The sequence below is a fragment of the Pristis pectinata genome, chromosome 11 (genome assembly GCF_009764475.1).
Source record: "Pristis pectinata isolate sPriPec2 chromosome 11, sPriPec2.1.pri, whole genome shotgun sequence".
NCBI lineage: Eukaryota > Metazoa > Chordata > Chondrichthyes > Rhinopristiformes > Pristidae > Pristis > Pristis pectinata.
The window spans coordinates 39,143,712-39,287,890 of NC_067415.1; the positions used below are offsets into that span (position 1 = coordinate 39,143,712).

At 39.9% G+C, this 144,179-nt stretch overlaps 4 protein-coding genes and 1 long non-coding RNA gene across 7 annotated transcripts in view; 3 read left to right on the forward strand and 2 right to left on the reverse strand.

Moving 5' to 3' along the window:
• The first annotated feature begins 5,447 nt into the window (after positions 1–5,447).
• Positions 5,448–34,340, forward strand: creg2 (cellular repressor of E1A-stimulated genes 2). Its single transcript, XM_052026005.1, has 4 exons — positions 5,448–5,970; positions 21,285–21,454; positions 26,397–26,510; positions 33,148–34,340. The coding sequence occupies exons 1-4, from the start codon at positions 5,500–5,502 to the stop codon at positions 33,296–33,298; spliced, it is 906 nt and encodes a 301-aa protein (XP_051881965.1). The 5' UTR covers positions 5,448–5,499; the 3' UTR covers positions 33,299–34,340.
• A 2,258-nt stretch (positions 34,341–36,598) lies between these two features.
• LOC127575839 (uncharacterized) lies at positions 36,599–41,919 on the reverse strand. The gene is made up of 3 exons (XR_007957133.1): positions 41,849–41,919; positions 41,045–41,354; positions 36,599–38,325 (listed from the first exon to the last, which is right to left on the reverse strand). It is a non-coding gene; the product is annotated as an uncharacterized LOC127575839 (long non-coding RNA).
• On the forward strand, positions 41,256–81,881 carry LOC127575837 (E3 ubiquitin-protein ligase RNF149-like). Its single transcript, XM_052026004.1, has 8 exons — positions 41,256–41,898; positions 42,951–43,207; positions 61,948–62,198; positions 64,490–64,573; positions 72,352–72,434; positions 73,712–73,808; positions 74,316–74,505; positions 79,975–81,881. The coding sequence occupies exons 1-8, from the start codon at positions 41,741–41,743 to the stop codon at positions 80,043–80,045; spliced, it is 1,191 nt and encodes a 396-aa protein (XP_051881964.1). The 5' UTR covers positions 41,256–41,740; the 3' UTR covers positions 80,046–81,881.
• Positions 81,882–84,479: 2,598 nt separating this feature from the next.
• Positions 84,480–101,350, reverse strand: cnot11 (CCR4-NOT transcription complex, subunit 11). The gene is made up of 7 exons (XM_052026168.1): positions 100,612–101,350; positions 96,003–96,167; positions 95,041–95,193; positions 93,919–94,121; positions 88,088–88,290; positions 87,486–87,582; positions 84,480–86,709 (listed from the first exon to the last, which is right to left on the reverse strand). Exons 1-7 carry the CDS (start codon positions 100,928–100,930, stop codon positions 86,512–86,514), a joined length of 1,338 nt encoding a protein of 445 aa, XP_051882128.1. The 5' UTR covers positions 100,931–101,350; the 3' UTR covers positions 84,480–86,511.
• Positions 101,351–123,808: 22,458 nt separating this feature from the next.
• The window catches only part of LOC127576185 (TBC1 domain family member 8), a 78,133-nt gene continuing 57,762 nt past the window's right edge, over positions 123,809–144,179 (forward strand). For 2 of the 3 annotated variants that reach the window (XM_052026587.1, XM_052026588.1), the window contains exon 1: positions 123,809–124,113. In XM_052026587.1, coding sequence (XP_051882547.1) covers positions 123,987–124,113 — 127 coding nt within the window. In that variant the 5' untranslated portion in view covers positions 123,809–123,986. The other variant, XM_052026589.1, reaches the window with a different exon arrangement.

Sequence of the window (144,179 nt, forward strand, 5' to 3'; positions counted from 1 at the left end):
GGAATGGAATCACCTTCAAAAGTTTTAAATTCTAAACCTGATGTCAACAAAGCTGTATGTAGTAAAAGCCTCAAGCATTTTAATGTTTTGTGTGATGCAGCTTCATGGATTGGATACCAACCACGGGTGTCTGCAATGTCAAGGCTATGACCTTTTTGATCAATGCTTTCAAAAATTCTACATTTCCCTTCCTTCCAGCATTTGTCCTTACATGAATTTTTATATTTCAAGTTATTGTCATTCAAACAACATGATTTGCTCTATAATGCACGTATCATGAACTATTCAGATTGAGGAATTGTAGATGAGTGCAGATAAGGACAAATGAACAGATATTCCAGTTTGTTCATCACATACAGCAGAATTTGACCAGTAATTTATTTGCTGTCCTTAACTTTATGTCACCAAATCAATTCGTGCTGTTATTGTTTGCTCTATCAGATTTTATCACAAACTCAGTGTTATTATATAGAAGGTTATGAGTTTTGAATATAATCCAAAATTAGTACTAACTTAATTGTTTTAATTTAAGCATTTTGAAAACACCATATTATAATGTGGAAATAAATTTTAACCCCTTTGGATTGATTCAGACTTGTATTTTGATTCATATTTCACCATTTCCACTGATGCATTCCTTAACCCAATACACACACACACACACACACACACACACACACACAAATATTTTGCAATGTCAGCAAGTTCAGTCAATTATTTTTATCTTTATGTGAAAAGTAATAACCATAACCTAAAACTATGCTTGTGAGCTCTTCCAGTGGATTTATTTATCATTGTTTTCTCTTTTTATTGGCCTTTGGCATGTCCATTCACATAAACAAGACTTTTTCTATCCCCAGCTTTGTAGAGGATAACCCTATCAACATTCTAGCTTTGATTGGAACCTGGCTCACAGTTAATGGCACAGCTGTATAGTTGCCCTCAGTGAAGTCTCTCAGCATGTCTAGAATCATTAACTACCTGCCCTACAAACACTGTTGCAGTCCTTTTTTCTGCTGCTTCTCCTTCTTCAAACAGTTCTCCTGTTCCATTCTTCTTGCTTCTTTTCTTGAAACAATAATGTTCAATTTCCCCTTCCCCAGCCCAAGTTTTCCCTGAGATATCCACTCTTCTTTCTTCCCGCCAAACTGGTCATTCCATTCCTGGCCTCTATGATGCTATTGTAAATAGCCCTTTCTTCAACCTCCCTTCCCCTCTCTTTCACACCCTCATCATGTTGTTCCAAATACCAAAACAACCTGAATCAAAGTCACAGGTAACATTCTTTGTGTCTATGATCAAGGTGTATGATGTCCCCTCCTTTACATATCTTGAGCCTTTGACACAGTCAACAAAATCATTCTCCTTCACTATCTTTTTTCTGCTGTCCTGCTTAGCAGCCTTCACCTCCTTTCTATCTGGCACTGACAGAGCAACGACAACTTCTACATATCCATCCTTCATCCCTTCCTTATGTACAGTATATACTGCTTTCTGAGATCATCCACTTTGGTTGATGGGGGAGGCTGGTGGTGATCAGCTTCTCCAATTCTCCTAAAGTCATTGGTCTTTACCTCGCCATCATTTCCAATCTTCCCACTGTCTGCATACTGTAAGCCTGCAGGTTTGAATAGATAACAGTGGATAAACTAGCTTCCTCCAGCCAAACACTGGGAACACTGTATCCATTGTGTAGTTCCTACCACAAAACTTCACACACATCCCTGACTATCACTACAGGTTGAAGGTTCACAAACTCTGCATTTTTTTTATCTCAGGCTGAGTCTCCTGACTCATCCCTCAATCACATTAGGATGCCTTCTTCCACATCTGCAACATAGCCTGCCTCAGGTTTAACCTCTGAAGCATTCACCAATGGCTTTGAGACCTCCAGATACAACTATTCCAAAGCTTTCCAGGCCATTATCCCTTCTTCACAACTGTAAATTTCAACTCATTTAAAAACCTGCAGTTCAACTCCTATCCCATACCAAGTTCCACTCACTCATCATTCCTTTGCTGGCTCACCCGCAGTGCATCTTGGTTCCCTATATTCCAAATTTAAAATTCTCACACTTGTGTTTAAAGCTGTCCATCTCCTTAACTCTTCCTTTCAACGCAGACTCCTCCAGTTCTGAAACATTTCCTTGTGTCGGCTCCCAAAATCTCCATTCCTCTGATTCAAGCCTCTGATGCACCTCTCACCCTTTACCTTATCCTTGGCAGTTTTACTATCTGTTGCTAAGGCACCACATTCTGAATTTCCTACCTAAATCCCTCAATTTCTCCATCGTTCTTAACAATCCAACTTTTTAAAGTAGACTTCAGCCATCCCTCCTAATATTTCTTGCTTTGGCTCAGCAGCATATCTTTTCCCAATACTTTCTTGAAGTGCTTTGGGGCATTTGCTTGCAGGTCCTACTCAATGGCAAATTTCATAAAATATGATGATTCTGTGCACCAGTGACTCAACACATAAATATGGGATTGAAAATGAGGGCAAAAGGTAAATGGATTATGGACAGAAAAGTATAATTCATTCTCTTGTCATTGTTAATAATTATCTGTAGAATGCTTAAAAAGCTACGATGCTTTAAACCTTGTGATTATTTCTTACAGTTCATTCAAGTTTTGGTTGAAGATGAGCCAAGTAAAAGTACCCTTAAGCTTAATCTGTCATTGGGGAAGAAAGCGGTTATCTCTTTAAAGAATGGTCAGACATTTGAAATCCACACTTCCAGGATGCAGCAAAAGGTTGCTCATAACATGCAAATGTAAATTACTAGTTCATATTACATACAAAGAAGATTTTCAAAGAACCAAAATAGCATTACTGTAGGATGTTTTGCTCATGGATACAGTGATTCAGTTATAACTTTATAACTTACACTAATGTTTGAGTGTGACCATCTCTGGAGATTTAACTTTAAAAAAAATATACCATTGTTGACTTTATGTAATATAATTTACAAATGTTTGCTTGTTTGATCAGAAATAGAGCTTAGGTATGGAGAATCAGGGTGGGGAGGAGGAGACATTGCAATGTAATTCAGTACATCAGCTTTCTATGATGCAGAATGAAAAGTCAATTATTCAGGCATGATGCAGCAATTGATCCATTTATCACAGCTCTGCCCATAAATATAATTTTAAAATAGGAGTTTTTTTCTAACTTAAAAGCTGAGTGTAAACAAAATGATTTTGTATAGCATGTTAATTGAAGAAAACAATAAATAATTTATTACATAAACTCTTCTTATTTTTAATTATTTTAATAATGACTGATTGCTAACAGTATGAATTAGAACCTGTTTGGTAAATGGCACTGCCTGGTGAATTACTGGTGCAAAATAGACCAGAAGGCCAGGATGAAATTCCTAGTTTGTGCTGAACTAGGTGGTTCAAGCCATGGGAGAAAAATCAACCATAATTTCTGTGTGTTTCGATGTACATGTGGCAAATAAGGATATCTTAATCTTAATTTATTTTGACATCCTTCAAAACTTTTTCCAATGCTCATTCACTATGAATGAAGAATGAATGTCTGTCATGCAATTATGGGATTACCTGGCCACAGGAACATCAATCCAAGTTATTAACTCTGTTTCTCTCTCACCTGATCTGTTACTTGATCTGGTGAATTTTCCCAGGATCAGCAGTATTTTGCTTTGGGAATAAAGACATACTATTCAGGTCATAGAGCATCTTCTACCATTTAATATCATGCTGACCTGTAATTTATTCCTTCCTTCTCTCCATATCCCTTAATAGCTTTGATAACAACAATATGTCAACTTCAGATTTAAAATTAATGATTCGACTAGTATTGATTAATATTTGTGAAAAGGAGTTCTAATCCTACCATACTTTCCATGGAGAAGTGTTTCCTTGCTTTGCTCCTATAAGACCTGGCTCTGATTTTTGGGCTCTGTCACCTAGTCTCAAATTCTCCAAAATGGGGAAATGGTTTATCTCTTTCAGTTCCTCTTAAGACCTTGAAAACTTCAATCAAAACGCCTCTTAATTTTCTAACTTCCAGAGACTATAACTGTAGCCTGTGTAATTCCTTCTCACAACTTAGCCATTGAATTCCAAGTATCAATCAGGTAAAACTATGCTGTATACCCAGAACTTAAACACAGCAGGGTAGGTGTGGTCTAACCAGGATCTTAAGTAGCTAGAGCATAACTTCAAGCTCTTAGTATTTTAGTCTTCGAGAGAGAAAGGCCAGTATTTCATTAGACTTTCTGATATTTTGATCTATGATATTTTAATCATCTATGTGCATTGATATCTCCTTGAGAACCACCACTGTTTCTAATTTTATATCAGTTAGAAAGTACTCTGATCTCTCCTCTCTAATATCAAAATGGATGCCCTCACAATTATTGGAATCTAAATCCATTAACCCATAATATCCCATTCATATTTTCTACTAATAGCCGTGTATTTTTATGCTTCCACCTGCACAGTTTACAATGTCAGCTGTCTTTGTATCATCAACAAATTTGGATAAGTAGCTCTCTATCCCATTGTTTATGTTATTAGTGAATATACTGAATAGTTGAGGTACCAACACAGATCCATCCTGGACACTGTTAAATCCATCAAAGCTACCTGCCAATTTTTTCTGCATCTTTCTTGTAATTCATCCAAATTCCTAACCCCTTTAAATAACCAGCCCTCAATTTCACGTCCTTTGAGTTTATCTAACATCGCCAGTAATGGGCCTCATTGAATACCTGCTGGAGGTCCAACTAAGATCCATAGACATTCCCATATCCACTACTTTAGTCACTCTTCAAAAATCTACGCTGAAACTCCATAATGAGCTGGAATTAGTCGATATCCCTATTTTTAATTATAGACCAGCTGATAGGAGGTCAATCTTCGCTGCTGAAAGGAGGTCAATCTTCGCTGGATGTACTAATTTAAAGGCTGGTGATGCCACATTTGAACCACTAAACGACCATGGGCATAAAAAGTGATGATAGACTTTCAGTTAACGTTTCCAAACTATGTGTGACACGACCCTAAACTCACAACCTTCCCTCCAGCTACATCAAGAATTAACCTAAATCCTATCTGTTTTTGCACTTTAAAAAATCTTACCTAACCTGGAAAGGATAACCACATTACACTGAAACTATTCCTATGCACTTAACATTCCCGTTCACTATCCTTTTGATAGAGGAAATTTGTCTCATTCGTTGATTTCTTTGCAGGTTGATATCAGATAGAATGTTTGCCAATGGATGGCAACAAAAAAGGAAAAGTTGGCGTGTACATTTTGATCACAAAAATTCTCTAATTATAATTCTTTCCTGTTTTGAGTAAGAGACGCTGCCAATGAAAGACTCCAGGCTGGAAGAAGCGAGAGTGCGCCTTGCATTCGCCACCAGATGGTGGTGCTTTGAAGTAGAACGGTGCTGGGAGAGGGGGAGGAAGCGGTATTTTTTTGGTGTTTATTGAGAAGCTGTTTACCAGCGGGCAGGAGCCATGACCGCATTGTCTCTGTTTACAGTGGTCTTGCTGGCTTGGATGGTGCGCCGCAGCCGCAGCTATGTGATCGTCAACTCCGTGTCCTGGGCAGTCACTAACCAGGAGGAGACGGTGTCCACCGAAATCGACGAGGAGGACGGCGAAGTACTGCCCAACCGGCTCTTCCAGAGCAGCAGCAGCGGCGGCAGCATCTGGAAAGCCTCCTACCCCGCCGCCGTCTACCAGCAGCAGCAGCAACCGCAGCAGGACGGCATCGGAGAGTCCAGGGCCGTTGCCAGGCTGCAGAGTCACAAAGAGGCGCTCGGCTTCCCCTCCAGGATGTTCTCCTACCGCAGAGATGGGTTGAGTGTGAAGGGGGTCGGACAGCCACCCCCCGAGCCGCCTCAGCGGGGGAGAGCACGGATCGCCCGCCACCTGCTCCACTCCAGTAACTGGGGCTTCCTGGCCACTTTCTCCACCCTGGACAAGGTAGAGGCAACACCCCACCCCTCTTGCACCCTTTCATGCTGAGCAGATGTAGGGCTGCATTGCACTGGGTTTCAAAGTGAAATAGACCATGCTGATAGACACTGCCGTGACCACGCTGCGGCAAAGTTCGATAACTTTGAAAGATTGTTTCCTCTCCTTGAATAATGCTGAGTGAACTGAGCAACACTGTTTGGTTGAGTATTGTTACCCAGCTTGCAAGCAAAAAAAGCTACAGGTTCCTAACATTGTGCGGTTCGCAGGAGAATTATGCATGGTTAAAAAGATTGTTTTAACAGATTGTTAAGTATGGAAGGCTGAATCACAACAATCAAAAGCAGATACAGAGGTCAATAATCTTAAGTACAACTATATTATGTTGGGGGAAAAGTTGGATGTACTCCTCACTGGGGAGAGAGGGATTTCAGTGTTTTATACCAGGGAAAAGCATTATCACTTGGAGATAGTTTGGTGTATATGAAAGACTTTTCTTGGCCATCTCATTCGTTTAACATGTGGAGTAATGGTTTTCATAAACAGCGTGAGACAAGTGCGACCTGCTAGCATGTATAAAATTGAAGGTGGCTTTTAAACATTAATTTCTGGCTGAAGATTAATGAGACCACTATGGAGTTGAAGCTGGTAAATAAAGAAATGTTTGGACTATTTATTGGACCATTAGCTACCTTGACTGCATAACAAAGGATCTGTTAGCAGGGAGGATCAAACAAAGGACCTGGGTATGTCATACCTGAGAACTCACCTTGCTGACTCAAAATCTAAGGCTGCGTGCTCCAGCTATAGAGAGAGAATCTCCCATTTATGTAAGAATGAAGCATAAGTAGGCCATTTGGCTCCTTGATGGCTGATACTTTATCAATGTCCACTTTCTCGGTGATCTCCAACTGTCTAAAAATCTATCAATATCAGCCAGATTAATATCTACAGATCTATCAAAGGAATGGAGGGATAGTGCGGGAAGGTGACCCTGATGTAAAAGAACAGCTGTGATCTTATTGAATGGTGGAGCAGGCGCGAAGGGTCAAATGACTCACTCCTGCTTTTGTTTCTTAAGTGGTTTTGAAAATTCTCAACATTCCCAATTTACAGGTACTGAATTCTAAAGATTTACAGCCCTCTGAGTAACGAATTTTCTTTCTCCAAACTCCTATCTTGAGTTGCAACCTGAGCAAACAGTCTGTCATCATTTACCCTGTCAGTCTCTCATAGAATCTAATTTTGTTTCAGTAAGATTACCTCTGGCAAGGATAAATTGCAATGAGTCTTGGTCCAATCCTACTAATTTTAACCTCTTGGTTCCAAGAACATCTCTGTCCTCAACAATGGTGGGGTCCAGCATGTGTGTGCTGAAGACCAGGCTGAAACATTTACAACCATGTTCAACCAGAAGTGACCCATCTCAGCTTCTTTTTGAGATCCCCATCATCACAAGTTGATCTCAGCCAATTTCAGTTCATTTCACACCATTTCCAAGAAAGCAGTCCTGACACCACAGTATGCATCAAAGTCCATGGGACCAGACAACATCCTGGCTGTCATACTGAAAACCTGCAGCCAAGAACTAGTTTTGCTCTGGACAAGCTGTTCCAGTACCATCACAACACTGGCTTCTCCCTGACAATGTGGAAAATTGCCCAGGAATGACCTGTTCACAAAAAGCAGGACAATTCCAATCTAGCTAATTATCACCCAATCAGTCTACTCTCAAACATTAACAAAGTTATGCTATCAAGCAGCACTCACACACCAAATAACTACTCAATGATGCCCTTTCTGGGTTTTGCCAGGGTCACTCGGCTCCAGACCTCATCACAGCCTTGATCTACACATAAGCCAATGAGCTGAATTCCAGAGGTGAGGTGAGGTGAGAGTGACTAACCTTGACATCCAGGCAACATTTGACTGAGTGTGGTATCAAGAACCCCTGGTAAAACCCAAGTCAAAGGCATCAGAAGGAAAATAGTACCATAGTCGGAGTCATACCTCGCAGAAAGGAAGATGATTGTGGTTGTTAGAGGTCACAACTTGTTCACTGCAAGAACTCCTCAGGACAACGTCCTAGACCCAACCATCTTCAGCTGCTTCCTCAGTAATCTTCCTTCTATAATATGGTCAGAAGTGCAGATGTTTGATGATAATTGCAAAATGTTTAATTCCATTTGCAACAACTCAACAAATGAATCAGTCCCTGCCTGCATGCATCAAGACTGAGACAATATTCATGCATGCTCTGATAAGTCCACAAAATGCTATCTACAACAAAAGAGAGTCTTAATTGCTTATTCATGACATTTAATGGCATTACCATTGCTGAGTCATTTATCATAAACATCCTGAGGGTTACCATTGACCAGAAACTCAAATTAGGCCAGCCAAAATTTGAGCAGGCAGAAGCTTGGCATCCTGTAATGAGGGTCTCACCTCCTGTTAACCCATAGTCTTCCACCATCTGCATGTCATGAATCAGAAGCTTGATGGAATCCTCTCCACTTGCCTTGGTGAGTGCACTTGCAACAATGTACAAAACTCAACACCATTCTTTGACAAAAGAGCCTGCCTGATTAGCACCCCATCCGTCACCAGAAGCATTCATTCCCTCCTCCACTATTGCATGGTAGCTGCAACTTGTGTCAATGAAAAACTCTGACAGCACCTCTCAAATCTATCACCATGAAGGATGGCAGGACCATTGATACATCACCACCTGCAGATTCCCCTCTAAATCACACCATCCTGCCTTGGAAATATGTGGCCAAGCCTTCATTGATGCTGGGCCTAAATTCTGGAACTCTACCTAACAGCAATGTAGAATTACCTTCATTAGAGGGACTTCAGAAGTTCAAGAAGCTCATACCACCTTCTCAAGGGCAATTTGAAATGGGCATTAATTGCTGGCCTTGCTGATGTCCACCATTTGACAAATGATTAGTTAAAAAAAATCTCTGCTCGTAAGATAACATCCCCATCCCAAGAATTAACCAAATGAATCTATGCTGCGCCAATTTCAAGGCCAGTTCTCTATATTCTTTCTTAGCTAGAGACTGAAATTGAACACAGTATTCCAAGTGCAATTTTACTAAAGCCTTGTACAATTACACCAAGGTGTTTTATTCTCCATCTTCCTTGAAGAAGGGTTTACATACCATTATCTTCCTAAGTGTTTTATGAACCACTGCACCAACATTTAACAGTTGTTATTTGAGAAATATCTCATTTTCCTCTTCATCCGACTAAAGCGAGTAACCTTGTATTTTCTCACATTTTATTCCATCTGCCTCTTGCAAACTCGTTTAACCTGCCATACTCATTTGTGAACCCTTCACGTCACAATTTCTACCTAGTTTTGTATCACCAGCAAACTTAGGATATATTACCATCTGCCTTTCATTTAGGTCTGTGATTGTAAGTAGCTGAGGATTGTTCTCTGTGCCACTCTAGTAACAACTTGCCTACCTAATAAAAGACAAGTTATTCCTACTCTTTATTTGTCAAATGACCATTTTTCTATCCATGCTGATGTATTATCCATAACTTTATGAATCCTTATTTTAATGTATCAAACTTTCATGTGGTTCTTGATCAAATACTTTTTGACAAGCTATGTCCACCATCTCCCTACTAATTATCATAGATATTAGAATTGCAATACATGATTTTCCTTTCATAAAGCTACTTTAACTCTGCACAATAGTAGTGTGGTTTTTAAAGTGCCCTGTAGAAAGGTTCTTAAAAATGGATTCTGACGTTTGTCTGAAAACTTACAACAAGGTAATTGGCCTGTAATTCTATTTCTCTCCCTCCATTCATGAGTAGTGGTAGTGCATTTGCTACCTTCCAATCTGCTGGGATGATTCTAGAAACTGGAAAACTTTGGTGCATTGTTACTAACGCATCCACTTTCTCAACAGGCACCTTCTTTGGAACATTTGGTCAGGTCTAGGGATTTGTTGACTTTTAGTCCCTTTAATTTCTTCAGGACTTTTTCTTTAATAATTTTAATTACTTCAAGTTCTTCACTATCATTATACTCTTGGTCAAAGTCAAAATCAAAGTCAAGTTTATTGTCATATGCACAAGTACATATTGAAAGGTGCAATGAAAAACTTACTTGCAGCAGCATCACAGGCACATAGCATCACATAGCAACATTCACAGGAAAAACATAAATTATACACAATTTTTTCAAGAAAAACACAATTAGAATGAAACAAAACAAAGTCCATTTTAGTGCAAAGTGACCAGAGTGACCATAGTGTTGCTAAACTGTGGTGGTGAATAGGGTTTTGCCAGTTGGTTCAAGAACTGAATGGTTGAAGAGAAGTAGCTGTTCTTGAACCTGGTGGTGTGCGACTTCAGCCTTCTGTACCTCCTGTCTGATGGTGGCTGCAAAAAGATGGCATGGACTGTGGGGATCTTTGATGTTGCCTTCTTGAGGCAGTGCCTCCTGTAGATACTACTGATGGTGGGGATGGATGTGCCCGTGATGCATTGGGCAGAGTCCACTACTCTCTGCAGCTTCTTATGTTCCTGCATGTTCGAATTGCCTTTCCATACCATGATGCAAGCAGTCAGGATACTTTCAACAGTATATCTGTAGAAGTTTGAGTGTTCAGTGACAAGCCGAACCTCCTTAACCTCCTAAGAAAGTAAAGGTGCTGGTGTGCTTTCCTTATGGTTGCATCTATGTGCTGGGCCCAGGACAGGTCATCCAATATGTTAACACCAAGGAATTTAAAGCTGCTGACTCTCTCCGCCGCTGATCCCCAATGTAGATTGGCACATATTTGTCCTCCTTTCCCTTCCTGAAGTCAACAATCAGCTTTTTAGTTTTGCTGACATTGAGTGAGAGGCACCACTCAACCATGTGTCCAATTTCACTCCAGTAAACCGACTCATCGCCACCTGTGATTCGTCTAACAGTAGTGCCGTCGGTGAATTTGAAGATAGCATCGGAGCTGTGCTTAGCCGCACAATCGTGGTATAGAGAGTTAGAGCAGGTGACTAAGCACGCAGCCTTGAGGTGTACCTGTGTTGATTATCAGCGAGGAAGAGATGTTGTTACCAATCCTCACTGACTGAGGTCTGCCGATGAGGAAGTCAAGGATCCAGTTGCTGAAGGAGGTACAGAGGCCCAGGTCTTGAAGCTTGATGATGAGTTTGGATGGGATGATTGTGTTGAACATCCAGCTGTAGTTCCTGTTGTCCAGATGGTCCAGAGCAAAGCGAAGAGCCAGAGAAATCACATCTGCTGTTTACCTGTTGTGGCAGTAGGCAAATCGGAGAAGATCTAGGTCATCTCTGAGGCAGGAGTTGATTTGCGCCATAACCAACCTCTCAAAGCACTTCATTACGGCGGATGTAAGCGCTACTGGACGGCAGGTCACCACACTCTTCTTGGTTCTCCACCACTTCAGTTTTTTTTGTGCATTTTGCATTATATTGTGCATGCCAACTATTTGTTCCGTGCTTTAAGTGGTTTCTTTCGTTCCCACTACAAATTTTATTACCTTTACCTCTATGCACTTTTAATCTTTATTCTCTTTCCTGATATTCTATCATTTCTCTCATTTTTGATCGTCCATGGCTTGTTCTAAAATGCTCCTGTCAAATGTACTACATTTCTTGGCAACGTTTCAGTCCCTTCCCTTAATGTTCTAACATTAACTAAAGATCAATCACTTTTCCTCTCACCTTATTTTTCAATTGAATGTACTTTAATTGATAATTGTAAAATATTTCTTTAAATGTTTGCCATTACTTGTTTATTCTGTTAGTGATGCCTTCTGTCAGAATAGAGAGATAGAGTAACACACAAAATGCTGGAGCAACTGAGCAGGTCAGGCAGCATCTGTGGAGGGAAATGGACAGTTGACATTTCAGGTGAAGACCCATCATCTGGACTGAAAGATAGAGGGGGGAAATAGCCAGTATATAAAGAGTTAGGGTGGTCAGTGGTGGGATCAGATTTATCCTGCAGGTCATTTGTCAATGGAAAGAACAAAGTAAGGTTTTGGATACACCCTTTATTAGAACTTTTATTGTGTTTTATTATCCTGGTTCAAAGCATTATAAAAAGATTATATTTTTCAAAATAAATTATGACAGATGGATATTGTTTTTAAATTCATTTTTAAATTTATTATACTTTTCTGTGCTTTGAGTCTCTCCATAGTGAATGTCAGTCCAGACTTTATGACCCGTGGCAAAGCAATGGAAGTTGGTACATGCCATGAAGAAAGCAGTTCCCAAAGGTCTGGTGATCTCTATGCACTGCTACTTTTCCAACACCCACTGCTACCATGCTTTAGTTCATAAGGACCCCTAGTGTTGTGCTGAACAGGCAATCACATAAAAAAATTATCACACAGCAAAGTAGGAGAGAAAAGGATAATTTTTAACAAATGTTTTAATCATTTAAAAGGCCACTAAATAATAATTAGAATATAAATATATGATTTAGGTAGATGCTGAGATATAAATTAATGAATGAAACTGAAGCTTCAAAATGTATTAATTTTATGTAGGTGGATTATAAGAACTGTTTTTGGTTTGCTCAGTAGTAATTATGGCTAATTTTCCATTGAATGCTCACTTAGATCACATGCATCCAATCACGGTAGTGTAGCGATTAGTGTAACGCTATTACAGTGTCAGTGATCCAGGTTCAATTCCTGCTGCTTTCTGTAAGGAGTTTGCACATTCTCCCCGTGTCTGCATGGGTTTCCTCCCACATTCCAAAGACGTATGGGTTAGGAAGTTGTGGGCATGCTACGTTGGCACCGGGAGAGTGGCGCTTACTTGCGGGCTGCCCCCAGCACATTCTCAGTAACGCAAAAAGATGCATTTCACTGTGTTTTGATGTACGTGTGACTAATAAGTAAATATCTATCGATATCTTATAAGAGTTTCATGATATTTCATAGTGAAACAAATTCTTAAATAGCTTAAGTTCACATCAATTTAAGTGCTTTCTCTTGATTCTGTTGGAGAAGATTGCAAGCAGCCCATCTATGCAGGAGGACTGAATCACTGACAGTGATTTCTGCATTGAACTATGCTTTTTGATAAATACAGAACTTATTGTCAGTTTAGTGATGTAATAAGGGCATATGCAAATAGTTTTTGCCATCATTACAATGGCAAATTCTGGCCCATTATGTAGCCAAACATGTGGTTTCAAATCCCAAGACAGAAACTTGGCTACACAAGTCTAGGTTGAAGGTCCGGTGTAATACAGTGGAAGGCAAAATGACACAATCAAGAGCGCTGCTGCCTCACAGCTCCAGCGATCTGGGTTCAATCCTGACCTCCTCTGTGTGGAGTTTGCATATTGTCCCTGCAAGCAGATGGGGTTCCCCTGGGTGCTACCACATCCCCAGGATATGTGGGTTCGTATTTAACCAGTAAATTGCCTCTAGTGAGTAGGTTAGTGCTCGAATTTGGGGGCAGCTGATGGGAACGTGTGGAGAACAGGCTAAGAAAAAATTAGTAGGGGAATTGGATTGCTTTGTAAACTGGCATAGACTTGATGTGCTGAAATGCCCTCTCTCTGTTGTAAGGAAATATGGAGATATCAGTGGAGGTGCCAACTTTCAGGTGAGACGTTAAACTGAGGCTTCACCTGCTCTCTTAGGTGCACATAAAAGATCCCATGTTGATACTTCAAATCATGGGACTTATCCCTAGTATGCTTGTGAATGCATCTCTCAAGATGACTGTTCATCATCCCTTTGCTGTTTGTGGAAGCTTGCTGTGTGTGACTTGGCTGCTGTGTTTTCTATCTCTCAACAGTAACTACATCCTAAAAATACCTTAGAATGTCAAGTTGTGAAAGGAGTAGTAAAGGACAAGTCATTACTGAATAAAATAAACTGCTCACTGTCCATTTATTCCATATAAGGCCACATGGAGGTACACAAGAGCAATCAAGGATGATTAGACCTTCATTCTGTTCATGGGGACAGTGAACAGAATGCTTGAAGCTTCGAACTCATAACATGGAGTACCATAGCCACAAACATATGTTCCATCCCTTTATGTTGAATCACCATGATACTGTATAATGGATAAATAATATAAATGGGGGCAATCAGATCTAATATATACAGATTTCCAGGTTCATGCAGGTATTAATCCCTAATTGTGCAGTGAGAAATATACATACAGCATTAAATATAGACAAACATCAAAATTGTAAAAATATATTTAACAAAAAAATTCCTTATGTTTTACAGTGAAATTTGATATTGTACTTTCTCCACATGACATTTGAATTGATTGTTGCAGCACTGATTTCCACAGGCATTTTTTTGTGAGCATTGTTTATGTTTCAAGTTAAATATTACACAAGAATAGAGCATTGGTATGCTCAGTTATATCTGAATTCATGGTTAGGTGTTTGTTCAACCCTGGTTGCTATTTATTTTATCGTGACCTTGAGCAACTTATTAGTGTAGAATATGATTAGGCTAACAGTGGGATGCATTGTTTAGACATCTCCTTACAGACAACAATTAGGGGTCCATGCAGATTGCAACATCCTTTTGTGAAATTTTTGATTTTAAGTACTCCTTTGTGAAATATTGTAATTAGTTCATTAGATTATTACCTTTCATTCCCAATGTCACATACACTGGCTAACATCCATTTGAAAACTAGATACTATAAATAGTTTGTCAACAGTGTGCCATTGTTTTCAATGATTTATGGCAGGTTAGCTGAATAGTTGAAAAAAACTTGACAACTTGTACTATACAATTGATTGATGTCCTTAAACATAATGCATTAACAGTTCTATCTTATTTGCTTACATTTTATTTTATTATGTGATGGAGGTATTAAAATACTTGACAGTACCAAGAGCAGTCTAAGTCTGAACATTTGTCAAAGCCTTGATATGATAAACAGGTCCACATGTAGGACAGAACACTACCGTTAACTACGCTTGCAGAAAATAGCAGCATTCTGTTAAACACAAAATTATACCCTATGGCACAAAATAGTAATGCACAACTCACTGGCTCAATAATGTAAAACTAATGCTTTAGGAGGTCACATTAAGAAGAGCTGTCTGATGACTAACTCTGAGTTGTTAAATTTTACCTACATGAGATTCAATCTCTGAGAAAATAGGATTGATCCCCTAGGAATACAAATAAGGAAATTATTTCTGATACAACATTTTTGGTCTGTTTTCAGAGTCAGAATGTATTCCAACTCTTTCCTGATTACCACGTTATCTTGTAAGCTGTGTGGTCCATTGCTCTATTCTTTGCTCTTGAGTATGTAAATTGCAGGTCCATTCCTCATTTTCCTATTATCCCAGTTTCATTGGGCCTGACCGATTTCTTTATAAATTGTTTTGCTAGTGTTTCTACAGATCTATGTCCTTGGTTTATTTCAAGGAAATGGTTCCTGGCAAGTGATAGGGAAAGGTTCCGGGTGAATCCTGGAGAGGAAAGGAAGCCAGATCAGGAAAGGCTCAGTTACTCCTGCTTCTCCATGCGTACAAGGATAACTTTAAATAAAATGAATTGTCTTAGCTGGTCTTTGTTCCAGTCCACCACAGTTGACTTGGTTGTGGTTAGGTGACACCATTGAGCACCAACTTTGCAAATACATAGGAGACACAAGAGATTGCAGATGCTGGAATCTGGAGCAAAAAAACAAACTGCTGGTGGAACTCTGTGGGCCAAGTAGTATCTGTGGAGGTAAAGAGATAGTGAATGTTTTAGGTCGATCCTGATACAGGGTCACAACCCGAAACGTTGACTATCCATTTGCCTCCACAGATGCTGCTTGACCCACTGAGTTCCTCCAGCCATTTGTTTTTCTCAAATATATATGAAGCTCTCACTTGCATATGATGAGGACTTAACATGCCTCCTGAAACCTGAAAACAAAAGTGGGAATTGCCGACACGTGGAATTAAAATCTGGCCTCCTTTTTATTAATTTTAGCAGAAGCTATGTAACCTCACCCTCACTTTAAAAGCTTTAGACAGAGTGTCCAATTGGAGTCATGCAGGTTTTTTTAAATTATTTGTTTGCAGTGTGCTGTCCTGAGTATGAACGTATTTAGAGCAATTGCTTGTAATCTTTTGAAAGTGCTATTGCGCCCTCTTGAATGATCACAGTCCTTGTGATGATGGTGTTAGCAAGGAATTCCAGTGTAGTGACCCAGCATGAAGATCAGTAATAACTGGCTAATTCAGTTTGACCTGTCCAAGAGGGGCACTTGCAAGTGATGGCGTTCCCATGGCATTGTACTCTTATGCTTCTTGGTAGATATTGTAGGAGGGGAAGGTGTTATGAAAGTAACTTTGGTGAATTGCAACCTGTAGATTATAAATGCTGCATTGATGGTGTGGACAGTGAGTATTGAGTCTTGTGGCAGAGAAAAGCTCTGGATGATGTTGAGCTTCTAGGCTACTATTACAGCTGTACCATTCCAGAAAAGTAGGCTGTTTTCCACAGTTCTTGAGTCACTGGAGATGCTTTGATGGGTCAGTAGGTGGGCCACTCATTGCTTGTTACGCGGTTTGTTTTGCTCTTGTCGTCATGGTTTTGATAGGTCCAATCTGGACAAAGGAACCTGCACTCCCAGAACTTGCCATGATGGTGCTATTGAATCTGACCTTTCATTTGGTCAGATTCAACAAATATTCTTCTGAGGCTGTCTTAATATCAGAGACATTTGCAGAGCATGGTGAAGAGAATAGCTAGTTCTGGTGCCAGGTGCACCACATTCTCTGTTTCTAAATATTACAGCCCTGAAATGGCTGGACTCTGGTATCTATAATGCTAAAGATCACAGAAAAGGACTGATTGTGATCATCCCTTTGATACGTCTCAATAGATAGCACAAGCAAAGACCTGAGCTGTCCTTTGCACTCACTTTTGCCCACATCATTCATGATTGGAATGATATTGCTACGGATCATCACTGTGACATTTGGTTGTTAGATTGTTTATTTTTGCTCTGGGCCCCTGGCTCACATGAATGACCAGTGAATGAGCTGGTTGCTGGACCATCAGGATTTCTGAACAATCGGATGCTGGGTTATCAGAACTTTACTGTACAGCATGCCAAGCTGTACAATGCCCTGCTGTACAATTCCACAAAATTATAGAGCCCAAAAAAAAGCTACTAATTGGTCTCCTATTGCCACTCAGACCAAGTTATGAGTGGAGCTGAATTTTAATTGAGAAACAACCAAATAAGTCAAAACCATTGCTAAGCCTTCAATCTTAAATGCCTCATGTTTGCCATGATTAACTGCTAAAAATTTTAATCCTTTCTGCAGCACTTGCATTTGTCGATATACGAACTGATTCATGTTCGTGATTAGCTAATTTATTCAACACTGCTTTCTGCAGCTTGAATCTGGACAGAGCCATATGTTGTGTCCAGCTGTCCAACCCACTGACCACCTAAAGCTCTTGTTATGGGCACAGGAAAGGAAATGTTCACTCCTGTCCTCTTGCAATCTGTTCATAGCTGAAATTTGGAGTCAGTTTTAAAACCTTGATTATGGCCTATGTATTCTGCAAAACTTGATTAATTAGGCTCAGCCTAGCCAATAATACAAAATACAACAGCAACACATTGAGGTATGGTATTACTATAGCAGAACTGCGTAACATCAAAATGCCCAGGTATAATATTTTAATCCTAGTTTTCATCCCTGCTGCTGTCTTGATGTGATGAATTGTGGTTTGACTTGTGTGAGGGCAGGATACCAAAAGCAGGATTTTTCTTTTTGGGAACATTACACCTGAGTCTGATTTTGTTTTCAAACTACATTACTCAGATGCATTTTCCAATTCAAATTCAATCAAGTTGCTTTTTTAATGCTCTGTAGTCCTCCCACTCAATTTTTCTCTATTCCCATGCCACACAGGAGGGAAATGCACAGGGGGTTGGGAGAGGGTTGGGTGGAAGTTGCAGGAGGCACGAACTATGTCACACAATTAACAGATGGAGCCTCTGTTTCCTTGAATTTTCAGAAGATCAGTCCTTCTGCAGACTGAGAAATTCACATCAGATGGTGTGTGGTGGAAGCTAAATGGTGCTGGCTGCAGAGTTCTGTACCTTTGACAGCATTGTCTAGTCTGGCTGGTTTTCAGGTCACATTATAGTTATTGGTGGTGAGTGAATGAGTTTTGGCAATATCAACCACATCCTCTGTGCCACATTTTCCTGCTCTGGAACTCACCATATTCAATAATCCAGGAAAAGAGATTGGGGTGCAGAATCTGCATGGCAGCCACGTAAACTTCCACCAGAGCTAGAGCACAGACATGAACGGCTGTTGTGAGAGTTTGGCCAACATGTTCCTGGAAGTGACTGACTCTCTGTGTTACATTGCAGAATAGTGTTGCCATGTGAAATGACACAATACAAGCTGCTACCTGTGATATTATGTATTATTATGTAGTTATAATAAAGAACTACAGTTCCCAGTAGATAATGCAAGGGGTCACACGGGGAACAGGAAGTGGCTGTAAAAAGAGAGGGAAATCAAGCCACTCTGGTGTTGGTTAATAAAAATATTCAGGTGTTAAACCCACGCGAAGTTTGTCTCTTGATGAAGAACAAACATAACACTACCTGATGCCTCTATACTTCTGGTTAAGTTTGTAGAACTTAAAAGTCTTCCAGTAGCTTGTGCACCACCAGCAAACCAAAAAACTTCACTTCCTAATCCAGATTTGATGTGAATTTCTGTTTTACTGTTTGGTACGAATGGAGCACATAATTGTGCTTTCTCCGAGGGGCTGTCCTGCTCGGTCTCCGTAATTCTGTTTTACTTTCTACTGATGCTGCCTGATCCACTGAGTGTTTCTGCCTCCCTCCCAGTTGTCTTCTTTAGGACTTGTCAACTGTATTAGAGCCCTGAAGAGAAGAAAAATTTCTTTGGATGGCATTAGGAGGCAGACATATTTCACAATCTAACTTCAAGTAGTAAAGTTAGCTGAATTTGTCCTTCTGATTAATGTAGGTTATACATAATTGTCAGAAATTCTGTTCAGTACTACTCTTAGCTGCAAATGGGCTATTCCTTTCAATTCATGTAGGTCTATTTGTTTCTACTGCTTGCTGGATTTAAATGGTTTCCCACTTGCTCCTCCTTTCGCCTTGGTCTTACCCTGCTTATTATTTTGTTTGCTATTTTGACCTGTAAATGGCAGTAAATGAAAGGAAAATATAGAGCGCATAAGGAAGACATCTAGTGTATGTGTGTGGTAAGAACAACAATTGGTGTAATTGCTGTCTGGTGTGATGAAGAACGTGTTGGAGAAAGGGGAGTTGTGAGAGTGCCTGGGGTCTGGTGAAAAGCTCTTCTTTAGCACCAACATTGCAAGTTGTACCATCAACAACTTATAGCTCCTGTTCGGGAATTTATTTTGTACAGCACCCTTTCAAATCTGTTCTAAAAGCACGATGTTTTGAACAGCATACAGTGGCATGCAAAAGTTTGGGCACCCCTGGTCAAAATTTCTGTTACTGTGAATAGTTAAGTGAGTAGAAGATGAACTGATCTCTAGAAGTCATAAAGTTAAAGATGAAACATTCTTTTCAACATTTTAAGCAAGATTAGTGTATTATTTTTGTTTTGTACAATTTTAGAGTGAAAAAAAGGAGCACCATGCAAAAGTTTGGGCACCCCAAGAGATTTGAGCTCTCAGATAACTTTTACCAAGGTCTCAGACCTTTATTAGCTTGTTAGGGCTATGGCTTGTTCACAGTCATCGTTAGGAAAGGCCAGGTGATGCTAATTTCAAAGCTTTATAAATACCCTGACTCCTCAAACCTTGTCCCAACAATCAGCAGCCATGGGCTCCCCTAAGCAGCTGCCAAGCACTCTGAAAATTAAAATAAATGATGCCCACAAAGCAGGAGAAGGTTCCAAGAAGATAGCAAAGCGTTTTCAGGTAGCCGTTTCCTCAGTTCGTAATGTAATTAAGAAATGGCAGTTAACAGGAACGGTGGAGGTCAAGTTGAGGTCTGGAAGACCAAGAAAACTCTCCAAGAGAACTGCTCGTAGAATTGCTAGAAAGGTAAATCAAAACCCCCGTTTGACTGCAAAAGACCTTCAGGAAGATTTAGCAGACTCTGGAGTGGTGGTGCACTGTTCTACTGTGCAGCGACACCTGCACAAATATGACCTTCATGGAAGAATCATCAGAAGAAAACCTTTCCTGCGTCCACACCACAAAATTCAGCGTCAGAAGTTTGCAAAGGAACACCTAAACAAGCCTGATGCATTTTGGAAACAAGTCCTGTGGACTGATGAAGTTAAAATAGAACTTTTTGGCAGCAATGAGCAAAGGTATGTTTGGAGAAAAAAGGGTGCAGAATTTCATGAAAAGAACACTTCTCCAACTGTTAAGCCCGGGGGTGGATCGATCATGCTTTGGGCTTATATTGCAGCCAGTGGCATGGGGAAGAATGAATTCAATTAAATACCAGCAAATTCTGGAAGCAAACATCACACCGTCTGTAAAAAAGCTGAAGATGAAAAGAGGATGGCTTCTACAACAGGATAACGATCCTAAACACACCTTAAAATCCACAATGGACTACCTCAAGAGGCACAAGCTGAAGGTTTTGCCGTGGCCTTCACAGTCCCCTGACCTAAACATCATCGAAAATCTGTGGATAGACCTCAAAAGAGCAGTGCATGCAAGACGGCCCAAGAATCTCACAGAACTAGAAGCCTTTTGCAAGGAAGAATGGGCGAAAATCCCCCAAACAAGAATTGAAAGACTCTTAGCTGGCTACAGAAAGCATTTACAAGCTGTGATACTTGCCAAAGGGGTGTTACTAAGTACTGACCATGCAGGGTGCCCAAATTTTTGCTTCGGGCCCTTCTCCTTTTTTGTTATTTTGAAACTGTAAAAGATGGAAATAAAAAAGTAATCTTGCTTAAAATATTAAATAAATGTGTCATCTGTAACTTTATGCCTTTTGGAAATCAGGTCACCTTTTACTTGCTTAGCTATTCACAGTAACTAAAATTTTGACCATGGGTGCCCAAACTTTTGCATGCCCTGTATTCTCAACAGCTTCCATTGGTTTTCCCTAAATCTCCATGAAGTGCTTTGGAAATCTTTTTTCTGTTAATGACATAAAAGCAAGCTGCTATTGGTAATTTCTACTGGTGATGTAGAACAGTGATGAGATAACTGCTGCATCAGACACCAGGCAACCAAACCAGAATGGTTACTGCAGTGTTGACTTAAGAATGAATCTTTTCTCGGAACATAACACAGATGAAAACTTGTTTCTAGATAAAAGGACTGCCATTCGGAAACATTTTATCGATCAGCGATGGCTCCCCAGACAACAGTACTGGTGTTCCATTCTTCTGTGTCAGTCGAGCAGACAGAACAGCTACAGATCTGATGAACAATCCCAGTGCTTCTTTAACATTGTCAGAAACTGAGCCAAATTACTGCAGGTAGGTCCAACTCTTTCCCTGTTAAACAGATTAATTTATATCTTAAACTAATGGGATAGACTTCCGTTTCTCTTCATAAATTCCAATAAAGACATTTCTATTTGGGAAAGAGAGTCAACTAACTTCCTGGAACTTTTTGAGGGTTATCACCAGGGCAAACATGGAATGGCATTGAATGTAACACTATTACATTTTCAAAAGGCTTCAGAGAAAAGAGAACCTTAAGATGAACCAATTTAATCTCTAAGTAATTCCAGTCCAGAAACTGTTCTGGTTGACTCTTAACTGCTTTCAGTTTTATTTAATGAAACAGAGCTGGGAAATAAGTTACAGCATTCTCACAGCCTAAGAGTGAGTTTAAGAAGTAAAATGTTGTTGTTGTTACAGTTCAACTGTTTCCAATATCTCTTTAACCAGTATCAAGGAGGTTGCGTTAACTTGTCAGAGGAAAACTGCAGTTAAACCAACGAGCTCTGGGGAGATTACAATGACCAAATATGTAAGAATTTTCAGTCCTGTTCTAGGTAATATTCAGATGCTGGCTGATATATGAGAGGGTGGGGCTGGGTGGGAGGGATGAAACTTCCCCAGCCTCACTAACACCCAGGATCATGCAGGCCTGTAGCGTTATTCTGAGGTTTCTCAAAAAAGGTAGTCAAGTTCCTCTAAAATTGTAATTTTCTGGTAAAATTGCGCAAAATGTTTGTCGCTCTCATAGTACCAGGCAGTTTGGAAGCCTAATTAGTGGTCTTTAAAAACTCAGAAATCTCTAAGGGAGATTTTTATGTAACTCAGGATCCCACAAGATTCCTCACCAACCACCAGCCCACGCTTCCTCTCCCAGCCCAACCTACTGGTCAGCTCAGCACGAGGACTTCTTAGCTATATTTAAACACATCCTGGACATAAAATGGTCTGGTTCTCTTCATGACGAAAAACAAAACTGTCTACTACACACCCTGTCCACCGTTGGCTTTCAATGCAACTCGGAGCTGGAACTAATTATTGAAAACAGGACTAAACAAAATCCATCTGCCTCTAAATTTTAAAAAGCATGTTTTGAAGTCTTTGCATTCATTCCCTATTTCCTATTGAGAAATTAATCAAGGACTTTGTTTCATAATTCACCCTAACGCTGTTGTCATTTCCCCATTGTTCATCATCAGACTGCTTGGGCCTGTGAATTACTTAAGGAGAGAAATTGAATCAACAGGTCATGACTGACACCCTTAGCAAATAGCATACTGTGTGAATTAAAAAGACATGGTTGGGACATCATCATTCTATTATGAATTGCCTACTGATTCTACTGTAAATTTTATTACATGAAAAATGTCTGCCATTGCAGCAGGAGGTATGATTGTGGGCCTTGCCCCATTTGCAGCTCCTGGCTCATCCCCAACCTGATCACAACCCTCAGCTTGATTGTGGCTGATTGTTGGCTCCAGCCCCTCCTGTGGCTAATTGTGGTCCTTGGCTGATCCTGATACTCTCAGCTCTGGTCCAGTGTGGTGGCTCCATGGCTCAGGCATCATTTAAACCTCTCTCTCCCCCAACACCCAGTGATGTATCTGTCCCTTCATTTCCCTGCCTCGTTTCATTTCCACACACCCACCCCCAACAACCCCATTCCCTTAATTTCCATTGGAAGCCTGCGGCCTTTAACAGTGCTCACCCAAGGGAAAAGGCAAATGCTTTCTAGTAAGTGGCAGTGAATATCAATGTATCCTAAAGGATGGTGACTTATTAAACAAGGATGTACCAATTTTATGACTTTGATATTTTTGTTAACATTTAATCTGCCTTTAAGGGAAAACTTAGCATCCATTCAGCAACCTAGTAATACTGTACATTATCTGTGATTGCTACTCCCATACTTCAAATAGCAGAATCTATAATAAGTTCAGAAAGATGTGATTATTTTTTGTTTCATTTAACAGGAATTTGGTGAGAGAATAGAATCATAATTTGTAAAAAAAAAACTTGTATATTACATTTAAAGAATACATCAGAACCAATACCTTCCCCTTTATGGTACCTTTAACATGTAAATATGTATCCATGTTACTTCATAGATCAATTAGATAGGGTGACAAGGTTGGCCAGGAAGAGGAGCAGGTGGGGAGGAGAGCAGATCCCAGGGAATTGAACTTTGTTAAATGAAAACACAGCAAACAAAGCCAGTCAGTGCAGTGTCCAGAGATGGAGAGCTGATGACATTGAAGTATTTAAACACAATGGATACACTTAAGATATTGTACTGTGAGCTAAGGTAGATCCGTGGTACAGAGCTGTTGGTGGTGTGAGTTGTGAGGAGGGTGAAGAGAAACTTCAAGAGGATATTGATTGGCTAAGCGAATGGGTGAAGACACGGCACATGGAATATTACGAAGACAAATGTGAGGTCATCCACTTCAGTATAAAGAAATTGAAACCTGGAATAATTTTTAAAATGGCCAGAGACTGAACATGGTTGGTGATCAGAGGGACATGGATGTCCTTGTACACAGCTTTGAATGTGTAGGTACAGCAAGCAGTTAGGAAGGAAAATGGCACAATGGCCATTTATTGCAAGAGGATTTGAATACAGGAGTGAAGCTATCTTCTTGAAATTATGTATGTGCTTAGTGAGATCACTTTAGGAATATTGTGTATAAAATTGACTTCACTGCCTAAAGATAGATTTCTGATAGATGGAATGCAGCAAAGGTATACTGGATTGATTCCTGTGAAGGAGGAATTGCCTTACGAGGAGAAATTAAAAAGATTGGTTCTATGTCCTCTTGAGTTTAGATGAATGAAAGGTAATTGCACTGAACCATACAACATTTTTTACATGGCCTGACAGAGTAAGTCAGGTACAGTGTTTCCCTGGCTAAAGACAAACTGCTGGAGGAACTCAGTGGGTCATGCATCTTCTGTGGAGGCAAATGGATAGATGATGTTTCATGTTGAGACCCTGTGTCAGAAAATGTTATCTATCCCTTTGCCTCCACAGATGCTGCTCGACCCGCTGAGTCCCTCCAGCAATTTATTTTTGCTCCAGATTACAGCATCTGTGCAGTCTCTTATGTCTGTACAATGTTTCCCCTGGCCAGGGTGGTTAGAGCAAAGGGTCATAGTCACAAAATATGGTGGAAGCCATACAGAAATGAGACGAGAAGAATTTTTTTGCATACAGGGGGGACTGAATCTATAAAATTCTCCACCTAAAAGGGCTGTGGAGGCTCAGTCATTGAGTCGGACTTGGTTGTTAAGGAAATCAAGGAATATGGGGTTCATGCAGGAAAAGTGCATTGAGCTGAAAGATCATCCATGATCTCAATGAATGGCTGAGCAGGTGCGAGGAGCCAATTGGCCTACTCCTGTTTCTATTTCTTATGTTCTTATTATGGGTGTGACAAACATGTGGTATTGGTGCCATAAAAAATAGTAGAGTCTTTTAGTGTATGGTAGTCCTTCAAGAAGAGGTTTAGAATCAAATCTATACGAGTTAAAGGGATGTCTGAAGGGTTCAGCATGAGATTGGCTGAGGAAAGGGTAGAGACAGATGATGCTTTGCACTTTGAAACATGATTCTTTGTGTGGAAACCTAGTCTTGACTAGAACAGCAAAGTCATTGGGAGGAATTTGGAGTCATTGGGAGGGAGATTGGTATTTGGGGCTGAAGATGATGACTCTGATGTTTAACTGAAGAAGACTCATCAAAGAGATTATGTTGGATAAACAGTTTCACAGGGCAGAGAGGTGATCCAGAGGTTGAGTGGAATGACATTCATCTATAGGTGGAAGTGAACTGTACAACTACAAATTATATTGTCAAAGGGAAGTCCTTAGGTGAGGAAGATGAGAGGGGCCATGAATGAATTTTTGGTTGACGTTGGAGGTGATGTGGAGAATGGAAAGAGTTTCCATTGCTCATACCATTCCATTTCCATGGCTGTAACTGCTAAACACTTGATAAAGGAATCATTTGAAAAGAATGGAGGCAAGACTCTAGGGGAGATGGTAGGGTCGGCCAGGTCAAAAGCTACAAATGGATTGAGGATCATGATCTCTAGAGACAATTTTATCTGTGCCCTTGGTTAGCGTCTTGGAAATTAGCTTGGAAGGACTGAAACAGAGTTTCAGGAGAGACAAGTGGGAGTACTGGAACTGAATGTGGGTTTTACAGGAAGAGACAACAGTACCTGAGTGGGAGCCATTGGCAATGCCAGTAAACAGGGGCTAAGTGAATTTAGCTGGGCAATTGACCTCAGAAAGTCATGAAGGATATTGGTACCAGAGAGAGGGAGGCTGGGGTCTCAATGCTTGGGAATGGGGAGGCTGGAGAGAAGTTTGACAATGAGCTAAGGAGCAGCTGTAATGAACATAAAAGATTTGGAGCTGCAAACCTTTTGCAGTCTAAGTTTTCTGAGGTTTCTCACCAAACCATTCCATTGCAAGGTGGCAGAGGTATTCTGGAGGACGAATGGCAATGGTAGGTGCAGGAAACAAGAAGAAACCAACAAATTAGAGACACTGAGCTAGAAGGGAATCAGTAGAACAGATCAAAACCAATCCTAAGCTATGAAAAAAAATCCAAGTTTGTTGTATTGTATATGAAATAATTGGATATTTTTAAAGCAAAACATGCCTGGATTAACTGGAATTGACTGGATGTAGTTTGTGAATTGTCTGAAACTGCTGAAGCAAAAAAGGCTGGAATTTCAACTACTGTCAGACTGGATTTCCCATCAAGAACAGTAGAATTTGGACCATATATGAATTGGCATTTCTTTTAAAGACAATCAAAAGTCCAATGTTTATTGGTCTATAATGCACTCTGAATGATAATCTCATGAAGCAAGATGAGTTAGTCCCATTGCAAATGTGTTATCTTGGTTAATCTGCTAGTTATTTTTTGTTGTATATTCACTTGCTATATCTTATCTGTGCACAGGCAAAATCTCATTAACCCTGAGGATCCGAGATGTAGCAGGCTGACTCTTACAGGTCAAATGGTGACTGTGTCCTCTGACGAAATTGAATTTGCAAAGCAAGCCCTGTTTTCAAGGTTTGTCATTTAGTCATACTGACCACTATACCTCATCTGTAAAATAGTGTCTCTCATATGCACTTTATGCAAGTAGGAAATCAAAGTGATACGAACTGCCTGTATTAAAGTCAGAGTGTTTATGTACAACCAGGAATAATGCAAAACTGATTGTGATGTGTTTGCTATGAAAGATCTGTTCTGATGCATTTACACTTCATGCCAATTGAGTTAATTTTTTGTTCATTTAGAAATAAATAAATGGCCTGACTTGGTTTCATTAGACAGAAAATACATCAATCTTGATGCTTGAGCAAGACTTTGTTGAGTCTTAACACCTGACCTGGTTCACAGTTCCACTAGTCTCATCCTTCAATTGGGAGAGATTTAAAAATTTAGTTTTCCTAGAAGGACTTCCATGATGGAAATGTGTGTTACATCAGCCTCTTAGTAGTGCAGAATCTTCTTCGGGAATAGCAAGTGATCCGTAATGGTGTAGGTAGCTAAAGGGAATTAGACCATAATACATAGGAGCAGAATTAGGCCATTTGGCCCAATGAGTCTGCTCTGCCATTCAATCATGGCTGTTTTGTTTTAACCCCATTAGAACATAGAACAGTACAGCACAATACAGGCCCTTCAGCCCACAATGTTGTGCTGACCTTTAAACCTCACCTAAGACTATCTAACCCCTTCCTCCCACATATCCCCCTATTTTAAATTCCTCCATATGCTTATCTAACAATCTCTTGAATTTGACCAATGTACCTGCCTCCACCACTACCCCAGGCAGCACATTCCATGCCCTAACCAGTCTCTGGGTAAAAAACCTCCCTCTGATATCTCCCTTGAACTTCCCACCCATTACTTTAAAGCCATGCCCTCTTATATTGAGCATTGGTGCCCTGGGAAAGAGGTCCTGGCTGTCCACTCTATCTATTCCTCTTAATATTTTGTACACCTCTATCATGTCTCCTCTCATCCTCCTCTCCAAAGAGTAAAGCCCTAGCTCCCTTAGTCTCTCCTCATAATGCATACTCTCTAAACCAGGCAGCATCCTGGTAAATCTCCCCTGCACCTTTTCAATGCTTCCACATACTTCCTATAATGAGGCAACCAGAACTGGACACAGTACTCTAAGTGTAGTCTAACCAGAGTTTTATAGAGCTGCATCATTACCTCGCAGCTCTTAAACTCGATCCCATGACTTATGAAAGCTAACACCCCATAAGCTTTCTTAACTACCCTATCCACCTGTGAGGCAACTTTCAGGGATCTGTGGATATGGACCCCCAGATCCCTCTGCTCCTCCACATTACCAAGAATCCTGCCATTAACTTTGTACTCTGCCATGGAGTTTGTCCTTCCACAGTGTACCACCTCACACTTCTCCAGATTTAACTCCATCTGCCACTTCTCAGCCCAGCTCTGCATCCTATCAATGTCCCTCTGCAATCTTCAACAATCCTCCACTCTATCCACAACACCACCAACCTTTCTGTCATCTGCAAACTTACCAACCCATCCTTCTACCCCTCATCCAAGTCATTAATAAAAATCACGAAAAGCAGAGGTCCCAGAACCGATCCTTGTGGGACACCGCTAGTCACAGCCCTCCAATCTGAATGCATTCCCTCCACCACAACCTTCTGCTTTCTACAGGCAAGCCAATTCTGAATCCACATGGCCAAGCTTCCCTGGATCCCAAGCCCTCTGACCTTCTGAAGAAGCCTACCATGTGGAACCTTGTTAAATGCCTTACTAAAGTCCACGTAGACCACATCTACTGCACTACCCTCATCAATCTGTCTGGTCACCTCCTCAAAGAACACTATCAGGCTTGTGAGATGTGATCTGCCCTTCACAAAGCCATGCTGGCTGTACCTGATCAGACCATGATTCTCTAAATGCCCATAGATCCTATCTCTAAGAATCCTTCCCAAGAGCTTGCCCACCACAGACATAAGGCTCACTGGTCTATCATTCCCTGGACTATCCCTACTACCTTTTTTGAGTAAGGGGACAACATTTGCCACCCTCCAATCCTCCGGTACCATTCCCATGGACAACAAGGACTCAAAGATCCTAGCCAAAGGCTCAGCGATCTCCTCCCTCGCCTCACGGAGCAGCCTGGGGAATATTCAGTCAGGCCCCAGGAACTTATCTGTCCTAATATTTTCCAACAGCTCCAACACATCCTCTCTCTTGATATTAACATGCGCTAGAACATTACCCTTACCAACACTGTCCTCAGCATCATCAAGGCCCCTCTCCTTGGTGAATACTGAAGAGAAGTATTTATTGAGGACCTCACCCACTTCCACAGCTTCCAGGCACATCTTCCCACCTTTATCCCTAATCGGTCCTACCTTTACTCCCACCATCCTTCTGCTCTTAATAAGTGAAAAATGCCTTGGGGTTTTCCTTAACCCTACTCGCCAAGGCCTTTTTATGTCCCCTTCTTGCTCTCCTCAGCCCCTTCTTAAGCTCCTTCCTTGCTACCCTCTATTCCTCAAGAGACCTATCTGATCCTTGCTGCCTAAACTTTATGTATGCTGCCTTCTTCCTGCTAACTAGATGTTCCACCTCTTTTGTCAACCATGGTTCCATCACCCTGCCATTCTTTCTCTGCCTCACTGTGAAAAATTTATCCCTAACATCCTGCAAGAGATCCCTGAAGAATGACCACATCTCCATAGTACATTTCCCTTCAAAAATGTCATCCCAATTCACACTCGCAAGTTCTAGCCTTATAGCCTCATAATTTGCCCTTCCCCAATTAAATATTTTCCTGTCCTCTTTTCTCCTATCCTTGTCCATGACAATGCTAAATGTTAGGGAGAGGTGGTCACTGTCTCCCAAATGCTCACCCACTGAGAGACCTGTCACCTGACCCAGTTCATTACCTAATACTAGATCTAATATGGCATTCCATCTAGTCGGCCTGTCAACGCACTGTGGCAGTAATCCGTCCTGGACACACTTTACAAACTCTGCCCCATCTAAACCTTTGGTACTAAGCAGGTGCCACTCGATATTTGGAAAGTTGAAGTCTCCCATGATAACAACCCTGTTATTTTTGCACCTTTCCAAAATCTGCCTCCCGATCTGCTCGTCAGTATCCTTGCTGCTACCGGGGGGCCTATAGAATACTCCCAGTAGAGTAACTGCTCCTTTCTTGTTCCTAACTTCCACCCATACTGACTCTAGCGAGGATCCTGCTACATTATCCACCCTTTCTGCAGCTGTAATAGTACCCCTGACCAGTAACGCCACCCCTCCTCCTCTTCTTCCCCCCCACCCCCTATCCCTTTTAAAACACTGAAATCCTGGAATATTCAGTATCCATTCCTGCCCTGGTGACAGCCAAGTCTCTGCAAGAGCCACAATATCATAGTTCCATGTACTTATCCAAGCTCTCAGTTCATCACGCTTATTCCTGATGCTTCTTGCATTTAAGTAAATGCACTTTAGCCCGTCCACCTTACTACTTTTATACTCTGCTTCTCCTTCCTCAAAGCCTCTCAATATGTAAGATTTGGCTTTACTCCATGCACTTCTTCCACTGACCTATCCCTCCGGTTCTCATCCGCCTTGCAAACTAGTTTAAACCTTCCCGAACCACACTAGCAAACCTGCCTGCAAGGATATTGGTCCTCCTCGAGTTCAGGTGTAACCCATCCAATCTGTACAGGTCCCACCTTCCCCGGAAGAGATCTTAATGATCCAAAAATTTAAAACCTTGCCCCCTGCACCAACTCCTCAGCCACTCATTCATCTGCCATTTTCTCCTACTCCTACCTTCACTATCACGTGGCTATCATCCTGAGATTGTTACCCTTGAGGTCCTGTTCTTCAGCCTTCTGCTTAGCTCCCTAAACTCACTTTTCAGGACTTCATCCCTCTTTCTACCTATGTCGTTGGTACCAACATGTAACACGACTCCTGGCTGCTTTCCCTCCTGCACAAGAATGCTGTGGACCCGATCAGAGACATCCTGGACCCTGGCACCTGGGAGACAACATACCATCCAGGATTCTCGCTCATGTCCACAGAACCTCCTGTCTGTTCCCCTGACTATCGAGTCCCCTATCACTATTGCCTTCCTCTTCTCCTCCCCTTCTGAACAGCAAGACCAGTCCCAGTGCCAGAGACATGGCTACTGCCGTTTGATCCCCCTCAACAGCATCCAAAGTGGAATACCCGTCTTTGAGGGGAACAGCCTCCGGGGTCCTCTGCACTGTCTGCCTGTTCCCTTTCTCTTTCTCTCCCCTGACAGTCACCCATCTATCTGCCTCCTGGGCTCTAGAAGTACCTGCTCTAAGTGAGGGTGACTGCCTCCCGATGCACAGCACCTACATAACTCCCTCCCTGATGCTTCGCAGTGTTTGAAGCTGCGACTCCAGCTCATCATTTCTGAGCCGAAGTTCCTCCAGCCTCAAGCACTTACTGCAGATGTGGTCACTGTGCACCACAGCAGGGTCCACTAGCTCCCACATCATGCAGCTGCAGCACATCGCCTTGCCCTCCATCTGAACTACTTTTTTTCCTTGCCTAGCTGTAGTCTACTTAAAAGTTATAACATAACATTAAACCTTACCTTTACTTACCAGCTACTCACCAGTGTTGTTGCTGCAGATGGCCTCCGCCTCTTGATGCCGAAGCTGTTGTGCCAAAGCCATACACTCTGACTCTGTCCACTCCGACAATGGGCGCTCCAAAATGGCCGCCCTGCTTGACATGACCTTTTTATTGGCCCTTCTTAATTCTGTCAGAACAAAAAAGCCCTCAAAAACACACGAAACACACTAGCTTTTTAAATAGTTTGCCCGTACCTGTGAGGGATCTGCTGCTCCAACACCTCTCTAGGCCAATTCTTTAAGAGAAAGCCTGCGAAAACACACAAGCCTTTTAAATAGTTTGCCCATACCTGTGAGGGACCCGCTGCTCCAAAGTCTCTCCGGGCCATTCTCCCTGTAACTCGTAACCCCTTTACCAATAAAGAACCTACCAATTTCTGCCTTAAATACATCCAATGACTTGGCCTTCACCGCCCTCTGTGGCAACGAATTCCACAGATTCACCACACACTGGTTGAAGAAATTCCTCTTCATCTCAGTTTTAAAGGGACATCCCTTTATTCTGAGGCTGTGCTCTTGGATCCTAGACGCTCCCACTATTGGAAAAATCCTCTCCGCGTCCACTCTATCAAGGCCTTTCAGTATTCGGTAGGTTTCAATGAGATGGACAATGGACAAAAATAATTAAGGGGCACATGCTAAGGAGATTCATAAAGGCAGGGATTGAAATGATAAGGAGGAAATGATGATGGAAGGAAACTCCAGTGAGGACTGCAAAAGTAAGTGAAGGAGTGCAGTGAAAAACAAGAAGTAGAGCAAAATTTTCTGAAGGTGCCTACTCCTTTATTGAGTCTATAACCCTAGTTATAAACTTAATAGCCAAGGGAAATATCCTCCCTGTATCTCCCCTTCAAAGCTTTCTAACAATTTGTAAGTTTCAGTGAGGTCACCCCTTTTTCTCCTAAACACTGGATAATTCAGCCTATTCAATCGCTTCTCATTTGGCTGACCTGCCATCCCAGGAACCAGTCTGGTGAATTTTTATTGCATTCCCTTTATAGCAAGTATGTCCTTTTTTAGGCAAGGAGACCAAAACTGTAATAGGAATTCCAGGTGTGGTCTCACCAAGGCTCTTTACTATCGTAGAAGATGATTTATTTCTATAGGGCACAGAGTTTGTCCAGGTCATTCCCGGGTAATGAGCAGGTTCTGTTTTTACAGATGTCCATAAGTCAATTTTGTCAATAAATCAAAAAAAATCACAAAAAATGCTTGATATAGTAACCATACCTCCACGGTATTTGTAATGAATGGCATCAAAAGCACATAAAACTTATAAGAAAGAACAATTACTGAAGGTGGAGAGGGAGAGGAAACTAGTTCTGCCATTCATAGGAATGAACATATGTACATACAGTACATCAGACTTTTGAATTTAATAATATTATGGGAGCTCATTCATATGTAGGAGTGTCCATAAGTCAGGCCTTCTTTTCCCAGGGATAGCTTGTATGTGAAAACCCTTTTAATGGTCTAGTCCTATGTTTTGGTCTAGTTTTCAATACTGACTTTCTACAACTGATATTGACAACCTCTTAATAAGTTTTACTTCTTTCTAAAACCTCAAGCCTCCTCTTTCTCTGTGTTTTGTCCTTTTCTGACATAGCTTCCTCAACCTAACAGTTCCTTCCAATCATAAATCTGAGATGTCACTTTGTATGTAATGAGCACTATAGAAATATACCATACAGAAATAACAAAAATAAATGCATGTATTTTCATTGTTAGTTTATTCTCTATTTTGTTTATTCTTAAAGGCCATGGGGAGTTGTGCTGCCAGATTAGGAGCATAACTGTAATTTATAACATGCACTTAATGGTAAGATGGTAAACTAAATTAACAAAGGCATCCTTTGAGGAAGCTTTGCTTGGCAGAACTGCCAAGACAAATATAAAATGTTTTAAACACAAGTGAAACTATGCATAAAAGCATAATTGTTGCAGAACAGGTACAGATGAGAGAATGTTCTGTAATGAACTTGGTATTTGTTGAAACATTTAACTGTTTGTGCCTGCAGACATCCAGTGATGAAGAAGTGGCCTCCAGAACATAATTGGTTCTTTATGAAAATGAATATTCGACAAGTATGGCTCCAGAACTGGTTTGGAGGGGTTGCCAAAATCCCAGTAGAAGATTATTTCAAAGCCAACCCAATGAGTATTGAATAGGTTCTAAAAGAGCACACCCAAGAGAATAAAACATTGTTTACAGTTTTTTGCAGGTGCCCATTTTGTATCTTTAGGCTGGAAAAGCTTTTTTCCGTTTTGGGCATACCAGTTGGGTATAGAAGGAACATTTTATTAAAAGAAGATATTTATTGCTATCAAGGCCAACACTGATTGTCCATCCCTAATTGCCCTTGTGAAGGTGGTGATGAACATTTTTAAACCCCTGTGTAATTCAGGTGGTGAGGGTACTACCGTGGTCTTGTCTGTTAAGGAATTGTGGGAATTGGAAGGACATATGGCATGGTGTAATATGGCAACTTTGCCTCTTCTCCTTGCCAATATTTCTTGCTTATGCTATTACTAATCGCATTGATGTGCTAGCCTGTGCTGCAAGGAATGTGTTACTATACCTCAACTCTGTATTGTGTTAAAATGCTAAAAAAGATTGTGCTTTGGAACTGCTGATTATTTTAATAAAATCCTGCAAACGTTCTGCAGGATTTCAAGTTTGCTTTTCTGCCTTGAGATTAACCCATGACAGCATGCAGCTTTCAGAATTTGATTACAGAATGTTGTGGCTTGAGTTATTCTGCATTAGTATATATTGACAGTACTGCTTGCTGCAAATATTTAAAATTTCAGGGCAATACATTAGTTTGTTGCAGCAATTTATGATTGTTATCAAATGTAATCTTGAATTTCGATATAATTAATAAAATGGGCCATGTGATCCCAGCAATTTACTTGCCTGTCTCATATACAAAAACTATGCTGTGCAGAACAGGTACAAACAAGAGAATGTTCTGTAAAGCACTTGGTATTTGTTGAAACATTTAAATGTTTGTGCCAGCAGACATCCAATGATAAAGGAGTGGCCTCCAGTGGTTTCTGTCTACTGTGAGGCCATGGCATAAAGCCCTCATCTAAAATCTTTTTAAATGTGCAGAGTGCTTTTGACTCAACTGCTCTTTCAGGTGCAGTTGCTATGTTGAATAATCTGTGATGATTCATCGTAATTTGTAATAAAACAGCATGTTTCACATTTGGCAGTCTTATATAATTGTATTATTTAACTTATCCAAAAAGTTTTAAAAGGAAAATTTGCACAATTTGATTTCTTAGGGTACATGAAAGATACGTGAAAAGTTCTCTGAACCTAAATAATGGTTAAAGTGTTATTGGAAGGAGTTAATTTCCTTTCCCTACATTCTTCAATAGTTAACTAAGCCATGCAAGTTAATTATTAATTATTAATATTGACATTTTCAAGTTACAACAGTGGAATTTTGTGAGAATGTTACAAAGTTTCTTTGAATCCACAACTCTTTTTTTTTCTCTGCTATGACTCTGTCTCTCTTCCTAGAAGATTCTTTTTCAAAACCTAGCCCTTTGACCAAGCCATCTCTATTCTTGGCTTCCAATTCCTTCATGTCTCTGTGTAACACCTTAAAAGCTTTTATTTGATTTAAAGGCACTATAAAAAGACAGATTGTTGTGATAATCTTGTATAGCTTCTGCTGATACAGTTAATATTGAAAAACTGTAGTACACTACTTTAAAGCACTTTCGTTAGAGATACAACTTGAAGTGTTCAGAGAGATCCAAACAATACATGCTGAGGTGAATCTCAGTGAGAAGCGAATGTTTTGTACACATGAAATGTGCTAGTGAGATGTTGCTGGTTGTTTATAAAACCAAATGGTATACGGGCTATTTTACATTAACACATCTGAATCATTAAAAAGAGAGGTTAATACCTTGTTACCAATTAGTCAATGTAGAAAGTAATTGATCTACTAATAAACTTAGTGGCAAAAATCTCAAGATATTTTTCATTTTATGGCTAAGAAAAAACTGATTTTTTTAACATGTACTTAATGTACACTCCTCTAGCCCAGAACATGGGAAAACAATATTTCTATCATGATTCTTCATGTGTATATTTCTCAAACCAGCTTCCCTATACAGAATAGGATGATGTAACTGCTTCCACTGTCTGGATAGGGAAATTAGTTTGATTGATGTAAGTGCAAGGAACCAACGTACAACTACCTGTTTTTTTTCCATGGTCTCTCAAATTTTCAATGCACACTCCCAAATTTCTACTTCTGTCACTTAACACTGCCAATAGTGTCCAATGCTTTCTTGTATTAACACATTTCCTTTGAGTGGCAATGCTGGAGATCCAATTACAAGCACAGGCAAAGAAAAGTTTCGTGATGGAACCAACCAGCCAAAGGCCTCAGATGAAACAAATGCTTCAGTGTAAAAATGTTATCTGTAAATTCATGGTGCTTCAAGAACACTGCATCTCTGATACTGGGCGTTCAGCTGAATTGCACTTCTGTACCACTGTGAAACAAGAACAAACTACTTCAAGAGGATGCCATGTAACTACTGGTTCTTAAACCATGTATATAACAAAAAGAGAGATTATTCTTATCAGTTATGAATTCATGGTTGAGTAAAAGTTAATGTTCTTCTTGCCCAACAGTCATTCCTTCCTCGTGCAGAGACTTGGGTGGAAGAACAAATTCTAAATTATTAGTCCACATGTAAAGTAGAATAAAAATGCAACTTAAGAAATGTTAGTCTCAAATAAATAAGAAATAGACACTACTAGCAAATTCTTCATTGAAATAGAAGACAAAGAATTAAAGGAATATCTTTTCACTTATTGGCTGAGTGCTAATTAATATACAGTTGTAACTTAGGAAGTAAGGAGCTAGTTATCAAAGTTGCTCCATCAGTTGAATATCCTGAGAGGTAAAAGATACTACATAAATGCAGTTTTGTTTTTCAAAATTCTTTGTCTTTATAAAAACACTGAAAAACTATTTTGAAAGCATTGATAAACTGATTCTTCCTTTTCTGCATTCACTGGGAAACAAAGACCTTGAAACTTTGCAGAATATCACAGAAATCTGAAAAAAGTATGAATTAGGCAAGTCTTCAGACAAAGAGATTGAGTGAATTTGCAAATAGTTAACTGTGTGATTTCATAATTTCTCTCAGAGATGGGAGGATTTAAAATAGGAAATAAAGAAATATCAGGGGAATTAAACAAATAGTAGTTTGTCTTTATGGAAGATTCATATAAAATGTCCAAGAAGTACTGGAGAAACAAGAGTCCAATAAAAATTACAAAATAAAAGAAATGACAGTAGAATTAGTTAAAAAATATTTTTAGAGAACTTAATGAGCCTGAAAACTTTAAAATCTCAAAGACCTGATGATTTACATCCCAGGGCTCTTAAAGAGGTGACGACGGAGTTAATGGATACAATGGTTATCGTCTTCCAAAACTCTATTGATTCTGGAATAGTTCCTGCAAATTGAAGAGTAACATGTGTGACCTCACTATTTAAAAAAGGTAGGAGAGGGAAAACTGAGAAGTTTTCAGAAGTAGGAAAGTGGGAATAGAGGGAAAAGAATACCTCCTTTCTATGATTTCTCTAGAGCCAAATTGGCTCTCATAATTGGAGCAAAAATTGCAGATGTTGCAAATCTGAAAAAAATAGAAAATGTTGGGAGCATTCAGCAGGTCAGGCAGCATCTGTGGGGAGAGAAATAGAGTTGACATTTCAGATTAACAACCCTTCATCAGAATTGAAAAAGTTGAGAAAACAAACATGTTTTAATTTTCAAAGGCAGGGAGGGCTGGAGAGCGAATGTCAACCAAAGTTGTCAAAATAATAATAAAACCAGCAGTTAGAGACATAAAAGAAAAAAAAGGAACAACTTTAAACAGAAAGATACAACCAATCTATGGAGACGAAGAAAGAGGGCTGTTACCTTAAAATTTTAAATTAAAATGTCCCAAGGGATGCAAAGTGCCCAGATAGAGGGTGAGGTTTTGTTCCTCGATCTGACACTGGACATTTTTGGAGTTATGTGGGAGGTTGAGGACAGAGAAGTCAGAGTGAAAGTGGAACAGAGAATTAATATGACAGGTGACTGGAAGCTCAGGGTAACCCTTGTAGTCCTTCCTAGCATGTGTATTCATCCAGGTGAGATATATCATTAGCCCTACTAACATTTGAGAAACTAAATTGTAAATTAACATTTTGGAAAGGGATCTTTTGTGGGTAGTTTAAAAGAAGTCAGGCCCTTTAAAAGATGCAATCAGAGCAACATTTGAAGGTAGGCTATTTGGTTCAATTGGTTTGAATATCTGTGAATAAGTTTTGTTTTAAATGGGGCACTCAAGATTCACATGCAAAGTGTATCGAGAGCAGTTTTCCTTAGCACTGAGCACCATCATGTCCAGCCTTTTGGTCACATGGAAAGAGTGTGGTCCAAAATAATGATAAAAGAAGAAGCAACAGAGTAATTTAATCTAGTACGACACTCCAAAGTGGAATGTTGGGGAGAGGAGGTAATAAAAGAATGAACAAGACTGTTAAAGAGTGAATAGTCCCTTCCAAATTCCTGGCAGAGATGGCAGAAGCTGCTTGACAGAGGGCTTTTGTAGATCATGGGAGATTATTTAGTGAATTGTGAATGGAAGGAATATGAGAAATTCCTCCTCGCCACTCATTTCCCTTCTCTCCACCCTGAGCTGCCATTCAGTCTGGAGAATATTAATCCCATAATGCACACAATTAATTGAGTATGAATGTAAACCTCAATATTGATCTACTTTAATCTTCTGAATTTTAATAGCTATTTTTCACCCCAGCAACTGTAAAGATATTCTATTCATGTTTTTATTTATCACATGCACATTCTGGGTATGGTTGGCATGGCCAATGTTTAGTTCCCATCGTAACTGGTCTTGAGAAATGATGCTGCCTTCTCAGTCTGCTGTAGCTCTTCTGGTGAAGGAAATCCCACCACGTTGAGGGATCACTTAACAATTAATGCAAACTTCTTTTATTAATGTCCATTCGGTGCCCAGTTTATTCCTTGTAAGTTCATGCATGGCCTAATTCAATTTTAATTAGTCCTTTGGTAGAAGCATGTTTTGACAGGGAAGAGCTCTGGGTTCATGAATTTTTCCTCTATGAAAACTTCGCAGTCAGACTCTGTGGAAAAGAGGCAGATAATATAAATTCTGTCCTTAAGTCAATCTTGTTTGTGAAAAATCTAACTTAATTGCAGTTTCTTGGCTCAGTGCCTGTTCTTTTAAAGTAAGGAAAAGGGTCTTGTGATCTCTGATAACATGCTGGATAGAATTTTGGTCGATTTTGAGTCATTGTTAGTCTATCAGGAGTTAAATACATTTCTTCCAGTGTACAGTTTACATACTTTTCTCATCTGCCTGCCATTTTTGTCAGTTGTGTCTGCAAGTATGTGAAGTGCTGTTACAAACTGCTGCAGTGCACCTCAGAGATGGTACACACAGCAGCCATGGTGTGATGGAGAGAATCAATGTTTAGGGTAATAGCTGCAGTTCTGCAGAAATTTTAAATACCTTCCCTCTACAGATACTGCCTGACCTGCTGAGTATCTTTAGCATTTTCAGTTTTATTTCAGATTTCCAGCATTAGCAATTTGTTTTAAAAATCTGCCTTCCTTACCCAACATGGCCTACATGTGATGAATGGTCACAGACCCAAAATGTTGACTGTTTCTCTTTCCACAGATCTGCCTGACCTGCTAAGCTTTTCCAGCATTTTCTGTTTTTATTATGGTCTATATGGCTCTTCACTGGAACAAAAAATAAACTGCTAGAGGAACTCGGCAGGTCAGGCAGCATCTGTGGAGACAAAAGGATGGTTGACACTTCGGTGGAGACCCTACATCAGGATTGAAAGTGTAGAGGGTAAATAGCCAGTATAGAGAAGTGAGAGAGAGGGGTGAGACAGAGTCTGGTAGGTGACAGGTGGGAGTAGATAAGGGAGGGATGAAGGGCAGGTGGAATCAGGTAGGGGAGGGAGAGTGGATAGAAATGGTGAATCAAGGGAGAAGAAGCCCAGGTGGATAGGTCTATGAGTGATGCAAAGATGGAACCAGGTGGGGGAGGGACGGAAAAGGTGAACAACTGGAGAAAGAATTTGGGTGGACTGTTGGGAGTGGGAAAGGAAGACAGAGGGTGTGGGTTACATGAAATTTGTAGTTTTAAGGTTCATGCCATTGGGTTGTAGGCTACCAAAGCAAAATATGAGTTATTGTTCTTCTAGTTTGTGTTTGCCCTCACCATGACAGTAGGGAAGGCCAAGGACAGACAGGTTGAGGGGTGGGTGGGAAGGGATAAGTGGACCACAGAGTCACAGAGAGTAGTCCCTACGGAAAGCAGAAGGTGGGTGGGTGGAAGAGGGGAAGGTGTGATTGACAGTGGATCCCTTTGCCTCCACAGGTGCTGCTTGATCTGTTGAAATCTTCCAGCCGTTCAGTTTCGCTCCTGATTCTTATATCTGCAGTCTCTTGTGTTTCTTGATTCCTCACTGCCTTGTGAATACAGAAGCAATTGTGGATCGACAATAAATGCTGGCATTGCCGGTGACATCCACATCCAAAGAATGAATACATTTTAAAAAGTGAGTCATTGTACCCAATGCCATAAAATGGAATGACTCAGCCTTTCTGAGTCAGTGTGTATTGATTAAAATACTTCATTAATTTCTGTCCAAGTACGTTAGAAAGATTTCACAATTTGTATTGATATGTTATGACAAGACATACAAAATATATTGAAAACTGAAGTAAAGAAAGTGTGACCACAAGAAGAGAACATTTGATTTGGGGAAAATCAAACCATGGCTATTTTCTAGAAATGGCTAAATTTAAAGTCTTTGAGGAAAAAGATCAATCAAAGAGCAGTATTAAAGAAAATCTTACCTAATGGCAAATAGGATTACTTTAATATTGAGCACAGTATTGAGAATGGGACATAAATTCTGACTTAATGTGAATGATTCCCCCATGATCCCTTCTTCTTCAACCCCCTCCCCCCCCCACCCCACCCCACCCCCACCCCCTGCAGTCATTTTGGGCACTCGCTGCAAGGCACTTTGTCATAGTTAATGGAAAAGCATAAAAGCAAGGAATGTTCTTGTTTGAACCACAAGTGCTAATCAGAGAAAATGGCTAGATCGGATTCCTGGGCTCAACAATACTGAAATGTTTTATTTTGTGGGTTATTTGTTAATTTCTTGCCTTTCTGCCCCATTGAGAACTAAGTTCTCTTAAGCTACCACACATATTTCATATAAAGTCATCACTGATGTCAAGTATTCTTGATATGAAGTGTTAAATAACAATTTTAGATACAAATGAATACATTTTTTTGTTCAGAAGGGACGCTAATAAAAAAACAGGCTCACAATTCCTCTGCCATGCAATCAACTTGGCATCAATTGTATTCCCTAACCTCAGAACAGAACATTTTGCAAACTTCATGATCAGTGCTCTGTATCATATTGCTGTGAATTGGAGTAAATTTCACCTCACTGCATCATATTTAGTGATGGGCTTTTCACTATGTAGGAATGATTCAAGTCGAGCCATCATGCTTTCATGCAGTGTGTCCCAGATCTCAGGCTGATTGATATCAAACCTGGCAAGTGGAGCTCTGCCAGTTTTCCCAAAAGAAAACGCTAAATTATCTGCCATCAGCCTTGTACGTCCCATCAGTTAATTTACACATAACCATTCCCAATCCGGACTGTACCATCTTAAGGGACTGTGAAAGTGCACTTCGCTGTTTGCAGAACTGGCCTCAGACGTGGCGTACGGTAAAATGAGCTCCACCAAACACTCTGTGATCTAATTTGTCTGTGACCTGATTGTGACAGAACTTACGTACAGTTCTGGCTGTTCTTCTCCCTCGTTGTGAAAGATTGGCCGCACTATTTTTTGATCATGACGGCATTCTTTTGATAATAAAAGAAACATAATTCTGAACATTTCTTCCTCAAATCATTTCGAAGACCACGGTGGAAGAAGCAATGCAGCAGGCACGTGTTTCCTTGCCAGGCTGGGAGCACTGGTTGGGGTTAAATTGCAGCGGCGTGCAGTAGTTTGTTGCTGCGCCTCCCATCGAGTGTCACTCCCGATCTGTTACTGACGTCAGGTCAGCGAGTGTCAACATCAACAGGCGGACGAACTGCAACTGAAAGAGTCGGAAGGAAGGAATGCAGACCCGAGCCGGAGCGGAACAAAGTCAGCAGTGAGGAGAGGGGGGGTTACGGCGTGCCGGCAAAAAGCGGTGCATGCAGAGCGGGGAGGCAGTGAGATAGCACGGGAGGGACCCGCGAACGGCCGGGGGGAGAGAGAGAGAGAGAGACTGGGGATATATCGGGCCCCACAAATCGGGACGTGGAGCAGTCGGACTGGTGTGTAAGCTGAAGGACGAGTGTGCACACACACACACACACACCCAGGACCTGCGCTCACACCCGTCGGACGGTCGTGCGGAGACGGTCAAGCCCGGCCGGCGCTCTCCTGGGGGCTCCATTTGCTTCCACTGCCGCGGCGGCGGCAAGAAGGGAAGCGACGATGCGACGGCGGGCGGCCGGCCTGTCTCCCTGGCTGATGCTGCTGCTCCTGAGGCCCGCGTTGGGCGCCAAAGTCGAGTGGTTCACGGCCTTCGTCAGCACGGCTTACCTGGACCCCGACACCAACGTGACCGTATCGGTCAGCAGCGAGAGCGGCAGGTAGGGGCTGGAGGGTTGGGGTGCTGGAGAAGGGGAGGAGAGTGACTCCGGGGGGTGGGGTCTGGAATAGGGGCGGGGGAGTGATACCTGGCGGCTGGAGGGAGGGGAAGGACACTAGGGTTGGTGGGGGGGGGGGGGGGGTTGGATAGTGATACCTGGGGGCTGGAGGGAGGGGAAGGACACTGGGGTTGGTGGGGGGTGGTGGAAATAGTGATACCTGGGGGCTGGAGGGAGGGGAAGGACACTGGGGTTGGCAGAGGGGGGTGGATAGTGATATCTGGAAGCTGGAGGGAGGGGAAGGACACTGGGGTTGGTGGGGGGGGGTGGAAATAGTGATACCTGGGGGCTGGAGGGAGGGGAAGGACACTGGGGTTGGTGGGGGGTGGTGGAAATAGTGATACCTGGAGGGAGGGGAAGGACACTGGGGTTGGCAGAGGGGGGTGGATAGTGATACCTGGGGGCTGGAGGGAGGGGAAGGACACTGAGGTTGGTGGGGGGGGGGTGGGGATAGTGATACCTGGGGGCTGGAGGGAGGGGAAGGACACTGGGGTTGGGAGGAGGTGTGGGGGAAGAGGAAAGTGATATCTGGGGGCTGGAGGCAGTGGTTCATTTTGGGGGAGGTGAGGATACTTAGAGTGGCGATTAGGTGGGGAGGGAGGGAACCTGGCATTGATAGTTGAGGGGAAGATCAGTATGTTATGGGGAGGTTTGGGGGAAAGTCGTGGGGGCATTTAGGGCTGATTATACTGGGAATTGGGTTCTTAAGTGCCAATGAGATGGAGGGGGCTTGTGAAGGAGATAGTTGTTTGAGGATTAGGAAGAAGGCATAAGAGAGGAAAGAGGAAGTAATTGGTAGGGTTTAGCAGGATTGAGATGGTGGGAGAAAGTGATGGAAGGATATGAGAATAATGTGGATTGATTGATGGAAGAAAGAGAAAGTGGGAGATAGGTTTTAAGAGGGAATAGATTAATGTTCAATAAAGAAAAAAAATGACATTATATTAATCCAGATTTGAGAGGTAATTAAGGTCTGTTGATTTTTGTTCTTCTAGGTATGGTGACAGTTCTCCCAAGGATAGTGTTCAAGGAGTGATTGGGATCCCCAGAAACAATAGGGACCAACTGGGATGTGACACCAACACAGAATATTTTATCTCAAGAACAGGGGAACCATGGATAGCTCTGGTAGCCAGAGGGAATTGTACTTTCAAGGAAAAGATTTTAAATGCTGCAAAAAAAATGGCATCTGCTGTTGTGATTTATAATTTTCTTGGGACTGGGAATACAACAGTCACCATGAATCATATTGGTAAGTTCTGGAGTACATAGTCATTTGTGGAAATGGTAAGGTATAAATGACTAATTTTTTAAAATTACAAGTTAGTTATTTTATAAATCAAACAATCATGTTGTTACTGGTAATGCAATGCTGCAGATTTGTTACCAAAGTAATTTAGATAATTGAACATCATGTTGCCACTGGAAATGATTTGCTTTTGTTGGTAGCATGAGTAATTATATGTCAGCTACTGGAACTGTTAAAGCCTAACAATTAGGCTGTTGAAAATTGCTAGAATTTTCATCACTGATGTTGAAAAGGTTTAAATTGTTTGCTCAATTTGCAGATCTATTGTTCTATTTAAAGATCAGATGCTTTCTAACAAAAAAAACTTCTGGATGAACCTCCCTCATGGAAGGCTCATCCAGAAGATTAAGATGCATGGGATTTGTGGTGAATTGGCCATTTGGATTCAGAATTTGCTTACCCATAGAAGACAGAAGGTAGTGGTCCATGGGACTTATTCTGGCTGGAGGTCCATGACTAGTGGTGTTCCACAGGGACCTGTACTAGGATCTCTGCTGTTTGTGATGTATATAAACAACCTGGATGGAAATGTTGATGGGTGGGTTAGTAAGTTTGCAGGCGATACGAAGATTGGTAGTATTGTGGATAGTACAGAAGCTTGCCAAAGGATACAGTGGGATATAGATCAGTTGCAGATATGGGCAAAAAATGGCAGATAGAATTTAATCTGGCCAAATGTGAGGTGTTGCACTTTGGGAGATCAAATATAAAATAACAGTACACTGTTAATGGCAAAACCCTTAAGTGTTGATGTACAGAGGGATCTTGGGATCCAAGTCCATAGGTCCCTGACAATTTCTGCACAGGTTGATAGAGTGGTAAAGAAGGCATACGACATGCTTGCCTTTATTAGTCAAGGTATTGAGTTCAAGAGTCAGGAAGTTGTGTTGCTGCTTTATAAAACTCTGGTTAGGCCACATCTGGAGTATTGCATTCAATTCTGGTCATGCCATTATAGAAAGGATGTGGCATCTTTGGAAATGGTGCAGAAGAGGTTCACCAGGATGCTGCCTGGATCAGAGGGCATGTGCTACAAGGAGAGGTTGGACAAACTTGGGTTGTTTTCTCTGGAGTGGCGGAGGATGAGGGGAGACCTGATAGAGGTTTATAAGACTATGAGAGGCATAGACACAGTACCTCTCTTTCCCAGGGTCAAAATGTCTAATATTACAGGGCATGCATTTAAGGTGAGTGGGGGTAAGTTCAAAGGAGATGTGTGAGGCAAGTTATTTTTACACAGTGGTGCCTGGAATGTGCTGCCAGGGGTGGTGGTGGAGGCAAATACGATAGAGGCATTCAAGAGGCTCTTAGATAGGCACATGAATGTGCAGACAATGGAGTGATATGAACATTGTGTAGGCAGAAGGGGTAAGTTTAGTTAGGTATTTAAATACCAGTTTAATTAGTTTGACACAACATTGTGGGCTGAAGGGCCTATTCCTGTGCTGTACTGTTCTATGATATATTCCTTAAATTAAAAGAGAAACATTTTACTTTGGAACAAAATAAGTGGTTCATGGTACTTTGTGGCTTGTGAAGTATACATAAAATACTTTTACCTTTTTTTGACATTATGTATTCAACGGGTGGCCAAGTGGAACAACAATTGATGCTGCTTCTTCACAGCTTCAGCACCCTGGGTTTAATCCCACACTGGGGTACCAGCTGTGTGGATTTTGCACACTCTCCCTGTGACCACATGGGTTTCCCCTGGGTTTTCCAGTTCTTCCCTCATCCCAAAAACATGCTGGTAATTGGGTAATTTGCAGTAGCCAATTAATGTGAGGCAAGAGAATTTGGTGGAGGGGCAGGTGGTGGGGGAGTTGATGGGCATGTGGCAGAGAATACTGTATGTTACAAGGAAATAAGTGGGGAGATTGGGACTGATGGAAATGCTCTGAGAGCTGGCATAGACTCGATGGGACGAATGGTGTCCTATGTTGTAAGAAAATATGAGGACCAGTTTGATTTTAAGAGTAAGTCATGTCCAAATAATCACCAAGTGCTTTTGAGGACATCTCTAATAAAGTAGGGAAGGAGCAAATATGATTTGAATATATAGAATTGCAAAGAATCTTTTGACTTGAGTTGAAAATTGCATGGAAGCTGGGAAACAAAATGGGAACAATGGGTAGGAGTTCTGGTGCAATATGACCTTTGGTATATCCTATGAATTAGTTCCAAGTCTTAATTTCTGAATAGGTGCAGTGCAATTTTTTGACCAAATACTTTGGTACCATTCAGTAATTTGTATGATTTGTACTTGGTACCATTCAGTAATTTTCTTTAAGTAGTTCAGTTTCTAATAATTTCCTTTCAGTAGTTTTATTTACCAGAATGATTTGAATAACATCTCAGAAAAATTGCAAAAGCTTTATTCAGGTAAAGTTTCTATTGTGTGTAAAAACAGATGGGATGTGTGATGTAGTCTTATTAAGTTGGGGGGGGGGGCGGGGGGGAGATAATTTATGATGTACCAGCTGAAGGTTTTGACTTGGGTTCCAATAATAACTCAAGTATATTATACTTGGAGAAACAAGAAGTAATGTTCCATGTGTGAAATTCAATTCACAGAAGACCAACTTTTGAAGATAACCAATTAACTTGTTGCTGATTTAATCTGACGGATACTTAGGAGAAGTTGTTATTGCTTGCACCTATGATGCAAAGAGTGAGACATAGAGGCAGTCTCTTTTGTCATTTTTACTAAGTAAATGTAACTTTCAAAGCCAGCAATGCTATTGTGAGGATGCTACTATTGAGAAAATATGGGGAGAGTGAATACAAGGCACAGTAGGGTAAAGTAAATGAGAGTGCAGCATTTGCAGCTGGGGAATGTGGGGAATACAAAGATTAATTACTGTATGAGATCAAAATATAGGGGCACTGATGTAAAGGGATAGAGATAAGCTCCAAGAAGGTGAAGATATAGGGAGGGTGTGGGTTGGCATAAGTGATTATAATTAAATGGCTATCATCCAAAATTCTGCTGTTTGTGGTCTCTTTCCCCTATCCTGCCATACTTTATCATGCATCACTTTTCACCAGAAAAGGAAGGAAAAATAACACAAAAACATTATAGAAAAGAATAATACTGAGAGCATTGATCAAAGACAGGAGAAAACATTAAGACAGCAGGAAGAAAATTACATTCGTATCAAACATTAATGTGGTAAAACATGAGGTGTTTCACAAAACCTGATTCTGAGCCCCTAAGGAGATATAAGATCAGATAACCAAAAGCTTGGCCAAAGAGTTTGGTTTGAAGAAGTATGTTTAGGGAGGCAAGTGAGGTAGCAAATTCAAGAGGCTAAGGAGGGAATTTCAGTTCTTTAAGTGGCAAAATGATTAAAATTTAAGGAGTCCACTAAAACAGTTGATTTTGTTATAGATTTGAGGTTTTTCAAACCATTCTGCATCAATTTATGTCCTTAGATGAACAGGGCAGCAATTTTTACTAGCAGCTTCTAACTGGAAACAAGGATGTGAATTGCTTCTAATTATTTTTTTTTGGTGGTCATTGTTTGAGTGTGAATTTTTGGTCCAGATACTAGGAAAATGCTCTCCTTTCTTAAATTTGTGCAATTAGATCTTTAATATATTCCTGGACTTAATATAGAACACTACAGCACAGTACAGGCCTTTCGGCCCACAACGTTGTGCTGATGTTTTATCCTGCTCTAATATCTATCTAACCCTTCCCTCCCACATAGTCCTCCATTTCTCTATCATTCATGTGGCTATCTAAGAGAAGGTTTAATTTACCAATTTTTGCTACAATGCTGTGAACTAATTGGAGTACTTGTCTTTGATTTAGTAACCTATTTTTCACTATAACAAGTGGTGCACTGCTCTCTGCCCATAGAAATGCCCTGTACCAAAATGCATTTTGTCTGGCCTTTTGGATCTGCAAGAATTTCACTTAATGAAACATCTTCCAGGAATACAACTGTTTTGTAAATCAAACACTTGAAAAGGTAGATGAGAGCATGTTTGGCATCTTAACTGAAGGAAGGCATCTCTTGCAATGCCACTGTATCTGGAACAATATTGGCCCATTGCCATAATTTAAACACTCAGAGTATCAGAATTGATCTTAAACCTTTGGGGTGTAGCAGGCATGGGGAGGGGTGCTACTAACTGGATATATCATAGCATTTGCTAAAGCAAACAGTGGGTCATTTTAACTCTGGACAGGATATCTATGTTGTCGGTCAGGAAAATGGAATGTTGGAATTCAGAGCAAAGTAACAGAAATTAATATATAAAACTAAGAGTAGTTTTCATGCATCTGAAGTGTTTCAGAGCTAATGAAGAACCTTTTCAAATGCAAACACTGATGTAAGGAATGCACCAGCCAATTTGTGCACAGCAAATTTGCACAAACAGCAATGTGATAACCAGATAAATTTGTTTTTTTTTGGTAGTGCTTGTTGCGACATAAATGCTGACGCGGATACAAAGATATTCCCTCCCTCCCACACCACTCTCACACGCACACACCTCCTTGTGCAAAATAGTACCATTGGTACATTTTACCATTACATGAGAGGGCAGAAGGTACCTCATTTTAATTTATCAAATTAAACTATCTTTTGACTGCAACACCTTAAGTACTTCATTGGGATGTTAACTTGGATTATGCATTTAAGAGCACGTTTGTTGATAAGAAAATCAGAATCAGATTTATTATCACTGACATATGTCGTGAAATTTGTTGTTTTGCGGCAGCAGTACAGTGCAAGACGTAAAAGAAAGTGCAAAAGAGGAATAATGAGGTAGTGGTTTCATGGACCATTCAGAAATCTGATAGCGGAGGGGAAGAAGCTGTTCCTGAAATACTGAGTGTGGGTCTTCGGGCTCCTGTACCTCCTCCCCGATGGTAGTAACGTGAAGAGGGCATGTCCTGGGTGGTGAGGGTCCTTAATGATGGATGCTGCTTTCTTGAGGCACTGCCTCTTGAAGATGCCCTCGATGGCGGGGAGAGTTGTGCCCGTGATGGAGCTGGCTGAGTCTACAACCCTGTGCGGCCTTTTTTGATCCTGCACCTTGGAGCCTCCATTCCAGGTGGTTATGCAACCAGTTAGAATGCTCTCTGCTGTACAAAAGGCAGTCAGTCTATTTATTCTGCTTGGTGGTCTTGTATAACTTGGAATATAACGGATTTTATAAGAACATTTGGTATTGTGGATTCACTAGAAATTTTTTAAGGTTATTTTTCCCCATTTGGGAAATCAACAAGTAAGTCACACACACTAACTTCATACAGACACATTCCACAATTACACACTTATCTGGTAGCATTTGATCTTCACTGCTTATTCCTCTGTCATTTTATAACTTTAAACTTCAGTTTCCACGAAGTTGTTTATCTCTTTCAATAACAAATGACTTTATATGCTTTGTATTAAATACTTTGAAAGCTAGTTTTTGCTCAATGCTTGTTAATATTGTGTTTAAATCTTCTAGTTCTGTAATGATTAATGTAAAATGTAAATCTACATTTTACAGCAAGTTTCTGCCAGGCAATCTTTCAGTTTTTCTTTTTAATTCAAATGCCAAAATCTTGTTGCTTTTGTTTGTTGGCTGGCATTTTGATGTCCTTCAAAGGAGAAGTCATAAAAGATTTTGAAAAATGCAAGAAAGAAATTTTAAAACAAGGGTGAATTTAAAAAATATCTAAATTCTTACTATGGTGGATGAAAGACGAGCAGAGATACTCAATAATTTTCAGTTTTCACTGGAGCAGTGGCCCAGCTAATAGAACCACACCCTCGCAGCAGTTGAGACTTGGGTTCAATCCTGACTGCAGGTTTTGTCCACTTGGAGTTTGCACATTTTCTATGTGACTGTGTGGCTTTCCTCCAGGTGCTCCAGTTTCTTCCCACATCCCAAAGGTGTGTGGGTTGCTAGGCTAATTGGCCACTATAAATTGTCCCTAGTATGTAGGTGAGTGGTAGAATCGGGGTTAGTAGATAAGAATGTGGGGAGAATTTTTTAAAAAAAAGTAGAATTAGAGATTTTCTCCAATCTCAAGTACATACTTTCCCTATAAGTCCTGATAAGAACTTACTAGATGTAATTCTTAATTTGAAGCCTTTTTATGATAGGTTATCAGGAATGAATAAGGTTCCTTTAGACAAAATTTAAAAATGCTTGGGAACATGATCTGCATATTTCAATTTCTGAGGAAACTTGGAATCAAATTTTTAAACTGGTTAATACTTCATCATTATGTGCGTGTCACTCCCTCCTTCAATTTAAAGTGGTCCATGGAGCTCACCTGTCCAAAGTCAAATTATTGCGTTTCTATTCTGATACATCTCCTTATTGTGACAAATGCAATAATGGAGAGGCTTCTTGAATTCATATGTTTTGGTCATGTCTGAGTCTGGAAAAATACTGGATAGAGGTATTTCAAACCTTTTCTGTGCTTTTTAAAATAAATTTTAAGCCAAATCCTTTAACTGCATTATTTGGGATTGGAGAGAAAGATATAATTCTGGAGACTTCCAACTTACTGGCCTTTAATTCTCTTATAGCCAGGAAGGCTGTATTGCTTAAATGGAAGGAAACTACTCCTCCCATTCATGTTCTATGGTTACGGGATGTTATGCGATATCTAAATTTAGAGAAGATCCATTGCTCTATTTCTGGATCTACTCTGAACTTTCAAATATTATGGGGACCTCTTTTGAACTACTTTCAAAACCACTGATTTGGTGCTTTAAGTACCGATATTGGCCAATATTATTATGACTTTAGGGTGTTTTTTTTGTCTTTTTACCAAACAGCTTCTGTTTTGGTAGTGGGGTTAGATTTTTTTGTTATAATAAAATTATTCCAATTTATTAATGTTATCATTTTTGTTTATTAATGGAATATTGTGATTTCAAGTGTGATTAAATACAATCTATTATGTAACATTTTGTTTTTTCCTTTGTTTCATGAACTTTGTATTTTTTATTTGGAATTAATAAAAATATTGAAAAAGAGGAAAAAAAAGTAGAATTAATGTAGAATTAGTGTAAGTAGGTGGTTGAAGGTTAGTGTGGACTTGGTGGGCTGAAGGACCTTTTTCCATGCTATATGTCTCTCTGAACCAATGACTCTTTGAGAATTCAGCACCAAGGATAAAATAAAAGAGCATGAGATTCAGCAAGAACTAGCCTTGGTGAAATCTAACCATATAATTTTTGTAACTACAGTGACCTTTATTCTGCACCCTCCATAAAAGTCGGTTAATCCAAAGCTTTGTTGTTCATCTTCTAATCTATACATTGACCGGAATCTATGCTTTCCTCCATTGACATCCATTTCCCCAAGCATCGGGTTTAATACTTTAATCCTTCTGTTTGGATCCCTTCGTGGTATTTTCCTTTTGCACTGAATCCTTCAGTGGCCTTGAAACCTTCCCAGTTCCCCTGACTAAAACCTCTTGTGCATCATTCCTTTTGACATTTGACAGCTACCTAATCCTATGCTCTGGAATTTGTTTTTTTTTCTTTAAGACTCTACCAAAAACTTTTGACTAACCACTTGATCTCTTTTTCTAATATCCATGTGGTTTAGATTATGTTCTTTGTGGTTGTGTCTCTAAACTTGATAAAAGCTATTATTTTACATTAACACCATTAATACAAAATTTGGTCATCTTCCAGTGCCTTGAGGTGCTTGTAGTAGGCAGACCAGGTCTTAGAAATATATAGGAAGGCAGGGCTCACTGGTGCCTGGTAGACCATGAGTCTTATGCCAGATCTTGATCTTCAAATATCCTTTCACTTAGTTTACCAAAGGCTGGAAAAAATATCAGGATTGCTGTCTGGGGGTCCTCTCCCAAGGTAAGCTTCCCATCACTGAAGCCCTAATTACTCTCTGCTATGTTCAGCTGGCCATATAATTCAAGTTCCTAAACCCAGATTTCTGAGATTACCAGATGGATAGAAAAAGAAAACTCAAGGATGTGCTCAAGACTTCCTTGAAGTGCAATATCCCCATACCAACTACAGGGAACTTCTTGCCCATGATCACTTTGAGGGTCCATTGACAACCATGAGATCAGGCATCAGGAGCACACAGAAGCCCTGCATAAGCAGTGGAAGGAGTGTGCCATCTCACGAACTGCCCACCCACTTGCCCCATCTGTGGAAACATCTGCAGTTCCTGCATTAGCCTCATTAGCCATCTCTGAACCCATAGAATTGGAGTAGAAACAAGTTATCAGGGGACTGCCTAACAAGAAAAGATTATATATAGGTTTTCAAAAGGCAATTAATAATGGTGCTTGTGGATTATGAAAGCAAATGAGATCAAGGAGTGTGTGGCTCAAGCAGAATTAAAAATAATGGTTCCTGTTGGTAGAATGTTATATTAATTTCCAGGAGTCAGTGATGTTTGCATTTTTCTTTTTAACAAAGTTTTGTGGTATAAGACAAACCACAAATTAAATTTATAAATTATATACTTGGAGACACGAGGCTACAAATGCTGAAACCTGGAACAAAAAAATGAGCTGCTGGAGGAACTCAGTGGCTCAGGGAGCATCTGTGGAGGAAAATGAACAGTCGAGATTTTGGGTTGAGACCCTCCACCCCCACTGAAAGGGTAGAGTGGAGATAGCCAGTATAAAGAGGTGAGGGGGAGGGATGAGGCAAGTGCTGGCAAGCGATAGTTGGATCCAGGTGAGGAGGGGAGGATTGGCAGATGGAGTCAGGAAGGGTGGTTATAGTGACAGAGGTTGGGAGATGATGTAGAAATGACAAAGGGCTGCAGATTATAAAAATAATGGAAGGTGGAGTGGAATAAAATAGGGGAGAGATGGGAACCTTGAGGAGGAGGGGTGAGGGGACTGAGTGGGAGGAATGTGTAGGTGAAGGGCAGATGGAGTAGGTGGGAGAAGGGGGAAGAAACTGGGTGATAGAGGGCCGAGGGTGGGGTTATTGGGGGGGGGGGGGAGTGTGTTTGAGGACTTGAGTAGATCAGAAAGAGACGGGGGAGTGTGTTACTTGAAATTGGAGAATTCAATGTTCATGCCATCAGGTTGTAGACTACCCTAGTGGAATATGAGATGCTTTTCTTCTAGTTTGCGTTTGACCTCACCCTGGAAGTGGAGGAGGCCAAGGACAGACGGGTTGATGTGGGAATAGGAAGAGGAATTAAAATGGCTTGCAACCAGGAGCTCCAGATGGCCATTGTGGACAGAGCGCAGATGCTCAGCAAAGCAGTCACATAATCTGCACTTGGTATGAAACTTGGAATGTGGTTAACTGTAAAAAGAAGCACAAGGAACTTAAATATGGCAAAAACAGATTAATGTGTTAGGCAGCTTGATGCCTGAAAAGTGATCTTTAAGAATAAGGTTAATAGGGGGACATATGGACCTTTTTGATCAAATAGGATAGATTACATTCACCACATGACCCACTTGCTCGATTGACAGCATAAGCTTAAAGGACCCTTGCCAGACGGTCTTATCCTTTGTAGTGACATGAAGCTGATCTAATTCTCTGACCATCTGTCAGTGTGAACAAAAGCTGATGTAGGGCATGCTAACAACTATGGGTGAAAGTATGGGTAGGAGTTTGGTCCTCCTGCTCAGGCAGATATGCCTTCAATCCATTATACTTCCAAGGTGCAATGTCCCCATCAGAAGATAAGGCCCAGTGTTTCTACACTATCAGCAGGTTTTTAAAAGAAGAATGCCAAGAATAATATGGAATATGCCGTATGTGGTTTTATCAGTAAGTTTTTTGCACCATTTTTTTTTTTTGCAGTTAAATGCCTTTTATGAAGCCTCTGATTGCTCAATGGGCTTTGTTGTTAGTTTCTGCTTACCAGTTATATTTGGTGAATAGTTTGTAATCCCTATCTCTCTGCAATTCCTGTGAATGGACATTATGCATTGTGTATGTGTGTCCTAGTTCACGTTGAATGTAACCTCTCTTTGTGTATTTAAAACCTGTTTGTCATTTTGTTGCCAATTACTAATCCAAATCACTGCTTTAAGTCTACTCAGCATCAATGTTTGTAAAATCTCTTTTGGTAAAATAACCAATGTATTTCTCACACAATAACTGATAGTAGAAGGATTAGGGGGAACTCACTGCAATAAGTAAGGACTTTGAGGTGGCTTTGAAAGACTGATGAAGTTTCATGAAGATTTGATCCAGATGGTTTGAAGCTCTATCAGAGTATGAATGAATGGGAAGCTAGGCTTGGAGACCATATAGAGGGGGAGGTAGAAAATTAGGTACCAAACTATTTTTTTGAAGTTTTGTAGAGAGCTTAATATAAAGCTTCTTTTCCTGAAGTTTGCTCAGAACTTTGCTGATTAGTATAAATTTTGGAGAATTCCCAGAAATACCACTGAAGTCATTGACCTGAAATATTAAATCTCTTCAGGGATGCTGCCTGACCTGCTGAGTATTTCCAGCCTTTTGCTTTTTCCCAGAAATAGGAATAACAGGAAAACAAAACTCTTCCGAACCAGAACCATTTCTATTTATCACTATTTGCTTCTTATTATCAAGACAACATTTTAACCTATATCATTAAAGTTCTAGAAAATATTGAGTTAAAGAATTTATTTCATTTACTTAATTATTAGCTTGAATATTCATTGTTGAAGCTTTACTTGTTTCTAAACCATTGTTACTGATCTTTGATTTATTCATTTTTCTTAGAAACTGGGTGTTACTGGCAAGGCCATCCATTTATTGCCCATCTCTAATTACCCTTAAACTGAGTGGATTGCTAGGCCATTTCAGAAACCATTCAAAAATCATCTACATTATGGGTCTGGAATCGCACATCAGCCAGATTGGGCAAAGGTGGTAAATTTCCCCCATGGGGGACATTATTGAACCAGAACATCTTTACAACAATCCAGTGGGTTTTTTAAATTGAATTCAAATTTCACGGCTATAGGATAAGCTCTGACTTCTTATTTCAAACTCTAGATTACCAGTGCAATATTTTAACAACTGCCCCTTATCCAAAGTGTCTACGATTGAGTAACGTATGTGAATATTAATGTTGAAACAGAAATGGATCATATGGTTTCTGGATGTCATTAAATTAACATTTTCATGATAAGTTATTAGGTAGCCATCAAAACACTAAATCTTTTATAGAGTGTGGCAATATTTTGAATATGGTTTTCATCAGATTTAGAGTGAAATTTTTGATCAACTTGAGGTGTGGGCCCAATAAATACAAGCAGAACAAAAATATTTTTATGTTGTGATGGAAGGAAATGCACATATGCACCAGAGCCTTTTATAACTTTGTAATTTTTTTAATATAGTGGGTATCTATTGACTCCATTGTTCCATGCACTAAATTGGGTACCAGTCAGGATTTACAGCCAAGCAGTTTATTTTACAGCAACTAGTTTATGTAGTCAGCAAAAAGCAAATCGGATAATATCCATTTACCTGGTTTCATTTTATTTTTTAAAAAAAGCTGCTGCAAACTAGAGCAAATAGAACTCGTGCCAAAACATCCAGTAAAATCTCTCAATAAAAGGACTTTTTTTTTCTCAGTAATGTGCAGTGAGTGGAGGTTAATTACATAATACAAATTATATGGGTAAAATTAACTCATCATTTCCACTTGAAATGTATTTAATATGGGATTTATCTAATCATTTCTATTCCTGCTGGGAATAATTATGTCACTATGAGCAAGCTTATTTTTTTTGTGCTGCCTACCCTTAGTCTTTCTCCAACCTGTTTTTGCTTTTATGATTTAAAAGGTTCTAGAAATGGCAGCCCCGTTTGAAAGGGAACCAGCAAATCAGTTCTGATTTTTGTCAGAAATAGCAAAGGTGTCAGAAGTGACAGATTTTTGGACAGAGGAAGTGGGGGTGGTATGAAGGGAGGAAAGAACAAAACAGCAGTTCTGTTTAAGTTGGGAACAGGTGGGATGGAATCTGGGGGGGGGGGGGGGAAAAGCTTCTCTCCTGCTCAATTATACAGTCAAAATGAGCCCAGGAGACAACCTTAATCAACAATGGAATCATCTGATTTCTTTTTTTGGTCTAGCTTTCGCTTGAAGGAATTAATTGTTCATCCAAGCTGAAAACCTGTTTTGCAGGTTCTCTAGTCCCTGTGAAAGAATACCCTGCTATCACCTAGTCTGATTCTGCCATTTAATAGGTGTTAAAATGACTGCTGATCCTTTCCCAACCATGTCAATTAAAAGTTGATTTAAAAAAACAAAATCTTGCCCCCATCATGACTTACTAACCCTGATCAGATCATTCCTAAAGCTGTTCTTCTCTTAAACCTGTATGTGTAACCAAAATAGTTTAAACTAGGAAATAATCTCTCAGCAGCAAACAATCTGCTGGAAGAACTCAGCGGCTCGAGCAGCATCTGTGGTAGGAAAGGAATTGTCACATCAGAAATAATCTCTTCCTTGCATCCTGAACACATTCTGAGGCCTGACTTAAATTCTTGTACCTGTCCAAAATTGATGCAATTTATTATAATGAATTATTCTACAAATACATTATAGAGCCCCACATGCTGTAGTTAAGGCACTGTCATGACATCATGTAATTAAATGCTCATCCCACCTATAAATATATTGCTCTCATGATATAAAGCCCTTATTTTAAGAGTTGTTTCTTCCACCTGTCATAGTTGTAAGCCAGTCTGGAAAACAAATTTACATGTTGGGTTTTGGGCGTGGTTCTCCAAACTGCTGCATTTCCAATCAAATACAGAGAGGAAAAACTCCAGACAGCTATAATTATTTTAGCAGAACAAAAACAATGTCATGGATACTGGAAATCTGAAATAAACAAACATAAAATTGGTGGAATATCTGAAAGATGTGAATGGACTATTTTGCTTTCATTTATAATTACTTCCAGTTTTGTATGCCTAACGAGCTTCTGAAATTGCTGAATAAAATTATCTGGATGATTTCTCTTGGCTTCTGTGTGAGGCATTGTCTTAAGAGTTCAGAGTTCCTGGATCTGAGAAAACAGGAAAATAGTAGAGAGCAGGGGAAATGGAAAAAGTTTCAACAACAAATAAAAAGCAAGAAAAATCTAAAAGAATCAATGTAGGAGGAGATAATAAAAATATTGCACTGAAGTGTGGATAAATGGTGTCTATTTTAATACAGTTTGTGTTTATAGTGAATATTAAAAATATAGAACACATTGGATACTGGTTAGTCACTAGCCATTGAATGGAAGTAAGATTTTCAGCTGGGATATGTGACAAGGGATGCTAAAGCATTGTATAAATATTCTCTTATTTAACATATGCTGTACCTTGCAAGTCGTTTGGTTCATGGAGACGCCAACTTGATTTGATAAAGCATCTTTAATGTAGAAAGCGGCACTAGGTGTTTCACAAGTGATACAAATTGAAGTTTTTTTTATATATGCTGAGCCACAGAATGAGGTAATAGGACAATGTCGATTGGTGAGGGGGGGCATGGGGGAGGATGGGGTCAAAGAAATATCCTGAAGGAGAAGAGGTGGTAGAGAGGAAGCTGAACAATTGGCTGTGGTTGGAAGTCATGAAAATGCAAGTGGGTAGAATTGGAGGAACACAGATCTTAAAGGTTTGTAGGATATTACAGAGATGGAAAAGGGATGAGGCAGAGGAAGGACTTGAAAATAAAGATGAGAATTTTGAAATTGAGGTGTTACCAAGCATGAAGGTTCAAAACTGAACACTACTTCAATATTTGTGGTGGTTAATGAGAAGAGAGGAAAAACTGGAGACAGTGGAAGAGTTGATGGTGAGATTGAACTGAATGGCGTTAGTGAACATGTAGAGCCTGATATGATTTAGATGTTGTCAAGGGGTAGTCTGTAAAAGGGAAAGAGAAGAGGATGAACTTCTTGGGGTTTCTCAAGGTAGCAGTGTGAGGGTCAGAAGAAAACCCAATGCACACATTTGGTAGCTGTGTGAGGGCACTTTCACCCAGCTGAATAACATGGAAGGTTTGGAGGAGGATGGTGCACTCAACCTTGTGGCTAAGGTCAAGAAGAATGAAAATGGGTAGTTTTCACTTAAAATATTGAAAATAGTGTCATCCTACTTTGATAATGACTGTTTCAAAGTTCTGATGGGGCCATTCAGCTTATTATAGGGATTCAAGGTGCAATCAGGGGATAGGTAGGTATGTTCACAGACTTTGGAGAAGAGAGTGAAGATGGATATTGGGCAGCAGTTTGCATGATCTGGGATTTTTAAGAGGGTAATAATGGCAGAATTGAAAGTGGGGCAAGATGATGTAATAGTTCCCAAGGAGTGGATACCATTTAACAATATCAACTAAAACAGACTAGGAAGGAAAGTTGTATGACTAAAAGTTTGGTTGGAATAGAATTGTTGAATAGGGTGTGTTCTTGTGGTGAGAACTGGAGATGAGATGGAGTTCAGATATATTTGTTTGAATTTGTAGTCTTGGAGAAATTGTGGAATGGCTTTGCTTACTAGAAAGAAGGCAAAATAGGTAAGTATACATTTCTGAAATGTAAATGACGACAGTTCAGATCAATGCCTTTTTCCTTTTAATTTTGAACACTGGCTCTTTACAATTGTGCACAAATAGGAATTCCAAAAATATTTTGCAAAGAAACCAAGTATTTTGGGCAAATGAATTTTCCTGAGCTGTACTTGTATTATGAATGTAAATCCTTATTATGCTACATTGTTATATTGAACAATGGTTATTGCCTTGCTTTTGGTTTGACAAATCTGCTGTGTTGCAGTTTGTTTTATTGTTAACCTTGGAATGTACTTTAGGCCATCCTGATGATAGATGGAGTGATGTATGAGTATGTTAATCCATTCCTGAACATTTGCAGTATTGTTAACCCATTTAATTCCATCTGAATGTTGCCTAAGTTGAAGTTGGGAGGATAGTGGCAAGAGTAGGAATCAGGATATTTCCAGAGTGCACCTTGTATTTGCCCAATGGTAGTATGGAGCACAGTGTTTGCAATTGAGAGCATTATTGCTGATTAAGGGAGTTGATGTTGGTTCAGTGCAAGCTTATTAAAATTATGATGGGTGAGGCATACCCAAGCTCTTTGTTTGCTGCAAGAAAGCAATGCCATTGCTGTAGGCAAGTAAATAAAATCTGGCGTGTTTGAAACTGATATCCTGGGCTTTGAGAGAAAGTTGATATGTTTTGGAACATTGAGATTGGGTTTACTTATCATTTTTTTGTGTTTCACTTTGTTTTTCTCATTATTGTGGGAAGTTCAAATTCATATTTAAGCATCCTGATCTAGTAGGAACAATAACAAAAATGGCCATTCATATACTCCTTTTTAATGTAACAGAACATTAGGATTGATGACCAAAAAGATAGAGCAGAGGGTGGTGTTTGAGACGTGGAAAGAGGAAAAGAGAAAAGTGGGTTTGTGTAGGGTGAGAATTTCAGAACTCCTTTCTTTGTCAGTTGAAAGGACATGTGGATTTTCTTGCCCATGGGAGGACTAAGCTGGAGAAGTTCCTCAGGGAAGTGCCGGGACTAGTTCAACTATAACTGCAACAAGCTGCCTCTCCTAATTCCTTTTGCCTTTATCCAAGAATGAAAATAATCAGATTCTACTGGTTACTTGAAATGACTAAAAAATCTGGTTCTACTTACATTTTACCAGAGGAAATGGCCCAAAAAGGACCATCTTCCTATAATTTTCTTGCAGACTTTATCTTGGACAAGGAAAACTTCTCTTCCTGCGGGTACAGAGGTCATTGTTGCCTTGAACCTCTTAGCAAATGGCCTCCTTTCAAGCTTCCTTGGGTGATATCTGTTGGATCAATCAGTTACTGATGCTTTGGTTGAGAAGGAAAATAAATATCTTAGAGAGGGTGCAACTTTGGCTTACTAGATTGGACAGTGCACTCATCTGAGTTGATCATTGAGGAGATAATAGGTAGAATGAACTTATATTCTTGAGTTTGGAGGAATAGGAGGTGATATTGAAGCACATAATTCTTAAAAGGCTTGATGGATGGAAGGGCTATGTGTTGGGATAAGAAACTACCAATTTCCTCATCAGACTGAGGGAAATGGAGATAGGATGGACATGTGGAGTTGAGATAGAAGGTCATCCATGATTTCAGGAATGGCCGAATAAACTTTTGGAACTAAATGGCCCCACTTTCAGCTCATTTTTATGATCCAACAGGAAATGAGCTTCAGTATTTGAAAATCAAAAAAAAAATCAAGTGCTGGAAATCTAAAATAAAAGTAGAACATGCTAGAAATACTTAGCAGGACAGGCTGCATCTGTGGAAAGAGAAACAGAGTTAACGTTTCAGATCAAAAACTCTTTGTTGGAAATGAGACAAGAAGCTTGTAAAGCTGCAGGGATAGTAGGGGAGGGGAATGTCTCTGATAGGGTAAAACTGGGGTGACCATGTAAACAAAGTTGTCTGGTTAATGAGTGAATGAAAGCAGTTAGAGAGTAGAACATAGGCAAAAGAATGTGGGAGTTGCAAAATGCAGAGCAGGAGGATGTGCCTGGCAGGTTAGGCTAGGCATGTCACCCACTCTTAGAGGGGGAGAAAAGCAAGCTGAGCTAATATCACTGATGGATGACTGACGTAGAGAAATCAAGTTACCTGAAAGCAGCAGCAAACTGTGGCTCTTCACTTTTTCAGTGTGAAACCCTTGCACTAGAGGCAACCCATAAAGTTGCTTGCAATAATGCATTTATCATGAATGGGAAGATTCTATTCAGTAGGGGTCTAGATTGTATGTGACTATAAGGAACATATTATTCAGATATCTGGAAGCTACTACAAGACGGTTGTATGTGCTACCATTATTTAATTGACTATCCAGACACTTGGATGAATTCTGGAGAACCTGAGATACCCTTTGAACTATGAACTATGACTAGTTACCAACCTGAAGCCCGTAAATTGTAATTGAAATAAAAATAATAATGCAGTTTGCGTAATTTAAAAGTGAATAGAATCCAGGGCCATCCCCTTGAAATAAGCTGCTCTTTTTTGCATCCATGTCCAGTCCACCAAAAGGTGGACTAATATGGAGAATGGATAACTAATTCTTTCATCCACAAAGACTCATGGTCACTGGACCAGCTCAGTCCCATATCTAGAGGTTTTGTTGGAACAGCCTTTCTAACCGTGTATATAAGGATTATAGACTTCCAAGTTGGAGAGATCTGTTCCTTGACATCCTTGGAAACTGAGTCCAGGGTATCATTGCAGGTTTGATGCTTGAATCCCTCAGTTCTGCAGCTAAGATTACTCTTCTGCTGGCAAGCTACCATTATTCTAGCCCACCCCCTGCTCTACCATTTCTCTTCCCCTGCAGTGAATCGTGCCATGCCACATACATTTCTTTAACACTAAAATTCAGACAGGAAAAAAGATAATGCAGTGTTAGTAGTAAGAAAAATAACATGATTTAAGAAAGTTGAGATGCAAGAAAGCTAAGCGGGATCAGGCTTCAGTGACTGCTGTGCTTTTGTGCTCTACTACTTCTAATCTTAATTATCATAGTTCACCAGAGATTCTTTTTATATTCCTTCTGTGTTTCAACTCCTCCATCGTCACCTTTGTTAATGTTCAGCTGCTCTGTTATTGTGGTGGATTAGCTGAAAATAAGGCAAAGTGCTGCTGCTTCAGAGGAATGCCATGACAACTGTATAGGTATGCACCCAGTAAGCTGCCAACTATTCAATCTTGTCATCTCCCATCAGCCCTCTGATGTTGGCAACTTTGGAGAGCTGATTTAATTTGCTCTTCAGCCTAGTCAACTGAGTAGGAAGGGGTTTTAAAGTTCTGCAGGCTAGTTATTGCACAGAAAAACTGGGCATGATAAATTATGATGTGCCAAGATAATGACCCACTTATCTAGAGTGTATTTCAAAGGATGACTTGTGAAGCTATAGTTTTAAAAGGTGAGGTATAATAGTCCCCAAGGAACGACGTGGACCATTACATTGTTTTATCATGGTACCTCTGGTATGTTTTGAATTTATTGCAGCACAGTTGTGTAATCTTAGAGTCAAAGATGACACTTGGTTGTCTCTCCACATTGCAGCTCTCTCCCATCGGTGCTCATAGTCGCTCCTTTTGGGCAATTTGTTCCAGAGTGCTATAGGTTGACTTATTAAAACCTAGTGTTTTTGGCTTTGTTGCGAAGTCGTACTTCCCTCTTTGGGTGCATGTGCCAGATCTTCCTCCCTTTTAGGTATGCTTTAAGACTGTGTTATTAAAAGGTGATAATTATCCTTCTATGACTGTTCTTTCAGTTTTAAAAACATTGGTGCATTTCTGCTACATCCCCAGCAACTTTCATCCATTCTAGGTGTTTTAAAACTTTCTATTACTTTCAGTTCCTGCAATGCAGTTCTCCAATGCTACATGCTGGTTGTACACAGCCAGAGCTGGTGGGGTATGCAAGTGATTAGTTCCTGTTTATGATGGTAAGAATCTTAAGCTAGAGTCTCACTTCCAAGCCATAACTTTTTTTGCTGTGTTATTCATAACAGAAGTTTGTCATGTTAGCAAATGCATCAGCTTTGACGGAAACCATGTTTAATGTTGTTAATGTGTTTTCTCTGTTCTCATCTAGGTTTCTTTGAGTTGAGTCACTTTCTTTTATCCTGGTCTTGTATTTCGATAGTATCTGTCATCAATATTTATTCTGTTCTTTATTTTCAGGAACTAGAAATATTGTTGCTATCATGATCGGCAATTCAAAGGGTTTGGAAATACTGGAATTAGTCCGTCGGGGTATCCCAGTGATAATGTCCATAACTGTTGGTTCCCGCCATGTAGAGGAGTGGATGAGTTCTCAGTCAGTTGTGTTCGTTATTATTGCTTTCATAACGATGATGATCATCTCCTTGGCTTGGCTCATCTTCTACTACATTCAGAGATTTCTGTATGCAGGATCACCCTTTTCAAGCCAGGTAAATTTTCATGTATTATAACTGAAAGTATTTTAAAAATCCATTTTAATTCACTAAAATATTTAGCTTTTGGTTTCATATGTGTTTAAGTAAAAAATCACTCTGGTTAGTGATACTCCTGATGGTTACTGTTCTCAGATTTTTATTTTAATGTTGAAGCTTGGTGAGTTACTGCACTGCTTTTTGTAGCTAGTACATATTGCATTGGTGATTGAGGGGATGAATGTTCAGGCTGAGGATTAGGTGCCAATCAACTAAATGTTTACACTGTTGCTTGTTCATTTTCTGAGAATTGGAGCTGAACTCGTCCACATACACGTAGAATGTTCTGACATATCTTTAAAGAAAAGCTTTTGTAACTCAGAAGGTGAGAAACTTGGATACAGAGCTACAGGCATGCTTCTGTAGCCACAGCATTTACGTAACTGGTCAACTTAAGTTTCTGGTCAATGGTGCCCCCTTGGTATTTAAAGGTGGGGATTTGATGATAAAACTATTGAATGTTGAGGGGAGGTAGTTAGACGTTTTTTACTAGAAATGCTCATTGTGTTAAAAGAATACAATTTAACTCTTAACAACCCAGACCTGAATGTTGTCTAGGTCTTGTTCTATGTGGGCCTGGCTTACTGTATTATCAAAGAAATGTGAATGGAATTGCACATTTTGTGTTTATCATGATATTGAGCCATTTGCTGATGATTCTAAATTAAATTTTGAAATTTCCTTCCTCCTTTCTCTTGTAAAGCACAGAGGGTGAATAAACTGCATTTGAGTTTCAGTGCTATGATGCACCTGCCAAATGCTGTGCAAATATGGTCTTTGACAGCTTCTAATTTTTGATTTATTTTTAGCTTTAGCGTGGCTTTCTTTACAGCAATTTAAAAATTTAATTTACTTTTTCTTAGGGGGAGAGTCTGTTCACTAATTGTTTTTGGTATTTTGGAGCTTTATTATGTATTAATATCACTGTAAAATGTTGAATGCCTTGAAATTTCATCCAAACTGCAGTGATTCAGAAAGAACTTGAAACTGAGGTTTGTTTAATTATGTTACAGTTTCCCACAACTTCAAATCTTCTGATTTTGAAGCAAGTGAACGATATTCAAGCAGGGGTTAATTCCAGATTCCCCAAGTTTATTTAACAGAAAAATTCGCAAAAATTATTAAATGGCCAAACAACACTGTAGTCATTTGAATGAGACAACTGGTATCTGCAAAACTAATCCAGAAGCAAAGTACTGCAGATACTGGAAATCTAAAATAAAAATAGAAAATAATGTGGATACTCAGCAGATCAGCAGCATCTCTGGAGTTTTAAAAGTTGTGTTATTTCTAACATTATAAAATTGTTCTGAAAAATGATGGACTGGAAACGTTAACCCCGTATCTCTCCACGGATGTCACCTGACCTGTTGACCGGTGCTATGTTATTTCTGCAGAAGTGTACTACAGCATGGAGGTGAGCTTTGAGAGAGAACTAGGGATGAGAGAAAAGCCTAAGCTTTTAAAGCTTAGGCGCCACTTCCCATTCAACCAGAGGAGATTTAACTGACTTTCCCTTTCATGCAAATAGCAAGGCATTGGGAAGAAGTGCGGTGCAATTGGATAGTACCATCCTCCTGGCAGCAACTGGAAACAGTAAATTATTGTATTGTGTCCCTGGGCTCCATTTAAATGAAACCATATAAACTTGACGACAGACACTTGCTGACAAAGCACATTTAAACGTCTGGATGGTAATCCTTGGGTACCTCCTCCAAATGTGTTTTTACTGTCATCTTCTCTAGCCCCACTGCTAAGCCCAGTTGTGGACTTGGTTATCTGAGTGCCAGATGCATTCAGGCCAGCTTATTTTTGTGAAGTGGTCCTGTTTAAAAAAAAATGTTAGGTGTGCTCCCTCAAGCCTAGCGTCCATTTCAGTTGTTGGCCCAGGCCACTGATATGAAGGGTGGCACATTTCTGATGCAGTTTTGTTTGTGTAATTGCATCTTGTTTTAAATGATTCATGAAACAGACATAGCAATTTATAAACAAAGATGTACAAAGCTTGCACAATTAACATAGTTGGGCTCTGGCACATAGTTCAAAATTATATTTGTCTTAATACCTCCTATTTTCTTAGCTGTCATTAAAGCTAATAAGGGCATTACCCAGAGAATGCTGAGAAATGTAAATGCGCCAGTCTGGTACCAATATGTGGATTATTTGTGTACAGCCTGATTAATGTGCTTATGTATTCAGGAAACTTGAAGATAACAGTTTTAAATATCAATTTTATTCATCTGTTTCAGAACAAAAAAAACAAGAATAACAGGAAAGAAGCCAAGAAGGCTATCAATAAACTTCAGCTTCATACTGTCAGACATGGAGATAGGGTAAGCTATTTTGGGGAGTTTGAGTTTAACTTAGGCCCTGCTGTGGTGTAGTGTTCCATGTTTTAAAAAAAAGTTGTCCTTATTCATCTTGGTATCTTAATCTGATTATGTTGAAACATTGAGATGCTCAATTTTTAAACATTCTGTTTCCTATGCTTTATTTTAATGCTACATATCTTGCACAGATTGTGGATATGGAGGTTATCTCTTAATGATATAGTCTAACACCTTATTGAGAAGTGTGTCTTATTGCAATGCATTGTCTTGAACCCAGAACATTTATTCATTATAACATTTCTGCAGTTTCCGATTACCTAAATCCCAACTACTGATGTCCTTCTTCTCTGTAAAAACTGTTATTTTCTCCTACCTAGTAACTTCTCATGTACACGTCTTACCTTCAGTTATTTCAAGATTATCTAGGAAAACAAAGATGCCTTTTCTTCATAATGTACCATATTAAGCCACCCTCCAACAATTGGTGCCAGGAACTTTTTCTTATTAGTTCACAAAAACCAAAACTACCCATTCGGCTATACCTACCATTTCCACTCCCTTTTCTTTAATACTGAGCCAAATATTTCCAAACATTCCTTGTTACCTTAATTCATATTCAACCCTATTTCTTGCTCTCTAATTCATCTCATTCATAACATCCACCACCTGTTTACTTGAATATATTCTAAACAGTTTGTTAACACACAACTTTCCTTTTAGTCTAATGTACCGTAGGTTGGTATTTTAAATGGTAATATTCTTCCCATTCTGATCCTTTCAGATGTGGTGTTGCCATCCCTTTTATCAATGAAACAAAACAACACCCTTTAAACTAGTGATTGTTGCTCTTTCTCTGTGCTCTTTCTCCCCCTGAACATGTTGATGCCTCCCAAAATGTGTCTTTTCCTCAAACTTGTTTAAATCCCTCTAATCTAGTTTCCACCCAGATGTCCCTTTTCAAAAAGATCACAAATTACATTCTTTGAAACTGGCTGTGATAAACTATCCCACAATACTACTTGACCTACCTGCATCTTTCACTACAGTTGATGAGTCAATTGTCCCTGAAGGCTCCTCTGTTGTCCAGATGTGCTTTTACTTGACTCTATTCACATTTACTGAATTTTAGCCAGAGAATAGCTTACAATAGTGTCTCTTAGAATTTTGCCATTGCCATTAGAGACCCTGAAGAATCTTTTTTTTTGCCCTTTTTTCTCAAATCACATGCTACTCAGTAGTTATCCTTCAAAGACCCAGGATCGGGTTCCACATAGACACTCAAAGCACTCAGCTCTATTTTCACAACCACTTTCTTGGACAACTCCACTACTCCACAGATCAACTGGAAACATTGGCTGTTTTTCTTTTGCACAAATGTGGGCCTGACCTCCTGAGTAATTCCATGATTTTCTGTTTTTTAGATTTCTAGCATCTGCAGTTATTTTGATTTTCATCAACTCCATTATTAATTGAAAAGAAATTGCTTGCAACTAAGTTCTAGGATTTTGGAAGCCATTATCTCTGTTCTTGGATCTCCAGTGACCATTCCATCCCGTTTAATTGTCTGAACTGAATTGCATTTGAATTTCTTTCTTTCTTTCTTCAATCTTTTATTGAATTTCAAATTAATATACATAACATTAGTGATTATACATATGGTGCGAAGAGATCAGTGTAACAATAATAACAGTTAATATATACACTCACAGGGAGTAAAATATATAATCCGGACCTCCCAATCTCTTACTAAGTGAGCATGTTACAAAAAAAATTTGAAAAGAAATTTAATTATATAAAAAGAGAACCCCCAAATCAAAAAAAATAAAAGTTCTCTTTCCCATTCATTCTTAATGTTATCAAGTGTCTCAAGATGTATTTTCATAATCAGATCATAAATTATTGCTATTAAGCCCTTCTGATAAGGATTAAAACCTAAAATTTTTTCCATAATTTCAATTTTATATGGTATCGGAAAAGTAGGTAAAACAACTTTAAAAAAATTTCTAATCTGTAAATATCGGGGGGGGGGGGGGGGTAAGTGATCTAGGCAGATTGTATTTATTAGACAGCTGTTCAAAAGACAAAACAGTTGTCAATGAATAAATCACGAAAGCATGTTATTCCCTTCATTTTCCATAAAGAAAAAGCTAAATCAATTCTGGATGGTTGAAAGAAAAAATTAGATTGGATAGGACTTGATAAAATGAATTTATTCAATCCAAAAAATTTACGTAATTGAAATGATATTCGTATTGTATGTTTAACTATTGGGTTAATCATTTGTTTACTCAATTTAGTAAGTGCAAAAGGGAGTGGGGCTCCTAAAATAGAAGCTAATGACAATCCTTGCACTGACTCATGCTCAAAATACACCCATCGAGGACATTGAATTACATCTAAATCTTGTGCCCAGAAAATTAAATATCTAATATTAATTGCCCAATAGTAAAATCTAAAGTTAGGCAAAGCCGTACTGCCATCCTTTTTAAATTTTTGTAAATATTCCTTACTTAACCTTGGGTTTTTATTCTGCCATATATATGAAAGAATTTTAGAATCAATAGTATCAAAAAAGGATTATGAGATGAAAATTGGAACTGCCTGGAATAAATACAAAAATTTTGGCAAAATATTCATCTTAACCGCATTAATTTGGCCAATCAATGATAGACAATGGGGATCATTTAGTAAACAATTGTTTAACATGATCAATTAAGGGTAAGAAGTTAACTTTGAATAAGTCCTTGTTCTTCTTGGTAATCTTAACACCCAGATACGTAAAATAATCTGATTTAATCTATAACCAGAGAAAACAATAAACTGAGCAAGCACTGATAATGCTGCAGGGTTAGATTTCTCCGGGTTAGAGATATAGAGTAACAGGTCATCTGCATATGGTGATATCTTATGGGTCCCCTTTCCGCAAGTGATACCATAGAACCATACAGCACAAAACAGGCCCTTTGGCCCACCATGTTGTGCCGTCCATCAGACCACCCTCACACTACCTAACCCCTTCCTCCCGCATATCCCTCTATCTCACATTCCTCCGTATGCCTATCCAACAAGTTCTTGAACCTGTTCAATGTATCTGCCTCCACCACCACCCCAGGCAGTGCATTCCATGCACCAACCACTCTCGGGGTGAAAAACCTCCCTTTGACATCTCCCCTGAACCTCCCACCCATAACCTTAAAGCCATGACCTCTCGTCTTGAGCATTGGTGCCCTGGGAAGGAGGCGCTGACTGTCTATCTATTCCTCTCAATATTTTATATACCTCTATCATTTTATATACCTCTACCAATACGTTAAAAGAGTCCCGAAAGGCAGTTGCCTAGGGTTCCAAGGCAATATCAAATAATAAAGGACTTAAAGGGCAGCCCTGTCTAGTGCCTCGAAAAAGCCTTAAAAAGGGGGATCTCTGATTATTAGTAAATATTGAAGCCATAGGTATATGGTATTATCAGTTTAATAGTAGATATAAAATTTGGGCTAAAATTAAATTTCTCAAGCGTGTTGAATAAATTTTCCCATTCGACTCTATCAAACACCTTCTCAGTATCAAGCGAGATAACACATTCTGGAATTGTAGATGAAGGGGTATATACAATATTCATTAACCTCGTAATATTAAAATGCAAATAACTATTTTTAATAAATCCTGTCTGGTCATCAGAAATAATTTGTGGAAGTAGTCTAGAAGCCAATATTTTGGAAAAAATTTTGGAATCCACATTCAATAAAGAAATAAGTCTGTAAGATGCACATTCAGTGGGATCTTTATCCTTTTTAAGAATTAAAGAGATAGTTGCCTCATAAAAGGATTGTGGTAATTTACCTACTGAGGGCATCTTTATAAAATTTTACCTAACCAGGGGGACAGAAGATCAGAAAAGGATTTTAAAACATTAAACTGTATACCCATCAGGAGCAGGTGTTTTACCCAAATTCATTGAAGAATTTCTTTCTTTATTTCTTCCTCTGAAATGGGTGCATCTAATATTAAACGTTCATTAAGTGATAATTTCGGAATCTTCAAATTCCTTAATTCACACATTGATGTAGAATCCTCAGGAAATTCTGATTGATATAAAGAAGTATAAAGTTCTTGAAAAGATTTATTAATTTGATCGTGGTCTACCATGTAATTACCATCTTGTTTATGGACTTTAATAACCTGACGTTTAGTTGAAGCAGCTTTCAGTTAGTTGGCCAACAATTTACCAGATTTATCACCATGTATATAAAACTGACTCCTAGTTTTGAGTAATTGATTTTCAATTGGAAATGTTAATAATAAATTGTGTTGTAATTGAAGTTCAGTTCTCTTTTTATAGAGCTCCAAATTAGGAGCATCAGAGTATTTTTTTATCGATTTCTTTAATCTTATCAGCCAATATACATAATTCATTATTAGTTTGTTTTTTCAATCCAGTAGAATATGAAAAAAGTTTTAACCACGGATATAAGCTTTAAAGGTATCCCATAATATCCCACTGGAAATTTCTTTTGTAAAATTAGTTAAGAAGAAAAAGGAAATCTGTTCTTTAATAAAACGAACAAAGTCTAAATCCTGCAGTAAAGAAGGATTGAATCGTCATTGTCTGGCACCAGAGGGTACGTCCACTAATTTAATTGATAGTTTCAATGGCACATGATCAGAAATGGCAATTGCTTCATACTTAGTCAATAACAAATGGAGCTAATCAAGAGTCAATTTTTTAAAAAAGTAATCAATCCTAGAGTAGTTGTGATAGACATGAGAAAAGAATGAAAACTCTTTATCATATGGGTGTAGAAATCTCCAAGCTTCTAAAATTCCGGAATCAACTAAGAAGGAATTAATAAAGACAGCGGATTTGTTTGGAAGTATGTGATATGACACAGATCAAAGGGTTTAAACAACAATTGAAACCTCCAACCATAATCAAAGTATATTCGTTTAAATTAGGAAAAGATGCAAATAAATGTTTAAAGAACTCGGGATGATCAACATTAGGTGCATAAACATTAACCATAACAACTTTTTTGTTATGAAGTAAGCCAGTAATGAATAAAAAATCTACCATTCTGGTCTGAAATTGTTTCATGATGAACAAATGAAATCGGAGTCTATAAAAATAGAGACTCCTTTTGCCTTTGCTTGTGAATTAAAATGAAACTGTTGACCCCTCCAAAATCTAAAAAAGCACTGATTATCCTCTCCTAATGAGTCTCCTGTGCAAAAATAATCTGAGCGTTCAGTCTATGAAAAACTTTAAAGATCTTCTTCCACTTAATTGGATTATTTAAACTGTTCGTATTCCATGAAACAAAATTAATCATCCATTTTAATAGACTAAAAACATATGGTATGTAAAGGGTTAACTTTACTGCACAGGAGACTCATTAACAGGAAGAGGAAAGAGTTCAAAGAGGAGCTGGATATGATAACAATTCAGGCATGTTTGTAGTTTGTCAGTCCAGAAGAAGAAAACTAATCTAAAAGCAGCCCCACCCCCTGCCCACAAAAGCCCGAAAACTGGCCAATAGACAGCCAGAATACTACCCACTAAATTCCTTAACCCCACCTCTTTTGGTGGCAAATCTCCAAGTTAAAAGGAATGTAAGACACCACTGATAGTCAAAACATGAAAGTATAAGTACCCAAAACAGAATTTTGAAATATAAACATGCTTACTGAAAAGGTTCTACACAGTCAAAAATACTGACAGTCGACATTTTAAAAAAAATACAATCTTACTATTATTTCAAAAGAAAAAAAAGCGATCACTGTCAGATTCTTAATTATTATCAAAACAAACCATTAAAAATATTAAAGTAAAATAATAAAAGGGGAAAAAAATTGTTAAATAGAAATATGATAAGTTTCCATGTTCCAGAACTGAGCACGAAAGTGTTAACAAAGGGCAGAAAAAATGTCTCTGGACTTAATTAACTTACATATTTGAACATTTTTTTATTACCTAGTAGACCAAATAGGTATAAAAATCAAAGACTAGCACGTTTCTTAACCATCTGAAGTCAAAAGTTAATCTTTGAGAAATTCTTTGGCTTCCTTCACGGAATTAAACCATTTGCGTGATTTGTCAGGGAGTACAATCCTCAGATGAGCTGGGAACAATAATGCAGGTTGATAGTTCCCTTGATAAAGTAGCGATGTAATCGGTTTATAACGCAGTCTCTCTTTCATAACTTCTGGGCTGTAATCTTCAACCAGACAAAACTTCCAATCTTTATATTGGATCATTCCTTGACGATGAGCGATTTGAATCAAATGCTCTTTAGTACTCACATAATGAAATCTCAATATTACTGGCCATGGTTTTTGCTCTGCCGGGGGTTTTGGTCTTAACACTCGATGAGCACGATCAAGTATGGGACGTACAGGGAAAACTTCAGAGCCAAACGCGTCCATCAGAAGTTTAGAAAAGAATTCAATAGGATTACCAGTTTCAGCGTCTTCAGGAAAGCCAATAATCCTCAAATTGTTTCTCCAACTGCAGCTTTCTAAATCAATGATCTTCTGTCTTTGCTGTTCCAGTCTTAGGGTGGTCGCAGTTAAATCTTTTTCCAGTAAGCCCAGTCTACGATCTCTTTGCCAGCTTCATCCAGTTCAGCAATTAATTGCTGTTGTTTAACATTTTCCTGTGCTAGTGTTGTTTGTCTGTCTTCAATCTCCTTTAACAGCGTTTCCAAAGTGGAAAATCTCTGATCAAGTTTTTTTTTATCCAGTTTAGAAATAGCTTCCAAAGTAAGTTGTGGGTCTCCATTACCCTTGCTATCAGCTGCAGCTTTAGCTTTGGTGTTCATTTCTGGGAATTAAAGATCAAAATCAATCTTATGAAAGTATTATAAAAGTCTTATTAAGGGGTGGCATACAAGAGATTAAAAGGTGAGTGGAGCAGTGCCAAGATGCGACCTACTCCATCTAGCGCCACCAAGAGAGTCCATGAATTTCATTCATTGTTTGCATTGTTCATAGCATTGCCTCCCCCTGCTCCTGTTTCAGGTCACCTGCTCCTGAAAACTTCTTCCATACTTTCACTACTCCTAGAATTGACTGTTCCATTGTTCTATTGACCCTCTTTCTTTTATCCTATGTAAATATACCCTTCCAAAATCGTAGCCCTTTTGGCTTGTTCCAAGTCTTAATTGCCCCTCACACTTGTGTACTTTGACCTACAGTTGTTCTTACTCCAGCAATGGCCTTGGTTTTAAAATCTTTATTCTTCTTTCCCACTAACATTTTGATCTGCACCTCCAAGATTACTTGCATGTTTTACATCTCTGCACTCCTTCATTTCTGATCTCTTGCATATGACAAATTTTAATCACTCTGCCATTAGGAGCTTTGCTTTAAGCTGCCTTTCCCCTAAAAATCTCAAACTCTCAATCTTGATTTTTAAAAGTGCTCCTTAATACCTTCCTCTTTATTCAAGCCTTTGATCATTTGATCTGATATCTTCTGTTGTGACTAAAAGTTGGATCTTTATTTGACATTACTCCTCTTGGGTGCCTTTTGGATGTTTCATTACATTGGAGGTACCATGTTCTGTTGAATCACAATCTAGTGCAAGCACTCAGCCAAATCTGATATAAAACTGAATAATCATTGTCCACAAAAGTGTACCAGTACATCATACTTGTAGTGTTTTGAGTTCATAATTTATAAACTATCATTTTTTTGTCTTTATCAAAGCTTTCTTTAATATTAAATTGGTAATCGTGGTTCATCTCCATGTCAAAATTACTACTTTATACTTTAACTCTTGTTAGGAAATCGATTTGGGTATTGAAGGCTGTGCTGTGTGCATTGAGATGTACAGGTCCCGAGATATTGTACGAATTCTCCCATGCAAGTATGAACCTTTTATGTTATGCTATACACTGTAAATAATTTAACCTGAAAGGACACGCGAAGGAATATAATTTTCATTAATAAAGATAACATTTATTTAAGCACTTTAAAGAAAGATACAAGAATTTTGGAATATTTTCTTGGCTGTCTTTAAATTTGCTACAAAATAAATATGCTTTTGAAGTGAGGAAATGGACTATTGTTGAACTGTCCTGATCACCTTGATATTACAATGATACATCGTTATTGTGACAATTAGAAGATAAGCATGCCTCCACACCAAGGATTGGAAATCTGTGCATTAGTCACACAAGCCATTTTCTACTGGCAGTTATGGAATAGATTAGGCTTTAGAACTTGTTTCATAGTTGAGCTAAGCCTTGTTTTCCATCAAAAAGGCACAAGTGATGGCATACTCTTAATTTGCTTGGACGAGTGCACCTCAAATAACATTCAAAAAGCTTGAAACCATACAGGATGAAGCAGCCTGCTCGACTGGGACTTCATCCACTACCCTAAAGGTTTACTTCTTCCAACATTGGTACATCGTGGCCATAGTGTGTACCATCTGCGAAGTGCATCATAGTTACTTCGTCAGCACCATCCACAATTGTGACTTGTACCACTAAGGTTGAGGTCAGCAGGTGCACGGGAACACTGCCGCCTTCTAATTTTCCTCCATTTTGCATGCCATTCTGACTTGAAAATAATGGAACACAGTGATAAACTGTTGTCATTTAGTGTTTTGGAGGAAGTCTGACCATTCTGCAGATTGTGGTTACAAGGTTTATAATGCTATAATTATCAATGATAAGTTTGTGAGAAGCCATCTATAAAGTTTTTGTGCTTTTTGTAACAACTTGCAGAGGGGGTAAGGAATGAAAAAGATCAGCAAGATTAATGCTCTACCCGGGAAAAGGAATTGCAGTGTTGCTTATTTCTCTTGCCTATTGCTTAAAAATATTATGTGAATCCTGATTTGGTAAATCAAATTACACAAGGAAATTTGCAAGCCATATTTAATGTCAAAATTGTAACTATTCTAATATTCCACATCAATCTGTAGGAGCATTGTTAGAATGGAAGTTGTTAAAAAAAAAATTGTTTGATGATTAGATTTTTATTATCTTTGTTTATGAATGAACACAACAGGATTTGACTACACACAATCATAAACCAGTCCCAAAGAGAACTTGACAAGAAAACTGGCAAGCTGGGTTTTGTGATCAGTTTTAGCACGTACTACAATCGGTTCATGATTTTGTACCTATTCTTTAGGCATGTATTCCATAGAATGTGCATCGATCCGTGGCTTCTTGAGCATCGTACCTGTCCAATGTGTAAACTCGATGTCATTAAAGCACTTGGCTTTATGGTAAGTGTTGGAAAAGTAATTGGATAGAGTAATTAGCTATTCATTTGGTGCAAAATTAAGAGAATATGAGTAACTAAACAAAATAAATATGTCATATTAAGTATCAACTTTAGGGTCCTATCTCTGGGTCAGAAAGCACAGATTTAAACCTCGCTGCAGAAGTTGAGTGCATAAATCTCGGCTGACATTTAAGCACTCCACTAAGGAGGTGCTGCACTGCAAAACAAAAAGCTTCCTCTCTTAAAAGAGCAAGTAAATATGGTACCAGGTCAACACCTCAAGTAGCTGAAAAAGATTCCTTAGCACAGAGCTGGGTGCTGCAATCTTGACTTGATCTGAATTTTCTTTTTAATGCCTCTGCCTCTTCATATTTCTCTATTTGATCTTCATTTAAAACCCATCTCTTAGATCAACATTTTGATCATCTCTTTTATTCAGAGATGTGATTAGAAGAAACATTTATTTTTAATCTTTTGTTGCTGACTAAATTGTTTACATCTGTGCTAGATGGATGCATGTGAAAATGTTGAAGTAGTTATACCAGAGTCAGAACCTGACAGCATCCCAGTTGGCAATCCAAGTGTTCCCTTACAAGAAGCAGGAGCTGAAACAAGCATGTTCCCCGGCTCTCCAACCTTTGAATCTTTACAGCATGATGATAGACTAATGGAAGAGGATGAAGCTGTAGCCTTAATTGGTATGTACATTTGTTCAAAAGTTTGAGTATAATAAAATTATTCCTCAGGCAGACTATCACAGATTACATAAAACTAAAAGCAAATGGAGCTGCAGAGGAAGTAGAGTTGGACCTGGATGATGGGCTTGATTGTTGCTTGGTGGTAACTAAGGCTTGCAACAAACGTAGTAGCATTATGGCACTGCTGAGAGCCACTTGAGAATCAGTGTCGTTTTCCTCTTGCTCATCTTCTGCATTCATTTGCAGTGTGATGAAAATGGACATTAGGAACTTGTCTGCAATGCATGGACATATCATGCAATCTAGATAACCATCTTAATACATGTTTCACAGATCCGCTTGAAAAACTTGGCAGCATGGACTATGAAATACTTTGAGTGTCATTCATCCTTGTCCCACGTATCATTTAGGTGTTAGAGTTGGCGCTAGCAGTAATTTTCTGGTTGTTTAAACTTGTAAAGTAGCTGGTGACTTTTTACAGTGTAAAATTGTCACTACAAGGAAATGGGAAAATTTATGGCGAGGGGAAGAATATGTCAATTGGCTAATATTGTATTCAAACGCACAAGATAAGATGGGTAATTTCAAAAACTGTGCCTCTTGATGAACAATTTTTAATGAAGTTCTTTCAGCTACTTGATTAAATATGGTGTGAAAGCCCATAGAATGTGGAAGCATAGATGGAATTAGGTTTAAAGATAGAAAACTGGGCAGAGCTTATATTTTGGATGCATTTCAGTCTGCAGGAAGGTAATAGTAATGTCAGGTACATCTTTGACCCCTATTGTGCCCTACAAACTACCCACCATGCATGCATAAATACCATAGGACCATACAGCACAAAACAGGCCCTTCGGCCCACCATGTTGTGCCGTCCATCAAACCACCCTCACACTATCTAACCCTTTGCTCCCGCATATCCCTCTATCTCACATTCCTCCATGTGCCTATCCAACAAACTCTTGAACCTGTCCAATGTATCTGCCTCCACCACCACCCCAGGCAGTGCATTCCATGCACCAACCACTCCCTGGGTGAAAAACGTCCCCCTGACATCTCCCCTGAACCTCCCACCCATAACCTTAAAGCCATGCCCCCTCGTCTTGAACATTGGTGCCCTGGGAAGGAGGTGCTGGCTGTCTACTCTATCTATTCCTCTCAATATTTTATATACCTCTATCATGTCTCCTCTCATCCTTCTCCTTTCCAGTGAATAAAGCCTTAGCACCTTAAGCCTCTCCTCATATTCCATATGCTCTAATCCAGGCAGCATCCTGGTAAATCTCCTCTGCACCCTCTCCAACGCCTCCACATCCTTCCTATAATGCAGCGACCAAAACTGAACACATTACTCTAAGTGTGGTCTAACTAGAGTTTTGTAAAGCTGCATCATCACTTCACGGCTCTTAAACTCAATCCCCCGACTTATGAAAGCTAACATCCCATAGGCCGCCTTAACTGCTCTATCCACCTGTGAGGCAACTTTCAGTGAACTGTGAATATGAACCCCCAGATCCCTCTGCTCCTCTACATTGCCAAGTACCTTGCCATTTACCTTGTACTCTGCTCTGGAGTTTGTCCTTCCAAAGTGTACCACCTCACACTTCTCCGGATTGAACTCCATCTACCACTTGTCAGCCCAGCTCTGCATCCTATCAATATCCCTCTGTAAGTTCCGACAGCCCTCCACACTATCCACAACACCGCCAATCTTAGTGTCATCCGCAAACATACTAACCCAGCCTTCCACCCCCTCATCTAAGTCATCTATAAATATTACAAAAAATAGAGGTCCCAGGACCAATCCCTGCGGGACACCACTAGTCACTGCCCTCCAATTCGAGGGCACTCCTTCCAACACAACCCTCTGCTTTCTACAGGCAAACTAATTCCTAATCCACACAGCCAAGCTTCCCTGGATCCCTTGGCCTCTGACCTTCTGAAGAAGCCTACCTTATCAAACGCCTTACTAAAATCCATATAGACCACATCCACCGCACTACCCTCATCAATCTTCCTCGTCACCTCCTCAAAACTCTATCAGGCTTGAGGCAAGATCTTCCCTTCACAAAGCCATGTTGGCTGTCCCTAATCAGTCCATGATTCTCCAGGTGTTCATAGATCCTATCCCTTAGAATCCTTTCTAACAGCTTACCCACCACAGACGTAAGGCTCACCGGTCTGTAATTCCCTGGACTATCCCTACTACCTTTTTTGAACAAGGGGACAACATTCGCCACCCTCCAATCCTCCGGCACCATCCCCATGGACAACAAGGACTCAAAGATCCTTACCAGCGGTTCAACAATCTCCTCCTCCCTCGCCTCTCGAAGCAGCCTGGGGAAAATCCCGTCAGGCCCTGGAGATTTATCTGCTTTGATATTATTTAACAACTTCAACACATCCTCTCTTTATATCTACAACCTCGAGAACATTACCCTTACCAGCACTCCCTTCCGCGTCATCAAGACCCCTCTCCTTGGTGAATACCGAAGAGAAGTATTCATTGAGAACTTCTCCCATTTCCGCTGCCTCCAGGCACATTTTCTCACCTTTGTCTTTAATTGGACCTACCTTTACCCTAGCCATCCTCCTACTCTTCACGTACGTGAAAAAGGTCTTGGGATTTTCCTTAACCCTACTGGCCAACGCCTTTTCATGTCCCCTTCTAGCTCTCCTCAGCCCTTTCTTAAGTTCCTTCCTCGCTACTCTATATTCCTCACGGGCCCTGTCTGAACCTTGCTGCTTATACCTTATGTGTGCTACCTTCTTCTCCCTAACTAGTCGTTCCACCTCTCTCGTCACCCACGATTCCTTCTCTGCCACACCGGGACATATTTATCTCTAACATCCTGCATAAGATCCCTGAACATCGACCACATCTCCATGGTACATTTCCCTTCAAAAAGGACATCCCAATTTACACTCCCAAGTTCTCTCCTTGTAGCCTCATAGTTTGCCCTTCCTCAATTAAATATCTTCTTGTCCTCTGCACCTGTCCCTGTCCATGACAATTTTAAAGGTTATGGAGCAATGGTCACTGTCCCCCAAATGCTCTCCCACCAATAGATCCTTCACCTGTCTCAGTTCATTTCCTAAAACTAGATCTAGCATGGCATTCCCTCTAGTCGGCCTGTCGACATACTGCGTCAGGAATCCCTCCTGGACACATTTAACAAATTCCGTCCCATCTAAACCTTTGGCACTAAGCAGGTTCCAGTCTATATTTGGGAAGTTGAAGTCTCCCATTATAACAACCCTGTTATTTTTGCTTCTCTCCAAACACTGCCTGCCAATCTGCTCCTCTATATCTCTACTGCTACCAGGGGGCCTATAGAATACTCCTAGTAGAGTAGCTGCTCCTTTGTTCCTTACTTCCACCCATACGGACTCTAGAGAGGATCCTTCTACAACATCCATCCTTTCCACAGCCGTAACAGTCCCTGACCAGTATCGCCACGCCTCCTCCTCTTCTCCCCTCTTCCCTATCCCTCTTAAAACACCGAAAACCAGGAATATTCAATATCCACTCCTGCCCTGACGTCAGCCATGTCTCAGTAATAGCCACAATATCATAGTCCCCCATACTTATCCAAGCCCTCAGTTCATCTCCCTTATTCCTGATGCTTCTTACATTTAAGTAAACGCACTTCAGTCCATCTACCTTACTACTTTTATAGCCTGTATTCTGCTTCTCCTTCCCCAAAGCCTCTCTACCTGTTTGATCTAACTTTTCCCCATCTCCTTCTTCCTCTGACCTACTCCTCCAGATCCCTTCCCCCTCACAAACTAGTTTAAACCCTCCCAAACCACCCTAGCAAACCTAGCTGCAAGGATATTGGCCCCCTTCTGGTTCGGGTGTAACCCGTCCTCTCTGTACAGGTCCCACCTTCCCGAGAAGAGATCCCAATGATCCAGAAATCTAAAACCCTCCCTCCTGCACCAACTTCTCAGCCACGCATTTATCTGCCACCACCTCCTGTTCCTGCCATCACTATCACGTGGCACCAGCAGCAATCCTAAGAGTCATTTACTAAAGTTGATTTTTTTTTAAACTTTAAGAGGGTGTAGATTAAGGAGATGAATATCTGTTCGAATATAATGTGGAAAAATGGAAGCATTGTTCAAAATTATTAGTAATTTTGATTAGGTCAATTCCCAGTTGGTACTTCTACAGGTTGAAGTGATACAAATGGAAGGAGTACTTGAAAATAAACATTTGAAGGTTGTAGGGAAACCTACAAGTGGCACTTTCCAAAAGCTAAAATAGATTTGCTTCTATTACTCTTTCCAGTAAAATTGCCTAACTACCTTTTTTTTTTAAAGAAACACTTTTTTGGGGATGATCTTCCATTTGTGTCCTCTAGAAACTGACACTTCAACGTGTAGAAGTACCTATTTGGAATTGGATAGTTTTAGAACCTGATACAATGAGCAAGACAAAATCCAACCAGCCAAGAATTCTCCCAATTTACCTGGATGAGTGTAAATCCAACCACATTCAAGAAGCTTTGCACCATCCTGGACAAAGCAGCCTGCTTGACTGTTACCCAATCCACTGCCCCAAACCTTAATCCCCTCCACCAAAGTGCACTTGGCTGCAGTATGTACCATCTGCAAAATGCACTGTAGTTAATTGCCAAGTTACTTTGATAGCACTTCCTAAACCCCTGACCTCTGTCATCAAGAAAGACTAAGGCAGTCAGCACTTGGGAATATGACCGCGTGCAGGCTCCACACAATTTGCTTACCATCCTGGCCTGGGAACATGTCACCATTTCTTTATCAATGGGTGGCCTGGTGGCTCAGCAGTTAGTGTTGCAAGAAAAAAAATCTGTACATTCAATGTCTGACTAATGCAGGAACACAAGTGCCACTTCAAATATTGTGGTTGCTTGGTAGTAAAATGATATTCACTTTTGAATAATGTGTAAACAGCAAAATCATAGAAACTAAATGTAAGTATAAAACATGCTAAATTATTTAATGTTCTGTACGGAGAAAGATTAAGCCTCGCAACTCTCACTCCAGCTTCCTATTTTCCATTCTAGCTGCCATTGAAAGTCTGTTATTTAGCCACAGCAAAGGGACAATTTCATGTGATGCTTGGAATATAAAATTGTAGAGGTTCAATGCCTCATACATGAAGCTTCCCCCACAGTTTTTCTAGCAGTTCCATTGGGGGGGTGGGGGTAATTTTAGTGCAAGATACTGTAAAATGGGTGATTGTGAATTGGCAGCATGAGAGGCCATTGTGGGTTCTTGCTGCAGCAAAATCAGGTATATACAGTATTTACTGGTACATATAATATGCACAGAAAATATCTTTATATCCCCTCCACCCCGCCAATGTTGTTTCAAAGCCATAATAGATATGCTTGCTGAATATGTGGATTCTAATATGGTAATCTTTTTTTTTAAATAAAATTTTGCTTAAAACTTTCACTTTTTTTCCCACTCTGTTTCTAGAAGCAAATTTAGAAAATCAAATAAATAGTGATAATTCACCTTGTCCTATTGGATGTCCAGATTCCAGATGAATATTTCTGAAGAAAATTGGAAAATGGTGTTGACTTGAAGCATGAAAGGCCATCGTGGGTTCTTGGAAGAGAAATAAAAATATTGTATACAGTTTGGTGTGTGCAACAAAATATTAGGTCATATATTTTAATTCATCGCTTTGCAGTTCTAACTGGTTAAAATAACCTTAGCTGTATAAAGAAACAATGGATAATTCTTATTAGAGGTGGTGAAATATGTTGATTTGGTAACATATGGGATACAGCAAAATTCCTGTTCTTCCACAATTTAGCAGAGAAGGCACTTAACTAAGTGCCTTTGGCAATTTCATTGTTTGTGATGCTGGAATTTAGAATTTAAAATCACTGGTTATACATGTGTCCATTTTGTCTTCATTTTCTCTATTCAAGTTGGAAAAAGTATATTTGTAAATATGCTTATTTGATTAGCACATTTTCAATGGATTTATATTGCCAATTTGTCAGGTATGGACATCTGGAGAGTTATTTGTAGGCGTTCTCAGATTGTGATAATGTCAATGATCTTAACTGGACTAGTAATATATACATATTTCAGGGCATTAATGTACTCATTTGTCCCACTACCTTTTCATAGTATTTGATAGATTTCTTTAAGTGGCCATTCCATTTGAAGGATATTGTGTGCTAATTTAATTGCGACTGTACCTACGAGTTCTCTATTAAAGTGCACTAAAAATGTTAACTAATTAAACAACTATTTGTTTAAACATTTAATTATCACAACCATCATAAAAGACCTCAAATGTAATTGGATTAAAATGTTTTGGAGATGCCCTACTTTGTGTTGAATTACCTGTTTTTCAGAACTTCTACAAATTTACTGGTAAAGCTTTCCATAAAATAATTCTAATATACTAATTAACCTCTTGTTATTAAGCTGTGATGCAGCTGTGATTTTGGCAATATTTTATAATTTGCCAAACAGTCAGATCTTCTACTTCTATTTTGTTTTAATGTAACAGAGCAATAAAACCATGTGCCTTATGCCAATAGATAACCACAATCTGCAAAATATTATCATTCTTAAATTCTCCTTGCATAATGGTTTTGCTTAGTAATTTGCAAAACTGCATTAATATTTTGGGCAAAAAGAATCATAATTTCAAAACAATTCTAACAAAATTTGCTCCCTGTTGCATTTGCAATATTAACAGCATATAATGATATAAAAGTTTCAAAAGCATAAGCATACATTAAAATTTCAACCTGTTCAGTGCAGTTCACTGTTTGCCAGCATTTTATTTTTAAATTGAGGCCCAGATGAAAGCAGCAAACTATCAAAAATCTTGATGTGCAATATTTTCTTTTATAGTAAATTAAATGCCAGCATTGCTTTCTAACAAGATGCAATTTGTTGTGAGACGCATAGCATGAGGCTCCATGCCTGCAACTCCTTTTGTGGAATTTGCTTCAGTGAAAATGCTTTCTGCCATTTCATTCGTGTTGCCTGGCTGGCTGCAGTTTAAAATGTTTCTTGTAAAGGTTCAAAGGTCAACTTGTGATTTAAGAAAAATAACTGGAAATAACCATAAGAGTTTTCAAGGTTTTGCAGACCAGGCCCTTAGTGAAATTGTATGCATGCAATAAACACATTTTGAACACTTTTTTTATTATTGTGCTTTTGAATTAGTGTTTTTTTTTCAGATGTACAAATTTCAAGTCATAAATTCCTGCATAACTTTTCATTTCTTCAATTGCCTTTCTAATTTTCATATTTTACTCTTCCTTGAGTACAGAAGCATTTCAGATCATGAGCTCAACCATTCTTGGTGTTATACTGTGTGCATTTGGAAAAGTAATAAGAAACGGGCAGAGTCGAACAAGTAAATACACAAATATAAAATTGTTACAAAATAAACTTAGATGAATCTTGGATATTTTTCTCTTTTTGAGGGAGTGCTGCATTCCACATGGTGCCTGAGGATAGTATTTAAACAAACTTTGACTTTGGTTCAACTGGACATTAAGGCTGAAAATTTCTCCTGCTGTATACAACAGGCTACTATTTTCAGTCCACTAATTAAGGATCACAAATTTAACAAGCATCAAAGTAGAAAACATTGGTTTTACATTCTGTGTGACTACTTGAACAGGGTATATACATGATTTTTTTTTTGCTGTTGCTCCTTAATTAACACTACTGAAAGAAAGACTGTACAATTCATTCTTGTTTGTAGGATCTTGCTGTTTATAGAATGCAGTGTTCAGTTTGGCGATGAACTACAAATTTGGGAACAGCTTATCACTTGAAGCTGTATTAGGTAAATTTTCTTGCAAAGAAAGGTGGGAATTCAAAATAATCAGATCTGGATTTTGACTTTCCACTGCTTGAACATCTTTTTATTTGTTATAGCTAAAATTCAAATGTGTGAAGTCTGCATCAGACAAAAACTTGACCTTCTGCACAATTATAATGTACTATTCTGACAGTTTGATTGAAAAATTGTTACTCCAACATATTAGTTTTATATAAAGAATAGACTCAACTGTTACAACATGACAGATAAATATATATTTCTGCTAAATGTTTATTGACCAACAGTCATACATTTCTCACTTGTAGTTGCATCAATAGCAACTTGTGCACTGGGGCAGACAGTGGGTGTGTATAAGTGATTGTCAGCTATGTACTCTGAGAAAGATTAGAAAGTATAGACTTTGACACATTTTCCCATTGTTTGACTTTTCTTGCTACAGTAGTCCTGAGTTTCTATTGATAGAAAAGGTGGCCAGATCCTCTTTTGATAAGAATCTAATCTGGTTTAGGGTTGCCCATGAATTGCATAGAATGTTTAATCTGGTTACTAGTTCTGTAGGATCGGTGGAGAGGTCTTTTTGTTTAGGATGTAGTTGGTCCATTGAGACTGCCACTGCTCATCACTATTGAGCAAGAGCAATTAGTTTCCCTCTTCACATCTTCATCCATAACTATCTGCTGACAAGCAGTTTCTTGAGGTTCATCAGAGGGAAAATGCAGATAGTTCATACTCTTTCCTTTCCCCTGCCTGCCCCTGAAGAAAAATTAGTTCCAATTACCACTCAATATATTTACAATTTATTAAAATTGTTTGCAGCAGCTGCATTTAAATCCTTCAAACTACTGTTTAAAAAATATTTAACCTCTCCATTGTTCTTAATTATTTTAACATTTCAGCAATTATTTTTAAGCTTAGCATTTGCTTCTCAGTAAATGTACCAAACATACAGGAGCAGCCTTTGTAATTGACCCAGGCTTTGGTGTCAATCAAATGGGTTGTAACTGATCTGGTAAATTACTAACATTCCTGTGACATAGAGCAGTGCATTTGTGGGTTGTAACATTGTCATTGTCTGTCTTGGCTGTCTCCTTCCACTGGATATTACGTGGCAGACTTCAATGCTGGCTGTCAAACAAGGCTTCTGTGCTGCTTGGGCCAGTACCATTTTTACTGTTTGCTTCTGCAAATGTGTATTGAAGCAGACTTCTCATGTCCCATAAAGAATTATCCTAGTTTGGAGGAAGACTGACTTAATAGTATCACTTTAAAAAGAAATTGCTACAATAGCATATTGCTTCTAGCCTCAAATCATCAAACTTAATGGGCATCAATACCTCTAACTGTTCAAACATCATCACTCAACCAAAGAGTATTTTTGCAAGGTTTTTAGATAGTGTCTCAAGATTGCTCAGTTGTGGTTTTGATGAGGCTTATCAACCATTTTCTCTAACAGCCTAGCTTAGAGATGAAAAGATGGACATGTTGTCTCAGTACACCACCACATCCAATAACAGGTAATAGACGATAGTGATCATTTCTAATTTTCTTTGCATTTCAGCAGCACTGAGCTTGGAACCTGAATGTTACTAATCCAAGCTCCATTACCTCAGAAATTTCCCATAATCAAGAAAATGTCATTTTGTGTGGCCCACAATTTCTAAGATCTCAAGGACCAGAGTGTAGAACAAACATTGGAAAGGAGGTAAGAGGCTGTGTTCCTACTTCCTCCTCCCTCAGTTTTTATACTCCATGTGGATGACACTGATGAGGCCAACTTTGCTTATCGTGACTTGCCCTCGAGCCACAATCAAATCACTGTACTCGAAGTAGTAATGATGCAAGGTTGTTTCTCATAGTAATGTTAGGTAGAACACGCTAGGCCTTTAATCCAAAAATGCTGAAGCAATGGCAATATATTTCCACAGCAGCATAGGATGAGATTTGGAGGGTAGCTTGAACATGCTGCTCACCTTTCGTTTATAATTGCTAAAGGTGCTGTTAAAGCAAATTGCTATGGTAGAGCTTGTAAGTAGTATGCAGTACAGTCATGGTGCATTAGCGATGGAAACTATGCTGCAAAAAAGTGTTTCCTTGTGCTTGGAGCTACAACCACAAGGTAAAATGAATAGTACTTCAATCACACTGCCATAGTGAAAAAGTTAGGAAAAACATGGACAATTAACTGCTTGGTAATAGTGAATTATTTTTAACTGTGCATTTAATCAGGTACTATACTTGAACATTACCTTTGTTAAAATAAAAGCTACAAATGCAGGAAATCCAAAAAAACTGAAAATACTGGATATACTCAGCAGGTCAGGCCTCTGTGGGATGAGAAACAAGAGTTAACTTTTCAGGTAGAAGACCCTTCAGCAGAACTGGGATGGAGACAGAAGAAGCTTGTTAAGGCTGCAGGGATGGTGGTAGAAGGGGGATGGCTCAGAGTAAAAGCAGGGCGATCATGGGATACGCTGCAAAAAGGTATTCTGGTGAATGAGTGAATCGGAGCAGTAGAGAAACGTAGGGGGTGCAAAAGAGGAAGGTATAGTCAGTTGGCATTGCCCTCAATTCCCAGAGGCATAAATAGAAACAAAAACTGAGCTAGTGTCACAGATGCATGAGAGATACAGACAGAAATCAAATTAACTGAAGCTGTTGAACTCAATATCAAGTCCAGTAGGAAGATGAGCTGCTGTTCCTCAAGCTTGCATCAGGCCACCTTACAATAGTACAGAGTAGGGAAGGCTAACATTAGACTCAGGTGATGGTCAAAGCTTGTGTAAAAGAAACAACAGATTTTATCTTTTTTTTGCTTTTAGTCACATACTGTTGGGCAACAAGATTTGGATATGACATAACCATGTTGATTGGGTTGGCAGTCACAGCCAAGGCCCTCCTCTACCCTGGCCTCTCCAGTCCGAGGACATGTGAACAGATGTCTCAGAGTGCAGCACTACCACACTCTTCATCTGCAAGGCATTTTCTCCGACACACAAGGCTCGTGGATTAGGAGAGGATTAAGGAAGTGGTTTTATCAGGGAAAGGGATGGAATTTGAGGATCAGGATTCATGGAAGAAAGGTGGTGTAGGAGTTCAGGGAAGTAATGGGTTAAAGCTCAGTGACTTAGTGGAGGTGGAGTAAAGGGCAAGGGATAACTTACGGAGCTGATCATGGCTACTATGGATCCCCACTATGCAGAGTGTCAGAAAAAGTTCCATAAGGGTGAATTTTATTCTGCATCTCAAATTTTTGGATAGTGATTTGCAGATTCTGTAAGGGTGAAATTTGTTACCCAATTGGTTGTAATGTGGGGTTGCCTGTATATTTTCAAACCTAGGCCATTCCAACAACTAAAACCCATGATCTCTATTACATGTGGGACAATAAGTGCAAGGAAACACTACCACTCAAATGCCTTGTCCAAGTCCCATTCACCAGGAGGCTCATCAGCACCATAAGGCCAATTATCGACAAGTAATAAATGCTAACCTTATCAGTGATGCCCAGATCCTAAAATAATTAAAATACAAGCATAATGTTTCCAAAAGCCACCAATAAATATGATTTGCACTTTCCCATCTCCTGTAACTAATGTGAATGCAGTTGCTGGCAACCCAGCTGTCAGGTGATGTGCCTACAAAAACATGAGCAATGCATCAGGGAGCACTAAAAATTAGATTAGCAATTTCTATCCCTCAATACAAATATCAATAACCAAGTATATTGTGCTTCATATTTCAGCATTTTAATTTAAATAAAACTTTTGTAATCAATATCCATGAAGTTTCAATTTAAACATTGTTCACATCTTTTACTTTATGAACTTTCTGTCGTTAGGTAAATGTGATAATCTGCACCATGTTTATACATATGGTGTTAAGAAATGAAATAAACTGGTTGTATTCTTTTAAAGAAAGTACATCCTACCCCAAATTAAATAGCAGTCAGCAAAAAGATGTTCATTGCTATATAACTCTACCCTCCCAAAATGTGACCAGGATGCTAATCAGTATCAGTTTGTATACTTGTATAACAAGAAAATAAATCAGGTCCCATTTGGGCAAACTTGCTGGTTAAGAAAGCCTTACGGTTTTGAAACAAAACTAGTTATTTTTCCAGTTGTGCACTGAAATCACAGAAAAGTTTCCAATGCATTCCCATCTTAAGTTGTGAATCTTGCCTTCCTTTATTTTGATGATTTTGCTTCTGGAGGATTTTCTCCAGTATCCAGCGTTTTCAGTAACCTAAATAGGCCAGCTGCTTCTCGTATTCGGCTAAACTCAATGCAGAAGGCCTGCACTTCAATGAACAAGTCCTGGACGTTGATTATTTTGTTTCTGATTAAAGACTGGAGGAAGACGCATACAAGGCGCACCAAGCGGTTCTAAAAGATAAAAGAGTTAGTTTACACTTGATGCTGATGGTGGTGCAAAGTTTATCACATAGCTTACTTTTCACTCTGAGCAATACATACCTAATACAATTGATCTGTGAAAAATTTTTTTCATATATATATATATTCATCCCTTCCTGTACCAGTAAGGTTTCTCTGGCCCTGTGGTGCATCACTGTGCTTCTTAATTCTGGTGATCTGTGAATTTTGACTGCCCCATCTTTAGTAGTTGTCTAAGATTTACCTGCCCAAAGGTGCTCACTTCTCTGTCCTCTCCTCCATACCCTAATTTTTCCACTGGGGTAAAATTTAAAGCACATGACAAACTGAAGTATTTACAATGTCAACCCATATCTGGGAAATAAATTTGATCATCAATGGTATAGAGAGCTGGAAGAGCAATTTGTAAAGATATAAAATAAAAATCTTCAGTCAAAAACCTGAGTCTTGAATTTAAAAGGTAGTTATAAAGATGCCATGGGTTCAGAAAAAAATGGTATATTGAGATCAACAAGCAAGATTCTGAACCCCAGGTACTTTAGCCTGTTCGCTGTAGCTGGAGAGACTAGAACTAGGGTCCTAGTCACAGCACAAAGGACCAGCCAATTAAACAGTGAAAAAGAGAAATTTCATCCTACAAAAGGACTGGAATTCCCTGCCCTCTAATAATACACAAATATATAAATACAACACACAGAAGGTGCACACATTAACAGCAACTACTGTAGAAAAAAATCAATTCAATAATACATAAACAAGTTAATTACCTGCATGTATTTATCCTTGATTTGTTCACAAGTGGAAATACAGTTTGAAATATAGAGGTGAATAAATTCTGGAGGAAGATCTACAGCTGTAGTTAGCCTACAAAGTAAGCAAGAACAGTAATCAGTTTCAAGACCAGAAAATTATACCATATGAATAGCTGACCAATTTTTGTCAAAAAAACATTCCCCAGCTATCTACTGACCAGTGGAGGTGGTGAGCATGCGTGGTATCAGGCAAGGGAAGAATAGATTTAAGCTGTGTTCAACAAAGTCAAACCTGGGCACGCAGAGTTTATCCAATAAAACAAACTAGAATTTAAGTATTTTTCACATTGACAGATGCGAGTGTTAAATTTTAAAGCGCTAGTCATTTCAAATACCAAACCCAGCGTCACATGAATTCCTACTGTGAACATGTCAAATGAAGACAAAATTGGGAACAGATTGATCAACAAGACATTATTAAAACAAAGTTCTTACAGCACAACATACTCTAAGTTGGCACATTTTGAAGAATGTAAAGTGTAGTTCCCTCTCTTACGTGCAAATGTCTTGAGCAGAGCAGTGCTAAAGTAGGGCAGAAAACAAAGCACAGAACTCACCTATTTACAACTTCCATTGAATGAAGAGACATATCCATATTTACAAGTACGGAGAAATATTCTGTAATCTGGCTTGACTGCATCAGCTTCAGTAACATCTCTATTGCCACCAAAGGGTTATTTTCTACCAGATCAGGCAGCTTGACAGGAGTCAGTCCAATGTGGTAAACTAGCTTTGGATCTTTTTCTAATTCACCAAGGAGCTACCACAAAAGAAAGGAAAAAAAAACATTGTTACTTAGATGCATTATTGATGTGTGCCAATCTGCAGAGACAGTGTCAAATGATAGATCGGTAATAACTACTGCAAAATTAGAACTAGCATTAATACATAGTGAAATTGATTTTTAGCACTGCAAAACTGTAGTTCTAAAATTGATAAATCAGTTAACCATATATAGAAAATGGAAAAAAAATATCTTCAATGTAAACTTCAGATTGTTTCACAAGTAGCTTACAGCAATTACTCTGAAAGCAGTTTAATTTTAGTGTAATTATGCATAAACCCAAGACATTATATTGTAATCATTCAAAACCATTTCTTAAAAAGATATAACACACAGTATTATAAATTTAAAAGTTCAAACAAATTCAATGTACATGTTCAACTTTTAGAATGTACATGAATATACTGCTGTAATCTTTTTATGGCTTTAGTTATCATCTTCAATTCTGATCTACTTCTCTAAAGCGCTCGCTCTCTCTTCCATGAGCCGTGCCCCCCCACAAAAAAAAACTTCAGCTACCTAGGTGCCAAACTCTGGAGTTCCTTCCCTAATCCCTCCAACTTTCTCTACTCTTCAAGATGTTAGGACCTGTATCTTTCACCAAACCATTCGGTCATCTGTACAAATATATGTATTAGTGTCAAATTTTGTCTGATACTCGTCCTGTGAAATGCAATGCAACAACTTACTGCAAAAAATAGGTATACAAATGCAAGTTGTTGTTTTGATACAGATTACAACAAAAAATACAGAAATTGATTGGACAAGTAAAGGTGATCTCAATAATATCCTCTTTCTCCCCTATGATGTTTTCCCTATCTTCTCCCTGCCCCACTACTCTGTATTTTTAATCTAAGATGCATATTCTAATCCCACATTGTTGTCCACTTCCCTTGCGTTTTAATATTCCAATATTTAAAGCAATTACACCTGTTACAAAAATCTATCAAATTTGCTTCAATGATTTAAAGACACTTCCACGGTCTAATCACTTGAAATAAAATTGCTGCTTTTTTCTAAAAGCCCCTTAAATAACTTTTCTTTAAATTATGCCTTCTTGTTAAACATCCCATAACCCACCACTACTTACCCTTTCTTCTATAATTTTGAATTCCTTGGGTCAACTTAAAGAACCTTAGCTGCTCTTTGCTCATGCATTCTATGCCCTCTAGATACAAACAGTGTGGATTACACTTTTACAGTCTTTGCTAATATTTTCACACCAAAGTCACTTTGTATTTTTATTCCCCATGAAATGTCACTACCTAATGGTTATAGTATCTTACCTTAATTTTCAATCCTTCAGTTTCCAAGTCTAGATTAACAGTAGCTCAAGCAACTACCAATCTGTAACCTTCCAATGGAAGAAATTTTTCTTTACTTCTCCTGTTTTCTTTTGTCCTTCAAATATCCTGGTATCCATGTGGCATTATCACAGCAGAGATTTGTGACTTGAATATCTTAATAGGTGCTTTTCAAAACTAACTACAGCCACAGCCTTTATCTTCAATTATTTAAATAATTATACACAGTTAGTCATGCAAACTTATAATGCAGAACCTGATACTGACTGGTCCTAATTAACCAGTGAGATTTTTCTTTCGTATTTGGAATCCCACCACGTTTTATACACGTGGTTTATTGAAGACTAACCTGCCTATCATTTTCTGACTTTTCTTTATTACTTATCTGCCACTCTCCAGTTCTCTGGCACAGTATTAATATTCATAGAGTGTTGGATTTATTTTAAAAGAGCATCTGGAGCTGGAGGAAGCAAATTCTATGTTTCCAGCACAGGAAGTTTCTTATTTTCCACTTCAATAGCCAGGGGAAAACTGGCAGCCAACAGATTTTCAGCCTCCACTGTGTCATTCTGAGCCCAGGAAAATGAAGACTACTTCAGCCACCTGCTTGGTTTACTCTCCACAGCATCATATAGAGGCAGAGTGAAAAATGCATGGGCGATTATTGTTCTGATCAATCTGGCATGTGAAAATTTGAGAAAATCCACATAAATTACCCTTCTCTATCCTCCTTGCTACCTCCTCAAATATTTCAAACATGTTACTAAGACACAAGAGTCCCAAAAAAATCCATCTGACAGTCCCTAATTAATCTGCATCTTTCTAAATGAAGATTGATAATGTCCATTTAGAATTTTTCTAATTATTTGCCAATCTAATATGTTAGGCTTACTGGCTCTTTAAATTGTACTATTTACTCCATTCTTCCACAACAGTGCCACATTATCAAATCTTCAGTCTTCTACAAGTCACGGTGCTTATAGCTGGAGGAGCTAGAAAATATTAGTAAGAATCTTTGCTATTTTTTTTCTTACTTCTCTTAGCAGCCTAGGATACATTTTATCTAGAATATATTTCACCCCATCAGAGAAATTCCCTTTATTCTACCCATCACCCTCCCCCACCATCTCTGCCACCCAGACTAACTCATTTCTCTCAGTTCTGATGAAGGGTCCCAGACCTGAAATGTTAGCAGTTTCTCTTTCCACAGATGCTGCCTGACTTGCTGAGTTTTTAAAATCAGTACTTTTTTTCAGATTTTCAGCATCTGCAGTTTTGTTTTTATTTACATTTTTTTCTGGAGTTAGCAATTTACATGCTACCAACTATAATAAACCATCAATATTTTCTCACTCACTGCTTATTATATCCAATATTTCACTCCTCTTCTGTTAAATATTTGCATTAGTACCCTATTCATAAAGAATGCTGCAAAGTATTCATTTAGAACCAATCCATGTCTTTTGTATCCACACACCCATTAGCTTCTCAGTTTCCAAAAAGGCCCTACTCTGTTATTCTCTTGCACTCTATTTAAAACAGCTTTAAGTTTGCCTTGATTCTTCCTAATTTCTTTTTTAATTTCATCCCTGCACTTTCAATATTCCTCCAGCTATTCTATAATATTGAGCTTTTGCTATCTGACACATTTATCCTTTTTGTTTTTTCCTACCCAACATGCTACTAGACATCCAGAAGGGTCCAGATTTGGGAACTCCAAGCCTTTTTCTTAGTGTTAATGTTCCAACCGTTATCCCTCGAATATTTCCCTTTGTTCTTATACCAACTCATCTTCCAGTAGCTATTTTCACTCCAATTTTACCAAGTCATCTAATAGCCTGGAAAAAATGGCCTTACCCCAATTAAGAACTGTGACTCCTGGTCCATCTGTCCTTTCCCAAAGCCATGCTAGATCAAACTCCATTATGGTTGCTACCACCAATTTATACTCCTACCAATGGGCATTCCACCTGCTCAGGTGCATTTCCTTAAATCAAGTTCAGAACTGCTCCTTCTTTTGTTGACCTTGTGATGATGGATTTTAAAGGTGCTGCAACCTCTATACCTTTCACACTGTTTGCAGGATCGTTGAAATCTCCCAATTCTTCCTTATTGTTTTTAAACTTCTCAAAAACCTGCTTATATATTTCTCATTTTTCTCTCCAACAGTTTAGATGACAGTGGCTAGTCTTAGTTTCCTCCCAGCAGTATGATTACTCTTTACTTCCCCCTCAGTTCAACTATGTTGGGCTCATGTTGATTTTTTTTTAAGCACATCATCCTTACTCAGTTGTAATTAACTTGTTTTAACTGATACTGTGACTTTATTTTTTAAATAACTGTCATCTCATCTGAGACCATGTAACCAGGAACCATACTGAACCCCTTTTAAGTCATGTTTCACTTATAGCTATATCACCTAAGTGCCTGGATGTGCAATCAGCCCATCCACTATTTCCCTAGATGCCCCTAACTGAAGTCTATTCCACTAAGCACAGTCATTGTTCTAGACTTTGTTTCCACCAGCTAATTCTCTTTACAGAAATTATAGAAAGATTTTAGTAATTTCCTGACAATAAATGTCTATAATTCCCTGGATTTCCTCTCTCAATTTTCAAACAGAGTCGACGTGTATAATTTTCCAAACTAAAGAAACATTTCCTGAATTGAGATTATTGTCAGGACATGCAATGTTCTCATACACTTCTTTAAAATCTGGGATAGAAACCATTTTGTACTGGAGATCTGTCATTCTTTTGTGCCAATGTTTTCCCCATTATTGTTATTCTGTTTGCTGCAAGTCCCACCCCTTACTTAATATTAATTTTCTTGGACATACAGACTATCCTCTTGTTCTGCTGTAATTACCTAGAGTAATTATTCAATGTCTGCCACGTTATTATTTTTATTTAGTGTCAACAACTTTTCAAGGATAAAGAGATGAGGCAAGGTCATTGGATACCTTACATCTTTTACAACCAATACTCATGAAGAGTAATCAATGCTATAATGTAGGAAACATATTTTATGTGTGCACAAAGAAAGCTCAAACAAATAGCAATGTATTAACAGCCAGAAGGTAGGACATAAAGATATCCCCACTCTTTGAAATAGTGCCTGAGATCTTTTACACACAATCAAGAACAGGAGATCAGAGATATTCTCTTTGTCCTACGTATCCCTCCCCATCCTCTCTAACCTGTTAACTTACTTGTTTTCTCTTTTACCCAGTTCTGACAAAGGGTCTCGGAATCAGATTTATTGTCACTGATATGACATGAAATTTGAATTCCTAAGTGTTTCCTTTGTATTGTTTTTATTCAAGATTCCTGGCATCTACAATTTTGTTTTTTCAAGAGAAGAAGTACCTTGGTTTAACATATTGTCTGAAAGATGGCACATCAAAGAGTGTGCAAGCCCTCAGTATTCCACTGATGTGTTAACCTAGAGTTTTGTGCTCAAGTCTTGCAACTGAGACTAGAACCTAAAATCCCCTGATTCAGAATACAAGCAATAAAAGCTAAGCCATAACTGAAGGTGGGTGGGGGAGCACACAGTGGTCCCAATCTTTTTACTCCAACAGAAGATTTTTTTTATTCCTGTAGATTCTATTCCTACTCCTGTTTGTCATCTTTCATTATATTTTGTACATCTCCCAGCGTGTAGGTTCTGAGCTTTTTGTGTGCTGCTTTCCCTTTAAAATTTTGTCCCTTAACCAGAGTTTTTTTTTTGGAGCCAAAAGAACTTCATTCTCAAAATGAACTTGTTCTCTATCACAATAAACATTATTCATTTAACTGGTTTTCTATGGACAGTCTCTTTTCCATCCCATTGGAGGCAGCCTTCTCTAGATATTGAAACAATTTCACACTTCCACAGACAAGGTTTAATTCAATCATATTATGATCCCTTTGGACAAATGATCACAATTCTTCAGGCAATATACAAAATTGGGCTCATTACTCATTGCTAAATCTAATTTGGTCTATTCTTTTGTTGGTTTTGGGACATATCGTTACAGACAACTACCCCGACCTTAAGAAACTCACTACCTTTCTGATACAAGCTAATCTGTTTAGCCCAATCTAAACAAGACTCAAAACCTCCATTAAAACGACTCTGTCTTTCCCACCTTTATTATCACATATCATCTGGCCATTAGAGTTGTCTCTTATTGGTAAAGATGATATCAGAATTCACCACACGGCAAGGGCGCCAGAGCTGCAATTTCATAAAAGTGAGTATTGGTGATGGCTTTTATCAATGGTCAAAATGATCCAGCTGCTTTATTTGCAATTACCTGTGTTTGTTGCTGTGCAGATAAAGGACTCTTGAAAGCCTTTGCCATGATGCGCTTAATTTCCACCCCAGTGCTGTTTTTAACACACATGGTTTTATCCCATTGAATTGTATGATCAGGTTCTGTTGGGTTTAACCAAGCTAGCTCATCTTCACATACATGAAGTGGAGGAGCAGGCCGAATAAACTCTGGCCGAAAGTGACCTTCACACAAGAAGAAAAAAATAATTATTTTTACTATTCAACTTGAACAAAAATTGATTAAAAAATTAAGTGTATTAGCCTGGAATTTCCTGGGAAATGCATATAATTCTGTGTGGAACTCCTGGCACTTCCCATGTAACTCTAAGAAAATCCATAATTTTCTTGTTGCCGAGTCCAAACGCACAAGTCTTAAACTCCACAAGGGGTCCTCACTACCACTATTCTGATTTCACTCTGATAATGGACTCCCTAGGATGGGGCGCCAATTTCCTGCCATTCCACTAACTGTTCCCTTATCTTTGAACAATATTTACAAGCCAGGGAAATGAAAACTATCTTTTAATACAAGACATCAATCTGTTCATTTTCCATAACAACTTCTATGAAAACATTGTGACTGCTTAGGTTTCTTTCTTCTCCAACTGTAATTGTAAAGGGGATAAGGACCATCAAATTAGCATCTTAACGCACTAGAATCCACAATCTATGAGCCTAGGCAGAGTGAAAGGCTGAGTACTCTTTACATGCAGAAGATCTCCCTCAAGTTAATGCGAGTAAAATCCCCAGAGCTCAAGCAATTCAGAATACTAATGCAGGATTGCAAATCATTCTGGGCGCCTCAAAGGAGTGGCCATTAGCATGGAAATAAAGCCAAACTACTCTTTTGCTTCCTTCCCATGTACTACATCTGCCAGGCAGACTAAGTGGCCTCAATTTTTATGATGGTGCCCATTTCTGAAATTACTGCTAACTTAGTCCCACACCAAACTGCATGGTCTTCAGTGCCAAGTAACTTATCATAACAAGAGCTAGCAAAATAAATTCATTGAAAATAATGGCCCAAGTTGAACTCACATTTTGCGAATGAGAGTCAAACATTCTAAACTCTTTCCTTGGATATCAATTTAAGAGCACCTACTTTCTATTGGTGGTCTTGGTCCACTCACTAAAGCCTCTATGATTTGAGTTGCTACAGAACTGTCAAATCCAGAGTTAGAAGAGTCGGGATCAGGATCAGGGAGTATGCTTGGAAAACTGGCTTTGCTCTGTGTTGGTAATTCAGACTGGCGCTCTGCAGGATAAATAAAAGATTAGACTCAAAAATATACAAACAATGGATTCAGAGAATATCATACTATGCCTTATAAAAATTATCTGAAGTTGGTCAGCCTTTAAGCACAGGACTTGTTTTTGCAAAGGCTACAGTACTGAAAAGCTGTTCCTATTGGGTAATTCTTCTGTCAATCACATTGAATAAGTGATGGAGATCAACTTTATGCACTTAATTCATATGTAACAATCCTCCATTTCATTTTTCTAGAAACATTGTCCTTCCTGGCAAAATCTGCAGTAGTTTCTGTCACAAATTTGTCCCTGCTGCTATTTAAACAGACAATTTTCATGAGTGAACTGACTTTATTTATAATACAATGGACTGTCAACTGTAAACCCCGTCATGTGCCCTGCCTCCATAGCCTTTTGACGATATTATATCAGCTTTTTTTGCTCTTCATAATATCAATTCTGTTTTTTGTTTCAGTTAGGAATTCACATTGCCCTTAGCATCTAAATAGGGCAACCAGATTGTTTTGAAATTTAGCTTCAACTTGCTAAATTTTATTGAGTAGCTAACTGAGCAGAGACAGATTAAAACAGTAAAGCAGGTTCTGAACAATTCCAGTCAGAGGTAGATTTGTTTCTTTTTTGTATTGCCTTTGTGTCTCAGAATCTATTCAAAGCGATTCCAGCTATTATATTGAAAGAATATACATCAGCTACGAATGAGGCAACAATAAAATTCAGTATTTTTGACTGCAAGATCCGCAGGCGAATGTACTGCGACAACAGCTTCATTAAAAAGTATACAACAATTTCACTCACCTGCTAAGGCTAGTTGCAAACCACTGATGTCAACAGACTGAGGCATGTTACCGACATCCATACATGCAATCTGACGGGGAGTCTTCTTAAACAGTTCTCTTGGAGGAGCCAGCATTAACTGAGATAAGAAAAACTTCTCTGGAGGTGTAATAGGTGGTAAAAATCCTGTCAAACAAAACAAGGGTTCAGTCTTGAATTTATTACAGAGAAATTATTACACATTAGCAACTGCAAAGCATGAAAAATTCAAATATTACCACATCAAGTTCTGATAATTGATTATATATGGACCTTTCATTTTATTTGCATGCTTAAGAATTCTAATTGCCCACAGGAATTTTCTTGGAATACAATACTCCCTAAATTAATGCATTTTGACTCGCTTTTCTGAAGTGTCTTTGATTCTTTGATGAAAATCAACATGAAGCAGCTAACCCCTACTTTATTCGCAACTGCAGCATCCATGTTCTAGGTCTGTGATGAAGGTTGACTTACTTTCTGCACTTAGAGGGAGACAGTTATCATACAATTTATAGTACAACCACCCCATGCTGAAGGCCTCCAGTTTTTCCAAAGTACTTAGATCTACATCATCACAAGTATAAAAGAGCTCAGACAAGAGACAGTACATTACATATGAGGGCTATTTGCAAGCCAACATCCAGTACATCTCCCTCATCCAGTACCAATTATTTAAACGTAACTTGTCTTTCAAATAGGAATTTACTCAACTGGCACCTGAGCAAAAATATATTTTTCCATTTAATCCTAAATATCATCTTTAAAGCTCATTGACTTGCTACGATTTCTAGAATGCTGTAAAAATAAGACATTCTCAATTTTTTTTTCTTGGAAGCTGTGGAAGTGGGTGAGGTCCTCCATGAATACTTCTCTTCAGTATTCACCAAGGTGAGGGGCCTTGATGACACTGAGGACAGTGTTGGTAAGGTTAATGTTCTAGAGCATGTTGATATCAAGAGAGAGGATGTGTTGGAGCTGATAGAAAATATTAGGACAGATAAGGCCCTGGGGCCTGACTGAATATTCCCCAGGCTGCTCCGCGAAGCGAGAGAAGAGATTGCTGAGCCTTTGGCTAGGATCTTTGAGTCCTCGTTGTCCATGGGAATGGTACCGGAGGATTGGAGAGTGGCAAATGTTGTCCCCTTATTCAAAAAAGGTAGTAGGGATAGTCCAGGGAATTATAGACCAGTGAGCCTTATGTCTGTGGTGGGCAAGCTCTTAGAAAGGATTCTTAGAGATAGGATCCATGGGCATTTAGAGAATCATGGTCTGATCAGGGACAGCCAGCATGGCTTTGTGAAGGGCAGATCACATCTCACAAGCCTGATAGTGTTCTTTGAGGAGGTGACCAGACAGATTGATGAGGGTAGTGCAGTAGATGTGGTCTATGTGGACTTTAGTAAGGCATTTAACAAGGAAGGTTCCACATGGTAGACTTCTTCAGAAAGTCAGAGGGCATGGGATCCAGGGAAGCTTGGCCATGTGGATTCAGAATTGGCTTGCCTGTAGAAAGCAGAGGGTTGTGGTGGAGGGAGTGCATTCAGATTGGAGGGCTGTGACTAGCGGTATCCCACAAGGATCGGTTCTGGGACCTCTGCTTTTTGTGATTTTAATTAATGACTATTAATGGTAGAAGGGTGGGTTGGCAAGTTTGCAGACAGCACAAAGGTTGGTGGTGTTGTGCATAGTGTAGAGGATGGTCAAAGATTGCAGAGGGACATTGATAGGATGCAGAGCTGGGCTGAGAAGTGGCAGATGGAGTTCAATCCGGAGAAGTGTGAGGTGATACACTTTGGAAGGACAAACTCCAAAGCAGAGTACAAAGTTAATGGCAGGATTCTGGGTAGTGTGAAGGAGCAGAGGGATATGGGGGCCCATATTGACAGATTCCCTGAAAGTTGCCTCACAGGTGGATAGGGTAGTTAAGAAAGCTTATGGGATGTTAGCATTCATAAGTCGTGGGATCAAGTTTAAGAGCCATGAGATAATACAAAACTCTGGTAGACCACACTTGGAGTACTGTGTCCAGTTCTGGTCGCCTCATTATAGGAAGGATGTGGAAGCATTGGAAAGGGTGCAGAGGAGATTTACCAGGATGCTGCCTGGGAGTGAACATCACCAACAGCCTGTCCTGGTCAAATCACGTAGATGCCATGGCCAAGAAAGCTCACCAATGCCTCTAATTCCTCAGGAGGCTAAAGAAATTTGGTTTGTCCCCTTTGACTCTCACTAACTTTTACCGATGCACCATAGAAAGCATCCTATCTGGATGTATCACAGCTTGGTACGGCAACTGCTCTGCCCAGGACCACAAGAAACTGCAGAGAGTTGTGGACACAGCCCAGCACATCACGGACACCAGCCTCCCCTCCTTAGACTCTGCCTTTACCTCTTGTTGTCTTGGTGAACCAGCCAGCATAATCAAAGACCCCAGCCACCCGGGACATTCTCTCTTCTCTCCTCTTCCATTGGGTAGAAGATACAGGAGCCTGAGGGCACGTACCACCAGACTTAAGGACAGCTTCTACCCCACTGTGATAAGACTATTGAACAATGAAATGGACTTTGACCTCATGATCTACCTTGTTGTGACCTTGCACCTTATTGTGACCTTGCACCTTATTGCACTGCACTTTCTCTGTAGCTGTGACACTTTACTCTGTACTGTTATTGTTTTTACCTGTACTACATCAATGGACTCTGTACTAACTCAATGTAACTGCACTGTGTAATTGTATGTCGGTACAAGTGACAATAATAAACCAATACCAATAGAGAATATGCATTATGAGGAGAGACTAAGGGTGCTAGGGCTTTACTATTTGGAGAGGAGGAGGATGAGAGGAGACATGACAGAGGTGTTCAAAATATTAAGAGGAATAGATAGAGTGGACAACCAGCACCTCTTTCCCAGGGCACCAATGCTCAATACAAGAGGGCATGGCTTTAAATTAATGGATGGGAAGTTCAAGGGAGATATCAGAGGAAGGTTTTTTTACCCAGAGTGGTTGGGACATGGAATGCACTGCCTGGGGCGGTGGTGGAGGCAGGTACATTGGCCAAATTCAAGAAGTTACTAGATAAGCATATGGAGGAATTCAAAATAGAGGGATATGTGGGAGGAAGGGGTTAGATGGTCTTAGACGAGGTCTAAAGGTCAGCACAACATTGTGGGTCGAAGGGCATGTATTGTGCTGTACTGTTCTATGTTCTATGTTATTTTGAAATGCTTATTGGATCTCACATAAATTTAGACTGCAGCTTGAACAAACAGTAAAACTCCAACAATATGGCACCCTCAGGACTTTGGTGGTGCTGGAATGGCAGATTTTCCAGACTATTGGATATTAACTCCTATTAATAACCCAACATACTTTGACTTCATCTTTTGTTTTGGATATGGCACTGTAATATACAGTAATAAATTTTCCAATCAACCCAATGAGTTTAAAGGGAGCATGGCAAACAGGGCCAAGCAAGTTTAAAACGAGTTTTAACATTTTCCAATTTCTCATGATTTAAGAAATACTTTGCTTTCTTCTTAGAAATCGAAGTGGATAACCTACCTTTCCACAATGTACAGCTTGTCCCCAAAACTGTTGTAACCTGAACAGTTTGCAAGTCAGAAATGAGGCCATGAACCGAGTTCCCAGAAGGCAGAAGATGCTTGCAGCCCTGCAGCAGCTAGCAAATCCATACCATTAGTCTCCTAAATGCTCAGTTCGTACGTACATAAGTCAGGTGTTCATAAGCCAAGAAGGACCTGTATTCTATCTGCCATGCTGTTACCCACTCATTCAGCTCATCTATGTCCCCTTGAAGCCTCTTTGCAACCTCATGACTACAAACATGCCCACACAGTTTCACGTCATCAGGAAACTTGGAAATTACCATTTGGTCCTCTCAGCCAAATCGTTAACACAGATTTTGAATAGTTGGGTCATAGCTGGTAGCCAACAGTTACAACCCCAGACAAGACTATTCTGTGCCCCTTCACCCTTCTCTCACCCAGACATAGGACCTCCCACCTCCCTTCACCCTCTTATTGCCCTGACAGGGAAACCTCTCTCCCTCCCTCCTCCCCCATATTGGGCAACTCCAACTTCTGCAATTCATCTCCTTCTGACAACTCCCATCCCTCCCACCCTCTTCACTTATCCCTCAGACATCGCAGCATCCACCTCCACCACACCCCCGTTCCTCTCCCCATCCCACCCCCAAAACAGAGAGCATCCACCTCTCCTTTGTCCCTTCCCACTCCCCACACTGGCCAGCATCCACCTCCTCCTCTCCAACTTCAACCTCCTCCCCTCCCCATACAGGCCGATAACCACTTGTCTCTTGTTTACTTCCTTCTCCACTACCCTTTTCCAACTCTCCTCCCCCCTCTTCCTCACACTGCTCCCCTCTCCCCCAGACCGGGCAGCATCAGTCCCCGCCCCCTGCTCTCGCCCCCACACTAGTCAACGCCCTGGATTTCGATATATCGGGCGGGGGGAAGGACCCAAAGCTACTTTCTGCAACTGGAGAGCTGGACATTGCGTCCGGTCTGCAAAGTGGAAGCCGTGTCGGTGGCGTCGCCGCTTACCGAGCAGCGGCCTATCCTGCTCCTCGGCCGCCGGGCCCGCGTTCAGCAGGTGCGCGAAGACAGCGGCGAACGGGTTGGCGGCCAGCGGCTCGGTGCGATACATCTCCCAGAGTAGGTAGAGGGCGGTGAGGCGCTGCTGCGGACTGGGCAGCAGGTCGGGCTGTTGCAGCAACATAACGAGCGTGGAGCCCAGGCGGAAGTGGTCGTGCTTGCCGAAGTAATGGTGGAAGGCGGTGGACAGGCCCTCGAAGGTGTTGCTCGTCGCCTCCTCGCAGATGATGCCGATCAGGCTGCTCAGCTCCTTGGGAGCCAGCGTCATGGTCACCAGGGGCAGGAAAGCCCGCCGCCTTCACCGGCCCAAAACATCCACCATCCGAGTCAATTCAGCGGCGGGCGAGTAGGCCGCAGGAACTGCCGCAAACCACCCGCTTCACCCAGGAGTCCAGCGTCTGCGCGGTACTGTCGCAAAGCACGGCCGTTGGTGATCCGCGGCGGCGCGCCGTGCCTCGGCTCCGGCGCGCGCTCCCGGGCACCTGGGCCGCGCGCGCCCCCGGGCACCTGGGCTCCCGCGCGCGCTCCCGGGCTCCTGGGCTTCATTCTCCACCCGTCTCTCCATGGCTGGAGCAGAGCGGCAAAGGTGGTGACTCTTGTGGCCGGTTAGGCAGCAGGGAGGAGGAGAAGGTACAGAACAAGTCCGACTTATAGAACATAAATAAAAACAGAAAATGCTGGAAAAACTCAGCAGGTCAGACAGCAGCTGTGGAGAGAGAAGCAGACAATGTTGAGTTTTTCCAGCATTTTTTTTCATATTTGCAGCATCTACAGTTTTATTTGATTTTCTTATTTTAAAGAGCACTTCATTAAAACGCTATAGAACAGTGGGATGGGGCAGGACAATTAGACAACTGTCAAGACTAGACTGGACAAGAGCTTGGACAACTAGAGACCAGACTCCGCTGCATTGTTATTAATGCACACATACCCATGGGCTATTCAGCTTGTGTGCGCTCACACATCAGTTCCCAGCTTTAATGCATGCTGGGTCCCTTTCCAGGTCCCCGGCTGCAAACTTACCCGTGTTCATTACAATTGGTTGCAGCTGTACACCTACCTTTTCTTTTGTTGAAGCATAATGTGAGGGAGGGAAACCATGTGCAGAAAAGGTCTAAAGCTTGAAAAACTTTGGTAGCCTTTCTCATCCTTTAACCTTCCCTACATCCTTAGGTTGGTACCAGGATTTGTGAGAGTTTAAAGTATTCCTTAGTACAGAGGTAATAGTCTTTAGTTAACTAGGTAGCATGAGCAAGGCTCGGGGTTCAGAAATGTGAGCCAGTGTGCAGCCAGAGCCAGGGGTCAGGAACATAGGCCAACATGGGCTGGAATGTGGGCTCTGGATTGTGGGTAAGTGCAAAGCTGCAGTTGGGGGTCAGGAGTACGGTGGGAATTTGGGTTAGTGTGCAGCTGGATGTGTGGTTTAGAACTTCATCCTGAGCTGAGTTTCAGGAAAATAAGCCAGTCTGCAGCCAGGACCCAGGGTTGGAAATGTGGCTGGGTGTGCTACAGAACCAGGGGTCAGGAATGAGGGCCAGTTGTGTAGCTGGAGCCAGGGGTTGAGAATGTGGGTGAGCTGGAGCTAGGGATCAGGAATGTGGGTAGGTATGAAGGCCACTGGCTGGTATAACAATGTATTGAAAGTCACACCACGTGGTACACTCAGTTTTTAAGGGTACACAATTGCTACACTCTCAAAGGACTCCAATAAGTTAGTCAAAAATAAATTAGTCAACCCCCTTCATAAATCCATGTTAACTTTACGCAGTTACAGAATTTTAAGTGTCTTGATGTCAATGTTGTAGAAATTAAGCATTTTCCATTTACTAATATCTGTCTAACAGGTAGGGGATAATCTGTTTGCTATTTTTCTCCTTTCTTAAATAGCAATTTCTCCAATTTCTCTAGTTCTCCAATTTGCAGGAACCAAAAGATGATAATGAGATCATCTATGATCTCCATAGTCACCTCAAAACTCTGGGATATAGGTCATCAGGTCCTTGGGATTTGTCTCCTTTCTTAAATAGCAATTTCTCCAATTTCTCTAGTTCTCCAATTTGCAGGAACCAAAAGATGATAATGAGATCATCTATGATCTCCATAGTCACCTCAAAACTCTGGGATATAGGTCATCAGGTCCTTGGGATTTGTCAACTTATAGGCTTAGTAACATCAATGGGAGTGTTATTTGCAAAAACTAATTTCTTTTATTTATTTATGTCCATTGGACCCTTTGTTCTTCACCATTTCTGTATTTATTTAATTCCTTTTTTGAATAAGGATGTTAACTTTACAGTTAAATTTAAATTGAACATCAACAACACCCAATCTCTCACCATTTAAAATTCTGCTTTTCAATCCTGTGCACCAATGGGAATAGCTTTACATATTTTACATTATATTGTATTTGTTATATTCTTGCCCACTCATTTAATTTGTCTACGTCCCTTTGAAGTATTTTTGCATTCTCTTCCCTACTCACCGTCCCAGGATATTTTATATCATCAACAAATTTGTTACATTTAGTTACATATAGATCACAAATAGCTGGGGTCCAAACAATGACCCCTGCAGTACCCACTAATCATGACCTTCCACCTTAGAAAGATCCATTTATTCCCTTACTTTGCTTTCTATCTGATAACTAATTCTTAATTGATGTCAGTATATTACCCACAACTCTAATCTTCTTGTCTAACCTCCTATATGGGACCCTATCTAACGCCTTCTAAAATCCAAATACACTGTATCCACTTGTTACCTCTTATCTATCCACTAGTCACATCCTCAAAGAATTCAAGTAGATTAGTCAGACATTCCTTCCATAAATCCATGCTGACTCCGCTCAATCCCATTATTCTTTTTAAGGTGTTCTGTTAGTATATCCTGTACTATAGATTCCAAGACCTTCCCCACTGCTGACATTAGGCTAACAGGTTGATATTTCTCTGTTTTCTCTCTTCCTTCTTAAATGGTGAGGTCACACTCACTACTTCCAATCCACAGGAACAATTCTAGAGTCTATAAAATTTTGGAAGATGGTAATCAGAATGTTTGCTGCCTCTATAACCATCTCTTTCAAAACTGTGGGATATAGATCATTGGGCCCTCAAGATTTATCAGTTTTTATTCAACCATTCCACAATCTTGGAAACAAAATGACTCTTATGAATAAAGATCTTCCCCAGAACTTGCACACTTGTCTTCTCAGACAGTATTGTCTACACCTGATTCACTTGACATTACTTTGCTACAGCACCATCATTTCCAACGGCACAGCACATTTCCCAAAATTCCTGTGAGTTGGCTCTCTTGTATATACTGTTTATACTGATTACAGACTCTTCCTCAGATCTACCTGTCATTAAGATTTGTGAATAGTCTCATTGTTCTGAGAATACAGAATTTCTGTCTAAGTGAACCTTTGACTGAGGTGACTCAGAATGGATTATCTTTCACTCATCCCAGATTAAGAATATCTTCCCCTCTGGGATCCTTCACCCTGGGCTAATTCTCTGACCAGTTTATTACTTTGTTTTCCAGTCTGTTTTTCAACCTCATGGCGGCCATCTCAGGCTGTTTTGTAATCAATACTTCTACTCTACTGTCTCTCTGCCACCATTATCCAATACCTTCTTCACTTGTTGACCCAATAACATAATAGATATATGCCTAGCCTTTAGCTCTGTTTCATATGACCTTTTTTGCAATCTCCCTAGAACACAACATTTGCAAGCTTCAGCCAATCTGCTGGCTTACCTTCTCCAGGAAGGTTTCACTTTTGATTGCCTAGCATTCCTTTCAGCTCAAGTTTCATATTCGCTCTCAGCGAGACTGTCATCAAATTCCATCTACAATGATGCTTTGGTAACATTACTGGCGACTTGATCACCACAATTGCCCTCCTGGAGAGAGCTGCCTATATTCGTTGCATTCTCCTCCTGGATTATACTTTCTCTCACTGTACCAGATGATTGTCTAGTAGCCATCAAATTAACACATTGCATAACTATTTTGTTTGAACTGCAGTCTATAGACTTGATAGAAATATATAAAATTATGAGAGGCATAATGTCAGATACAAGAGGACATAGCTTGAAGGTGAGAGGGGGAAAGTTTAAAGGAGATTTATGTGGTAAGATTTTTTCACAGAGGGCGGTAGGTGCCTGGAACACACTGCGAGGTGAAGTGATACGATGGCATCAGATACAATAGCAACGTTTAAGAAGCATTTGGACAGACACATAAACAGACAGGGAATAGAGAGATATGGACTTTGTACAGGCAGATAGGATTAGTTTATATTGGCATCATGGTCAGTGCAGGCATCATGGGCCAAAAGGCCTGTTCCTGTGCTGTAGTGTTCTACGTTCTAAGTTCCATTAGTGCCTATGAGTTGGAAACCTCTTGGCATCTCCTAGGCACACCTAACCAGTGGTTTGTTTGGGCAGGGGCTAAGTGTGCCTTGAAGAATGAGTGGTTTCTAGATCTCTTGGTTGTCCAACACTTGCAGAAACGCATTTTCTCAATCCAAGTGATTGAATCCATTTGATGCTTTTGAAAGCTGGTCATGCTCCTGTTCCATGACTACAGTAGGTAACTGGAGCCATCTATCTCTACTAATAATCCAACAGTTTGCCTCAGCAACAATTCCTGCATATGTACTCAATACCATTTTGCTCAATCTCAAGAAAAAGTGGTTGAGGTATTTTAGATACATGTCCTGGCCTATGACAGACTACAATGTTGCACTATCAATGGGTATGCTTATATTTGTTTTCTCAATCAATAAAGTGACCTTAAACATACTGTCCTTAACATCTTACTCAGCAAATGAGGACAACTGTCTTTACTGGCAATTACCTCCTTCAGTTACTTGAACCCTGGTGCAATGTGTCCTACCTTGTAATAATTGTAGTGCAGGGCTACCTTGAACGGGCATTCAGAGTACCGGTAGCTTCATAATACTTATGACAAAACCTTTGCACTCATGTGACCTACTGGTGTCCCACTGAATGTCTGTGTAGCATCCATGTGACTCGGCAGAAAAGAAGACCATGCTGTCATTACTGTTATGTGGACTTGTTCCCTGATTGCACCTTGGAATTGTGATAGAGTGAGAAGAAAAATAATGTATGACATAAAAGTCATAGTGTGCAGATATAGGTGAGTTATTTGGTGAATGTGTGGTGCACCTCTAATTAATTTGATTGTGGTTTATCACTGTGTTTGTTAGTCATTTCTGAGGCTGCAAAGGAAAGTGTGCCTTCTGACACCACCCTGGTTTAGGGTTTGGTTGTGACAGGACTGGCAGTTGGGAACCTGACTGAGATTTGGGATGGGGAAGGGTCAGCTCTACTGGGATCAGAAGTGGGGTGGGTCTAGTGAGTGGCCTACTTTCTGATTGCCAAAAGCCTTACTACCATTTAAAGGCATGGCAGGAATGTGACAGCATACTCTCCACTTGCCTCAAAGAGTGTAACTCTTAACAAATATCAGAAATTCTGCACCACTCAAGACAGAGCAATCTGTTTGACTGCACCTGTTCCACCACCCTCGACATTAACTCCCTCCATACACATGCCAATAGTTCAGTTTCCAGTGCACACTTTCATCTAGACCTGTCTGTTTGCATTGGTCCTTTGTCCCTTCACCCATGTCAGGGTCAGGGCTCTTCTAATTTATCCTCCGGATAAATTCTTTTTATCCACCTCCAAGTCACCTTTAATTTCCCACAATGAGGCAAAATAAATTAAGATACCTTCTGTAGCACAATCTGTAGGCATATGTAGAGAGATTAAAAACAACTGGAATAGTCCTAACTTGCTGTTTTTGGATTAGGGAATAATATACACAAAGGGACTCATATTCATGTCTCTGATTTTTATCTGGTTTCCCAATGACTCCCATAGTCATATGAGAGCTGATATATGCAGAGTTATCACTCAGCTCGCAACTGATTTTGTTACCATGTAAGAAAGAAATTCCTGTAAGAAAGGTCTATTTGTCAATGTTTCGAACAACCTAAATTGACCAATTCTGGATTCTAGTGGAGTGCCGGACAAGGGCCCTATACTGTGGTCACTCTTTGTCCCTCTAGGTGGGAGGAAGGGCTGGATTCATGGATTATTTGGGATGTTAGCTTTTCCCTCTTCCAGTTCAACCATCCTATTACTCATTCCTCATTATGGTTATTGTTGGAGGGAATATAATACATATTTTTTATGCGCAGCTTCAGTCAAGTTTTGAATCCACTTCCTCAGTTCAAATCTATCATTTGTAGCGGCTAGCTACACTACTATAGAATAAAGACACGGAGTCTGTTGCTTGGAGTCAGAAGTCGATTGCTCGACAGGGGCATGGTGCGCCTTTTAATACTGAAACTCTTCCGCGCTTCAGTTCCCGCGCTGATGTCACGCGAGGGGCGCCTGACCTTCCTAGGGCCTTCCTAGCCCAACGATGGAGAAGAAGGAGGGCCCTGCGCCATCGTGGGTCGGGGCCTCCGACGACGCGCGCGATCTCGGGACCGGTTTGATACCAGTAAGGTGAGTCGCCACATAACCCCCCTGCCCCCCCCCCCCCCCCAGAACTGGCGATACCATCGCGAAAGCCAGAATTAAATAAACTATGACTTGGGTGGCCTGCCCCTGCATCGCGCTCGCTGGACCACTACCGGTTGGTCCAGGTCCAAGTGAGCCGGCTTCAGCCGGTCAACTGTAAAAACCTCCTCGCGTCCCCCCCAATGTCCAGCACAAACGTAGACCCATTGTTCTTGACGACCCAGAATGGCCCTTTGTACGGCCACTGCAGCGGTGTTCGGTGCGTGCCCCTCCTGACAAAGACAAACTTACAGTCTCGGAGGGACGTCGGCATATGGGTCGGGGCCTATCCATGTTGCAAGGTGGGCATTGGGGCCAGGTTGCCAAGCCGCTCACGCAGCCGGTCGAGCGTCGCAGCAGGTTGTTCTTCTGGCCCCCGAGGGGCTGGTAGGAACTCGCCCGGGACGACCAAGGGCATTCCGTAGACCATCTCCGTGGATGAGGCATGTAGGTCCTCTTTTGGCATGGTATGTATCCCCAGCAGGACCCAGGGGAGTTCGTCCAACCAGTTGGGCCCCTTAGGTGAGAACAGAGTTGGCGGACGTGCGTGAGATGTTCCTGGCGGCTGCTGCTGGAGATCAAGATGTCGTCGAGGTATATGAAGACGAAGTCAAGGTCGTGCCCGACCACATCCATCAGTCGTTGGAAGGACTGAGCAGCGTTCTTGAGGACAAAGGGCATCCGGACGAGTTCAAAGAGGCCGAAAGGTGTGATCGGCGCCGTCCTTGGAATGTCGTCCGGATGCACCGGGATCTGGTGATAGCCGCGGACAAGGTCAACCTTGGGGAAAAAAATGGACCGTCCGTGCAGGTTGGCAGCGAAGTCCTGAATATGCAGCACGGGGTACCGGTCCGGGGTAGTTATGTCGTTCAGGCGTCGGTAATCGCTGCAGGGTTGCCAGCCTCCGGCTGCCTTGAGGACCATGTGTAGCGGAGAGGCCCATGGGCTGTCCGACCTGCGGATGATCCCCAACTCCTCCATCCTCTTGAATTCCTCCTTCGCGAGGTGGAGCTTGTCCGGGGGTAGCTGTCGAGTGCGGGTGTGGAGGGGTGGGCCCTGGGTGGGGATGTGATGCTGGACGCCGTGCTTGGGCAAGGTGGTGGAGAACTGGGGCGTTAGTACAGACGGGAACTCTGCCAGGACCCTGGTGAACTCGTTGGTCGACATGGTGACGGAGTCAAGGTGTGGGGCCGGTAGCTTGGCCTCACCCAACGAGAACGTTTGGAAGGTCCTGGCATGTACCAAACGCTTACCCAGCAGGTCAACCAGCAGACTGTTGGCATGAAGGAAATCTGCCCCGAGGAGTGGTTGCGCCATGGTGGCCAGGGTGAATTTCCAGGTAAAGTTGCTGGTGCCGAACTGGAGTTGCACTGAATGGGTGCCAAAGGACTGGACGGCGCTGCTGTTGACGGCTCTGAGGGTGGATCCTGGTGTGTGGTTGCGAGTCTCGTGGCTGTTGGGAGGTATGACGCTGACCTCGGCCTCAGTATCTACCAAGAAACGACAGCCGGAACGCCTGTCCCACACATGCAAGAGGCTATCTGGGTGGCCAGCCGCTGTAGCCATCAGCGGCGGCTGGCCCTGGTGTTTCCTGGAAGCCTGCATGGTGGCTGGCACCTGCGGGCGTCTGCGCCCCACCGCTGGTGGTAGAAACACCATTGGTCGGTTGGTGTCTCAGATGTGGTGGCGGGTGGGGTGCAGTCGATTGCCAGGTCTGGGCTGCTGGGTACATGGCGTGGCAACACGCTCGACAGATGCCCCGCTCTCCTTCGCCCGCCAAAGGACATCAGCACGGGTGGCCACCTTCCGGGGGTTGCTGAAGTTGGCATCCACCAGGAGCAGGTGGATGTCGTCAGGTAACTGCTCTAGAAAGGCCTGCTCGAACATCAGGCAGGGTTTGTGGCCGCCTGCCAGGGCCAACATCTCGTTCGTGAGCGCAGAGGGGGGTCTGTCACCCAACGCATCGAGGTGGAGGAGGCGGGAGGCCCATTCGTGTCGGGAAAGGCCGAAAGTCTCAAGAAGGAGGGTCTTGAACTTATCATATTTCTCCTCCTCTAGGGGCGCCTGGATGAAGTCCTCGACCTGGGCTGCGGTGTCTTAGTCGAGGGCGCTCACCACGTAGTAGTACTTGGTGTCGTCCCTGGTGATCTGGCGAATCTGGAACTGGGCCTCGGCCTGGTCGAACCAGACACGTGGCCAGAGGGTCCAAAAGGTGGGCAGTTTAAGGGCTACTGCCTGTACCTCTTGTTGCGCAGACATCGTGGGTCCAAAAACGTTTGGGCCCGTCGTGGTCACCAATGTAGCGGCTAGCTACACGACTATAGAATAAAGACACGGAGTCTGTTGCTTGGAGTCAGAAGTCGATTGCTCGACAGGGGCGCGGTGCGTCTTTTAATACCGAAACTCTTCCCGTGCTTCAGTTCCCGCGCTGACGTCACGCGTGGGTCTCCTGACCTTCCCACGCATGGGCTTTCCTAGCCTAACGATGAAGAAGAAGGAGGGCCCCGTGCCATCTTGGGTCGGGGCCTCCGACGCTCGCGATCTCGGGAACCAGTTCGATACGGGTAAGGTGAGTCACCACACATTATTATGATTGTATTCAGGCAGGCTGCCTGATAGTGATACCATAATCTGTCTCTATACATATTCAGGGGCTCTCTAGAATCCTGATATGATGATCAGATACAAATGCATGGGCAGTGACATTGCCCACTGCCTCTTTCACCCCTCTCCGTGTATGTGCACTTCCAAACTGACATAGGAAGTCTTATATACATCTGGATGGCACAAATGGAGTATACATTTTCTTTACTACAGTTATACAGGGACTTGAGTCCTTTTTATCTTAATCAGTAGAAATTCTAAGCTGTCTCCTGTAATTGCAGAGCATCAAATGGTACTGTGGTGGTTCCCACATTCTCCCCATGGTCTCCTTCTGAGTAGGAACAGCATCACCTCATTTCCTTCTCAGTCCATGCTATCACAGCTCACATTCAGATCATCCTTTTCTTCCCTTCTTAATGTATTTATTTCATGCAATTTATGTAATGTAGTTGTATTCAATTTTTCCCACTGAATCTTCTTCATCTCCAATCTCTCAGCCTATTACAGCAAACACTGGATTCTGCTGTTACTTCAATCAATCTATTACTTATTGAATCTGTTTTTGACACATCTCATGATTGCCTCTCTTTCCAGCAGTTTCTTAGACTTCAGCTTGCTGCTTAAGAACACCCCTTATAGCTACACCCAGTTCATTAGTTTTGCTTTGGTGGTGTTCTGCTCTTCCCCGCTTCTCTCTCAACTCAGCCTCACCCAACACCAGCTTTCTGACCTTATCACTGAATCCAAACTGAAAAAAATAGTTATATAGTTATTACTTCCTATGTTTACCATAGAATAATCATGAATTAACAGTAATAGGATGTAATATTCTTTTGGTTCTATGACCTTCAAACTAGGATATCAGTTCCAGATTGTCTACCTCAGAAATTAATAATATGCATATTTCTGAATAACTCTTCCATCTTGAAACTAATGGTTGCATTCAACTCGTAACCAAGATAGCATCCATTAACCTATTCCACTTATAGTAGTCGTAAACATTCAGTTTTTTAATAACCCGATGGACGGTACATCAATTTATTTTGTCTCGTCACAAGCAGACCTCTTACATGTTACCTGTGGGAGATGCACTTTTATTTCACTTTGCTGCAAACCATACCTCTCCTGTTGGAAGCATATCTACTGATACCATTTGTGTTCTTTTCAGCACATTAACTCAAACCCACCCAGGGGCACCAACATGTAAAGAATTCATATTAAATAGTTAAATAATTCCTTGCGATTCAGGCCCATGTGTGGTCTAGAAGTATATTTATTACCTGGACTCCAAAGTATGGAAAATACACAGGAGACACTGCGGATGCTTGAATCTGGAGCAACACACAAAAAGCTGGAGGAACTCAGCAAGTCAGGCGACATCTATGGAGAGAAATGGACAGTTGACCATATTGACCAAATGGGTTGAGACCATTTAAAATACAGACTGAAGTACAGAGTTTTACAATAAACTCTTAGAAGCTGGCTTTTTGCAGACTCAAGGTGATCAGACTTGGCTTCTGTTGTTGATTCTTCTGACTGTTTCTTAAACTTCTATCCTGAAGGTTGCCAACTGTTGTTAAACCCTCCCCATTACTGCTCTCTGTCTCCTTTGATGTCAATTCTCATGATGCTCAGAAGTATGTCCTGAAACCAGATTCTTCTATCTGAACCTCCAGCCTTTGATAGTTATTTCTTTGTAACAAAGGATTAGGAGACATCCTGTCTCCATATTCACATCTCTTACTCTACCATTGTAACAGCAAACTGCATTATTCACATCTGTTCCAGCTTGATGACATTTCCGAATGAGAGCAGCTGTAAATGAGAGACTTGAGGCAAAGCAAGGGTTGTTTTGATTAGGTAACAAAAGAAGATTCTAGCAGATGTCAAAACCATGAAGAGGTGGGCAGGGAAACCAAAAAGTATTTGAAGGAAAGGAGACACTGGATTTACTTTCACTGGACCAGAGAAAGTGAATAGAATATGTATAATATTTCCATATGAAGAGCTTAGATAAGGTTTAAAGACATTTTGGTTTGCAGTTTGGGACAAGATGCTGTCAGTTTAATATTCACAAAGCATTGTTAGAGTGTGGAATGTTTTATCAGGTGTGGTTGAGGTCAACAATTCCTTTTCCCCTGATAGATGCTGTTCAACCCATTGAGTCCCTCCAGCAGATTGTTGCTCCAATTCTTAGTTAACATTTTTTAAACATTTAACAGAATTATAAATGAATATTGGATTATATGAATGTGATTAACATACAAGCAGGGATATCAAAATATATCCTTTAAAATATACAAGAAAATTAAAATCCTTTACATTTTGAAATATTTAAATGAGAAAAGTAAAAAGCATGTACATTTTTTCTGGATAGAAAGTTAGCTAAGGATTAATTATGTCTGATATGTCATTAAAAATATCACTATTACCTCATGCCAGGAGATTTAAGAATTTCGAGGCAATTTACAACAGAACTATTTTATATGTGTTCAAATTAATTCAAGCGATGTTGTTGATTGAAGGCTACCCGTGGAGAAATGTTGAACAACTGACAACTTCAAGATTTCTGCATGTGCAGAAGCCCTAAATTGGCATCAATCTTACAGTCAACACCAATAGAACGGGGCCAACATATTGTCACTTATAAACTGACACACAACTCATCTGTATGCTGCCTTTCTCATAGGTGGATCCCACTCAGAATAGTGTTTTCCTATTACATGGGACATGGATGTAACTCCAGTAATCCACATCCCAAACTGGAAAATAGTGATGAATGCATATATGCACCTGGATCATTAGAAATGTTATTGACTGCATAGGTTTTTGCCATCAACATTACTAACAGGAATCTAAAAGTACAATGGCAATAAATATGAGAATAGCATAGAACCAATCTAGTTAGAGTCATAGAGTCATACAGAATGGAAACAGGTCCTTCGGTCCAACTGGTCCATGCTGACCAAGATTCCCGTCGAAGCAAGTCCCATTTGCCCACATTTGGCCCTCTAAACCTTTCCTATCCATGTACCTGTCCAAGTACATTTTAAGGCTTCTGGTTGAAAAATTTTATACATTTGACTCTGGTTCCTAATTTAAAGCAAGATTTTGCTGCCTTCTTCAAACCTGAAGCTGAAAGTTCCTCATTCCTTTCTCCTTAATGTGAAGATTTCAGTTCATAGTATCAATAGGACTGTTATTGACCAAGTATGTATAAAGTGCGCCATCCACCAAGTCCTGGCATTAAGCCTTATGCAGCTGAGCCTGGTCTCCAGACACATTGGTACCCCTTGCCACTGGATCAGAACTTTACTCTGTAAAGTCCATGTAGCAGCTTATGTGCAATGCTTACTCAAGCTAAATGCAACCACTCACAGGAAAATTCCATTTCACGTTATGAATTTCAGGACTTGAAATATCATGGACCATCCCAGCAATGACAAACCTGAATGCCACTCTACTATCATTACTTAGGACCCTAAATTCTTTGAATTTGACATTACCCTGAGTGAGACAAAATGGATAAACAGTTTAAAGATCAATGAAGTGGGTACACTTTCTTCTGGAAGGGTAAACCAGAAGAGGAATGCTGTTTTCACAAGGTGCAGAAAATATCCAAGGATACACCAAAAGCCTTGAGAAATATGCTACATCCTCACTGACTCTTGAGAATCCCAGGTCCATATGCATCAATAGCACCCAGAAGCCCTGTGTAAATGGTGAAGGACCACACCATCTCAAAATCTACTCAGCCAGCCACTCACTCCATGGAAGAGTCTATGGTTCCACATTCAGTCTCCTCAAAACTGGAGTGGAACCAAGTCACCCTTCATTCTAACGGACGTTCTCAGAAGAATATAATGCAACTTTAAAAGATGTGTCGTGGAACAACAGGAGAAATCAACCAGCAGAGGGCGATAGGAAGCTTTTGATGGAGGGACTGCGACCTTGAAGCACGTCAAGTGCTGGGAGGGGTAAAACTGCTTTTAGATTACTGCAGCGCTGTCAGCTTCAAAACCTTGCACCTCGTATAGTAGCAGTAATGGCAGATATAAATTTTCCTCTACATGGACAGCCCTTCCCTATGGGTCTCTGAACTTGTCAAAACTGCTGCTTTCTCTGATGGTCCATGGATGTAACAAGCTGAACCTGCTCAGCATATCTACCTGCTCATATTGTGAATTTTCTTAAGTTGCACATAGTGACGATGCTCTCATGGAGAGGAGAGAGAGTTTCTCTATCAATCAAACATTGATCACAGTAGTGTAAGAGACTAACTTTGATTTTCCTTCACTAACTGTACGTTTCTGGAGAATAATTCCTAAGATGCAGGAGAAGGAACTTAAAATGATGATATTGAGGGAAAGGAGAAACTTACAATAAAAATTATTACACAAAGCCAGAAGCGTCCTTTAAAGAACGAATCTTTTACTGGTTTAGACTTTAATATGTTCTGATTGCACTAACAGTATATGATTGGCTGGCATTACTCATACCTGTTCTCAACACATACTCTGATTTAAAACTGAATAAAAGGCAAGAGGATTAATAATTAAATTTGCCTTGGATAGGACGATAGGTGGCTCATTTAGATTTTCAATTTCAGCCTCAGCATAGCAGTAGTAGAAAAATATGGTACAAAAGGTTAGAAGAGTAAAATAATTGTCATGAGTGAGACTTAAAATTTTGGCAATTCGAGTATAGCAAGACCTTTAAAAATATCCTCTGGAGTAACATGACTGCTACTTTTGTTTGATAAGAAATCTTATGAAGGGATGTCTAGCTTAGCTATACCTTTCATGCCTTCCTGTAAAGAAATAAAGTGCCTTGTATAGCAGATCTTTGTGGATAAGTTGATGTGAGGTTTTCCATGGTGTGAGACTAATGACCACAACTGCACTTCAGACCATTCCTCCACTTAAGGAGCATATGGTGCAATGTCCTTGTCCTGTGGAGAGTTGACCAAGCTTTGCAGGGAGTGGGCAGGGTAGTTGAATTGAAGCCAGAAACCACTACTGTTGATTCAGTGATAAAGTGTTGGTTCTTTATGCTTATTTCTATCTGCCTGGATAATGAACCCATATCAGCTCCATGACTATTAACAGCTGTTTTTCAGAATGGGCAACATGGTGTAGTTTTCAATTCTTTGTAAACAGGAAGGTTGATGTTGTGTATGAAAACTTTCATCTCATGGAAATGCATGAAAGCAGTCAATGATGGCTTCCGTGACAGCAACACAGGTTATCAAAGTAGAATAATATAAGTTCATGTACTTACACAAAGTAGAAAAATATGGGAACAGACACAAAATGGGTTATTTTGCCTGGAGACAGGACATGTTTGCAGTATTTCACTATTTCTTTTCCCACTGCCTTTAATGATTCATTATACATCTTCTTGTCCATTTGTAGAAAATGGACTAACTGGTAAACTAAATTATAAAAATGCCAAAGAACTAGAATATTTCAAAAACTATTACTTTGGAGAAACAATATGCATCTTAGATGGTTGGGATGAAAATCTCCTCTTTCTTATGGCCATAAAAATTCTCAACCAAATGGATTTGGACAAGCTAATTTGTAAGAGGCCACATATCTAGGTTTGATTATAATATAATTATCTGGCACTGGGTTGTGAGGTACATTTGGAAGATTCACATTGATGGCTGCCTTGAGCAATAAAATGTAATATTGATACATTAGGAGGTACTCCTCTGTGACTGCTAAAAACTCATTATAAGAAAAAAATTCTTAGCAGAGATACAAAAGGCAGTTGAATGTGGACATCCTTCTTTCTATCTTTGGGCCATGATTTTCCATCCACTAATTTAGTTAATGAAAAATGATGAGATGATGCCCATATTCCTTTTAATACTTTCTGGTTTGCAAAATTGTTGGACTTGTCACTGGCAATGAAAATTTACTCAACTGATTGAGGCAGAATAAGAGGCATTTTCCCCTGTTTTTTATTAAATCCCATGTGCTATAGACAACTGAGGACTTCCTGACACTGCTCACCTTCATAAAATAAAACAGCTTTGTTGCAAAATAGTAATATTTTCACCTCTTTTTGCGAGGTTTTCTCCTTGCATTTTGAGCTTTCTCATGCTTTGGAGCAACATCCAATAAAAATATTGGTACTTGCTACATGACAATGCTTTTTTTAAGGATGAGATAAGATTTCTTTATTAGTCACGTGTACATCGAAACACACAGTGAAATGCACCTTTGAGTAGAATGTTCTGGGGGCAGCCCGCAAGTGTCGCCATGCTTCTGGTGCCAACATAGCATGCCCAGAACTTCCTAACCCATACGTCTTTGGAACGTGGGAGGAAACCGGAGCACCTGGAGGAAACTCACACAGACACAGGGAGAATGTACAAGCTCCTTACAGACAGCAGCCGGAATTGAACCCGGATCGCTGGTGCTGTAATAGTGCTGCAGAATGAGGATGTCTGAGAGGCTAAGTACAAAAATCTATTTGGTCACAGTTGGGCAGAAGGAAGCTATCACACTATTATGAGATTTCAGTAGGCCTTCAAACACTGGGAGGCGATAGAGATATAAATCTGCAGGAGAGAGTGATTGGTTGATCTGGTTCTGGGATTGAGGTGAGCCAAATCGACCAAGGATCAATAAGAGAATACTTAGGGAGTAGTGATCACTGGATCATTATGTTTGGACTAAATGGAGGGAAATGGAGAAATCTGGAGTAGAATTTCATATTGAAGGAGTAGTAACTTCAATGGGGTGAGAAGGAATCTGGCTAGGATAAACTGGAAGCAAATATTGATAGGTAAAACTTGAATGAAACATTGTGCAACCTTTAAAGAGGAAATATTTCTATATTTTCTGTTGTATTTCAGGAACAGGGTAGGTACGTTCCCACAAGGGGGACAAGCAAATGAACCAAAGCCAGAGACCCTTGGAAATCGAGGGAAATAAAGAAGATGGAATAAAAAGAGGGGGGACACTGCATGTCAGGTGAATAACTCCAGTGAGAAGCGGACTGAATATAGTAAATTGAAAGGGGGAATGAAAAGGAAAACAAAAAAAAAGAAAAAGGAGGGTATGAGAAGAGAATAACAATTAGCATAGAAGGGAAGTCAAAAGTTGTCTATAGACACGTAAAAGGTAAGTGGATACCAAGATGACAGTGTAGCTGATTATGCAAAAAGGTGATCTATGCATCAAGACAAAAGGCATAGATGGAATACTAAATGAGTTCTTCCTATCAGTCTTTACCAATAAAGAGGATGCTACTAAGAACTGACAGTAGAGATAATTAATTGGGTGAAAATTGATAAAGAGGAGATAATCGAAAAGCAGGCTATACTTAAAGTTAACAGGTCATGTGGTCTGGAGCAGATGCATTCTAGATTGCTGAGGGAAGTAGATGTGGAGGTTGTAGAAGGGGTTGCCTTAAACTACCAATGATCGAGGACGTGGTAATAGACTACAAAAAGACATAGATAGGCTGACAGAATGGGCATGAAAAATTTAATACAAAGAGCTGTGATGTACTTTGGCAGAAAGGATAGGGAAGACAATGTAGACTAAAGGGTATGAAGGAACAAAAGTTTCTGGTTGTACATGTGCACAAATTCTTGGAAGTAGCAGGACATGTTGAGAGAGTGATTAATAATGCATATGGGATCCTGAAAATTATGGATAGTACAAAAGCAGGGATATTATTTTGAAACATTGTTTGTATATCGCATACACTTTTGGTTGCTTCACTTTAAGAAGTGGGTGTCCAAGAGAGGGTGCAGAATAGATTTACTAGACTGGAGCAGCTGCAGTTTTCTTAGAACAGAGAGGATTGAGAGGAGATTTAAAAGGTCTACAAGATCATGGCTGGTTTAGATGGCGTATATAGAAGGAGGATATTCCCAGTAGTGAATCTGGGAACAGACTTAAAATTTTGGCCACAGAAAAAATGAGAGTATGTGAGAATATTTTTTTAATGAAGGGAATTGTAATGATCAGGAACTCATTACCCATAAGTATGATAGAAACAGGGTTTTGAAAGGGAGTTGGATAAGAACATGAAAGAGATTAATTTGGAGAGCAATGGGGGATGAGCAGGGAATGGACTGATAGGATTGGTCTACTAGAAGCCAAAGTGGAACTTTAAAATCAAAAAAACCCACAGATGCTAGAAATCTGAAATAAAACAGAAAAATTCTGAAAATACTCAGCACGTCTGACAGCACCTGTAATAAGAGAAACTTTTTCACTGATCCAGTTCTTTGTTAATTGCACTGGAAGATGAAACGTGAAAAATGACCCTTGGAGGTATTGCATCCAATGTAAGTATAATTACTAAAGGAAGGGTACAGAAGTTAACATGCCAGAAAATTTTCCTGAGAAGAGATATACTAATTTAACTTTGCAATTGAGTGCAAAAAGTGGGTGCTTAAGAGTAATAATGAAACAAAATAGTTTATGGACAGAACAAAGAAGCAAGTAAATTCCTAACTGGGTAAAAAATAGAAGTGATTCAGTTCTGTAGTAGTTTCTGTAAGATAAAAGTAATTACACAAAACATTGCAAAATATAGACCTTGTTGATAGTTTCGGTGTTGGTGGTAGAGAGTTGATGTGCTTCAGTTCTGCATTTTCATTTTCTAGCTGATCTCAAGATGAAGATTTTTTTTGCTGGAACTAGTGGCATGTCAAACTTAACTTCTTAAATTACCTTTTTGTAAAAAAAGTTCTTCAGCCTTGTAGCATATGCCAACAATTTTATTGGATGATGTTCCATTACACGAGAGAGGTCAAAATACCCAGAGAAAATCTAACTTCATGTCTTTCTTTTAAATCCATCAAAATGACAACAAAACTAAGAGTCATATACAAAGAGTAATCAGGAAATCTCAAGTATAAGAGAAACATGTCAATGGATTCCAGGATGCTATCTGGTTTTCAATTCTGATTAGTTTAACTAGCCAAGCATCCTTACTGCATCTATCTCCAATTCTTTTCTGCATCCCTAAACACATTTGCTGAGCTCATCCCATTCATGAGAACTGCTTCTTTCCTCTTTCCATCAAACTGTTGACCACCCAGCTGCCATTTCTGGCCCTTTTGCTTACTGACTTTTTTTGCTCCCCTCAGGTATTGTATTCTCTTGTCAATACTACTCATCACTTCAAAAACTCTTCCCCAACCCTCTCTGGACTTGTAACTACTGCCCTATCCTCTCCTAAATACTCCATTGCTTTATTCCTTATTAATTCTATTCTCATTTTGTCTCAAATTTGCTATTGGAAGCCCCAACAATTATGTTTCTACCAGAGAACTAAAATATCCAGAATTAAATCATGTGCTACTACTACTTCTCCATTTTCTGCTTTAATGGGGGCATCCTCCCTTGGTTGCACATTAACCTGTCAGATAAAAGACTGTGTATATCAGTTATGAGTTTTCTTCCATCCCCTGGCATTTACCTCCAGATCTAGTTTTGTTTTGCACCTCTTGATAACCCATATATGTGCTACCTTTGACAACATAATTCACAAGAATGAGATCAATGTTCATATCTGCACTGAAGACACTCAGTTCTACCTCACTATCACCAGTCTTGATCTCTGCCAGATAATTTTGGATAAGCTGAAAATTTCTCTGATCAAACCCATTGCTTCTGTTCTTGCCTCAGCCCCTCTGCTGCTAAAACTCCCATCAATACTTTTGACACCTCAATACTTAATGTTTCTAATTCCCTTTTGATTGATCTCCGAACCTCTGCCCTACTAAAACAAAACTGATTTTCTTCAGTCCAGTATTAAGTCCCACTTACTCATCATTCTTGTCTTTGCTTCCAGTCAACAAACCCTTCAATGCATAATTCCCATAATCATGTTTAACTCCTTTAATAACCTGGATCTGTGACCTCACCTAGCCCAGCATCTCTGCTCCTTCGACTGTCTGCTTGTGCAATGCGCCTCCACTGATGGTAGTCTTCAACTTCTTCCCCATCAACATCCTCCTTCGACCCACCTCTTTAACCAAGCCTTTTAATCACTGTTCCAATATCTGCTTTGGCTAGGGATCCATTTTTTTACATTACATTTCCATGAATTACCTTGGAACATAAATGCTTGTTGTTGTGGTTCCCCACTGGAAGCATGGAATGAGTGAACTTAACCTAAAATGAAATAAAATGTCACTTGCCAGTTCCTGCTTCGATGTACTGACGTGATGAAATTATCTGTATAGCTGGCATGCAAAACAAAGTTTTTCACTGTATCTCAGTACATATGACAATAATAGATCAATTTACCAGTTCCACTGTGGAGGGAAGAAGAGTCCGATGAATAGAAAGAAAGGTGTCACAACACAATCACAACAAAGGGAAACATATTTGTAACTGATATGAAGGAATTTTACCATCAGTTTGACTCCAATTCACTTCATTGAATAAGTAAGGCCACAAAGACAAGAATAAATGAACAGACACACTTTAAAAATCAATTATATTGCCTTGTTCATTGTAGTATTGTTGGTCATGACATGTTTATTTAATCTGTCCTGCAAGAGGGAAGTTTCATTTGTCTGGAGCATGAATTGGTGATAGGATGCAAAGCTATAGCACTGAGTCACTGACAAAAAGATCCTAGAATGGTTATGGCACACAAGGATGACATTTGGTCCATTGAGTCATAGCAGTCCTGTACCGCTCAGATTCAGCTCAATGGATTTGTTAATTTAGCCCACAGATATCATGTTCATCAATAATTTCATTAATTTTGCAAAAGGCTTTTGAAAGCCTAGGCAGACGTGCTCTGGCAAATTTAATAGTTATAAGAATCCCCATAAGTACTGGAACATTAGTAAGAATGAATTACAGTGCCAGGTTAATATGAAGGACACAGCAAATAATTGTTTTGTGCAGTACTCAGTGGATAAATGCCAACATTTATTAAGGGAGTAACTGACCTATACCGACCAGAAAGTTTCATGGCTAATTCCCTGGTCTGGGTGTAGTTAGCAGTTCGCAAATACGGCAATGACACGACTTTTGAAATTAGGTTTACTATTCCCTATCACTGTCCAGTCAAGTTTGATTTCTAACTTTTCCTTGATCTGATGAAAGGCCATTGCTCTGAAATGTTAACTCTCTCTGTCCCTAAAGATGCTGCTTGATCTGCTGACTATTTATAGTATGTTCTGTTTTATACATCACTATTCAGTTTTCAATGATAGAGATACATGTGAGTAGATATTAGACAAGAATGAGATTATGCTTGGCTCTAATGTTTCTTGTTAACAACTAGCCTGCAAAAATTTACTGTTGAGATTCTTGTGAATAATGGCACTTGGATAAGATATGAGACAAAAACTGGTTTGTATGGAATTGTTTCCTCATAAAGATTAAAAAGGCAAAGAGGGAAAATAAAATATTCCCCCTATAAAAATTGTTATATACAGAACAATGAAATATTTCAATATGAAAATAAATGTCCAGCAGAGATCTTAACATCAATGTTATTTGGGTTAATGGCAGACCTGATAATAAATCAGAGCAAAAAGAGCAGTGGATTCAGATGAAGAAAATGGCAAAGCTTTGATACTTAGGGGAGTAAATTAGGCCAATTGTTAAAGCAATACCTGGCCACATAAGGACTAAAATGCTGTTCTAGATGCTGAATTATGTGAAGGCTTCATAATGTGGGTGGCACAGTGGAGCAGCTAGTAGAATCACTGCCTCACAACTTCAAGAGACCAAGTTCAACCCTGGCCTTGGGTGGTATCTGTGAAGGTTGCATATTCTCCCTGTGATCGGATAGGTTTCCTCCAGGTGCTCCAGTCTCCCTCACAGCCTAGGGATGTGTGAGTTGGTAGGTTAATTGACCACTGTAAATTACCTGAGTGTGTAGGTGAGTGGCAGGGAATCCATGGGGAATTGATGAAAATGTTCGATTAATGATTAGTATAAATGGGTGGTTGATGGTCAGTGCAGACCTAGTGGGCTGAGGGACCTGTTTTCATGCTGTATCTCTCCATATCTCTAATGGGCTAACGAGCACTATTTCCCATGTGCTTTTTCTGTAGGCCTCTGTGAGTACAGGCTGGATGCCCATATATGCATCCTCATACTGGTTGACACTGTTCTGAGTTGACACAGTTTCAGGATGGCCATTGTTCAACAGGAGACCAAATCTAAAAGCACTAAAAACATTGTACTTTTGCCTTACGTGTCCAAAAGCCAAGGTATGGGTCTCAGAGACGATGGGTGAGTGGCACTGGGCATGAGTTGGGAAAGGAGCAGCATAGTTTTGAATGACCTCACCTTAATGAAAGATGAAGAAAGGGAGGCCAGCCAGAAATGCATTGGAACAGCCTAGTCTAGTTATGTTTCAGCGGTCGAAATAGGAGTCTAAGTTTTGACATAGACTTATAGTCCAAAGTTCATCTCAGGGTTAAGCACGACCTCAAGTTTACACTAATTTGATTCAATTTCAGACAGCTATCAGGTATGAAATTGGTGGCAAGGAAACAGAGTTGGTATGAGGGGTTCTAATTGCATACCAGCATGAGGTATTTTCACAGCAGAGCAGGTATTGGGGGTGCAAACAGAGTAACTCTTCTATATTGTAAATTGCTTTGAATCTCTTCGTTATTTTTTGAGGAACTCCTATTGAAAACCCTTTGATGTAAAAATGGGTGGGAGCTAAAGATAACTTCTATACTTACCTACCATGACAAGAGGAAGCCATTCCACCTGTCAAGTCCATGCCAAATCCCAGAAGAGCAGACCCATTTTGTCCTGCTGCACCACTGTGCTACCAAATAAAGGGAGAGCTTTATTCCTTTATTAATAGGAATAAAGGGAGAGCTTTATTCCTATTAATAAAGGAATAAAGCTCTCCCTTTATTCCTTTACCACTTACCTATACTAAGGGACAATTTACAGTCGCCGATTAACTTAACAGCAGATCTTTAGAATGTGGGAGGAGACGGAGCACCCAGCAGAAACGGGAGGAACGTAGTAAGGATCCAACCCAGCAGCTATGAGGAAACAGCACTAACTGCTGCACCACTGTGCTACCAATTGCCACCAAAACTTGAGGGATCGGTAGCAGCAGAGGAGTAAACAAAAAAAACTAGAAAAAAATTTAAGAGGTCGTCAAAATACGATAAGTATGTTTTGCATATGGTATACATTTAATGTTGCCAAACAATTTGTCATTCTCTTTTTACACGGATGTTGGTTATGTCTGAGGCACATAAGAACAGACTCACAGAGGGAAGCAAAGATAATCTGAGAGCATCACCCGTCACGGATAACCATATTGGGAATGTTTCTTTTGTTACTGCTTTCTGTCACCTGCCTTTCAAACTGTTTCTTATTCAGGGAGGTAGGCTTGAGGGAGCAAAACTATCTACACGATCCCCTCCAAGTGCACACCATCCTGATTCGGAATTTTATCTTTGCTTAAAATGTGGAACTCCCCCTCCCCTGCACCCAAGAAATGTCTTCATCAAGGACCGCAGCAATTGAAGGCAGCTTACTACCAACTTCTTCAGGATAAATAGGTATGAACAATAAATCCCTACTTTACCAGTTATGCCTGAATTAAGGGAAAATCCAAGTTTATGTACCACAACTATCGGGCATACCCCATCATATAATGAGAGGTAATAAAGGAGGATTTCCTTTCTAATTTGAAAATTAAATTATTTTCATATATATTTACTTTTATGAACAGGAAATTCAGAAACAGGGATGCCAAACACAACCTTTTACAACTCATTACGGGCTGCGATGCATTGATTTATGTATATATTACTTAATTTTCATTTATCAATTGGAATAAATTACCAGTTTACTGAGCAGTGAAAATAAGCGCTCAGGAGGTCTGAATGGTTGCAAATTTTGGGGTGGGACTTCCTCTGTTGGAGCCGGAAGACTCGAAACAGAGTGAAATCCGGAAATTGGAGGTGAAATATTAGCACAGAGAGTGAGCCCCAGGGAAGGTGCATCGTGGAGGTTGGTTCAGGTGGACCGCAAGAGTGTTTGGTCCCTGTGCGTAATATTGAGCTGCTGCATTTAAACGAAGAAGAAAGCAAAAACTGTTTACATCAGTTTCTCATGTCCGCATGAGGTGTTCATTATGTGGTTGAAGCCTGAAGAAGTACTGCTGAAAAATGCTCTCAAGCTCTGGGTGACGGAGAAATCCAATTCTTACTTCATTTTACAGCGCAGGAGGAGACAGGGAGACAGCGGCGGAAAACTCTCCGGTGAGAGAAAGGGAGAGGGAGGACAGTCCTCTTATGAAACTGATTCCCTGTATAACTGTGCAGATGTTTATATTTAGGTTGAGTCCGAGGTAAATGGCAATGATTATCTTACTTGGTTGGCAGTCAGCCTTATTGTGCATTGTTTGGTTACAATTACGCGTTTGTTGAACCGCACAGGTGGCTTAACTGGGCTAAATAGCAATTTTTGTTTTATCATAATTTGGTTTCTGAGTAACAATTAAGTTATCATGGGCATTTTCAAGTGCCGTACAGAGCTACGAACTGTGTGGTCATTTTAGAGGTGAGCCTAGTTGCATTTTGTGTTTAAGTGGCATGATAGAGAGCACCACCCGGCACGGAATAACACCGCTTGAATGCCATCCAGGTCCGTTGTTCACCTGGCCGACCAAAGCGCCAGCTTTTTTTGTTCAATGCGGTGTCGTTTTACATCATGGCTGGGGGCAGAACAGGCAGGTTTTAAATCCCGTTTTTTAATCTGTTAAAGCCTTTTCTGTAAGCATTGAGAGTGGCCTGCAATGGACGGTGACTTCACGCAAAGGTGAATTAGTTTATTTGTGGTAACCACCACAGAGTTGCCTTTTGTATGGTGTGGTGGCTTTCCTACGTGCATTCAACGCTGCAACTCGTATCGCTAGGGTCTCCTGAATTACAGCTATAAACTTGAGTTATGGTGACTTATGATTTTGAATTGATATTATTCCATATCATTGCCTACAGTGACTGCATCTACACTGGGTAAGGATACAATTAATTATACACTTTGAATGGATTTAACATATTTGTGATGGGTACAAGAAATTTTTAATGTAGTACATTTGAAGATGACAGTTTTGAATTGAATATTACCGTTCATAAGTGATTTCAGTCCTCTGGTTAGTGCTGCATCATAATAAAGTCATAGATGTTTGAGTTTGGCAGGAATAAATGGATTTAAGTGGCAGAGATTTGGGTAAGATACAAATAATGTTTGGATATTACTTGGTCTGGTTTAGATTTGAATTAAAAACCTTGAGTAGTCCTGCAACTCTCTCCATGTTTAAGTGAGGTCAAAGTGTAGCTTGCTGAGACAGGACAATGTGCACAATGTCTTGCCTATGCATTAGATGGGAAAGGAAAAGAAGTGGGTGGGGGAAGATAATTCACTTCTTGATCTGCCTGCCCACTCCTCTTGTCCAAACTTTTACTAAGGCTTTGAACTTGGACTTGTTACAGTCTTACTAATCCTGTCTTTCTAATCCTGTCTTTCTCACAACTCTACTAATCCATCACAATGATTGAATGGAACCTGTCCTTAAAGGTACCCACCATCTCCATGATTAAAACTTTAATTATGTTTCACAACAATTGGAAAAAGTCTCATCGTTACAAAGCACCATCCTCTCCAATCCATAAATACTTGCTCACTTTTCCTGCAACTTCATTACTGAATTTTGCTGATCAAGTATACACCTCTTCCATAAAAAAACTGGCTCTAGTAAAATGCACAAACAATATTCTCTGTGTCTATGACCATGTATCGCCTTCTCCTCATAACTGCAGCTTTAGAAGTAATGTCAGTCTCCTCTATTTTCCATCTGAGTAGGTGTGCTCTTCCCTTCTCTTCCCAGCTGAAGCCAAAGAATAGCCTGCAGTGGTACCACTGGAATTGCCTAAGGATGCGTCCTTGTTCTATCCCAGTTCTGAACTATGTGCTGCCCTTGGGAACTTCATTTGAACATCTAGTGTCTGGTGCACCATATGTGCTGATGCTCTTCCTCTGTCTTTCTATTGCTGCAATTCCATACCAGTTCTACCACACTATCACCTTGATCTCTTCACTCAGTTTTCAAATTGTTGTCGAACTGTGTTTTAAATTGCAATCCTGGATAACTTCACACTTCCTCTGGTTAAAGATTGGCTTTGGCTTTGGGCTTCCCGTTGCTGCCGCCACAAACTATTCCCTAGCCAGATTCCATTTCCTTAGCTGACCATTTATTCCTCTACCTGAGTTCATAGCTTTGATATCCTATTTGACTTTGTGCTTCCTATCCACCACTATGCCTAATTTTTTTTCCACCTTTATAATACCTTGGCCCCTCCTTCATCTCATCTGTTGCTGAAACCCTTATTCTTGTCCACATTCCCTCCACTCTCCTGGTTGGCCTCCCTCCTTCCACCCTCTATCAACTTGAGCTCATCTAAAACTTCTGCTTATATTCAATTTGCTCACTGTGCTTGTGCTTGCTGAACTAATCAATTTCTTTGGCAGAAACGTTGCTTGTTTTGTTCTCCTCTTTGTGCTTCAATCCCACAACACCATGGCTCAAGTGTTCCTCCAGATGCCATGTTCTGGAATTCCTTTCCTCCACCTCTGTTTGCCCCTTAAAACCAACCTTTTGATTAGCTGTCCAGCTTTGTCCAATTGCACTGTTGTGCAGCTCCTTGCAATGGATTGCAGTATTAAAGGGGTTATAGAAATGCAAGTTAAATGTTAGCATGTTCTTTCTGTCTTTGGATATAAGGCCAGTGTAAACCTATTAATTACAGAAATGCCTTGTCCTTTTAGCAGCAAGCTTGTAGCCAGATCTGTCTTGGAGAAAGATAGCTGGCTTTTGTTTAGGGACAAGAAAGGTTTGGACACTAAAGGAATTCTGAGTATATGGCAATGTTGTGTGAAAGTGGATCTGAGGCAGAAGTTCAGCTATGATCTATTGAATGAAAACAATCTGGTGTGTGATCTGATTCCCGAGTTTGGTAATGCCAGTAAGGGTACTGGTTCTATTCAAAGCTTGGATTTGGAAAAGAAGCAGAACATGCACAGTAGAATGTCCCTTTTTTGTCTGTTTGCCTGTTGTGCACTGTATCCTGTAAATCACCAGGGTTGGGTACAAGATCTTGCAATTGGAGCTTTGTACTGCCTTGTGCTCACATCTGGACTGGTTTGTTTTTAAAAGGTCTGTGTTATTTCAGCATTAGAAGCTGTGCCTTTCTGAGTATTTCCCATGATTGTGGTAATTATGTGGCAGATGTGTTGAGCTGAATTAGCTTTACTGGAGATTTTTTTAAAAAGTTACCTAATGACAGCTCACCAGAATTTTATCCCCATTTTTGGGAAAGTTCCAGCAAATTATGCAAATACTGTTCTCATAAATTGATCTTTTCTTCAATTGTTTGCATGCATTAGTGACAAGGTGCCCATTGATTAGATGTCTTTTTGTCTGAAACAATATGTATTGAGATTCTTCATTGAATTTGTCCTGAAAGAAGCAAACTTGTTTTAATGATTCCAATGGTATATTACATTTTACAATAGCTTTCTGAACTGTTGTGAAACATAACATTTTTGGCATCTAGGAGATGTAATCATCACTTTGTGTCTAGCTATCTCTACACACAGACTATAGTTGTTAAATTTTATCTCTTTTGAAGAAGAGCTAATTCTATAAGGACCCTCCTAAACTAGCCAATTTTTTTTCTTCTGTCAAATTCGTGCTGCCCATGGGAATAAATTTATTCACCAGTGCTGCTTGTGTGCATCTACCTGTGTCTTGGTAACTTATGACAATTTACTAGGAAGAGAAGAAAATATGAGGCACACGTACTCTCATGATTTCAGCCTAGGTCTCATGAAGCTTCCATCCCCAAACCAAATTCAGATTTTCAATAATGTTCATTCTCCTGTTTAAATTATCATTTTTCTCAGGTATTTGTTGAGATCATGATGCACAATAACTGATAAAGCAAAACTTATCAGAGGTCTAAACTAAACAGCTAAATTGTCTCGATTCTTTTGGTGAAACAATTTCAGACAAAATTTTGAGTATTTTTCTAAATGGATGTTTTATTTTTGAATCATGTGCATCCCTAACACAAATGGCATTGGAGATGCAAGGGTAACTCATGCCATGGATACATGGTTGAAATTCATGATTGGTATGATTTTTTTTGACTCAGAAATGATCAAAGATAATTTTTACTTTGGTTAGATTTTATTTTGCGTTTTATGGTGCTGAAGGAAGTGTTGCATGATTTTCTTTTTAAGACAATAATTACTCCCTAAAATGTAATATGAGGAGATTTTGGTATGTCACCAAAGGCTCTCTCAAATTTCTATAAATGTACAGTGGAGAGCATTCTGACTGGTTACATCACAGCCTGGTCTGGAGGCTCCAATGCACAGGATTGCAAGAGGGTTGTAGACTCAGCCAGCTCCATCATGGATACAACCCTCCCCACCATTGAGGACATCTTCAAGAGGCGCTGCCTCAAGGTGGCATCTGTCACTAAGGACCCTCACCATCTGAGTCATGCCCTCTTTTCATTACTACCATCGGGGAGGAGGTACAGGAAGACCCACACTCAACAATGCAGAAATAGCTTTTTCCATTTCGCCATCAGATTTCTCAACCATCCAGAAACACTACCTCATTATTCCTTTTTTTTCTTTGCTATTTATTTATCTTTGTAATTTTATTTCTTACACTACTGCTGCCACAAAACAACAAATTTCATGTCATATGTCAGTGGTTAAATCTGATTCTGAAACATACAAAAATTAAGCTTGTAATTTCTCCCTTTTCTCTGTGTAATTTCAATACTTTATCAGAAAGTAAAATCGTCATTTCCCTGCTCCATTTTGACATTCGAATACAATGACATTGGATTGAAAGTAGTTAATATGTTGATCTTATTGTTTCTGTTATTTACCATAAATTAAGGAGCTCTGAAAACAAGTGTGCGAAGGTCTTTTCATCAATCACCCCTTTTTTTTAAGTGACTGGTTGGATGCTTTGGCAGTATTATAGCAAGATGTGCCAGCACTCTTTGCAAGGCCAACTTTTTCTTTAAATTTGCATATTAGTGTTACATACTTTCCACTTTTTCTACCAGGGACAGTTTATGTCATTTGACTATACACTCTCCTTTTGAGTCAGGGGTTGTGACATTTTCTAAGTCCCTATGCAGAACTTGAGCATCTAATCTAGGGTGACATTTCAGTACAACGTAGTAGAGTGCTGCATTGTTCTGAGTGTTGTCATTGGATGTGATGTTGAATTGCCACTTTCTATCCCAATGGTCTTTGACAGTTTTGCTTTGTTTTGTATTTGTCCTTTTTTCTGTTTTCTTTCTCCCACTTGAACCACCATCACCCAACACTCACCCCACCTCCACAATCCCATTGACTTTAAGTCAAATTCCACTCCTCAACCTTTTATATAAAAAAAACCTCATTTTTATTCATCCTTTTGCCCAAGCTTTCAGTCATCTACCCATTATTCTTTCATCATAGGCTTTGTGCCATATTTCAATTTTTAAAAATATATTTCTTCCCTCTTGCCCCTGTCTTGTTTAGCATGGTACATGTCCTACACTTAAGCCTTACAAAATGTAAGGCTGGATGAATTTGGCTACTAATATGGATGATTAAAGTATCCTTAACTTCTGTTCTTGACCCTCATGTGCTCATTTAATGAGGCATAGTACACTTTTATTTGTTACTTTTTATTTTGACCCACTAAATTGAATGGCTGGAAATGCAGTTGTTCAACTTTTTTTTAGAGAAATTGGTTTCACTTTGAAGGTTGTGTTTCCTTGAAGAGTATTCATCTAGTATGTTCGGAAGCAATTCCAACAAGGGCAGGAGGAGAATTGCAGCTGACTCTGCCTATGGTGGTAGTTCACTATCCTATTTATTTTATAGCAAGTGCTAGAATGACAATTTGAATAACTTCTGAGGGCCAGCTGTAATTTAAACCATACACAAATAACTAAATACTGATGCTTTTAGTCACATATGAAGACACTTGCTGAAGTTTTTTTTTAAAACAGTACAAGTTCTGCTTGGCTTGCTACCCTACAATGATGACAACAACAAAGGAATAATAGTTTCATTTTAAAATGCAGGGAATTACAACTGATATTTTTGTATTTAACAGCATTATTTGCTTGAAATGATTTTGCACCCTCATTAGTTCTGAAGACGCAACAATGGGCATAAGTAAAGAATTTTTCATCAACTTATCTGCTTGTTACAGTTATTTCTGTTACAGAAATTCTGTCTTCTTGCTCCATTTCCACAGATGGGTCGAGAGACCACAATGTGCTACCAAATAAGCTGCATAAAACCCTCACTTGGCAACCAAAGCTTCTTGGTGATGTACAAAGATTTGGTTGCTGATTGGTGGCTCTGTCAGGAATAAGTTTTGGATTTGAAATTCAAATGTGACCTGTGTTGCTAATGGTGACAGAATTATGCAAGATATGAAGGGAAAACAGTGTAACAGAATGTTCATTCTTAAAGGTGCTACACTTCACTGGCATCTCTTTAGCCTCTGAGTCATAAAATCTTGGTTCAAATTCCACTCTGGGAACTTCAGCAAAATAAAACAAAGTTGATGCACAGTGCAGCACTGAATGCTTTCTTTGCTGTTGGATGATATGAGGCCTGCTCTGCTCACTCAAGTAGAAGTGAAAAGAACTATGGCATTTTTTGTTTTGAGGAAGAGCAAGAGAATTATTTCTGTTTCCTGTGCCATATCCTTTTGCCTTCCAAAAAACAAAATTACCAATGAAATAGACTGTGGTTTCTACTTCACTGCTGTTTGTGTGTTCAAATTGGTAGCTGTGTTTCCAACAACAAACAAGTTTCTATAATTCAACAAAATTTCATTTGGCTGTAAAGTGGTTTGAGATGCCCTGAAAGGAACACGAAAGATATATAAAATGCAGGGTTTAATTTCTTTTGAAATGTCATTTATTTGGAGAACCACTTGACTGATGTGCTTTGAAGTTCTTGTTACACCCATCCCCCATCAAAGAGTGTTCAAAAGAGTATTGTCGGCAAATGTAGTGCCATTTGAACAAAACATTCACATTGAACTACCATTCAGAATATCTGCCACGATATTTTCTCTTTTTCATTTATCTCACTCCAACATCTGAATCAAAGTAGTTGTGCACCATATCAATAAAACAGATTGCAGAACATTGTAGTAGGGTTCTAGTAGTGGGGGATTTTAATGTTCCCAATATTCACTAGGATTGCCTTAATGCAAGGGACTTGGATGGGAAGGAATTCATAAAATACATCCAATAGTGTTTTCTGAAGCAGTATGTGGAATCCTGTTAGGGAGGGGTGGTGTACTTGACCTTATTCTAGGCAATTGTGTGGAGGAACCCTTTGGGAACATGTCTGTAATGAGCTGCCAGAGGAGGGAGTGGATGTAGGTACTATTATGTTTGAAAGATATTTGGACAGGTGCTTGATAAAAGCAGAGAAGGATATGGGCCTTATGTGGGCAAATAGGGTTAACATAAAGGGCATTGTGGTTGGCCTGGATGAGGTGGCTGAAAGAGCACTTTTCTGTGCTCTGATTCTGAGAAGATGCTTTTCTCTGAGTGGATTATTCTGAGCAGGCAGGATAGTCGGGCACAAGCTGTGATTTTTGTTTTTCTCTCTCTTCTACTCTTTCACCTTCAATGGGTGAATGGAAAGCTTTGTTGCATAGGGGCTACATTAAGTCTTGGTGCTCAACAGACTTGAGTTACAGTGGTGCATTTTGCATACATGTTCTAAGTCATAAGCAAGATGATTGTGGCTGATGTAATTTTGGTCATATAAGACAAATGGATGCAGAAGGACTGGATTAGTGAGGGTTTAAGGAGGCATTTCCTTGCCCCTTGCAGTCAATCAAGAGGACCAAAAAAGGAATGCGTAGCAAGCTGAATGTAGTATTTGGGCCATGGGTTGGATATCTGTAGATAACATATGTTAGTGTTTACAGGTCAGAACATCAGGAGTGATAATGCTCATTGTTTTTATTGTACTATTTTTTTCCCCTTCCAATGGAGAGGGAAATGACTGGGACATTAAATCTTGCTGTAATTTATTTATACTGTTTTGGGCAGCTGCTTCAAGATACACAGCAGGTACTTTACATTGACCAGCTGATTATAACTCTGATTGTTAAAGAAAGAGTTCCACTTTGACTGAAGTGGGTTGCCTTTGTATTGAGTGGTAAGAAGTATGAGCTGACCTTTTTCTATCTATGGCACTCTTCAAAAGTATCCACATTGGGGGGGGGGGGGGGGAAACTTAAGAGAATGGTCAGTTCATAAGGATGCAGCTTGAAGCTGGAAATTTGAATTTGTGGACTTCTTTCACTTCATTAAGCTCTTCACAATATTTGTGGTCTGGACCCTGTTTTCTGGATTACTTGGGTGCTTGAGTGTGTACTGGAAGGACCTCTGTAGCACTATGGGCTAAATATTTGAGGTGGAAATGTGGGATTAACATCATTCAATTGTCATTTGCCTGGGGGTTGGTCGACCAGTTTTCAGCATCTGTGTCCAAGCATGCAGACGTGGAAATTGGTATCTGGAATACTTGGTTCTCAAAGGTGTGCAAATCTATCTTAACTGACTCTGTCCAAATGTTCCTCAAACTGTGAATGTTGGTAGTAACACTATTAAATACTTGGGGTATGTATCTTTAGATTACTTTTGCTACAGTGGGCCACTTTGTGCCTAAGAATACATTGCTATAATGCTACAATGTGTTTTGCCCAGCCTTCTTGATTTACAAAATTTTGCTTACAAAATATTATTCCAGGATAGCATCCCTTTTATAAATTGAGGGATGGCTGTACATTGAACAGTGTGCAGTTCCTGTACTCTCTTCCAAAGATACCAACTTGCCAGGAAAAAAGTTAGGGCTCGTCCAAGCTCTTCTAACAGTGCAATGATTTAAGTAACTGTTATGACACTGGAAACTTTAATTGTTGTGTGTCATTACTTATTGCTGGCGATTTAAAACATTAAATACTTCTGTATTTATTTCCCTTGCTTTGAATCCAAATCTTGAGTTTGTTTTGCTTTCTGTTCCTGATTTGACATTCATTATGCTAACTGATACTTCCTGGTTCAAACTGAGCAGAGCTCACTGATTTTTGTTTTGTTTCTAGGTCTGACTTGGTTAAGGCCCTGTCCACTTATACAGGGATGGATGCCCTGTGCAGGTCATTACACTTGCCATGTGGTAGTTTGAGAGGGGCTTGTAATACAACAGGTGATGGGAAGTCTATGGGTAAATGTAAGTCATTAGAATGGCCAAGATTTTATGGTTTGTGGCAATGTATTTTGTTGCTAGATTCAGTTTTGTTTTGAGAATTTGTGTAGAAGTAATGCCATTGAGGTTCTCTTTTTTTTTAAAAATATTTGATCTATTTTGGCTGTTGTTGCTGGAACAATGACTTAATACAAAATGTTAGCCAAATGAATATACTGTATACTGAACCAGCTCTGTGCATAAAAGTGCTTGCTTTTTGAAAAAGTCATATTTTCCTGAAAAGGTGGTGATAAATGATTATGCTTAAATTCTTGACCTGGTCTTTGTATTTTTTGTAAAATGTGGTGTTTCTAGGCCATGGGTTAAAGCAGTCCCAGGGCAAGAATCTCATTTATTTTCCCCAGCCAGTATTTTCTGGAAAAACAGTACACTTAAAATCAACATTAGCTATAATTTGTGAGCTTAAGGGTTTGAAAGATAATTTTGAAGATGAGTATCAGGGGAGTCAGACTTATTATCACTGACATATGATGTGAAATTTGTTGTTTTGCAGTACAGTGCAAGACATAAAATCTATTAAATAAAAAATAGTGCAACAAAAAGTAATGAGGGTAGGGTTCATAGATCGTTCAGAAATCTGATGGCAGAGAGAAAGAAGCTGTTCCTGAATTGTTGAGTTTGGGTCTTCAGGCTCCTGTACCTCTGATAGTAACGAGAAGAGGGCATGTCCCAGATGGTGAGGGTCCTTAATGATGGATGCCACCTTCATGAGGCACTGCCTCTTGAAGATGCCCTCAAAAGTGGGGAGGGTTGTGCCTGTGATAGAGCTGGCTGAGTCTATAACTCTCTGCAGCCTCTTGTGATCCTGTGCAGTGAAGGCTCCATACCAGTCTGTGATGCAATCAGTCAGAATGCTCTCCACTCTACATCTATAGAAATTTTTGTAAGAGTCTATGGTGACATACCAAATCCTCCAACTCCTGATGAAATGTGCCTTCAGGATTGCACCAATGTGTTAGGCCCAGGATAGATCCTTCTGAGAAGCATCTATTCTGCATGAATTTGTACTGTCCTACAACCAAAAAGATGAAATAATGTCTGATCTGGGCAAGCTAGCCAAAGGCAGCGTTGGATGACTTGATGTGTAATCCCATATTGACTGCTATTTGTTTTGTTTTGCAGTTTGTATAAATAAAATGAAAGCTTTCCAACAAGGTAATTTTTCTGTTCTGGTTTCGGACCCTGATATATTTACATGGAGCAAAATAGGATCTGGGCACAGTTTTGGGAGCTTTTCTTAACAGACATTTTAATAATAATGCATGTTTGATATTTTTGCTACCTGAGGGAATGTAGTATTTGGAGGAGTCTTTGCATTTGCCTCTGTTTAACTATGTCACATGAAAACAGGAACAGGAGTTGGACATTCAGACACATGACACAGTATAGCAGGTTGCATGGTTGCACAGAGTAGCATGGTTGACCCATAACTTGACTTCATTTATCTATTTTCACTTTTTTGGTCTCTGAAGTACTAGAAGTTTTCAGATTTTTCTTTATAAAGTAATTTCTTTTGGGGGGGGGTGGGGAGGAGAAATTTACACTATTTCAGTGTTCACTAAGGAAACAGACTTTAGTTGGAGATGGAGAATTTTAGCAAAGGGGTAGTTAAAAACTTGTGCAAGTCTCCATAAATAAAGGAGGTACTGGATGCTTTAGTGTGCTTAAAAGTGGATAAGCCCTCAGGGCTGAATTGGATCTATCCCAAGCTGCTATAAGAGGCAAGGGAAGAGATTGCTGGGACTTTAACAAAGATATATAAATCCTCTGACCACAGGTGATTTTGACTGGAGGACAGAAAATGTGGTTCCCCTGTTAACATCGAACAGTACTGTACAGGCCATTCGGCCCATGATGTTGTGCCAATCTTGATGCTAATTTATACTATATGTCCTCTTCCTGTGTGTCATCCATATTCCTCCATTCCCTTCATATTCATGTGTCTATCCAAAAGCCTCTTAAACTCCACTAAACTGTCTGCTTCCACAACTACCCCAGTAACTTATTCCAGGCACCTACCACTTTTTTTTAAGAAAAATACTTGCCCTCACATCACACTTAAGCTTCCCCTCCCTCCAACCTTAAAAGCATGTCCTCTGGTATTTGACATTTCTACGCTGGAGAAAAGATTCTCTGACTGTCAACCCTACCTATGCCCCTCATAATTTAAAAAAAATCTCTTATCAGGTCTCCCCGAGACTCTGAGGCTCCAGGGAGAACAACTCTAGTTTGTCCAAAGTTTCCTTGTAACTCATACCCTCTCATCCAGGCAGCATCCTGGTAAACCTCTTCTGTGCCCTCTCCACAGTTTCCACATCCTTCCTATAATGGGGCAACCAGAACTGCACACAATACTCCAAGTGTACTCAATGCCCCACCAATGATGGCAAGCATGCGGTACACCTTCTTTACCACTTTATCCACTTGTGTAGCCACTTTCACTGAACTATGGACTTGGACCCCAAGATCCCTCTGTACCTCAATGCTAATAATGGGTCTACCATTAACTGTATACTTCCTTTCATTAGATGTCCCAAGGTGCAACACCTCATACTTGCTTGAATTAAACTCCCATCTGCCACTTTTCTGCCCATATCTGTAACTGATCTATATTCTGCTGTATTCTTTGATTAGTCCTTTAACTGTTCACAACTCCACCAATCTTGGCATCATCTGAAAACTTGCTAATCCACCCATCTACATTTTCATCCAAATCATTGATATGTATCACAGACAAGAGGTCCCAGCACCGATCCTTGTAGAACTTAGCTAATTACAGACGTCCAGCCAGAATAACAGCCTTTCACCCTTACTCTGTCTTCTAAGGGCAAGCCAGTTACGAATCCAAACTTGCAATTCACTCTGGATCCCATGTTCAAGAAGGGTAGCAGGGAAAAGTCTGGTAGTTATAGACCTGTGAACCTAACATCCATAGTAAGGAAGCCAACAAGGGCAGGTCCTGTCTGACCAATCTGAATTTTATTTAAGCGGTAACCAAGTGTATCAAATGAGGGCAAACAAGTAGATGTCGTTTACATGGATTTCATTAAGGCTTTTGACAAGGTCCAATGTGGGAGACTGGTCCAAAAAATCAGAGCCCATGGGATCCAAGGCAAGTTGGCAAACTGGATCCAAAATTGGCTTGGTGGTGGGATGTTTTAGTGGTTGAATGCTTGTTAATAGAGAGATTCCTCAGGGATTGGTGTTGGGATCTTTTGCTCTTTGTGGACATGGGAGATGTGACCAGTATGTTTGCAGGTGACACACAGATTTGTGGAGTAATGGATAATGTGAAAGGTAGTCTTGGGCTACAGAGTGATATCAATGTTTTGCTGAGATGAGATGATGCATTTTGGGAGTACGAAAGAATACCACGAATGGTAGGGTCTTGGAGAGCATTGAACAAGGGGACCTTGGAATACCAGTCAAGGGAGCCTTGAAGGTGGCAGTGCAAGTAGATATCATGGTTAGGAAGGCATATGGGGTTCTGGTCTTCACTAGGTGATGCATTGAATACAAAAGCAGGGAGGTTGTGGTCCAACTTCATAAATCATCAGTTATCCCTCAACTAGAGTACTGAATGCAGTTCTGAGCACACTATAGGAAGGATATGATGACACTAGAGAGGAGATTCACCAGCATGTTGCCTGGGATGGAGCATTTCAGTTACGTGGAGAGACTGAGGAAGTTCTCCCTGGACCCAAGGGACTTAAGAGGGGACATGCTTGAAGTATATAATTTAAGGGGGATCGATAGGATAGACTGCAGGTAATGTTACCCCATAATCAGAAGTAGATAAAACAAGAGGATATAGATTTTGGATAAGAGGGCATATGAACAGACCTTTTTCACCTTGAGTGTGGCAAGTACCTGGAATGCACTACCTGAGTGGTGGTAGTGGGATTGCTAAGTGTATTTGAGAAGTCTCTAGATGGGCACTTGAATCACTTGGGCATAGAAGGGTATGGGTCAAGTGCTAAGAGATGGAATTAGTGGGGATGGGTACCTACTGATATGGATAGGATGGGCCAAGTGGTCTGTTTCTGTATTGTAGGTCTCTCACTCTATGTGGAAATGTAACCTGATTTCATTTAAATGGAAAAACCCTAATTTTCAAATTATTACTTGGGTGTTCTTGATTACTGAATATGTAATAGGTTTCACTGTATTTGGCATAACATCTTGTTTCATTACCATGACCTGTTTAGTGAAGTTCTAAGCCAAAAGTGTTATAAGCTTGTTTTGTACAAACTAAGACTTTTTTTTCCCCTTCAGGTGAATCTTCATTGTATCCCTACCAAGACTAGTATACCTTTTCTGAGCATTGACCAGATTTTAGTACCGTTCAAATAGGGTTAATTGCAACATTACTTCCTTTATTTATTTTTATTTGAAACTTAAGGCCAACATTTGATTCTTTGTTTCTCTCATCACTTGTACTGTACCCACAAAAACCTCTTCTTTTCGCACCATTTAAGAAAATATTCTGATTTTATTTTTTTATGCAAGGCAGGTAACTTCACTCCTTTTTGCCTGCCTTTGTTTTAATCGACCACTTGGTCAACTCTCTGTTCCCAGGTACAAGACTTGCTGTACCTTCTAACTGATCGCCTGAAAATTTTGGATAAATAACTCATTAAACTCCCTGCTGAACACCACTTGTCAGAAAGAGAATGAACCTTTTTCATGCATAAATTCTTCTCTGCCAATTTATAGGCCTTTCACCTAAATTACTTCTGGTTGCATTCACTTTCATTGTAGCCAGGTCTCTGTTGATCGTATTAACTCTGGGAATCTAATTGTGTAATGTATATGAGTGTGTGTGCTTTTTAAAAACTGAGTGGCCTTGATATATTGTTGTGCCAGGCAGTGCTGTTTAATATTTATGGCTATTTTCAGTAAAATATGTTCAGTTGTTAATTTTATGTAGTCTGAGGGAAAAATGTACTTGCAGAAACACCGAAGGAACTTGCAGACATTGATAACAGGCCTGGGTGTTGTAGTCTGTGCAAGTGACTGACAGGAGGTAGAGATCCCGTCTGGCAAAACTAGATTCCCTGAATAGGTGAGGGTGGCAAAAGTGGATATATGAGATGTTATGAAATGATGTATGATCAGACAGCTGTTCATCCTGTATGTAGATTTGTGTGGAGTTGCTCATTGCACCACAGAAAGCATCCTATCTGGATGTATCGGAGCTTGGCACAGCAACTGCTCTGCCCAGGACTGCAAGAAACTGCAGAGAGTTGTGGACACGGCCCAGCACATCATGGACATCAGCCTCCCCTCCTTGGACTCTGTCTTTATCTCTCGCTGTCTTGGTGAAGCAGCCAGCATAATCAAAGACCCCACCCACCCGGGTCATTCTCTCTTCTCTTCTCTTCCATCAGGCAGAAGATACAGGAGCCTGAGGGCACGTACCATTAGGCTCAAGGACAGCTTCTACCCCGCTGTGATAAGATTATTGAACGGTTCCCTTACACAATGAGATGGACTCTGACCTCATGATTTACCTTGTTGTGACCTTGCACCTTATTGCACTGCACTTTCTCTGTAGCTGTGACACTTTACTCTGTACTGTTATTGTTTTTACCCATACAACCTCAATGCACTGTGTACTAACTCAATGTAACTGCACTGTATAATGAATTGACCTGTACGATCAGTATGCAAGACAATTTTTTCACTGTACCTTGGTACAAGGGACAATAATAAACTAATTCCAATTAAGGCAAACATTCCTTCTGGGGAAGGACATGCAACGGAAGAGTATGACAGTACACTGCATGTGGAAGGCAGCACTGCTGGCAATATTGAGCACCCTGCTCACTGGTCTCAAGATTCTTGATTTTAATTATTGGTCATTTTTTTCCTGACAGTGGGTTGACTGTCAGTTGACTTGTGGAGTGAAACATAGTTGCAAGTAACCATCCTTCATCTGGTAAAAGATGTAGCAAAAATACAGGCACACTTTTAACTGGATATCTTCTGGCATATCTCCTTTCTCTATATAGGAAGTAAATAACCTGAATTCTTAACTTCAGCAACCTTGGCCTTGCCCTATCAGAGAGATTCCCTTTTGTCCTGTCCCTCCCTCCCCACACTTTCTAACTTAAAATGAAGTTAACTTGTTTTTGTTTATTTCTTCCCAGTTCTGCAAATGGGTCTTTGACATGAAACAGTAACTTTGTCTCTTTAGAAGCTACCTGATCTGCAGAGTGCTTCTTGTATTTTTCTGTTTTTATTTTGGCTCTTAAAATATGGTGATATGACATAATTGAGTTCTTTCTCATGCCTGTCCTGGTTATGGAATTTTTGAATTGATACTTGGGTGAAAATGTGTCCCAATTTTCACTTTTTGCTTTTACAGTCTCATTATTTTGTGTTAAATGCTTTTACCAAACAGCAGTGAGCAAGTTTTGGCATTCTTCAGTGTTATCAATGTGGGCCTCTTTCAATGAAAGTCTCCCTCTTTCTTTGGTTCCCAGTCTCTAAGTTACTATTGCCTTGAGAATGGGAAAAAGCTGGTGTAAGTTAGTTTTGATGTGAACTGAATTCTAAAGAAAAATAACATTTTGACCAATATGGAAAAGTTGAAGGATAAAATTATCTCCCCCCACCCCCCCACCTCAAAACTGCCCCAAATATTGTAAACTTTGTCTGCAGTCAAGGTTTTGTGAGCTTATTCAGTAGCACTTTGCATAGAATTTGCACAACATAGATGGAGTAAGGGATGCAATTGATTTTGAGGGATATTTATTTCCTGGGATGCTTAAAACAAACTTCCCAGGTGCCATGCATAAACCACTTTCTTTTAAAAGTATCTTGCATGTCTTCAAAGTAAATTTCAATTTTGTACCACTTGCATGAAATGTCTTTTTAAAATTATCTGTATCTTTTATTAGAACCAAATGAAACCATCAATTTATAATTATCTCTGGCTTTAATTGCGACCCTGGGGGTAGTATTGCAAGTTATAGTTGATTTTTCTATAATCAAAAATACCAAAAAAGTTTTTTGCTAATTTATTCATATGATATGGACATGACTGCCAGCAATTGTCCATCCCTAATTGCCCAGAACTGAAGAGGAGGTTAAGAGTTAACTGCACTGGTAGGTCTGAAGTTGCATGTAGGCCAAACTAGCTAAGGATGGCAGGTTTCATTCCCTGACTGGCTTTAACAGCAATCTAGTAGCTTCATAATTAGTTACTGAGACTAGCTTTTTTTCATTAATTCTACATTGATTTAATTACTCAAATTTCCCAGCTGCCATGACGAGATTTGAACTTGTCTCTGTGTTAATGGTTCAGAATTCTAGCTGTTTGTCTAGTGACTTAACCACTATGGTTAACCACTTATCCTGTATCTTGTTGGGACACAGGTTGGGAGGGGAAGATGTGGAATTACAATTTAGAATGAATGCTGATAATCCATTTTCCGATTATTCGGAAATCCCGATGATTTGGCAAATGGGGCCCTGTTTTCCTTACATCCTTGAAACTTGATAGGTTCCAGAGAAAATTTGTTATGCTAATATGTAACATCATAAAGTGAACAAAAAGTGCATTGGGAAATAACATCCAATAATCTCCTAGTATGGCTTGACTGGAGTCTTGTGTGCCAGATGATCAGAGTTTTGCTGTAACTGGGTAACACATTTCTATGTGGAATGCTAAATGCTATGGCTCATGTATTAATATGTTCACCTTTTGAATAAAGTTTACATCACTCTTGTCACTATTGGATAATTTTGGAAATGGAGTGTTTCATTGAGATAAACTCAATGTAATTTTATCAATATAATTCAAAACTCATTTATTGCACAGTAGCCATTTTTAATTGGCATCTACCTCCTGTAACTGCATAATTTTAAATTACTAGGAAATGAACACCAGATCCTGTTAACTGTTTCAGAGTAAATTTTAAAGATTAGAAACTTTGCCTATTAATACTCTGTAAAAGTTTATTTTTAAAATGAAAACCTTAATTTTTACAGACCCTCTTCAAAGGAAGAACAATTAGCACAAATTCCCAGTGGCAATTCATTCTGGTGGTGTGGCCAGCTCCTAGTGCAGTGATTTTTTTTAAATAACCGAGAAAGGTTTTTATTCTCCCAGGTCAGCTTTACAATCTGGGAGAAACAATAGAAATGTAAGAGAGCTGGGACAATGACAGAGAACTTATCAGGCTCCTACATCTATGAACATGTTATGACATCTGACTATATTTTGAATAAACACTGTTTTTCTTCATTCTTTCTGATATTTTCAACATTGTTTTTCACAAATTCTACTCCTTCCAGATACTCTTTCCTTCATGCCACTTGTAAGAGTAATATCTGCAAAGTATTATGAGGTATTTCAGTCCAAACCTGCACTTTTTTGGCCTCCTAGTAATGTGACCAAGCTCCACAATGGTCATCTTGGAGTTTGTGAATGTAACAGTAGTTATTTTTAAATTTGGTGCATGCTGTTGGGAGTGATAAATTAGCTGTTTCATTCCTGAAATGATGATTAACTTTTTACATGGAATTCTGCTTATCAATCTAAGTGTGGATGTGGACATAGTGCAAGTCTTAACCTGAAGGACCAGACAGCATTTCGGTCTGTGTTGGGACATCTGAGCCATCGATCTTTTTCAAGGCAAGTCCATATTCTCTTATCCTCCGTTGACCTTTTTGTTTTGCCCCCCATTTCTTCCCCCCCCCCCCCCCCCAAAAACAGATTCCGATGGTCCCTTTCACTGTCTTTGCCTTCTAATATGTTGCCTGACAGGTTTTTGTTATCTTCACTCTGGTTCTTAATCTCCTATGTGAAATTCCTCGCGTGCTTATGCTTTATAGAGAGATGAAAAATTTGATTTGGAGTCTGATAATTGAAGATATAATATACCAAGTGATATTTGGAAATCTATTCCAATCTTTTTGTAAGGAAGTGAAAGCTAAATCAAACTCTGAACCTGAAATGACCTTAATCAGAGGACTTTACAAGGCATACTGCCAAGAGCATTCAATCATTAATTATTATCCTAGTGTCATCTTATCAATGGAATGCAAATATATTGGATGGAGTTACTTTTTTTTCTTTAATGAAAACCCAAACAAAATTTATCTTCACAATTGGGGGGGAGAAAACTAAGTTGCTGCTTGTGGAGGGGGCAGGGTTTAAATCTGTCTTTGTCATGACTCTTGAACAAGTTGTCGTTTTGGAATTGTAGCTCTTGTTCCAAGCATAATGATTAACACCTTTTCTGAAGTAGTTTGTGGACCTAGTTGGTACTCTCTGCTTCGTATTAGTTGTTTTAAACTGCTGCTTGTACTTGTGTCTCTTTTGGGTATTAGAAAAACACTTGTTAACCGTAGAACTATGCAGCACAATACAGGCCCTTTGGCCCACCGTGTTGTGCCGACCTTTAAACCTTGCCTAAGACTATCTAACCCCTTCCTCCCACATATCCCCCTATTTTAAATTCCTCCATATGCTTATCTAACAATCTCTTGAACCTGACCAATGTATACTTTGTCAAGTGTTTCCCTTCTGCTGTGACTTATATGGTGCCCCATATGCAATTTCTTGTAAATTTGAGAGTTTATTGCTGTTTTACTGAGCAAAACCATTTAACTTGTGATTACAAGATCACTGAAATATTTTCAGTTAGAATAGAACATAGAACAATAAAGCACAGCATGGGCCCTGCAGCCCACGATGTTGTGCCAGCCTATATAAACCTACTCCATGATAAATCTAATCCTTCCTTCCCTCCCACACAATCCATGACCCTCCATTTTCCTTGCAACCATGTGCCTGTCTGAGTTTTTAAAATTTTCCTGTTGTATCAGCCTCTACCAGCATCCCTGGCAGTGCATTCCAGGCACCCACCACTCTGTTCTCTTTTCTTTTTAAAAAGAAGCCTACCTCTGACATCTCCGCTAAACTTTCCTCCTCTGACCTTAAACTGATATCCTCTGGTATTGGCCATTGCGGCCCTGGAGAAAAGGTGCTGGTTGTCCACCCTATGCCCCTCATAATCTTGTACTTCTCTTCAAGTCGCCTCTCATCCTGCGTTGCTCCAAAGAGAAAAGCCCTAGCCTGATCAACATTTCCTTGAGACATGTTCTCTAATCCAGGCAGCACCCTGGTAAATCTCCTCTGCATCCTCTAAAGCTTCTACATCCTTCCTATAGTGAGGTGACCAGAACTGAACACTATATTCAGAATGTGGTCTAACCAGAGTTTTAAAGAGCTGCAACACTACCTCGCGGCTCTTGAACTCTATCCCCCCCCAACTAATGAAGGCCAGCACACTATATACCTCCTTAACCACCCTATTGACTTCTGTGGCAACCTTGATGGATCTATGGACTTGGACCCCAAGATCCCTCTGTTCTTCCACACTGTTAAGAATCCTGCTGTTAACTTTGTACTCTGCCTTCAAGTTCATTCCTCCACACTATCACTTCACACTTCTCCAGATTGAACTCCATCTGCCACTTCTCCACCAAACTCTGCTTTGCATCTTGAATAAATATCCCATTGTAACCTACAACAACCTTCTACACTATCCACAACACCTTAGTGTCATCTATAACCCATCCCAACTTATAACCCATCCCTCCACTTCCTCATACAAGTCATTTATAAAAATCACAAAGAGCAGGGTTCGCAGAATAGATCCCTGCAGAAGATCACTGGTCACCAACCTCCAGGCAGAATATTCTCCATCTACTACCACCCTCTGCCTTCTGTGGGCAAGCCAATTTCGAATCCATGCAGCCAAGTCTCCATGGATTCCATGCTTCATGGGGAACCTTGTCAAATGCCTTGCTAAAGTCTATATACACCACATCCACTGCTCTACTTTCATCAATTTGTTTTGTCACCTCCTTGAGAAATTCAGTTAGGCTCATGAGGCATGACCTGCCTTCAAAGCTATGCTGA

Excerpts from the sequence above, each read along its gene's own strand:
- cnot11 (XM_052026168.1), bottom strand. The coding sequence starts at position 100,930 with ATGACGCTGGCTCCCAAGGAGCTGAGCAGCCTGATCGGCATCATCTGC. Across the intron at positions 94,122-95,040 it reads ACCAAGACCACCAATAGAAA|GTCACTTTCGGCCAGAGTTT; the intron begins GTAGGTGCTCTT and ends TCTTGTGTGAAG. Across the intron at positions 87,583-88,087 it reads TCAATGGAAGTTGTAAATAG|GCTAACTACAGCTGTAGATC; the intron begins GTGAGTTCTGTG and ends CTTACTTTGTAG.
- creg2 (XM_052026005.1), top strand. The coding sequence starts at position 5,500 with ATGACCGCATTGTCTCTGTTTACAGTGGTCTTGCTGGCTTGGATGGTG. Across the intron at positions 5,971-21,284 it reads CTTTCTCCACCCTGGACAAG|ATAAAAGGACTGCCATTCGG; the intron begins GTAGAGGCAACA and ends ACTTGTTTCTAG. Across the intron at positions 26,511-33,147 it reads AAGCAAGCCCTGTTTTCAAG|ACATCCAGTGATGAAGAAGT; the intron begins GTTTGTCATTTA and ends TTGTGCCTGCAG.
- LOC127575837 (XM_052026004.1), top strand. The coding sequence starts at position 41,741 with ATGCGACGGCGGGCGGCCGGCCTGTCTCCCTGGCTGATGCTGCTGCTC. Across the intron at positions 73,809-74,315 it reads TTAAAGCACTTGGCTTTATG|ATGGATGCATGTGAAAATGT; the intron begins GTAAGTGTTGGA and ends CATCTGTGCTAG. Across the intron at positions 74,506-79,974 it reads TGAAGCTGTAGCCTTAATTG|AAGCAAATTTAGAAAATCAA; the intron begins GTATGTACATTT and ends CTCTGTTTCTAG.